General features: G+C 38.4%; 1 protein-coding gene across 1 annotated transcript; it reads left to right on the forward strand.

Moving 5' to 3' along the window:
- Window positions 1–19,152: 19,152 nt before the first annotated feature.
- On the forward strand, window positions 19,153–94,348 carry SCIN (scinderin). Its single transcript, XM_003407107.3, has 16 exons — window positions 19,153–19,405; window positions 25,187–25,341; window positions 29,781–29,942; window positions 42,840–42,989; window positions 66,329–66,421; window positions 68,578–68,710; window positions 69,116–69,204; window positions 70,023–70,238; window positions 73,624–73,745; window positions 77,796–77,886; window positions 82,418–82,588; window positions 85,826–86,003; window positions 86,282–86,403; window positions 91,116–91,193; window positions 92,864–92,924; window positions 93,548–94,348. The coding sequence occupies exons 1-16, from the start codon at window positions 19,207–19,209 to the stop codon at window positions 93,673–93,675; spliced, it is 2,148 nt and encodes a 715-aa protein (XP_003407155.1). The 5' UTR covers window positions 19,153–19,206; the 3' UTR covers window positions 93,676–94,348.
- Window positions 94,349–119,870: the final 25,522 nt, after the last annotated feature.

Here is a 119,870-nt window from a genome sequence, read left to right on the forward strand (position 1 = left end):
AGATTTCATTTTACTTGTATTCACAATCAACAGCCACAGAAGCAGCACTGAAGAAATCAAAAGATGCATTGCATTGGGTAAATCTGTTGCAAAGGACCTCTTCAAAGTGTTGAAGAGCAAAGATGTCACCCTGAAGACTAAGGTGCAGCTGACCCAAGCCATGGTATCTTCAATAGCATCATATGCATGTGAAAGCTGAACAATGGATAAGGAAGACTGAACAACTGATGCCTTTGAATTGTGGTGTTGGCAAAGAATATTGAATATACCATGGACTTCTAGAATAACGGACAAGTCTGTCTTGGAAGAAGTACAACCAGAATGCTCCTTAGAAGCAAGGATGGTGAGACTGCGTCTTACATACTTTGGACATGTTGTCAGGAAGGATCAGTCCTTGGAGAAGAACATCATGCCTGGTAAAGTAACGGTCAGAGGAAAAGAGGAAGATCCTCAATGAGATGGATTGACACAGTGACAGGAACAGTGGGCTCAAGCATAACAATGATTGTAAGGACGGCCCAGGACTGGGCAGTATTTCGTTCTATGGTACATAGGGTTGCTATGAGTCAGAATCAGCTTGACAGCACCTAACAACAACAACAATCATTTAAATATTTGTTGTTAGGTGCAGTCAGGTTGGTTCTGACTCGTACTGACCCTATGTAAAACAGAATGAAACTCTGCCCAGTTCTGCACCATCCTCAGAATCGTTGTTATGTCTGAGCCCATTATTGCAGCCACTGTCTCAATCCAATTCTTTGAGGTTCTTCCTCTCTTTCGCTGACCCTCAACTTTACTAATCACTTAAATATGGATAGCTGTATTTTAAAATTATTTGTTGCAATCTTTTTTTTACTTCGTTTTGAGTTTTTGGATCTCAGGTGCACAGAAGTGTATTGTTTGTGCTCCTTGGTCCATGTATACTTTTGTTAACAACCAGTCTATCTGCCCTATTGTACTTTCTATTTCGTAATTTTTCCCATCCACTCCTCCATCATCCTTCAAGTCTCCTTCCCCACTTGTTATGGATTGACTTGCATTCCCCAAAAAGATATGTTCAAGTCATAATCCCTTTACTGACGAATGTGACCTTGTTTGAAAAGAAAGCCTTTCTTTGCAAATGTTATCAGTTAAGATAGAGTAGAGTAGGGTGGGTTCTAATCCCTTCTGAACGGTGCTTTAGAAAAAAGGAGAGCAGTCATGTTTAGAAGCTGAAAGAGACATGGAAGGATCTTCCTGTAGAGCCAACAGAGGGAGAACATAAATGCATTTGGACTTCTGCCTCTAGAACTGTGAGAGGTAAATTTCTGTTTTATAAAGCCATTCACTTTGTGGTATTTGTTATGACAACCCTAGGAAACTAAGACACCACTCCTCCAATTTACCTTCATATGCAAATATGTATGCAATGTGATATATCACTCTTACATGGCCTTTCTTGCCACAGTCTTGTAACTCCTACCCAAGTGATTGGGTGGGACTATGAAATAAGGTAATTGTGGCCCACCAAGGTGATTAGATAGCTTGCTAATAATGCAAATAAAGTGCATGGCACCTGTCTGGGGGTGGAATCATGCAAATGAGGTATATGAACCCTATGAAGGGGATTGGTCAGTTTTGCCATTCCTCTAGGCTTAAAATGAGCCATCTCAGAGGTGGAAAGGGAGGACCTTACCACCACAAAGAAGAAAAGCTGAGAGCAGAGCATGTCCTTTAGACCCAGGGTCCCAGCCCGGGGAACCTCCTAGAGAGGGAGAGCTGTAACAATGGAGGCAGGTAGAAGCAGTGGCAGAGAAACAGTGGCAGCAGAGGCAGCAGAACCAGGAGACCAGCAGAGACCAGCAGGAGACAGCACGGTGGGCTTCCTGGCCCACAAAGCAAGAAAGCTGAGCACCTTTGGGTGGCAGGAGAGTGGAGTGCCTCCGGGCACTTGGTGGAGCTAGGCTGACCAAAACACAGAGTGAGAGAGCAGAGGGCCTTTGGGTAGAAGGGTTGCTGGTGGAGTGGGTTGTCTCCAGGCACTTAATGGCCAAGCAGAGGAAGAAAAATGAGCAGTTTTGGGCAGAGGCTTACTGGATTAGTGGGGAGGGGTGCCTCTGGGCACTTCTCAGCAGAGCTAAAAGAGCTTTGTAATACTTGCCCAAGCAGGGCAGAAGCCTGGTTGACAAGCTGAGGGTCAGAGAGAGGCCTGCCTGCAGGCATGACTAAGAAGAGCTGTCCTGACTGAAGAACTGTACCCTGAGTCAAATAAGGTGTATGGAACCCTGACAAGGGGATTGGTCAATTTTGCCACATTGCTTGACTTAAAATGAGCCATTCCAGAGGCAGAAAGTGGGGGGGGGGAGGGTACCTCACCACTACCAAGAAGGAAAGCTGGGAGCAGAGCGCGTCCTTTGGACTCAGGGTCCCTACAACGAGAACCTTCTAGAGAGGGAGCTGTAACACTGGAGATGGTGAGAAGCAGTGGCAGAGAAATTGGGGCAGCAGAGGCAGCAGAACCAGAAAATCAGCAGGAAGCCGGCAGAAGATGGCACATTGGGCTTCCCAGCCCACAAAGTAAGAAAGCTGAGGGCTTTTGGGCAGCAGGTTTGCTGGCAGAGTGGGGTGTCTCTCGGCACTTGTTGACGGAACCAACCCACTGAAGTGAGAAATCTAAACACCTTTGGGCCAAGGCTTACTGGTGGAGCGTGTGTGTGTGTTTGTGTGTGTGTGTGTGTGTGTGTGTGTGTGTAGGTCAGATGATACCTCCACCATGCCATTTTTACAATGTGCATCCATAAAATTTGTTTTTATTAATATAGGCATGGTTTTAATGGCATAAATTGTATGGTGTTGTGTTTCTTACTATTTTATTCAACTTTATAGTTTTGAAAGCTGCGTGTGCTGTTCTGCATTTTTAAAAAACTTAATAGTTTAGTGTATTTTCAGTGAAGGTTTACATAGCAATTTAGGTTCCCATTGATCAATTTCTACATAAATTGTTCAGTGCATGAACATTCTCAATATTTCCATTCTCGCTGCTGTTTCCATTAGTTTCCCTGCCTGCCCCTTACCTTCTCATCTTTGTTTTATAATAATCGTTATACTTTCACCTATTTTTGGAATTGTAGGTTGTTTTCAACTTCTTCCGCCATAATATGCTTTATTGGACATCTTTGTAAATGTCTCCTTATGCGCCTGTGAAGGGCATCTGTGGAGTACACACTCAAGACTGGATATTTTGGGCACAGAGTTTGTGCCTATAATCTCATTACATACTGCCAGATTGCTCTCCAAATGCCTGCATCAGGTTAGAGGCCCCCCCCCCATATTATATAAGTTTTCTCATTTCCCAACATTCTCACCAGCCTTCAGTGTTACCCAACTTTGGAATTTTTGCCAATCCGAAGGTTATAAAGTGGTATAACTTAAGTAGTGAGTTGTAGAGGCTAAGGCGTGGGCTCAGCCATCCTGCCTGGATTAAAACTCTAGCTCTATCATTTAATACTTGGGTAATTTACGGTTCCTCAGTTTCCTAATCTGTAAAATGAGATAGTAATAATCCACAGCTCAAAGAGTTGCTATGAGGATTGGAGCAGTTATATTTTAAAAACACTTAGAATAGTGTCTGACCAAGGTAAGTGCCCAATAAATAATGATTTTATATAGTTCTTCCAGTTAACCATGAGGCTCGACTCACTGAATGTTCTTCACATACTTGTAGCCATTCAGATTACTTCACATCCTTAAACTACTTTTTCATGAAGTTTCTTTACTTGATTCTTGCTGAGTTCTTTCTGTATATTATTTTGCTATACTTAGAGGCTTATAGAAATTGAAAATATTTTCACACAGTTCATCAGCCATCACTTAATTTTGTCTTTATATTTTGAAACTGCATCTTCAAGTTTGATGTTGGATGTAGTAAAAGCAATCACTTTTTTCCCTTTACACCCCGTGTCTTTTTCGGTTTTGTTTGAGATATCTCTTTCTACTCTGAGATCACATAGACATTCGATTTTATAGATTTTGATGCTTTTGAGTTTGTATTTCACTGTCTATTACATTATTCTAATCATTTGCTGATCTTGTTGAACTGTCTTCTTCTTGTAGTTTGTCAGTAGATTCTCTTAGGTTATTTTTTTTCACATTATTATCATGTGCAAACAATGAATTTTGATTCTTTCTAGCAATTTCTAATATCTTTTTTTTATTCCATTTTCTGGTCTTTCTCTATTGTCCAAGACTCTCGGTATCTTGTTTAACAGTAGTGTGATAGTGGTGTTGATTTTTTCCCCTATTTTTTTTTCAAACTTAAATGAAATCCTTATAGTTTTTCCATTTGATATGTTATTGCCGCAACTTATTATGTTATGAGATTAAGAGAGACCCCTTCTATCTAGCTTTCTAAGAAATTTGAACACAATGAGCTTTTTTTTTTTTTATTCTATTGAGATAATCTTTTTTCTTTTTTTTAACAGAACACTTTGTTGATTTGGTTGAATAAAATTTCATTTATAATATTGGTGTTTATGTTCATAAATCAATTTTAACCATAATTTTATTTTCTTGAACTGCCCTTATTGGGGTTTGTATGCTATATAGCCTAAAAAAAAGATTTTAGCAGTGTATCTCTTTCTTCTCTTTTCTAGATCAATTAGGGTACAACAGGAAATATACACAGTGAAACTCACATTAAAAACTTCCTGGGCTTGTTTTAAAAATTTTTTTTTATTGTGCTTTAGGTAAAAGTTTACAGAGCAAATTAGTTTCTTATTCAACAATTTATACACGAGTTATTTTGTGACACTGGTTGCAATCCCTGTGATGTGTCAATAATGTCTCCTTCCCCACCCCAAGTTCCCCATTTCCATTTGTCCATTTTTTCCTGTCCCTTTCAGCCATCTCATCATTGCTTTTGGACAGGTGTTGCCCATTTGACCTCGTATACATGATTGAGATAAGAAATAGGTTCCTCATGTGTGTTATTGTTTATAGATCTGTCTAGTCTTTGGCTGAAAGGTGAACTTTGCTAGTGGCTTCAGTTCTGAGTTAAAAGGGTGTCCAGGAGCCATAGTCTCGGGGTGCCTCCAGTCCCTGTCAGACCTCAGACCAGTAAGTCTGGTCTTTTTTTTTGTGAATTTGAATTTTGTTCTACATTTTTCTCCCTCTCTGTCTGGGACCCTCTACTGTGATCCCTGTCAGAGTGCCCGGTGGGAGCCAGGCACCATCTAGTTGTTTTGGGCTTAGGCTGGTGTAGACTGTGGTACTTGTAGTCCATTAGTCTTTTGGACTAATATTTCCCATGTGTCTTTGGTTTTCTTCATTCTTTTTTGCTCTGGATGGGATGGGATGGGACCAGTACATGTATCTTAGAGAGCCACTCACAAGTTTTTAAGACCCAGAGGTTACTCACCAAAGTTGAATGTAGAACATTTTATGTTATAGCAATTGACCTAGATGATCATTGTGACCATGGTCCCCAGCCATCACTGGGCTTGGTGTTTTATAGGAGGAAGATTCTCTGTTTTTTAAGCAATTTATTTTATTTAATGTGTATTGATTAATTCAGATTTTCTAATTCTTAGGTAAATTTCGACATTTTACATTTTCTAGAAATATATTAACTTTATCTTAAATTTCAAATTTATTAATATTTATTTGTTTAAAATGTTATTTTTGGTTTTTTAAAAATTTGTATAATTACTTATGTAACTCTACGAATTGTGTTTTATTTGCTAGAACCAAGAATTAATACCCTGTGGTTTTGTTTAAGGTCCCCTTAGCATTCGGTTTCTGTCTTTGATTCCACAGTTCTGGAACCACAGCCTTGTTGAGGTGAATGTAAATACATGTCAAATCAATCAGTAAATTATTGTTGTTAGGTGCTGTCAAGCCAGTTCTGACTCATAGCCACCCTATGTACTACAGAACAAAATACTGCCCAGTCCTGCACCATGCTCACAATTGTTGTTATGCTTGAGTTCATTGTTGCAGCCACTGTGTCAATCTGTCTCATTGAGGGTCTTCCCCTTTTCTTGCTGGCCCTCTACTTTACCAAGCATGATGTCCTTCTCTAGGGACTGATCCTTCCTGACAACATGTCCAAAGTATGTAAGACCCAGTCCGGCTACACTTGCTTCCAAGGAGCATTCTGGTTATACTTCCCCTAAGAAAGACTTGTTCATCCTTTCAGAAGTCCATGGTATATTCAATATTCTTTGCCAACACCATAATTCAAAGGTATCAATTCCTCTTTGGTCTTATTCATCGTCTAGCTTTCACATGCATATGATATAATTGAAAATATCATGGCTTGGGGCAGGCATACCTTAGTCTTCAAAGTGACATCTTTGCTTTTCAACACTTTAAAAAGCTTTTCAAATAAGAGCCTTCACACGAACAGATATATGCACAACCATGTTTATTGCAGCTCTGTTTACAATAGCAAAAAGCTAGAAGCAACCAAGGTGTCCATCAACGGATGAATGGTTAAATAAATTGTGGTATATTCACACAATGGAATACTACGCATCGATAAAGAACAGTGACGAATCTGTGAAACATTTCATAACATGGAGGAACCTGGAAGGCATTATGCTGAGTAAAATTAGTCAGAGGCAAAAGGACAAATATTGTATAAGACCACTATTATATGATCTTGAGAAATAATATAAACTGAGAAGAACACATACTTTTGTGGTTATGAGTTGGGGAGGGAGGGAGGGTGGGAGAGGGTTATTTACTGATTAGTTAGTAGATAAGAACTACTTTAGGTGAAGGGAAGGACAATACTCAATACATGGAAGGTCAGCTCAACTGGACTGGACCAAAAGCAAAGAAGTTTCTGGGATAAACTGAATGCTTCAAAGGTTAGCGGAGCAAGGGCGGGGGTTTGGGGACCATGGTTTAAGGGGACTTCTAAGTCAATTGGCAAAATAATTCTATTATGAAAATATTCTGCATTCCACTTTGAAATGTGGCATCTGGGGTCTTAAATGCTAACAAGCGGCCATCTAAGATGCATCAATTGGTCTCAACCCACCTGGATCAAAGGAGAATGAAGAACACCAAGGTCACACGATAACTAAGAGCCCAAGAGACAGAAAGGGCCAAATGAACCAGAGACTTACATCATCCTGAGATCAGAAGAACTAGTTGGTGCCCGGCCACAATCGATGACTGCCCTGACAGGCAGCACAACAGAGAACCCCTGAGGGAGCAGGAGATCAGTGGGATGCAGACCCCAAATTCTCACAAAAAGACCATACTTAATGGTCTGACTGAGACTAGAGGAATCCCGGCGGTCATGGTCCCCAAACCTTCTGTTGGCCCAGGACAGGAACCATTCCCGAAGACAACTCATCAGACATGAAAGGGACTGGACAGTGGGTAGGAGAGAGATGCTGATGAAGAGTGAGCTATTTGTATCAGGTGGACACTTGAGAATGTGTTGGCATCTCCTGTCTGGAGGGGGGATGGAAGGGTAGAGAGGGTTGGAAGCTGGCAAAATTGTCACAAAAGGAGAGACTGGAAGGGCTGACTCATTAGGGGGAGAGCAAGTGGGAGTATGGAGTAAGGTGTATATAAACTTATATGTGACAGACTGACTTGATTTGTAAACGTTCACTTGAAGCTCAATAAAAATTAAAAAAAAAAAAAAAACTTTTCAACACTTTTGCAGCAGATTTGCCCAGTGCAATGCATCTTTTGATTTATTGATTACTGCTTCCATGGTTGTTGATCGTGGAGCCAAGTAAAGTGACATCCTGAACAATTTCAATCTTTTCCCCATTTATCATGATATTGCTTATTGGTCCAGTTGTGAGGATTTTTGTTTGCTTTATTTTGAGGTATAATTCATACCGAAGGCTACAGTCTTTGATTTTCATTAGTAAACACTTCAAGTCCTCTTCACTTTCAGCAAGCAAGGTTGTGTCATCTGCGTATTGCAGGTTATTAATGAGTCTTCCTCCAATTCTGATGACCTGTTCTTCTTCATATAATCCAGCTTTTAGTATTATTTGCTCAGCATACAGATTGATTAGGTATGGTGAAAGGATAGAATGCTGATGCACACCTTTCCTGACTTTAAACCACGAAGTATCTCCTTGTTCTGTCCGAACAACTACCTCTTGGTCTATGTACAGGTTCCTCATGAGAACAATTAAGTGTTCTGGAATTCTCTTTCTTCAGAATATTATCCATAATTTGTTATGATCCACACAGTTGAATACCTTTGCATTGTCAATAAAATACAGGTAAACATCTTTCTGGTATTCTGTGCTTTCAGCCAGGATCCATCTGACATCAGCAATGATATCCCTGGTTTATGTCCTCTTCTGAATCCGGCCTGCATTTCTGGCAGTTCCCGGTTGATATACTATTGCAGCTGCTTTTGAATGATCTTCAGCAAAATTTCATTTGCGTGTGATATTAATGATATTGTTCGATAATTTCCACATTCGGTTTGATCACCTGTCTTTGGAATAGGCATAAATATGGATCTCTTTCAGCTGGTTGGCCATGCAGCTGTCTTCCAAATTTCTTAGCATAGACGAGTGAGCATTTCCAGTGCTGCATCTGTTTGTTGAAACATCTCAATTGATATTCTGTCAATTCCTGGAGCCTTGTTTTTTGCCAGTGCCTTCAGTGCAGCTTGGACTTCTTCCTTCAGTACCATTGGTTCCTGATCATATGCTACCTCTTGAAATGGTTGAATGCCAACCAATTTTGTTTGGTATAGTGACTCTGTGTATTCTTCCCATCTTCTTTTGATACTTCCTGCATCATTTAATATTTTCCCCATAGAGTCCTTTACTATTGCAACTCGAGGCTTGAATTTTTTCTTCAGTTCTTTCAGCTTGAGAAATGAAAAGTATGTTCTTCCCATTTGGTTTCTTATCTCCAGCTCTTTGCACAAGTCATTATAATACTTTACTTTGTCTTCTTGAGCCACCCTTTGAAATCTTCTGTTCAGTTCTTTTACTTCATCATTTCTTCCTTTTGCTTTAGCTGTTTGATGTTCAAGATCAAGTTTCGGAGTCTCGTTCAATCTCTATCATTGATTCCACAGTCATGGAACCACAGCCTTGTTGAGGTAAATGTAAATACATGTCAAATCAATTTAGTGTATATAAGTTCCCCTGGTGGGGACTTATTTATATTAGTTCTGAAGCCTGTAGATGTTAAGATACCTGGATAAGTGAAATCAGCCACCTCCCTCTCCTACAAAAAAAACTTGATGTGGTCATGTGGTTCTGATATATTGAAAATTTCCTAATCATTGGTGACAAATCCCTTAAAAATGTGAACTTTCATTGTGTCTTGAGGTTACATAAAGAGAAAACTGTATTAAGTGTTGGCTTTGGTCAAAAATCAGATGGCTATAAAAGTGTCAAACTCCAGAAGTGTTTCTTACAATAAATTAAATAGAGAACTTAAGGGAGAAAATTTGAGTATGAAAACAGATGTGGTTTAAATTGTGAACTCAAGTCAAGTTACTTATCCAATCTGTATGTCAGTTTTCCTTTCATAAAAATGGCGATGATAATAATAGCTCACACCTCATTTGATTGTTGTGACAAATTCGTAACGCATGTAAGACACTTAAAAAGTACATGGCACACAGAAAGTACTCAAAATTATCTATGTTTATTTACAATTTAAAACCAAATCTAAACCCAAACCAATTTGTATCTATTTTTTTCACTCATTATATTATGAAAAACTTTCCAGTCAGTAAGTATTCTCCTAAAACACAATTCCTGATAACTGCTAAACATTACCAAATCCTTTTGCACCATCTTTGATATAACTTTGTAATTTTTAAGTTCCTTAATTTTGAAGATGTTCCTAGTTATTAGAATAGTGGCAAAAATAAATAAAACTGTGTATACTGATGGGAGAGACACAAATATATCACACATTCAACTATTTAAAATCCAGAAATAAGAGCTTTTTTTTTTTAATTCTAAAATATTATCGATTGCTATAAGTCAGGACATGACCCATTTCAAAGATATGCCATATTCCTGAAAGGGTAGACTAAATTAATGGTAAAATGTAATGCTCAACTGATTCTTCATTTCATGTGGAATATATGTAAGAATTGACAAGAGGGTTTTGAACAAAAATAATTAGTGAGGATCTGCTGTAGCAGAAGTTAAAGGGGAAAAACAGCTACTGTGATAACAGAAGCATGTTACAGAAAAATGAACAAATAAATCAGTGGACTGAATATAAAGCGAAGGGATAAGAATTGTATGCATGATAAATATGTTATTGCAAATCAACATATAGACATGGATTATAGAACAAGTCATACTGAACCACACAAATGCAGCTATCAATTTGGAAGAAAAAAATTATAGCTCTACATTATAGAATAACACAGAGATATATTTCAGGTGCCATATCTAGAGAAAAAAAATACAAAGCTCCAAAATCATTACAATAGACCATATGAGAATGTTTTTTAACATCAGGTTGGGAAGACTTTCCTAAGAAGAAAACAAAAGAAGGAACTAAATTATATAGTCACAACCCATGTGAGAAACTAAATAAATATTCCTAACATATAAACTAATAAAAAAATTTATGTAGTTCAGTAGCAATATGAGTAAATAATATGAATATGAAATTCTCAGAAGCCCTGGTGGAGAAGTGGGGAAACCCTATGAGGCTGTTCTATATTTTAAACCGGAAGTTTGCTCAGGGTTACCATTTAAAATCACAAATCTCCCTGAGACCTTGATCCATAATAAAACATTTTTTGGTCATCAGCATTCTCTAATATGTAAACTCATAAAGTAATAATGATGTCTTCTCTCAATAATCTCACAGGGGTTAGCTATTACCTGTACAATAATAATAATGATAATGACATATCGATTTGTATAATTTTGATGCATATTGCATATTATATATAATTATATTTTATTAATATATTGCATATTTTATCATCTTATACATATAATTATATTTTATTAAGAAGAAAGTGCTATATCATCTGAATATAATCTGTTGTGGTAAGCCAGTTGGGAAAATCAGTTTGATTCTGTCTGACTGTGATGGCACACACGGTACTTCTTCTGACCCTAACCAGCAGAGCTAGGTTCGATCTCACAAGTTAAAGAGCACAATCTTCCAGACTGCCAAGTCAGCCCAAGACTTCAGACACCAGGCACCAGCTTGGAGCTCCCCACAACACCCTAATTTCTGACCTGCTGGCTGGCTAAAAATTTAGGGGTTCCCCCATCCCCTCAGGATGCCATTCGTAAGCTCAGAAGTTCCCCAAGAGCCCCCTCATTTTTTATCTGCTGGCTCCCACTACTTTCTCAGTTTTGATAATTCAGTAGAATGAATCACAGATTTCAGGAAAGTACTAAATGATTACAGTTTTATTATAGCAAAAAGGATACAAATTAATAGTCACCCGGGGCAAAGTCTGGGAGTGCTCCCAACAAAGAACTTCCATGTCCTGAAGGATGTGCTATGCTCCCATGCATCAATATCTATCGGTAATCATGGAGCTCATGCAGATTTAGTGTCCAGAGCTTTGACTGGGGCCTCACTACGTAGGCATAACTGACTGAATCATTACCTATATGGTTGAAGTCAGCCTCTAGGCCTGCTCCCCAATGCCCCATGAGATCAGGGTGATATCAGTCAGTGGTCTTTCTGCCATGGCCAGCCATCACCCAACATGAGTTGTCTCATCAGCCTAAACTCTCAGGTGTGGTCTGGGGCCTTCAAGGAATAATAAAGACTCACAGTGAATGAGGAAATCTCAAGGTTTTAGAAGTTATTTCTTAGGAACTAAGGACAAAGATCAAATTCTTTAAGTAGGGTTAATTGTAAAATCCACATAGGTTTACAGAAATGAATTATTTATCACACCAGCAGACATCCAAGAATCAATAAAAGCTTCACCTTGGTACTGAACCATGAATGATAGCTTTATAGATATAGTATTGTGTGTAATTTCAAACTAATTGATTAGTGAAAGGGAAAATCCTAGATCCTGATTGATGCTTCAAAAAAAAAAAAAAAGTTGCAATTAAAACAACAACAACAAAATGAAACAAAAACTTCCTAATGTGTCTAGCATGGACAGGAGGGATGAAAACACTATTCTCTAGGGTATATTTTCATGTTTAGGAAATCACATAATTTTGATAGATACCAGGGCTAAGAGCCTGTCTCAGGCTGGGTTCTCTAAAGAAGCAAAACCTGTAAAGCATATATTTTTTTTTTTTTTAAAGCGTATAAATATCTCTATATACAAAACAAACGAACCAACCAGCCCATTGCTGTGGAGTCAATTCCAACTCATAGCAACTCTATAGGACAGAGAACTGCCCCATAGGGTTTCCAAGGAATGGCCGATGTATTCAAACTGCTGACCTTTTGGTTAGCAGCCAAGCTCTCAACCGCTGCACTACCAGAGCTCCAAATATCTATATAGAGAGATTTACATCAAGGAAATGGCTCACCTGGTTATAGGGGCTGGAACGTCTCAAGTCTGTGTATCAGGCTGGAGGCTTGTCCTGATTCATGTAGCCACAGTGGCTGGTGAACCCAAAATTGGCAGGTCAGACAGCAGAGTTCTTGCCCACAGGCTGCGAAGACTGATGAATCCTAAGATTGGCAGGCAAGATAGCAGGTACGCTGCTAGCTCAAGTCCCAAGAACCAGAGGTCAGAAGAACAGCAGCCGGCTGTAGGATTCAGAACAAGCAAAAGCCTATGAGCTTTGCCAGAGAGTCCACCTATATTGGATCCAGGCCACATCCCCAAGAAAACTCCCTTTCAACTGATTGGCTACTCACAGCAGATCCCATTATGGAGGTGATCACATTATAGGAAATCTCATGGAAGTGATCACATCATCATATGACTGCCAAACTATATCACAACTGCCAAATCCCACTGAGAATCATGGCCCAGCCAAGCTGACATGCAACCTTAAGGATCACAGGGCCCTTGCTGATTGTCAGTGTTATTTGACTGGGTACTCAAGGCTTTGACATACATTATCGTTTTCAATCCTCATAACACTCAAGTCTTCTGACTCCAGGTTCCATGCATACACCCATAAGCTATTTGGTAAATAAAACATCAATATTAGTTCAGCAGAACTACTAATAAAATAGTTGTACTTTTAGTTACATTCTTACATTACTGATAATCAAAGGAAAGCACGTAAATAACACACTTGAAACATTTCACTTTCTTGGTAAGAATGTACACCTCTGTTTTTCACATTTATTTACTTCCAACAATTCTGTGGTCATGATGCAGTGATTGAAATAAAGCATGCCAGTTAACTGTAAGAACCTATGACTTAGGGACTGAAGATCACCTGAAGGGGACTGGTTTTTACCAACCCATTCCAATGAGTTGCACAATAAACTAATTACATTAGTTGTCGTTGGTATTTCTTTTAATGATTAAACTATGCAATATTTCCCCTTGGGCATTAAAATTCTAGAACACCTACCTTGAATCCAATCACAAAGCCCCACACCAAATCTTCTGGCTCTTGGTACAAGACTTATTCACGTTGACTTTTTCTTCTTGGACTGAGAGTTAGTAAATTGATGATAATATAAAAAAAATAAATGTAGTTTATTAATCTAAATCCAATTATTCAACTATACCTATTCACATGTATTGCTATAAGGCCAGGGAATAAAATAATGAGACAAGTCTCTAAGTGAGCCTACAAGCTAATGGGAAAAAACATACTTCAGAGAGTGGTAACTTCTATAATGTAAGAGCATATCAACAGCATTGGGAGCACAGAGGATGCTGAAATTTAAAGGAGCCAGGGAGTTAAGATGATAAAGACGTGTCCCTTTAGTTAGACCTTAAAGAACTGGAAAAACTTCAACTGGCTGAGATGGAGGAAAGGCAGTATTGTGAAGAGGAGAAAATGGTCTACTTTTAGGAAACTACAGTATGAGAGAGAGTGAGAGAAAAGGCATGGAAAAGAAATTGGTACCTGTTTTCGAGTATTTTTTCTGTGTAGAGAATGGGTATTCTTTATCTGAACTAAATTCTGGAGATATTCTTGTAAGATTAGATATGGAGAAGTGAATTAATCATTCAACAATCTCATTCGAGATTACTAGCATTCACTATACGCCAAGCACCATTCCAGGCTTGTATATATTAATTCATTAATCCTCATAAGAATCTATGATGGTTAGGTCGTGTGTCAGTTTGGCTGGGCTATGATTCTCAGTGTTTTGGCAGTCGTATAATGTTGTGATCACTTCCTTGTTGAGATGTGATATGTAGTCACCCCCATAGTGGGATCTACTGTGAATAGCCAATCAGTTGAAAGGGAGTTTTCTTGGGCATGTGGCCTGCATCAAACAGAAGCAGACATTCTGGTAAGGTTCACTCGTGCTGGACCCTGCACTGGCTCCTGTTCGTCTGACCTCCAGTTCTTGACCCAGCAGCTTACCTACTGTCTTGCCTGCCAATCTGGGGATTCATCCATCTTCACAGTCTATGAGCAAGAGCCCTGCAGATCTTGGGTTCACCAGTCACTGTGGGTACGTGAATAAGGAGAAGCCTCTATCCTGACCCATGGACTTAGGACGTTCCAGCCTCTACAACCGAGTGAGCCATTTCCTTGATATAAATTGCTTTCTCTCTAGATATTTATATGCTTTACTGGTTTTGCTTCTCTAGAGAACCCAGCCTAAGACAGAATCCTATGAGGTAATTTCTATCAGTATCCCCATTCCACAAAAGAGAAAACTGAGACATTATGTTAGGCAACTCACCCAAGTCAAGCAGCTGAAAAGTGGAGGAGCCACGTTTTAACATGGGCTGAAGCCTCTTCACTCTGATGTATGCCCCTCCTGAAGATGGAAGGACAGAAAGTGCCCCAGTGACCAAAAAGCAGGCAGTTTGAGAAACATGTTGGACAGACTTGGTTGAATAGGGAGATAAAATGAGAGCGCCAAGTCCAAATTAAATTATGGCATCAATGAAATTAGAAAGAATAGGAGAAGCATGTTTAGAGGAAATGATGAGATTGCTTTGAACATGCTGAATTTGACCAGTTTTAGGATTAATTATGTAGTTAAGTCTAGCAGGAAGTTTAAAATGTGAGCCTAAACAAGGGCAAGGACTAGAGTTGACAAGTGAGGCACACTTGTTTCAGGCACAAAATTTAAGGGGATACCAAAAAAAAAAAAAAAACTCAGTGATCAAAATAAGTAATATTGTAAAGCAATATTTTTTTAAAAAGAAAAATTAGTGAAAAAGTCTATGATAAAATGGTCAAATCTTAAGTAAAAACAAGATCAATATTTTTCCTTTGCCTCAGGTTCCAAAATGGCCTCACATAGCACTATTAACAATTTTGCCTTTATTCGAGGAAACCCTGGCGGTGTACTGGTTAAGTGCTGTAGCTTCTAACCAAAAGGTTGGTAGTTTGAATTCACCAAGTGCTCCTTGGAAACCCGTTGGGACAGTTATACTCTGTCCTATAAGGTCATGGAGAGTCAGAATTGACTTGATGGCAAAGGATTTTTGGGTTTTGGATCTTCATTCAAAACTTAATTTTTTTCATCACGATTTTCTGCATTGATCTTGATTTTTTAAAAATATTGCACTGAAGTATTATTCGTCTTGACTATTGAGTTTTTGTGTCCCAGACATGTGCCTCACTTCATGATCCTAATCTAGACCAAAGGTAGAGGGAATTTTTTACTTTCACCTATTTTTTTTTTTTATACTGATGTCTCACATACTTTGGACATGTTATCAGAAGGGACCAGTCCTTGGAGAAGGACATCATGCTTGATAAAATAGAGGGTCAGCAAAAAAGTGGAAGACCCTCAACGAGATGGACTCACACAGTGGCTGCAACAACGGGCTCAAGCATAACAACATATGTGAAGGTTGTGCAGGACCAGGCAGTGTTTCCTTCTGTTGTGTATAGTGTTGCTATGAGTTGGAACCAACTCGACGGCACCTAACAACAACAACAACAACAACATACTAATGTCCTTTTTATTTCTTTAGGAATGAAATTATCACTAAACGGAAACTGAATTTAATTGATAACTCTGATTTTTTAACTATCTTAAACCAAAGCACCATACGTTTTTCTCTAGAGGGAAGAAAAGAACAAATGATTTCCACTTTAAGTCAAGGCATTTAATGGCTTGGTGGCAAAGTTAGAATTAACTTCTGGTGTTGCATGGGGCACACGAGACCAGAAGCCTCTCTAGGCACAAGTTGGAAGAATATGAAAACACAAACTATACTTATGTGAACAAATCTTGGCAAAATAATTTGGATTACAAGAATCAGTTTTTCTAAAAAATATGTGCTTTTGAATCAGGCACAGTGGGCTTGAATTCCCCTTTGGCCGCTCACTTCCCCTTTGGTAAGTTCTGAAGCCTTAGTTTCCTCATCTGTAAAATGAGGCTTATCATACATACCTTTCATTGTGTTGGTTGGGAGTAAAAATGAGGATGGAGCTAATAATATTTATCAGGATCTCAACTGATAACCCATAACAGATAGCACATGCAATATAGGGAACTTCAAAAAACAATTTTTTTACAAAGATGCTATATACAGAAGTAGGGGTGTAGAGGGGCCACAGTGGATAGTGCCTCTGAGGGGACAGTTGCTGGAACCCAAAAGGAGTGAAAGTCACATACAGTTATCTGCCTTGAAAGGAAAGAATGACTCGGTGTGAGCCAAGGAAAGAAATGCTCTGACCTCACCCTCCTCCTTTGCTTTGGTCTCCAACCCAACCCTAAGCTAGAGGGAATGTGAGCCCACTGTCTGGGGAAGATCAGAAAACAAACAAACAAACCTGTTGCTATGGAGTTGATTCTGACTCATAGTGACCCTACAGAACAGGGTAGAACTGCCCCATAGAGTTTCCAAGGAGCACCTGGTGGACTTGAACCACCAACCTTTTGGTTAGCAGCCGTAGCACTTAACCACTATACCACCAGGGTGGAAAAAGGTAGGGAGAAGATCTGAAGGAACAAAAGGAAGCTTTCCATCACATAATGACAGCTGATAATTATTGAGTATTTTCTATATAACAGTCACAAATGCTTTACTTGCAACATCTCATTTAATCCAAATAACACTCTTATTAGGTGAAGACTATTATTTCTCCATTTTATATATGACTAACTTGAGGCTTGTGATAATTAAATCACTTACCCAAAATCTCAGAACTAAGGATTGCGGCTGGAATTGAATGCAGGCAGTCTGTGCCACAGCCCATCATTGCAGAAGCTCAATAAACGGTAGTGATTGGTTTTGTAATTACTATCACCTCCATCAAAAGCATTTAATTCCACCTCCTTGATCTTTCTTTTTCTTTACCTTGATCTAGCAATTACATCTTTAGGATTTTATCTCATAGTCATAATAATGCATGTACACAATGAAGTATGTTCACAAATGCTCTTTGCAAAGTGGTATTAGCAAAATACAGAAAAAATGTAAATGCTAATCAATTTGAAAATAAATTATACTACATTCATAAGACGGAAGACCATGTGGTCAGTAAGAAGAGGCACCTCTACCTGTATATATACACATATACACACACATTTGTATATATGTGTACATATCCCCCATCTGTTGTCAGGGAAATGTCCTTCCTTTGGACAAGGCATTTCAATGAGGTTCTATAAGGTCCCCCCGATCTCAAAATATATATACAAAATACTGTGCATGTTACCATTCCCGTTTTCTTAAAAAATTACATTCTTGTAAATGAAAAACTATCTCTGCAAAAATGCACAAAAACCTGATAACTTTTTTGCTTTTAGGGCAAGCAAATGGTTGTCAGAGGGTGGGATAAAATCTCAACTTTTTAGTGCACTTTTTGTACTGGTGAATTTTTTACCAACGTAATGTAATTTGTTTTTTTAATGTAATACCCTATTTAAAAACATAAACCCTTTAAGGAATAAATCTAATTGGGCATAATTAGTGACCTTCCGGGGACTCATGCGATTTGGGAAACAGTGGGACAAAATATTCATGCATAAAAGTCACCTTTCTTATCCGTTGCATCCTAAGCAATTCGCTTTCCTAACTGAGTAAAAAGCCTTTGCTATACCAGCCTAGGTTACACGAATGCAAAATAAAGAGTAAATTTCCATCTCTGTTCTACAGTGCTTCGTCCATGGTGGAAACGCAAAACACCGTAAGCCTAACAATGAGAACATTAAGGCCTTGAAGTCAGGTAATAGGTAACTCAGAAGGCAGGCCAAGCATAAAAACTACCGCCACCAATACCCCTGGGGGGCGGCTGCTGTTTTTTTCAGTAACTTCTTGGCCAAAGGAAGCAGGTGGCAAGAGAGCTTAACCACAGGCTCCTGAGCCCTGGGAATTTAGAGAGCTCGGTCCCCTGGGTAGGACCGCCGGCCTTCCAGGTTTTAACTCTGCGAGAAACCTGATGTGCTGTTTTTCGCGGCATTTTCAAAGTAGGAAGGTCAAGACGGAAACTTCGGCCACTAGGACTGGAGAAAGCATGATCAATGAAATGATGGAGTTGATCATGAGGATGTTATCCGGGTAGTCCATTTTTTTTTTTTTTAATGACGTATTAATCATCTCCTGGGACGCCGCTGTGTCACACTCACTCGGTTCTCTAACGGCAGGTGCTGCTGTCTGCAGAGGACGCCCTGTCCGAAGAAAGACATCCTAAGAGGCCAGGAAGAGAAGCTATAGCTCCTCCTAGGGAAACGCTGACTCAACCTCTAGAGCAGGTGCACCCATTCCTGACTGACCTCTCACCTCCCGGGCCCAACTGAGACCCAGAAATAAGATAAGTGGGAGAAACGGAATAACTGCAGGAAGGTGGCGGTGGGTGCGCTCTGGGGAAGCTAAACAGAGTTTTAATCGTGTATCTCCAACTGCTGGCAGGGAAAATGAAAACTGCATTTCCAGGAGATTCTATAATCCCCCTCTTGATCTCAAAAAAGATGTCTGTGACGATAAATCTCCCTCTTCCCATGGGGAAAGGGCGTGTGAACTTGGAAGCAACACCCGCCAGGGCCCTGAGCCCCTCCCGTTTCGGGGCCCCGCCTCCCCGATGGGAGAACGCTATAAAGTCGCAGTGATCCGGTCCCTCCTGCCGGTCTCGGTTTTGTCCGACTCTAGGGTCAGCGAGTCCTGCAGCCTGAGTCCGCTTCCCCGGAGCATCGTGTGCCGGAGCCATGGCCCAGGAGCTTTACCATCCGGAGTTCGCCCGGGCGGGCAAGGAGGCAGGGCTCCAGGTCTGGAGGGTTGAGAACCTGGAGCTGGTGCCGGTGCCCGAGAGCGTCTACGGCAACTTCTACGTCGGGGATGCCTACCTGGTGCTGCACACGGCCAAGGCGAGCCGGGGCTTCACCTACCGCCTGCACTTCTGGCTGGGTAAGGGGAGCCGGCAGCGCCACCCAGACGCGCCAAGGTCGGGAGAGGCGAGGTCGCCAGGGTCTAAGATTTGCTAGCTCGACCCGGGCAGGAGAAAAGGAGGCAGGACTGAATACTTAGGGCTCCGTTCACGCCTCCTCGAGGCCGCCCCTTTCCTGCTGGCCACCTCTTCTCCGCGGGAATTAGCAAGTCGCGGGCTGCAAAAGCAGGGTGCAGGTGAAGTCAGGAGCCAATTAACCTCCTGACCTTGACCTTTTTCATGTCCAGTTCCCAGACTTTAGGGATGGTTCCTCTGGCTTCTCCCCCATCACCTTTAAGACTCGAAACGCTCCCTCCTGCCCAGAGCTGGTGCTGGCCCAAACCGGCTCACCTTCGGATAACAAATTCATTCCTGGTTCGCTGTCAGGGTGGAGATGAAGTCAAACAAGTTGGTGGACTTCTGCCGCAGCTGGCGGGAAGCTCCTTTTTTTTTTCTTCCGCCCTTGGGCATCAATTTACATTTCTCTGCTAACTGCAGGGATTAGTGCTCCTGGTCGCATTAATCAGGATTCTGCCTGCACGACACTGCTCGCAGGGTCGGCCAATAAACCCGACTGTTATGTGAGAATGGTGGCGACTTCGAACGTAGGCAGAAAAAATACACATATTATCTATATAAATAAATAGCTCTATATACCTAACTTGGTTATTTAAGTATTTGTTTAGATGGCCTGCTTTATTATTAATATTTGTTAATTAATTTTTTGTTAATTACTTTATCAGCGACACAGGGTGGAACAAAACGACTCCTTCAGCAGGAGCAATTATTTGGGGCTGCTTTCGCGCGTTTTTTTCGCGCCAGGCTCTTAGGACACTGGGCCTTGTGTGTTCTACTTTTTCCACCTTCTACTTTTACTCGTAAACATCCTGAATGCCCAGCCTCTCCTGATGAGGTCCTGGGCTAGTGGGCACACCCCCCCAACAACGTGAATATTATCTGAGCCTTTTACTTTTTATAAAACTAGCTTGCTTCCCTTGGACTTCTGAGTGTTGGTCAAAAAAAAAAAAAAAAGAGTGTTGGCCTAGTTTAGTTTTATTCCTGAGCTTAAGGGGAAAACACACAGTCACAAGTTTTAAGCTTCTGACAGCCAACACTTTTTATTTCTAACATTTGAAGAAGTTAAGAAATAACATAGTAGAAAACATTGAGAAATGATTTTTCTCAACATAAGCAAACACTCAGAGCAAGCACTACAAATGAGACATACTTAGAGAGGGCTATTTTAACTATAATATTCAGCATTAAAACCTTGTGCTTGCTTAAAGATACTGAACCTGAGTTGCAAAAGTTTTGTTTTCCCCATTGTAATGTCAATATTCCTATTATAATGTTATAATACACAGTAATCTATATTTTATACCAGAAAACACCTAAACTTTAATGTATGACCTATGAGCAGGAACCAATGATGCCAGGTGAAAGTCTTTCCATCCAGAACTTGGCTCTGAAATGAATAAAAGTGTCTGAAATGCCACATTTGTCATTTGGGTGAAGGAAAATATTAAAGAACTCCATATCATGATATAGACAAAAGTAAGTTTTACTTTATCAGAAGATTGAAAAACGGCTATGAACACAATTTTTAAATTCTGTAAGTACTTCCAAATAAGTTCCTGCATTTTGTAGCGTCCACAGATTAACTTTTATTTGATTATTCATTTGGCGCTCATCAATTTAAAAAAAAATGGACTAGAAAATGCTTTGGGCAGAAACATTTGATGATCTTAAAGCTCTGTTAAAACTGAATAGCATGTTGATGGCAATTTGTTTGGTAACTATTCAATGTACCCAACATTGTGTAAAACATTTTTTGGATGTAAATAATTGATGAGCCTTCTCTGAAAATTCATAGCCTCAAAGGTGTAATGACAAACACAAAGAGTGATAGGCACAGGTAGAATGTGATAAGTATCGTGAAAGAGACACAAAGTATCTGTGGTATGGGAAAACAGAAGCCTTTGAGGAAAATGATGGTGATTGGAAGGTACTTGCACCAAGGGAAAAATCATGGAGATTGTGGATAAGCTGTCTTGGTTATCTAGTGCTGCTGTAACAGAAATACCAGAAGCCGATGGCTTTAACAAAGATAAATTTATTCTCTCACAGTTTAGTAGGTTACAAGTCCTAATTCAGGGCGTCAGCTCCAGGGGAAGGGTTTCTGTCTCTGTCAACTCTGGAAGAAGGTCCTTGTCCTCAATCTTCCCGTGAGCTTCTCACGTGCAGGCACAACAGGTCCAAAGGACATGCTCCGCTCCCCGTGCACAATCTTGGTGGTGTGAGGTCCTCAACTCTCTGCTTACTTCCCTTTCCTTTTATTTCTTGAGAGATAAAAGTTGGTGCAGGCCACACCCCAGGAAACTCCCTTTACCTTGGATCAGGGAGGTGACCTGAGTAAGGCTGGTGTTGCAGTCCCAGCCTACTCCTCTCAGCATAAAATTATAATCACAAAATGGAGGACAACTACACAATACTGGAAATCATCGCCTAACCACGTTGATACACACATTTTTGGGGGGACATAATTCAATCCATGACACAAGCTTAGAACAATTCAGATGGAATTGTTCCGCAGCTCCCCTACTTCATCTCCCTGGAGCAAGCTGTATTCTACTCTAAGGCCTCCAAGTTAGTCAAAGGGACAGTTTGAGAGAAAGCTCTGGGAGGGAGAGCTGAAAGTTCAGGAAGAGAAAAAGTTTGATGGAAAGAAATAGTGGAAAGGAAGATGAAAGAAAAGAGGTGAAGTTAAAGTCAGACTGGATTGAAAATGGTTCACAGCATAAAAATGGAGAAACAGTATGAAGAAGAAAGGGGAGCTAGGAGGAAGTGGAACTTAAAATGAGAGAGCCTAGAGGAGGAGTCATCCTTCCAGGTCTCTCAGTGTTTCCAGGATATTCTTGCATATCTTAGATTATTTAAAGAACTACCTTAAAATATCATTATCTGCTTATGTGTCCACCCACTTAGTACAGTGTAACTCCTTCAGGGGAAGAATTAGTTCCATTCTTTGGATTCTCACTGTCTTACACAGGACCTAGCACGGAGAAGCTATTCCGTATGTGTTTATTGCTATAAATATATTTACGCAAAGTTTAGAATTGACAAGGAAAAAGGGTGAGGGCAGATGTTTGCAGCATGGGTCAGCATGTGACAGAGAGTAGTTTTACCACCTAGCCCTGCAGATTAACATGAAGCTATAAGTAACCGGAAGCATAAAACCCCATTGCTGCCTAGTCGATTCTGACTAGTACTGATCCTATAGGAATAGAGTAGAACTACCCTATAGGGTTTCCAAGGCTGTAGTCATTACAGAAGCAGATTGCCACATCTTTTTCCTATGGAGCCGCCACTGCGTTCAAATAGCCCACTTTCTGGTTAGTAGCCAAGTGCTTAACCACTGCTCCAGCAGGGATCCTTAGAAGCACACAGTGAGTGCATTTAAAACACTAGGTATGGAGTGGAATTTTTTTTTTTTTCAAAGAACACATTACTTATTAAAGGTGACTTGTCACCAGTAGCATTGATTCAAGGAAGAAAACAGATGAATAAACAAAAGCAGACTAACACTCTGATCATCTGGAGTGAGGTCTCTGTGTAAAAGTGTCCAAAGTCCCGGGGGGTGGCTTTCCAAGGGCACTCTGGCTTGGGCACCCTGGCTCTCTGGGGGCCTCCCATCAGAGTCTAGGGAAGGGAAATTACCAGTGGAAGATCGTTTCCTCAGGCAATATCCCACTGGGGAGCTCAGCCTAACCAGGACATGGTCCCTATGATCCTGACCGTCACCCAAAAGGAGAGGGCACTGGACGCAGCTCTGCCATTGAGGCAATTAGATGCAGTGATTCAAGTAAAAAGCCCTAGGAGGGAGTGCAGAGGGGTAGGCAAGAGAAGGGACTGTATCAGGTGTCGTAGGCTGTGTCTGATGGGTCCCAGGCCATGGCTGAACCATCAGTTGACAAGTCCTGGGGAGAGAGTGGATTGAGCTAGAGGAAAGCAATGTGTTTAGCTGAAATGGTTTTTTAAGAAAATCAGTGTAAACACTTTTAATTTACATACAAAAAATTCTTATGCTCCTGCAGTTACTATCCTATTTTTATTGAAATTTTGACTGAGATAACTATAGATTCACAATGCAGGTGTAAGAAATAGTAACAGAGACATCTCCTGTATAGTTTACCTGGTTTCCTCCAGTGGTAACATTTTGTAAAACTATAGTATAATAATCACAACCAGAATATTGACATTAATAGAATCTATCTTATTCAGATTTCCCCAGTTTTAGTTGTACTAATTTATGTGTGTGTGCTTAGTTCTATACAACTAAACAACTTTTTGTGTAGGTTTGTATACCACCACAGTCATTATACTCAATAGTTCCATCACCAAAAGGATCCCTCATGTTGGCCTTTTGTAAGCACACCTACTTCCCACCTGTATCCCCTGTCTCCACGCCATCCCATGCTAACTAAAACTTGGTCATTTCAAAAATGTTATATATATGAAACCTTTTGGCGTTGACTTTTTTCACTCAGCTTAATTTCCTGGAGAGTCATCCAAGTTGTTGCACGTATCCGTAGTTCATTCTCTTTTATTACCGAGTAGTAGTCTATGGTATCGTGTTAGAGAAAACTCAGACGCTGTTTCGGAGCAAAACAGAGAGGTTTCCCAAGGGTTCAAAATCAGTTTGAACTGGGACCTATGTGGCTCATGAAAATAAAACCATTGAATCCACGACGTAATAATCACAGAGACAGTTTTGCAGGGTTTAGGTAATTTTTTTTTTAGGTAAAGAATGGGGGTACAATATTCTGGTTGGTTTTCAGGCAGTCAGGGAAGTTAGAGATGGGCTTTCTCAAAGCAGGGCTTGTCATTGATTGGGGGCTAACATATAGGTGGACTTCGGTGATTGGAGGCTTATCTTAGACTGCAGAGGTATGTGTTTGTAGGTGTGTACGTGAGGAATCACAGGACAATGAGAGGGTATGCTTTTCTGGGAACATGTTATGAAACTGCTTTCTCAAGCATGTCTTTTCCTGGGGGCCCGTTGTAAAGATTTGTCGATAATGCTGTGTGCCAGACTCTCTGGGAACAAGCTGCCCATATCCTGTATCTGCTGGGCCACAAAGAAAAATATTTCCTTTACGGTACATTTTTAAGAATGGCTAAAGGTTAAGCAAGAGAGAGAAAAACTGCTGTTTTAAAATAAAGTTTGTTCTCAGGCCTAGGCTGGGGTCCTCCTCTACTTGCACCGAATGCCTCATATGATTTGGGGGTTCTCTCTCTCAGTATTTAGGTACTACAATTTGTTTAACCAGTCACCTGTTGAAGGCCAAATATTAACATATTGACTTGTTGGAAGCCTAAAGATTAATACTAATGAAGGCTAAAACAAATGTAAAATGTTTTCATACCCTGATGTTACTGACTGCACCAAATGCATGCTCATCTGAACCCTACTGGGACGTATTGCTACCTATCGTTCCTAGCATATCTAGACGGTGGTCTTTAAAAACACATTTTTAAAGGAGATATAAAACGCAGGAACAAAAGCAATGCATTGAATTATTGGCAAAATAATGTTTTACAGTGTTGGTATTACACTGTTTCAGTTAAAAGATCTTTCTGTAGAAGGTTATTTGTTGTATTGATATACAATTCAAAGAAATGTTCTGATTTCTTTGATTTTAGACATTCTGACCAGCTTTTTTCTTGCTTGATAAACGAAGTGCTGTCATTTGCTATTTCAGGAAAGGAGTGTACTCAGGATGAAAGTACAGCAGCTGCCATCTTCACCGTTCAAATGGATGACTATTTGGGTGGCAAACCAGTGCAGAATAGAGAACTCCAAGGTCATGAGTCTACTGATTTTGTTGGCTATTTCAAAGGAGGTTTGAAATACAAGGTAAACAGCTCTCTCAAACAGGGTCCCCTTTCTACCCCTGTCCATTCACACCTCATGTCTTCAGAGACTGAAAGTTCACTGAAAACAAAACAAAAAAAAAACCAAACTCACTGCCGTCAAGTTGATTCCAACTCATAGTGACCCTATAGGACAGAGTAGAACAGTCCCATAGTGTTTCCAAGGAGCACCTGGTGGATTCGAACTGCCGACCTTTTGGTTAGCAGCCGCCATACCACTTAACCACCACTCCACCAGGGTTTCTGAAAGGTCACTGAGGGTGGGGCTTTTTGTTTTGTTTGGTTTTGGTTTTAATCTGTGTTTTTCAGTGATGTATCCCTAAGTACCTGGAACAGGGTCTGTCTGACACATAGTAGGTTCTGACTTGATTTGGTTTTATTAGGTTAATAGTTAAAGTTAAAAGCTTTTATTGATGTCTTCATAAGAAAGCCGTTTTAATATTTCCTAAGTTTATTTTAATAATTAAATATTGGTAACAAGTATAGTTGTCTTTTTTTTTTTTTTTTTTTACTATATAGAGAATCTCTGAATTTGCTGCAAATAACCCAACACTTAGGAATCTCAATCGTAGTGGACTATCTTGATACAATATTTATAACAATTATGAATAGTTGCAAAGAACTATACACACATTTCCCAAATAATGTGGCTTGGTTTTAGAAATGATACACTGAGCTGAACATACATGTGGTTCAGCCACACAGACACAGATATAAATTCAAAAGCACACACACACAATTTATGTAAATTCAAAAATACACACATACGATCAATTGGCTTTGCTTCTGAAAGCAAACAAGTAAAAGTGAGTAGTTCTATCCCTTTAAGGTAACCTTCACTAAAAGATGTTTTTTTCTGGAATTCACTCAGTGACCTTTGCAGACTAGTAATCCTTCCCTGCCCCTGCCCCCACCCTATGTGTTCTGTTAAAACGGGAGGAACACCCACTCCAGACAAACATTGCAAAAACAAGCCAGGTGTTCTTCACACCCCGCCACCCCACCACCCCACCCCTTGAGCATATCACCCTATTGAAGACCTAAAACCTCAGAGCATTAGTTCCAATGCTGGAATTAAAATTACTAGAATTCTGAATATGTACTAAATATACCTAAATATTCAGTGCCTCCCTTGAATATTTTGTGATACCACTGAGATCAGGACAAAATACATATACGTTCTCTTTTCTGTTTTGAAGTTAATTTTTCATTCTAAGCTATGAACTACTCTAAATATGAAAATAATGGCTCCCATTTTATTTAAATCGTATTAATTCGTACATTTTATGGTTCTGAAACTCCATTTAAGTGAACTCAACATTTTAGATAAATTGGGCCTTGTTACTAAAAGAATATGCTCTAGCATTATCTTAATTATAAACCCATTTAGGCCACGTGTTACTTGTTGGACTTTGGGCAAATACTTCACCTCTCCGTGCTCAGTTTCCTCAAATGTGTGATAGGTATAATAACAACTTCCTTGTACTGGTGTCATAAGAATTAAAGATTAAATTAAATAATAAAAATACCGACATAGCGTATATCTAAGTCCAATCAATACGGACTTTGTTATTAATCCTACTAACTATGAGCAGGATTTCTGAAATCCAACTTCTGGATATGTATTTGCAAGTGGGCGTGATTAAAGTAGTTTTGCAGGAGTTGGATAATTATTTCCTAATGATCAGTGGTCAACATTAAAACCGCCACGAATCAGCATTTTTAGAAAGGGGATGCTTGGAAATGGAAATCAAATTTATCAGCAGAAAAGATCAGTTCACTCTCTTATCATCGGAGGCACTGAGCATATGACAATGTGTGCAATTGCAAAAATGGGAGATGTAGAGGAAGAGATAATTTACCACCCAAAATAGCAAAGACTAGTATGTTGTACTTAATGTCATCCCATCATTAGTTTCAAGTTTATAGGAATGTGCTAAGCACGTCACATATATTATTTAATCCAAATAACAACCCTGTGATGCAGTTTCTCTCATTACCAGCATATTATAGTTAAGTAAACTGAGACTTTGAGAGGCTATGTAATTTGCCGAAGTCTCATGGCTAGTATGTGTGTGGGTGGCCATCTGACTCCAGTGCCTGAGTTTGTAATCATTATGCTATGATGCACTCACCATAAATAAATGGTTCCAATGCTGGAACAAAATCTTAAATTACTATAAGCAAGGGGATATTGTGTCTATTTGCAATGTGCAGAATTTGACAAAGTCTATTATGATCAAGTCAGCGGAAACTGTATGTAGTTGCCCTATGTAATGTTAAGCTTCAGCTGGGAAACATTATCTCATTTGATTGACTTGTGTCATTTCTGAGTTTTTTTTTTTTTTGGCAGGGGTGGGGGAATGAGGGGCTGTAAAGGTTAGAGATTATAGAGTACTATTACTTTCCACTGTTCCCTTAAATTAAATCTCTGGCTAATCATACCCTTTCCAAGTTCAAGTAAGACCTACCCTCAGCCACGATTGTAGGTAGTGACCATGGTAGACAGTACCCATCGGACATCTGTCTGCAGGCCTATATTTATGATGCTGCTATTTAGAGGATCACCTCCCCCCAACACCCCCAATCCCTTGCTTGTATTCCACTTGTGAAAGCAGAAAAAGGCTAGGAGCTTCTAGGGCTAATTCAAGTAATATTCAGCAAGTAACTACTTTTTGTCTGATACAGACATGTAATACAACATATAGGTTTTCTTTTGTGCGTTTATGGCATCAAATATTAGATTCAAAATTAATTTTTAAAATACTGTTAAATTTTCACAGTCTATATATTACTCTGAAAGAGCCCAGGTGGTACAGTGGTTAAGCACTCGACTGTTAACCAGAAGGTAGGTGGTTCAAACCCACCAGCCACTCTGCGGGAGAAAGATACGGCACTCTGCTTCCATTAAGATCACAGCCTTGGAAACCTTATGGGGCAGTTCTCCTCTGTGCAATAGGGTTGCTATGAGTCGGAATCTACTTAATGGCAATGATATATTACTCTGATGGTTCAGAGTATGAAATTAGTCTGAGTGATATATACATATCCTCAGTCTAAGTCTGCTCTATAATTTATGGTTTATTTTCAGTCAGGTCAGAGTGTTTTTACTGTATTTTTTATCTGATCGTATTGTACTTTCACTTTTTAGTGTTTTTGAAATGGCTAAGAACAGTAGAAAATAGACGAAAACTTATTTATTTTATTGGATAATACTTTTTTTTTTTTTTTTCAATCAAGAAATGTAGCAATCTTTGTGAAATCATGGACTGGGCAACTATTATATATTTCTTCACATTTGATGTTGTCCCGAAATCAGCATTTACCCCTATACTAACAAAATCTTTTTATTCATGAGGGCCTTTTCCTGAAGACAGGTGGAAATTTTAAGTCAAGGGAAATTTAAAGAATGTGGGAATGATTACATTTACAGCTTCTTATTTTGGATTCACTGTGATGTTTACATAATAAAGGTCACAGTTGGATTATTTGGTAGGTTACTTATACAGCTAATTTTCTTGCTATATTATCATCAAAGGCTTTTGATTTGTAAATGACAGAGAGTTTTGTTTACCCTGCATCTTAATTAACACGTTACTTCATAATTAATTGTGGAAATAAAGATTACGGTTCCTAACATTTAAAAAAAAAAAGTGAAAAGTAAAAGATGTGCGCAAATAATGTAAGAAGTAGCTGATACATTGAGTATTTTTTTCTTATTTCTGTAATTTGATGTGGTTTATTTTCTTTTGTTTTGTCTTGTTTTATTTTGGTTGGTGATATGCTGCCAGGATACTATATCTCTCCTCATTTATGGTATAAATACTCAGGCCTAGCATATTTAGTAAACTCGGCTTACCAGGAAATAAAGGAGATGGTTGGTTCTTTAATGTAAAAACAAGGTCCATAAATAGGAGAACCACTCAGCTCCCCTCTTCTGTCCCAACCCTATGACAGAGGGAACTTTTGAGCTGCCTTGTCCTCTGGCCGCTCCTCAGCTGTGTTTGTGACTTCTGACTCTGCTTCAACCTCCTATGACTTTCTTCGTTGAAGTTTTCCTCTGTCTTCTCACTAAATCATTAATTGCCAAAGGGCAAGAGCTATGGCACCTTCTTTTTGTTTATGCAACAAGGTTATATACAGTGAAGAGTCTCAGTAGATATGCAGTTTTAAAATGAATTGTTAAAATAGGAAGACAAGGAGACCAAAAACAAAAACAAACCGCACATGAAACAACCTGTTGATAAGTTGGCAAGGAATTTCCTCTCCATCATATTTAGCTTTTCTCATGCACTCCGGTGGCTGTTTTATCTTGGCCTGATAAGCACAGTTTTTGCACTAATAGCTATGGTTTCAGTTTGCTGTGTCTTCTTAGAAGCTTCATCAGTTTTTGTTGTTTTGTTTCTTCCTCCCACTGATCAGGCTGGAGGTGTTGCATCTGGACTAAATCATGTTCTCACAAACGACCTGACGGCTGAGAGGCTCCTACATGTGAAGGGTCGGAGAGTGGTCAGGGCCACGGAAGTGCCCCTGAGCTGGGACAGTTTCAACAAGGGTGATTGTTTCATCATTGACCTTGGAACTGTAAGTTTATATACACACTTAGATTTCTGAAGAAATATAAATTTTCAGATAAAATCAGATGTCATTGAAGATAATCATTTTAGCAAGAGGTCAGTGTTTATGAGAGTTGCAATTGTATCACACGAATAATTGGCAAGTATTTAAATGGCATACCAAGGTGGACTTCAAAGTTTTAATTTTCTTTGTTAGATTTAGAATAGAGTAGTGATTTAATTCTTCCTACCATAGAAGAGAAATTGAAGGATCTTAAGTGTATTTCCCCTTCTCTCTGAACAGAGCTTCCTCTAATTATTTTTGTATTTAATTGTGTGTTGGGAAACATAGTTTCAGGACGAAATTGATTTCCCCAGCAATTAAAGGTTTTGGAAGACTCTTTAACTTTAAGATTTATAGATCCTAGAATTTAAAATGGACATAGGGTGGGTTCCAAATAGGCTCTCTGAGGAGTTTTGGGGGAATATTTTAACTTATTTCATACACACACACACACACACACACGTGATAACCAGTTGCCATCAAGTTGACTTACAACTCATGGCAATCCCATGTGTGTCAGAGTACAACTGTGCTCCATAGGGTTTTCAATGGCTGATTTTTCAAAAGTAGATCTCCAGGACTTTTTTTCAAGGCACTTCTGGGTGTTAACTATTTGCACCACCCAGAGACTTCATAGATACACGCATATATTTATATATATTGTAATTTATAATATATACCATACTATTTCACATACTTCAGTTAGAGTTAATAGAAGACAAGGGCACCAGTAAAAATATCAAGTGTCTTTTGATGGGGTAGTAAATGGTCTGTTATATCTGAATTACATTTTCTTCCAGAAAAAGAGACTCTTCTAATGTAAGGTGTACTTACTAATCATTATTACCCTGACAAACAAGTATTATTGCAAGGCCTTGTACTAGACCTTAGTGGGTAGGATTTAAGTTGTAGCTCTGAAAATTAGTAAGTATAAAAAGTAGAAATAAAGGACATTTCTGCCACTGAAAGACCATGTGCAAAGGCAAAAAAGGCAGGACAGAACAGGGTACATGGTAATGATGACCATCATTCTCATCTCACCGTAGATACACCTCGACGTTCTAATCATCATGCCTAACATTTCTGGGCCAACACTGTAGGAGGCTCGAGCTGTATTACTTTAGTTAGAATGAGGCTTGTACTAATTCTTGAACTTACTCAAGCTTGCACAGCCAGTGAATGATGAAACTAGGATTAGAATTTAAGTATGTCTGACTCCCACCTAAGGGTTTTGTTTTACTGCCTCTCTTTGTGATATTTTGGGGGTAAATCTGGAAAGGAAGTTTGAAACCAGCAGGCAGAAGCCAAAGTTTATCTCATATTCATAAGGAAGGGATGCTAAGAACTATGAAAATGGAGCTATGCAGTCAAAGTTCTGTTTCAGAAATATTAACTTGGCAACAACTCCGAGATTAAATACGCTAAGGCTGTAAGTGGTTTAGAAAATGACCTCAAGCTATAAACTTCTGCGGTTGCTCTAAGCTAGGGTGTAACTGTTGTTTTATTACTGCTAATGCGTAATCTGACTGTCTTGGATCACACTAGCTTGTGTGCAGAAGTTGAAATTAAAATAATTTTAATGTCCAAAGTACAATTCCCTGTGTCACACTTAGGCATCTGCATCTAAAATGGCAGCACTTTTGCCATGAATCTCACAATAGATTTCTTGGAAATGTCCTTTTCAACTTCAAATGCTAACTCAATTCTCCAACCAGGCTTAAGACTTGATCCTCAGCTTTAGGCAGAAAACAGATGTTATTCTAGCCCTCCATTCCCCTGCAAGTAAAATACAGTTTATGCAAATAGATGCCCACGTGTATCATGAAGCCACACAATTCCAAAACAGTTAAAACAACGTTCAGTATCTCAAAGTCTATGTGAAATAATTGTCTATCTCGGCTTTCATCTCAACCACTTATACTTTATGGCCTTTTATAATTTATAAAGTTTTTATACATAAAATGGCAATATTCAGGGAAAAAGGAAGTGTGAATTCTCTTCCAAGTTGATCGTGAAAGGCAAATATTTGATTAGGTGATCTCTAGTGAATTTTTTTTTTTTTTTTTTAAGTGAATTGGGGTCAACTTGATGGTAACCGGTTTTTAAAGCTCCTAAGCAAAAGGGCCTTTCTTATTGATAATAGTATTCATCGCTGCTATTACTTGAATGTATTTACCTTTCATGCATATAATCTAATGCAATTGCTCCATAAATTCAGTAATCCATTTAATTATCATCAATAGCTTCCAATTCAGCTTTCCAGCTCTCTAGTCTTTGATCCTGGGGAAATTATTCACTTCTCTGAGCCTTAACTTCCTCAATTATTTTTTACATCTTGACTCTGATTTCTGATACCACACCCAGCCGTAGCTGACTGTGATTCAGTCTCACTTGACACACAGTCACATCTGGGAACCCGCAGTTTCATCTCAGTTACACATGGCGAAACAAAGCTTTGGAAGATTTGAGCAAATCTCTTGTATTCATACAAGCTAAGTAGTGGTGACCAGCATAGGACATGGGTTGTTTTTATTCCTAGTTCCTATCCTTTCACTACACCAAGCTAGTCAGGTAGTCTATAAGACAGAATGTTTTTATAGCAGAGTGATTTGCTATGGATTCAGAATCTGTATGCCCCAGAATTGACGTCTACCATTTTGTCTGGCTGAGAATGTACTGAAAGTGATATCATTCATTAAATTATTATTTTGTAAAACACCAGACTTACTGATCTGACAGAGCCTGGGGTAACCCCCAAGACTATGGCACCTGGACACCCTTCTAACTTATACTTGAAAACACTCCCAAAGTTCACCTTTCAGCCAACAATTAGGCAGACCTATAAGACAAACAATAACACACATGAGGGACATGCTTCTTAGATCAATCAAGTATATGAGATCAAATGGACACTACCTGCCCAGGAACAAAGATGAGAAGGTGGAACAGGACAGGAAAACCAGACAAATGGACCTGGTAAACCTGGGGTGGAAAGGGAAAGGGGGAGAGTGCTGACACAATGGGGATTACAGTCAATGCCGTTAAACAATTGGTGTATAAAATTTTGAACGAAGAACTAACTTGCTCTGTAAACTTTCACCTAAATCACAATAAAAAAATATTATTTTGTAGAACAGATATTAATTGAGTTTCCATAATCAGCTAGATAGTTGGGTGCTGTGGCAGACAGGTTGTGGTACTAGTGACCTATACTCTCTTCTCATAGGTAATGTTTGTCCATGGGAATACGACCTAGAAATCCAGGCTTATATGATAGGGACAGCAAGGTTCAGGGACATTCATCTACCCAATAGTAAATTATCTTTATTTTATATAGTAGTTAATTATCTTTAATGGCTTTCAAGTCATCTCCTGTTCTCAGGCCTATTTAAAGAGACATTTGAAATGATTTTATTGTAGAGGTGATTGTGCCTTGTTATCTTTATATTGTGGATGTTTCCTACATTCCAAGGAATATCCTAGTAGGAATCAAGGGCTGGATTCCTATATACATTGTAACAAATAGCTTCATGACCTTTGGTTATATTACTAACCTTTAAACCAGTTGGTATGTTGCCAAAAGTTCCTAAATGGCGATAAGATCTGGAAACTTGGGTGATAAGATCTGGAAACAGTAAACAAAGAAGGACATGGAATTAAAATTTTCTGTGTAATAATATTTTAATAGGAGTCATCGAGCTAGCTATTCAACTTCTGCATTAGAGGACACAGAGGAAGTCAGTGCATTTTTCTTTGTTTTATTAGGCTAAACATCTAAACCAAAACAAAACAAAACAAAAAACAAACTTACTGCTGTTGGGTTGATTGCTACCCATGGCAGCCCTAAGCTATACTCAAATAAAGCCATCTCACCAAAACTAAGGTTATAGATATAAACTAAATCCTGTCTCTTGATCATGTTTGAGGGGTGTCAGTTTCTTTGATAAATAATATGATATGCCATATACTTTAGAAACCTTTACTCTTTTACAGGATTTCAGACTATAGTAAATAATGCTTAGACACGACAATGTAACCTCCTCAACTTGAGGCATGAGATTTTAAAAATAACCTTTTAATCAATTTGATAGGAAAATCATCAACATTTTAAAGTATGATTTCTATAAATTGCATTATGTTTAGCGCATCCTCAGAAAATAATATGGAGCATGGCTATATCTTAGCATTTTGGAATGTACTGAGTCTTCGGAAAGTGTTTCTGAGTATAAATTTTAATGTTGGTAAATTTCTTCATTATTTTATTTTCTCACTATTTTTAAAGATACACTTAAGGGGTATTTGTAGACATTAATAAAATCACATCTAAAAATATTGCAGCAAAGGCATGTTCAACTTGATGCAACATTAAAGGAAAAAGCCCATATCCTCAGAACTTGGGAGCTGGGGCTACCTATTTTAGAAATATGTGTCAGAGGAGATTTAGATTTCACCAGTGTGGGAAGTTCTGTGGCAAGTTACTAATGTGGGCTTTTGCATGCTCTGTTGCCTTGTTAACTTGTTTGGCCAGTTTTGTGAATTTGCTATGCAGTCCTCACTATTTATAATCTATCACCCACTCTCTCTTTGTTCAGTCAGCTGCCTACACTTCCTCATTTCTCAGTCAGGCTTCAACCCACACTGTTTGACTTTCACACCCACCATGAATGTACGACATATGAATGTATACCATGTACACCACAACTATATGATGTATCAGTCAGGCGGGAAGTGTGCTGGGCTCTTATCAAAAATCCATTGCATCTGGTCCCATTTCCTAGTTACCTGCCATCTCCCGCATTCCTCTTTTTGGACCAGAAGAACTGGTCTTATACTGTTTCACATTCTTGCCTACTTTATGGTTTGTGCAATAAATTTTAGTCCGTAAGGTCAGGATTCTAGCTACTGATACACAAAACCACGTTTTTAGAAAGCACCTCCCACAAAACAAACAAACTTTTGTTGTTGTGTGCCATTGACTCTATCCTGGCTCATACTGACCCTTTGAGTAGAACTGCCCCATAAGGTTTCCAAGACTGTAATCTTTATAGGAGCAGATTGCCCCATCTCTCTCCTGTGGGGCTCTTGGTAGTTTTTAACTGCTGACCTTTCGGTTAGCAGCTGAGAGCTTGACCACCGCACCACCAGGCTCCTTCAAACAAACTTTACATCAGCAAAATCAAGGTTTTTGCAAATTAAAACTGTTAGTTTTTAGACTGTTGTCTCTGTTTTGACTTGAAAACACTTATTTTGAAACTAATAACTGAGCAAAAACTTTTTTTGTTATGGATAAGTTTGCCTTTGTCTCAAGTTAATGCATACCGTTAGCCTTATAAGAGGAAAGGCTTGAGGAAAATGAGAAAAGATGATAGGAAAGATTAACCTAATTTTAAATTCCTAAGAGTCATCCTGCAACAAAAGTGGCATTACACTGTGAGTGTGGTGTGTGTGTTGGTACATGGTGAGCAAAGGTGAACACCAGATGACCTTTCACCTCTATACCAGTTGCCATCGAGTTCATTCCTATTCATCACAACCCCATGTGTTGCAGAGTAAAACTGCTCTCCATGGGGTTTTCAAGGCTTTTTTGGGAGCAAATCACCAGGACTTTTACCCAAGCTACCTTTGGGTGGGTTTGAACCACCAACCTTTTGGTTAGTAGTCGAGTGCTTAACTGTTTGCACTACCGAGGGAGCTTGCATCTCTAAAAAAAAACCAACCCATTGCCTGAGTCGACTCTGACTCATAGCGACCCTATTGGGTAGAGTAGAACTGCCCCATAGGTTTTCCAAGGAGTGGCTGGTGGATTCGAACTGCTGACCTTTTGGTTAGCAGCTTAGCTGTTACCACTGTGCCACCACTAGATGCTATCACATAGTGGAAGGCACAGACATATAAAACAAGAGTAGCGCAAGGTAGAATATGAGAAGTGCTGGAGAAGAGGCACACGCACACTGTGATTGGGGAGGAGACAAAGGCACGAGGGAAGACAATTCTCAATGTATTAGGATTATACTTTAATTATTTCATGTTTGCACATTAGAATCATCTAGGAGAGGGTTTAAAAATACTGATGCCTGTGATTTATTCCAGATATTCTGATTTAAAAGTTTTGGGTTGGGACTTTGGTATAGGTATTTTTTAAGCCCCGAAGTTATTTTAATGTACAGTGAATGCTGAGAACCACTTCAACATAGGAAATGCTGACTGTCATATGGTGGAAGAGCCAATGAGTCAGTTAAAAGTAGTTGAATTCCTAATTTATGTGGCTGGTATAAGGAAAATTACAAAGTGAAAATAAGAGGTCTCCTGATTAGAAATAAGGGAAGAGGTTCCCTTCCTCCCTGTTCTTTCAGAATTCACTTTAGATAACCTGTAATTATAAATTCTTTCTGTGTCCCTTTGAAAAGTATGTAAACCTGGTGATCCACCCCAACCTCCCAGTTTTCTGGGAGGAGATTAGCGTAACCTCAAATGGCTCAAGCCCCAAATTGCAAATCAACTAAGGCCATGTTAGAGAATTGGCAATTTTACTTTGAAAACATGAATGTAATGGGCTGTACCCACTCGAGTAAGGTTAAGATTTCTTTCTGTCTGTGCAATCTCTAGCTGATTGCCTGTAATGCACCTCATTCTGGTTTAATACTTATTCAGTAAGGAAACTTTTATATTTTTATGGGGAAGTTTTCTAGGTTGGGAGATTTTGTTTTCTACTATGTTTTTCCAACACTGATAGAGATGGTCTTTGATAAACTGTGACTGTAAAATTTCACATAATTTCATCTACAAAAGCAACCTCCCAAATATGTTGACCTTGTTCTAATGAGTGGCATCACACCAACAACCAAGCTAGAATTGTTCAAGTTATGTTTCCCCTTTCCCTGCTTTTCCATTGCGCATCCCAATACCATTATTGACCAAACCTGTTGGCTTTAACCTCCTAAATATTCTGTCATTAGCTGAAGGATTGGTGGTTTGAACCCACCCAGAAGCATCTAGGAAAACGGACCTGGCAATCTTCTTCCTAAATGTCACAGCTTTGAAAACCTTTTAGGGTATTTCTACCCTGCACATGTGAGGTCACCTTGAGTCGGAATCGACTCAATGGCCACGAACAACAGCCATCACCACTATCCTACTCTAGTTCAGATATTTATCATCGCTTAGTAGACCCTTGCAATCCCTTCCTTTCTGGTCACCAGGCCTTCACTGGCTGTGCACACCCACCCTGTTCATCTTCTATACTTCATTCAGAGAGCTTTTAAAAAACACATATGTTATGCCACTAAAGTATATTGAATTGTTTTGCTTTCAGAAAATAACAAAATAAGATAGACATTTGTTTATCCAAAAATTAAGGAAGTCGTATTTTAAACTTTTAAATAAAATAATAAAAATAGGTAGCATCCTGGAGGTATCTCACAAACCATTATTATTTTTAAGCTATGCTTGGAGAACCTCCAGGCTGGAAGGGATATCTTAATGAAATTTATATTTGGCTAACTATATCTGAATGAAAACTAAACACAGGAAAAAGCCAATAGAAGCAAGGAAGAGGAACCGTTCTGGGTCCCCTTCCTCCTTCTCTGATATTTTAGATGTATTTGGAATAAATGATGTAGAAAAAGACAAAAGAGTAGCGAGTCCATGTTGAATTATTTGCACTTTAAGTCAGTGCCATCCATGCTGTTTTGGGTGCCCCTTTACATGTGTCTTCTGAAATCTTGCTTTCCTTCAAGGGTATCATTGAACATGATCTTATTCTTGCTCTTACTTCCTGTCCACAAATGATGTTTGGCTCCCTTTGATGTTTTACTTATTAACTCTGACCACATCATTTAAAAGAAAGTTTAGAAACCTCTAGTTTTGGAGACTACTGACGGGTCTTCCCCCCTAGCATGGTTGTCTATAAATAACACTCATTTGCTTTTGTTTCTTGTTACTGTGGACCAAACTACTTGCCAGTAACAAATAGCCTTTATTTCCTTATTTCTTCCTTTTCCAGTTCTGTGGAATGACTTTGTTTTTCTTGAATTGTTTGTATATTTAAGAATTAATTATAGTTTCACAAAGTTCTGGAACAGGGTATGCATGGGTAATAGGTACATCAACAATTCCCTATCAACATTTTAGTGGGCTGGGTTCCACATGGAACAAGTACACCCGTATTTACAGGGAATTTTTATGTCCCTTCCCCTAAGAAATATGACGTTTAGTGTTGAGTTGTTAAATTCCTTATGATCTTGGCGGGTAAAATAGTGGAGTCAGAAGCCATGTTTGTTTTATAATTTTCAGTGTCTGGTACACTTAAATCAGATTTATGAAAAGCTTTAAAGCTAAATCCCACTAAAGTATTACAAATAAAATAATTTAAGTTGTAGTGAAAACTTTTGTTATAAGAATACATAACACATAAATTCAGACTTTATTTTAGTCTTTATGCAGGTTTTTTTTTTTTTTCCAAACTCTCCCCCCTAGAATGCAGGATAAGTTGATTTATAGGAGAGAGTTTTTCAAGCATGGTGCCAGCTGAGTACAAAATTACCTTGTGCACAGAGTGGTGAAGCAGTCTTTACCAATCATCTCTGAATAGACTAAGTGTTAGGCAGTGCAGTTTGTTAATAGCACTATACGCATCTATTTCAGCACAGAAGAGCTCTGTTAAAATGAGACAGTCCGTCCTAAACACATCAGCCACATGAGGCAGACTATAAATTGCTCAAATAAAGCAAGTTTTAATGCACTGCTGCTATTATTGAATGAACTATATTTGCATGGAAAATTACTTAGCGTTGAATGAAAGGGCCTTTTAATCAACCTGACTCTTTAAACAATTCTAGCTTTTAGCAGTTTGCAATTAAAGTCAGTATTTTATTGCATTTATTGTCTGAACTAACTATTGAAGAATAATTTAGTAAATAACGAAATGTGCCACATTTAGATAAGTGGTAGCACAAAATAAAGTGAGAATAACGAAAGAGCAGGTATAGTACAAAGTATGTATTTTCACGCTCAATCTCTTTAACAGTTTCCTTAGGGACTTAGTCATCTTTGACTTAAAAGGAAAACTTCACTTTTAAAAGTTTTACTGTTTTTATGAGTATTACCTAAACGTTTTTTTCTCCCTATTTTAAATGTAGGAACTGTGGTCTCTAAGCAGTGGCGAAGAATATTTCCTACTACTAAATTTACCTGTGAATTGATACCACACATAAAAACTGCCAACCCAAACTAATATCATAGAGAATATTTTGGGGTCTTTAGAATATTATATAATTCAGCATTAAATAATAATTATGTTTGTAAAGTTATCATTATCTACAATTCATTTTTAAAATTTACCAAGCGTCCGTAATGCTTTATAGATGTTAATAAAAATTAGGGTGATTTTATGTAATCTCTGTGAAGCAAATGAGAGGTCATTTATACAACTCAGATAAAGAGAACATAAATATCTGTTTGATGATTATGTAAATACAGAGTGAGTCAGTTACGAAAGCTGTAAAAATGTCTGAGAAACCTAGAGAGCTTACTTCTGACGCACTTCCAACAGTTCTCTGTAGTGTAAACTGTAATTATTAGAAGATTGTTTTCTCAGGCCTATTGAGAAAATCGTAATTTCCAAAATACTGTGGAATAGGGTTGTGAAAAGAGCCTGAGCTAAGAGCTTGGGTTATACTCAGCAGAGTAGCCTGCCTGGCTACATCAGACAATTAGATGTTCGATGTTACACATTCGCTGCTGTGTGTGCCAGGTGTGAGATGCTCAGAGCGACCAGCTGCGGTTCTCAACCCTGGCTGAATGCAAGAATCTCCTGGGGAGCTTTCAATAAACATCGCTGCTTAGAACACTCCTGAGAGTCCCCAAGGCGGTGCTCAGTTAGGTATTTTTAAATATCTCCTTCCTACTCCATCCCCTGATTTTGCATCCCCTGATTTTAACACCCAGTGATTAAGAGTTGCCTGATCATTGGAAAGAATTTATGGTGACCCTGTGTAACTGCTAACCTGGGCGTGGTATTCAAACTGCCTCTCAATATGAACCTCACATTCACATGCCCAGATGTGGAAAAGAGGTTAGGGAGGAAACATAGAAGTGCACTGTTCTCATAGAAACAGGAAAGAAACGCCTCTCGGCCCTGCCGAAGAACTAAATCAGATTTTAGAGTGAAAGGCATTGCAAAACATAGGCCTCTTGTTTTCTTTCTTTTAAAGGATTAAATTCATAAAACTTATATTTTATTCTTAAAGAGGAATATGCCATAGGTCAATCAGGAACAGGGTGGGCAGGGGAGGGTGGGTCAGAGAGACCACTGCAGGCCTACTTTGTTCAAAGCTGTGCCCAGTGCCTACAAGAGAGTCAGCCCCATATTAGACATCCAGTAGACTTTTTTTTTATATATAGGCTTTATGTTTTAGAGCAGTTTTGCATTTACAGTAAAATTGTGCAGAAAGTATAGAGAGTTCCCATATACCCCCTCTCCCCACTGCACACTGTTGCTCTTATTATTAACATCTTGTATTCGTGTGGTACCTTCTGTAAACTATTTTTGAATGAAGAAATGACTCTGGATTGGAAATGTCTTACAATCAGAGAATAGAACGAATTTCTCTGATACTTGAGTGCTCTTTTATTTTGTTATTTATTTGCTCTTTTTAAAAAATGCATACATAAGACCACACAGCCAGTAAGTAATAGCCTGGGTCCATCCCCCTTCACACTTAAACACTCTTTGTGGTTGACTAGATGAAGTATGTGTGGGAAAATGTTTTGAAAACCAAGTGCTATGCAAATATATTATTAGCATTAATTGCAGTGGCCTCACTATGGGGTTGCAAGGGGTGTGGACCACACGAAGCGACAGTTTCTGATGGAGTGACACCAAAATGACTGTCTATAAAATTTTTGTGGTGTATCAGCAGAAATTTATTATTGTTAAAAAAAAAATACCTGTAGTTAGGTGTAACAACAAAAACATTTTTGTAAGCCCAGCTTAAAAAAAAACCAAACAAATCCATTGCCGTCAAGTCAGTTTTGACTCATAGGGACTCATAGAACTGCCCCATGGGGTTTCCGAGGAGCAGCTGGTGAATTCAAACTGCCAGCCTTTTGGTTAGCAGCCAAGCTCTTAACCACTGGGGCCTCCAGGGCTCCACACGTATCAATATACCTACAAGGCTGAAACTCTATGTTAATTTGCTTTTTGAACCTTCTAACGCACCTGGTCAGAGCTGTCATTATTACCGAATTACAATGACGCTTTGAATCACATGGTTTTGTCGGCATATGCAACAAGCATGTGTTGTTTTCATTACTGCTGTTGTGTTTATAGTCACTGATTTTATGAAATTTTGTGGTGTTTTAGCTACAATATTGTGGTAAGTAGTATTTGTGAACCTCTATCAATAACTTTTCTGAGAGTGAAGTAGAAATTAAAGGAAAAGAAGGAGTGATAATACGGGAATTACAGTTCACTAGTAACATTTTTTTTTTTTTTTAGTAACATTAGTACAAAAGGCATTACTAAGGATTCTGTAGGACCTGGTATAGGAGGAGGTCCATGGGGTGGGGGGGAGGGTGACACCATGAGTTACCACACTGGGTGACACCAACCCTAGTGATGCAGTGGATTAATTGCTTACATGTTGGTCTCTCTTACTAGTTTTCTTATATTCACCTCTGTATAACCAGCATCTATCTCATAATCTGCATCTAATGGATGTGTATGGCATTGAAAAAAAGGCAAAAATACATACTTATATTGAGTAAAAACCATAAGCTTTATGCACACAAGAACAGTTTATACCCACCCAAATAGTCTGTGATAATGCCCGTTCCTATGCAACTACCAGGCCTGTGTACCAACTTCTCTCTCATGCTTGTTCTTTCTTTTTTTAAACCACATTTAATGGAGAAAATGATATTTTATTGTTGTTTTACATTTATGTCTGTATAGCTTCAGAATAATCCGGCCAAGTTTAAAGTATATGATATTTTATGTAATGGCAGCTAATATAATTTATTTACCTTACAATATATCAAACACTGTTTCATGTTTCTATTTTTCTGTTTCTGTGTTAAAGCATAATTTTTATAGTATTCAGTTTTACCTATATAAATTAATCCATATAACTATCATCTTATTACTGAACATTTAATGTCTTTCTCATGCCTCACTAATACAATCTCATAGTAATGAGCACCCTTGTACATATCTTTTTTTAATCTTTATGAATAATTTATTAAAATAAATTCCAGTTGATGATATTACTGGGTCAAAGGTTTTAAACTGTTTTTATGGCTTTTGATAAGTATTGCTAAATTCCTTTTTGAAAATGTTATGTCTGTTTTTATGATCATTAGGAGTATATTACTAAATAGATTCTTCACTAACTTTCTGAGATATGATAGATTTATTACTTTTTTAAGTATTCTATAATTAAAACAAATATTTTTGGCAAGAAAAGGTTAGGTAGAAAATGTTGATCTTAATGGAGTATATACTACTTTCTAATTAAGTAATAAAAAAAGTTTTTTTTTAATTAAGTAATACATAATAATTTTAAACCCATAAGTTGTAATTAGTGAACTGTACACACAAAGAATGGTGAAATAGGTATTTATATTTTCCACATTAACAAATGCTCACTTTATAATGCTAACTGAAAGGAACGGCATGCAGAGTGAGGGGTGCGAATGTGTAATTTATATATATTTTTAAATATATAAAATAATATATACCTCAATAATAGGCTACTTTAATTTTATTTTTTATACTTTTTTGTTTTTTCCTGATTAATCACAATAAGTATTACATCAAGATTGAATGTCCTCCACACAGTCAAAATATCTTTTTTTTTTTAGGAAATTTACCAATGGTGCGGTTCTTCATGTAACAAATATGAGCGTCTGAAGGCAAGCCAGGTTGCCATTGGCATTCGTGACAATGAAAGGAAAGGAAGATCTCAACTAATTATTGTAGAAGAAGGAAGTGAACCATCAGAGCTTATGAAGGTATTGTGACTTGTGTTTTTTTTTTTAAAGAATTATCACTTCAAGCCATGTCTGTCTCTATATCTGTTATTGATGTTGTTGTGTGCTATTGGGCCAATTCTGAACTCCCCATGGAATTTCCTAGGCTGTAACCTTTACAGGAGCAGATTGCCAGGTCTTTTCTCCCCTAGAACAGCTGGTAGGTTCAAACCTCTGAAGTTTGGATTAGCAGCCCAGCACTTAACCATTGTGCCACCAGGGCTCCTTCTCTCTCTATCCACATCTCTCCCTCTCTCTACATATATGTAGACGCATATGTACTTATGTGTGCATATGTGTATGAATGTATGTGTGAATATACACATATATGTTGCATGTGTATATATAACACATATATGTTAGTTTTAACAAATTCTGTAATACTAGATCTAGCCTCAGGGTTATCTAAGTCATGATACTAGGAAAATGGAAAGTCATGACTGTTTTCTCTTTCCATTGGTAAGACTGTCAAAGGAAGTCCTGCATGTGTCTTCTATGGTATATGAAGACAAACATGTGGGTAATACTTTGAAATTGACTATAAGAATATATTTTGGAAAGAAGATAATAGTTTATTTATCTGGGTTTCTAATTTTTTTTTCCAGAAACTGTAGTAATTTTCTTTGATATTAAAAATAGCAATTATTTCATTAAAAGAATGAAATGAAACCTTATACTAAGAGATTAAAACACCAATATTTTAAATATTTCAATTGGTTTCAGTCAAGAATTACTGACAAGAAACTTATGATTTTAATACAGCTGTAAAAAAAAATTTTTTTTTTTTTGTTAAATTAGTTTGAAAATTAAGTCTCTGTGACTCTGTATCTACTTCATTTGTTTACATATTTGACATCTAGTTGTGACTTTTTTTTTCCCCTTACAAAAATGTCAGTGCTTACCCAAGTGTATTCATCTTGGTTTGATGGGAAAATACTTACTTTGTATACATTCCCTTAAAAACTCATTGCCTACCTCAAAAACAAAAAGACAAAGGATCCAATTTAAAAATGGGCAAAGGATATGCGCAGACACTTCACCAAAGAAGATATGCAGGTGGCTAGTAGGCACGTGAAGAAATGCTCGTGATCATTAGCCATTAGAGAAATGTAAATCAAAACTGCAATGAGACACAATAGATTTTTGGCACTAATCAAAAAAAAAGAAAAATAACAAAGTTGGAGAGGTTTCACGGAGATTGGAACTCCTATGCACTGCTGGTGGGAATGTAAAATGGTACAACCACTATGAAAAAAACATGGCTCCTCCTTGAAAACCTAGTAATAGAAATACTATATGATCCAGCAATCCTAAACCAAAACTCATTGCCATCGAGTTGATTCCGACTCATAGCGACAGAGTAGAACTACCGCATAGCATTTCCAAGGAGCGCCTGGTGGATTTGAACTACTAACCTTTCAGTTAGCAGGTGTAGCACTTAATCACTACACCACCAGGGTTTCCAGCAATCCTACTCCTAGGCATATATCGTAGAGAAATAAGAGCTGTGACACAAATAGACATATGCACACCCATGTTCATTGCAGCATTATCCACAATAGCAAAAAGATGGAAACAACCTAGGTGCCCATCAACAGATGAATGGATAAATAGATTATGGTATATACACACAATGGATTATTACCCAATGTTAAAGAACAATGATGAATCTGTGAAACATCTCACGGCATGATGAATTTGGAGGCCATTATGCTCAGTGAAATAAGTCAATCACAAAAGGGCAGATATTATATGAAACCACTATTATAAAACTCAAGAAAAGGTTTACACACAGGAAAAAAAAAAGCAATCTTTGATGGTTACGGGGGGGAAGATGGGGAGGAGAAATCACTAGCTAGATAGTAGGCACTGTCAACTTTGGTGAAGGGAAAGACAATACACAATATAGGAGAAGTCAGCACAACTTGACCAAGGCAAAGTCATAGAAGTTTCCTAGACACATCCAAACACCTTGAAGAACTGAGTTGTTGAGGCTGAGGGCTGAGGGCTGAGGGCTGAGGGCTGAGGGCTGAGGACCATGACCTGGGGAGACATCTAGGTCAATTGGCATAACATAGTTCATAAAGAAAATGTACTACATTCTACTTTTGTGAGTAGTGTCTGGGGTCTCAAAAACTTTGAGCAGCCATCTGAGATACATCTATTAGTCCCATCACATTCAGAGCAAAGGAGAATGAAGAAAACTGAGAACCCGTTGAACCAAACCCATGGCTATCGAGTGAATTCCAACTCATAGCAACCCTATAGGACAAAATAGAACTGCTCCATAGGGTTTCCAAGGAGTAGCTGGTGGATTCAGACCTTTTGGTTAGCAGCCAAGCTCCTAACCACTGCGCCACCAGGGCTCCAAAGAAAATCAAAGACACAAGGAAAAGATTAGCCCAAAGGACTAAAGGACCTTATGTACCTCAGCCTCCACCAGCCTGAACCCAGAAGAACTAGATGGTACCTGGCTAACACTGCTGACCACTCTGGCAGGGATCGCAATAGACAGTCCCAGATAGAGTGGGAGAAAAATGTAGCACAAAATCAAATTCACAAAAACAGACCAAACTTACTGGTCTGACAGAGACTGGAGGAACTCCTGAGACTATGGCCTCCAGATACCCTGTCAACTCAGAACTGAAGCTACTCCAGAAGCTCACTTTTCAGACAGAGATTAGACAGACCCATAAAATAATAACAAACGTGAGGAATGTACATCTTTTAATCACATATACAAGACCAAATGGGCATCACCTGCCCAAAAGCAAAGACAAGAAGAGAGGAAGGAACAGGAAAACTGGAGGAAAGGACACTGGGAACTTGAGGTGGAAAGGGAAAAGGGGAGAATGTTGACACAATGTGGGGACTGCAGCCAATCTCACAGAACAATTTGTGTATAAATTTTTGAATAAGAAACTAATTCGTGCTGTGACCTTTGATAAAGCACAGTAAAATTAAAAAACAAACAAACAAAAAACCTATTGGCATTAACCCAAGCCATGGTATTTTCAATCACCTCATACGCATTTAAAAGCTAGACAATGAATAGGAAAAATGGAAGAAGAATTGATGCATTTGAATTAACGTGTTGGCGAAGAATATCAGATATTCCATGGACTACCAGAAGAATGAACAAACCTGTCTTGGAAAAAGTACAGCCAGCATGCTCCTTAGAAGGGAGGATATTGAGACTTTATCTTACATACTTTGGACATGTTGTCAGGAGCCCAGTCCCTGGAGAAGGCCATCGTGCTTGGTAAAGTAGAGGGTCAGTGAAAAAGAGGAAGACCCTCCCTGAGATGGATTGACACAGTGGCTGCAACAATGGGCTCAAACGTAGCATTGATTGTGATGATGGTGCAGGATGAGACCGTGTTTCATTCTGTTGTACATAGTGTCATAGGGTGACTGTGAGTCAGAACCAACTCAACGGCACCTAACAGCAACAACGTACAATTCCTTTAAGTAAGATTATTAGTCAAAGGATATGATCATATTCAAGTGTCTTGATACATGTTGGTAAATTAATTATTCTTATTCATTCAACAAATATTTATTAAACTCCTACAGTGTGCCAGGCCCTAAATGTTTGCACCAACTGATAGTGCCTTCCGCAAACATTGTGTTGGATCATGACGTTACAGTCCTGTCAAAATTTACCATTGTAGTAACTTTTTGAGTATTCACACATTTAATAGTGGCAGATAATATATTTTTGAGTTCTCATTTCTGTTTCCCCCAGATATACATTTTCCTCAATGATTTTAGTCATTTGTATTTAAATTTTTCTGAATACTGTCTTATAAGCATATTTTTAATGTTTTTTCGTTTAGGGCAATTTAATTCATTAGCATTACATGATCCAGTAATAGTCTACGTAATCCAGTGATCAAAAATTTAAAAATGAGATAATTTTTATTGATTTTAGTGCCACTATATTACTTTAATAACCACTGAGCACAGATTTTTTTCACATTGATGATGTTTTAGAAGTTATTGTAATTCACTAGGAAAAATACTCGTGGTATAATGCTAAGAGAAAAAGTAGGATATAAAATTTTACATACAATATGATCTTAATAAGGAATTTTATATGTTTGTAGCTATATATTCACATATACATATATGGAAATAAATAAGCTGAAATTATTCTAGTACTTATCTGACTCTTGGGAATATGGCTGCTTGTTATTTTCATTTTTTTTTAAGTTTCAAAATTTATTATAATGGACACATTTCCCTTTTATAATTAAAAAAAGTCATTTAAAAATTAAATTTGAGATTGACTTAACTGGATTTGCAAAAGACAGAATTGTATGCCTAATAGATTGACTTTGAAAACTATTCAAAGCAAATTCTAGATCGTTAGTTCTTTCAAAGCCTCTATTCTATATGTGTGATCAGCTATTTAAGTCTATGAACTCTCATACTTGAGAGGAAAATAAGGTGTATTTAAATTGATTGTAACACCCTGTTTCAGTAGCTATACCTTGATACAAGTGAACCCAGGAACAAGATCCATCCTTGTGGGGTGGTGCAGAGAGAGTTGTTCTGCCATGGTTATTTTGGTCCCAGAGCACGTCTCTTCATCTCTCATTTTCTCTGGTTCCTCATTTATAAAGTGAGGGTTTGGACAAACTGCCTTTATGGTCTCTTTAGATTCTAACGGTCTGTGTTTCTACCGTGTCTTAGTAACACTGTTTAATTACCGTTTGACACTTGTAGTTTGTTCCAGGATGTAGAGACACTGTGACTGAGGGTTTAGCTACACACACACACACACACACACACACGCAATATACATTTCATTTCCTTGTTTCTGAGAAAGATAAACTATCAATTAGTACATTATGTTGTTAAAATAAGATGCAAAATTGAAGAAAAACTGTGTTAAAATATTAGTGATGGGGATAAGGGACATGATGCTTAATATAAAAAGCCATGTCCATGTTTCAGGATTTTTCTTTCTTTGGGTTTTAAATATCCTGGAAAATACCCGCTTTGTTTCCATTCAATACATTCAGTGTGTATACTGCACTGTATTTAATAGCCCTCATTCATACAATGAACTGAAATGAGTTTTCAGTGACAGTCTTCGTTAGATAAGGAAAAGAAGTATTCAGGCTTTTTCTTGTTTTTATAAATGTTGTTTTGTGGCTGGGTTAGGCTAAGTAGCTGCTTAATGGATTTGTTATGTAGTTATGCTAAACTAGTTTGACCTCTAGACTTAATGCTGTACATTTAAGGACAGAATTTAAAAAGTTGATGAAATTGAATGGGAAAAATTTCAACTTTATTCTCACGAACCTCTTAACTGAAAGTTAGCATTCCCTCCAGTTGTGAGTGTAGTCAACAAACTGCAGGAGCGTGAACAGTACCTATGACTTTTCATACAACAGGATTGTTACTGTAGATACCTTAAAATATTATTTCGTCTGCATTTATTTTCTAAAGATTAGAAGAGAGGCTAAAAAAACTCTTGAGGAAAAATTGCTAAGATCAATTATTTATATACTTACATATTTATTTTATAAACTTTCATTTTTAAAGAGATATCATTTGGTGGGTATCAAAAGGAAAAGGGAGAAGGTAGGGAAGTTCTTTGAAACAATAACAACAGCAATAAAAGTGTATTTTTTCTAGCTCAGAAAAACTGTTTTTTAAATATAGTTTAATGAGCTTGTCAAGTCTGTAATCATTTTTAAATGCTGGTGGCTAAGTACTGGCAGTGAAATTACTACAGGGAGATTATAAGCAGATGTTGTGTTGCTGAACTGTTAGGTTTCCTGCTTTTGTAAAAAACAGTTGTGAGGCTCCCTGGAAAGTCAAAATGTGCAATCATTGTTTTAGATTTTGAAAAGAAAAGAAAATTAGAATCTCATATTATGCCTGTCAGTATTTATTGAGTACTAGATTAGTTTTCAATAAAGTTAAAAGACCCTGCTTTCAAGGATCTTGTTTTATTGTCTGATTGAGGAAATAAGCACGAGCTAGAAAACAGAGTCAGAAAAAGTGAGAACAGATTGTGAGGGTCTTAAACAGCCAGAAAGCATGGTCCAAATGATACTACCATTACTTGGAAGCCTTCTTGGACAAGACAGAATCAGATAAAATTTGTATTTTAGTCTGGTAATAGCATATAGGCTAGATTAACCTTCAAAAATCTTCCAATATAGGGATTTTGTGCCTCTTGTTTTTCCCTGAAAGTTGTAACTGACAACTTAAAAATAAAGGAATTTATTCAGTCCTCCTCTTGGCAAGTTGATTGGATGTTTATGATGTGCTGATCTGGGCATCTTGTAAGTAAAATCTTGAGCTGAACACCAAAAATATTTCTCAAATTTCCACTTAGAGATATACTACACAAAGTCTATTTAGACCAAGAGTAAAATGTATATCTTTGTAATTCTCACAAGTCTAACTCAGTGTTCATTAATATTTGAATACTTAAGTCAATTAACTGTCAGATACCTGGTGCCAGAAACCCAGCATAATTATTTTCTTGTTTTCTAGAGCATCGTGTCAATTAAAAAATCCACTTGCTTTTTATATGATAGTGTTGATGAAGATACGAACAAAGCCATACTAACGATTAACATAAGCTTTAAGACCAAGCACATTTCTATAGGAGTCAGTTGACAGTTGCTAATGAGTTGACTCCAACTCATGGAGACTCCACGTATTTCAGAGTAGAACTGTACTCCGTAGGGTTTTCAATGACTGATTTTTTGGAAGTAGATCACCAGGCCTTACTTCTAAGGCACCTCCGAATGAACTCGAACCTCCAACCTTTTGGCTAGCAACCGAGCGCTTTAACCATTTGCACCATCCAGGAACTCCTCTATAGGAGCAGCAGTATTTAAATAAAGATAATTCATATATTGCGTTAGTCTGCTTTCTTCAGGTGGATAGTTACACTAACCTTTTAGAAAGTAATACTATATTTACTATGTGTTAGGAAGATGACAGATACTCCAGGTGAAAATACTTAGCATAGTACCGAATATGTAATTTTTATAACTTATTTTGTTGTTGAGAACATACACAGCAGAATGTACACCAACAATTTCTACATGTATAATTCAGTGACATTGATACCTTCTGATGTCTAAAAACTTTTTATGCCATGAATAAACACTTGCTCCCAGGGTTTGTAGTTGGATACTCCCATGTGTAGAACCCTTTTTCCAAGGCCAGGTCATCTCCTTTGTTAGTCTCAAGCAGCTGCAGAATTCTAATCCTTGACACTGCTCTCCACTGGCCTTGACTCCTTTGCTCCTTTGGCAGTTGCCCCAGTCCTGGTGCTGCTCACTGGGAAAATGCTGTGGCTACTGCTGCCCGCTGCTCTGGATTAGAAGCTAAGGTGCTCCGTGAACTCCCAGGAAATGCACAGATGGTCAGCTTTATTTTTTAAATCAACTGATATATTTGTCGTTTTCTTCCCTACAACGTAATGTTAAAAGAATGTGCACATTGCTAATGCTTCCTAAGGTCTTATAAAATTTATATTTACAGAAATGCTAATGATTTTGAACTTTTAATAATCTAAGTATTAAAACATTCATATGTCTCAGCATGTAAAGTAAAAGATTGTAGAAAGAAACAAACTGGAATTTGGAAATTTGGAAGGTTGTCAACATTCCCTGAACTTTTACTGTAGAAATGCTTGTTTCATAGCATAATCCTGGGCATATTGGATTTACATGAGATCATATTTTAAACCTCTAACTAAAATATAGTTATACCTTTAGATCAAGTAGGGGGATTCTGAAAATTTTACTACAGAGATTGGGAGTAACTATTTTTTGATATATGGTTTTTGATTAGATAAATCATTCCCTTTTATGTTTGAATAATACTATAATATGAACCAAAGAAACACCAATAATACAAATTAGGAATCATTGTAAAAAAAACCCTTCACAAGTGTTGTGGGTTGAATTGTGTCCTCTCCCAAAATACGGTGAAGTCCTATCCCTGGTACCTGTGAATGTGACTTTGTTTGGAAATAGGGTCTTTGCAGATATAGTCAAATTAAGATGAGGCCATACAGGATTAGGGTGGGCCCTAAACACAGCGAGTGGTGTCTTTATAAGAGGAAGGAGAGGGAGAATTAGACAGAGGGACAGACATACACAGATACACAGAGAAGAGGGCAAGTGACCAGGAAGGCAGAGATTAATGTCACTGCAAGGCAAGGAACATCAAGGATTGCTGATAGCCACCAGAGCTAGGAAGATGCATGGAAGTATCTCCCTAGATCAGCCTTGATGCCACCTTATGTGTAGAGAAAATTGGATGTACCAGAGATACCGGCAAATGGGAATCTTTCTATTTTCTCTGTTGCGTTTGCAATTAAATAATTTTTCCCCTCTTGCTTTAGACGCACCTTAGTCCAAAGAATTACAGCGACAGGTAATGCATGCCACGAGGTTACAATGCTTCCTAAAATACTATATTTGCTATATATATTTGTATCTACCATTTATTGATAGTTGGTTGTATGCTAGGCACTGTTCAAGGCACTCATTTGTTGTAATTTAATGAATCTGTTACTTGAGTTTCTAGTATTTAATTCAAATACCTATTTCGGTCCTCATCAATTCATCCAGAGGAGGAAGTTGAAAAACTCTGAACAAAGAAATACATCTAGTTACAACATAGTTAACCATATACTACAATAAAGTAATATCGAATATGTTATCAGGAGGGACCAGTCCCTGGAGAAGGCCATCATGCTTGGTAAAGTAGAGGGTCAGTGAAAAAGAGGAAGACCCTCAACGAGATGGATTGGCGCAGTGGCTGCAACAATGGGCTCAAACGTAGCAATGGTTGTGAGGATGGCTCAGGACTGGCCAGGGTTTTGTTCTGTTGTACATACGGTTGCTGTGAGCCGGAATCAGCTTGACGGCGTCTGACAACAACAGAGCCTTCAAAGGGAAGATGGCCCTGTTAACATTTTGATTTCGGACTCTAGCCTTCGCAACTGTAAAAGAATAAATTTCTGATGTCTAAAGCCACTCAGTTGGTGGTGCTTTGTTATAGCAGCCCACGGAAATTAGTAACAACCATTTGGAATAATGCATATAGTATTTTTAAAAAGACTAAAACTTTATGTGAAAATATAAATAAGGATAAAAATTGCATTGCTTTTTAATGTCAGGGAACAAGCATATGTACTGAACACTAAGAATGCATTAGATATTAAATGTTAGGAGTTTGATGTTTTCAACTCCTAAAAATTAAGACCTAAGGTAGTATCACGGTTTGTAATATTCACAAAAAAAAAAAAAAAAATGTTAAACCATTTCTGTTGCCCTCTCATTTATTTCATTGTTAGTCAAAACTCTGCCCTTCGAAAACATGGAAATTTGAATTGCCTGAGATGTTAATTTGGTCAGTAGACCCAGTAAACGCTTTAAAACTAGGAGACAACAAAAAGGTTTTGTCAGAGAAGCAGACTTGTTTCTCTTTGTGCTTTTTAAGTAGCTTCAGCTTCCTTGTTTATCGTTCCTCTACTTTCCGGGGACTTTTTCTAAGTTCTTGGGAAAAGGGACAATGTCTTAAGTATTCTGGAATCTCTTGGCATCTGGCACATAGGAGATGCCCATCAATATTTGTTATTTGATTGAAACCATGTTTTGATGAGAACCATATGGAAAAGGAGAGTCATTTACAGTTTTACTATTCAAAGGTCTTTAAAGTTGAAAGTATTCAGAATATTTGCCACTCTCTCTAGGTCAGCCTTGATGCCACCTTGTATGTAGAGAAACAGGATGTACCAGAGATACCAGCAAACGGGAATCTTTCTCTTTATTTTCTCTGTTGGCATTTGCAATTAGATGATTTCCCCTATCTTGCTTGCTTTAGACACACTTGAGTCCGGAGAATTATAGTGACAGGTAGTGCATGCCACAAGGTTACAATGCTTCCTAAAACACCGTATTTGCTATAGGTATTTATATCTACCTTTTATTGATAGCTTGTTGTGTGCCAGACACTGTTCAAGGCACACTCATTTGTTGTTATTTAATGAGTCTGTTACTTGGATTTCTAGTATTTTTTCAGATACCTATTTCAATCCTCATCAATTCATCCAGAGGAGGAAGCTGAAAAACTCTGAACAAAGAAATGCATGTAGTTACAGCATAGTCAACCATATGCTGCAATAAAGTAATATTATTTCAAATAATTGCCCTCTTTGTGATACCAAAGTTCAACATGAAGGCTGTGACCTTACTGATACGACTTGGCAATTTTTTTTTGTGCTTTAGGTGAAAGTTTACAGCTTACGTTAATTTCTCAAACAAAAATTTATGCACATGTGTCACACTAGTTTTAATCCCTGTAATGTGACAGTGCACTCCCCCTTTCCACCTGGGTTTCCCGTGTCCATTCAACCAGCTCCTATCCTTTTCTGCCTTGTCCTGCCTCTGAACAGGAGCTACCCATTTAGTCTCTTTTATCTGCTTAAACTAAGAAGCACACTCTTTCACGAGTATTATTTTGTGTTTTATAGTTGAGTCTAATCTTCGCTGAAGAGTTGGCTTTGGGAACGGTTTTAGTTCTGGGTTAACAGAAAGTCCGGGGGCCGTATCTTCTGGGGTTCCTCTAGCCTCAGTCAGACCATTAAGTCTGGTCTTTTTACGTGAATTTGAGTTCTGCACCACACTTTTCTCCTGCTCTGTCAGGGATTCTCTGTTGTGTTCCCTGTCAGGGTGGTCATTGGTGGTAGCCAGGCACCGTCTAGTTCTTCTGGTCTCAGGCTGATGGAATCTGTGGTTTATGTGGCCCTTTTGTCTCTTGGGCTAATATTTTCCTTGCGCCTTTGGTGTTCTTCATTCTCCTTTGCTCCAGGTGGGTTGGGACCAATTAATACATCTTAGATGGCCACTTTCTAGCTTATAAGACCCCAGGCGCCAATCACCAAAGTGGGATGCAGAACATTTTCTTAATACACTTTGTTATGCCAATTAACCTAAATGTCCCCCCGCCAAACCATGGTCCGCAGATCCCAGCCCCTGCTACTCTGTCCCTCAGTGTGTTTAGTTGTATTCAGGAAACTTCTTAGCTTCTGATTTAGTCCAGCTGTGCTTACTTCCCCTGCATTGTGTGTTTTCCTTCCCTTCACCTGAGATAATTCCTGTTTACTCTCTAGTTAGTGAATTCCCCTCTCCCTCCTTTCCCAAACATGTAACCATCAAAGAATGTTTCCGTCTGTGTTTAAACCTTTTCTTGAATTATAATAGTGGTATCGTACAATATTTGCCCTTTTGTGACTGACTAATTTCGCTCAGCATAATGCCTTCCAGATTCATCCATGTTGTGAGATGTTTCATGGATTCATTATCATTCTTTATCATTGCATAGTATTCCATTGCATGTATACACATAATTTGTTTATCCATTCATCCGTTAATGAGCATCTAGGTTGTTTCCATCTTTTTGCTATTGTGAACAGTGCTGCAATGAACATGGGTGTGCATATCCTGTGATGGCTCTTATTTCTCTAGGATATATTCCAAGAAGTAGGATTGCTGGATCATGTGGTACTTCTATTTCCAGTTTTTTAAGGACACGCCAGATCAATTTCCAAAGTGGTTGTACCATTTTACATTCACACCAGCGGTATATAAGTGTTTCAGTCTCTCCACAACCTCTCCAACATTTATCATTTTGTGTTTTTTGGATTAGTGCTAGCCTGGTTGGAGTGAGATGGTATCTCATTGCAGTTTTGATTTGTATTTCTCTAATGGCTAATGATCATGAGCATTTCCTCATGTATCTGTTAGCCGTCTGCATGCCTTCTGTGGTGAAGTGCCTGTTCATATCCTTTGCCCATTTTTTAATTGGGTTATTTGTCTTTTTGTTGTTGAGGTTTTGCAGCATCTTGTAGATTTTAGAGATTAGACCCTGATCAGATGTGTCATAGCCAATTTTTTTTTTTCTCCCAGCCTATAGTTTGTCTTTTTACTCTTTTATAAGTGTTTGATTTTTAGGAACTCCCAGTTATCTGGTTTCTTTTCTGGTGTTTGTGCATTGTTAATAAAGTTTCATGTACTGTTTATGCCATGTATTAGGGCTCCTAGCATTTTCCCTATTTTTTCTTCCATGATCTTTATCGTTTTAGATTTTATATTTAGGCCTTTGATCCATTTTGAGTTAGTTTTTGTGCATGGTGTGAGGTATGGGTCTTGTTTCATTTTTTTGCAGATGGATATCCAGTTATGCCAGCACCACTTGTTTAAGAGACTGTCTTTTCCCCATTTAATGGACTTTGGGCCTTTGACAAGGATCAGCTGCTCATAGGTGGATGAATTTATGTCTAGATTCTCGATTATGTTCCATTGCTCCACGTATCTGTTGTACGAGTACCAGGCTGTTTTGACTACTGACCACAGTGGTGTAATAGTTTCTAAAATCAGGTAGTGTGAGGCCTCCCACTTTATTCTTCTTTGGTAAGGCTTTACTTATATGGGTCCTCTTCCCTTTCCATATGAAGTCGGTGATTTGTTTCTCCATCTCCTTAAAAAATATTGTTGGAAGTTAGATTGGGATTGCATCGTATCTGTAGATTGCTTTGAGTAGAACTGACATTTTCGCGACGTTGATCCTATTCATGAGCAAGGTAAGGTATGTTTTTCCACTTACGTAGGTCTCTTTTGATTCCTTGCAGTAGTGTCTTGTAGTCTTCTTTGTATAGGCCTTTTATGTTTCTGGTTAGATTTATTCCTAAGTATTTTTTTTCTTGGGGGCTATTGTAAATGGTATTGATTGGTGATTTCCTCTTTGTTGATGTAGAGGAGTCCAACTGATTTTTGTATGTTTATCTTGTATCTTGATAGTTTGCTGAAATCTTCTATTAGTTTCAGTAGTTTTCTTATGGATTCTTTGGAGTTTTCTATGTGTAAGATCATATCATCTACAAATAGGGGTACACTTACTTCTTCCTTTCCAATTTGGATGCCCTTTATTTCTTTTTCTAGCCTAACTGCTCTGGCTGGGACCTCCAGCACAATGTTGAATAAGAGTGGTAATAAAAGGCATCCATGTCTTGTTCCTGTTCTCAAGGGGAATGCTTTCATATTCTCTCCATTTAGGATGATGTGGCTGTTGGCTTTGTATAACCAAAAACCAAACCAAACCTGTTGCCATCAAGTCGATTTCAACTCGTAGTGACCCTATAGGACAGAGTAGAACTGCCCCATAAAGTTTCCAAGGAGCACCTGGTACATTCAAACTGTAGGCATTTTGCTTGGCAGCTATAGCACTTAACCACTGTGCCACTTGGCTTTGTATAAATGGCCTTTATTATGGTGAGTAATTTCCTTTCTATTCCCATTTTGCTGAGAGCTTTTATCATGAATGCGTGTTGGACTTTGTCAAATGCCTTATCTGCATCTATTGATAAGATGATTTTGGTCTCGTCTTTTATTTATGTGAGGGATCACATTGATTGTCTTTCTAACATTGAACCATCTCTGCCTACCTGATATGAATCCCATTTGGTCATGGTGAATTATTACTTTTTTTTATGTGTTTCGAATTCTATTGGCTAGAATTTTGTTGGAGATTTTTGCCTCTACGTCCATGAGGGATATGGGTCCGTAATTTTCTTTTCTTGTGGTGTCTTTACTTGGTTTTGGTGTCAGGGCTATCCTGGCTTCATAGAATGGGTTCGGGAGTATTCCATCCTTTTCTATGCTCTGAAATACGTTTAGTAGTAGTGGTGTTAACTCTTCTCTGAAAGTTTGGTAGAATTCTCCAGTGAAGCTGTCAGGGCCGGGGCTTTTTTTGTGTGTGTGTTGGGATTTTTTAATTACCTCTTCAATCTCTTTTTTTTATTACAGGTTTATGTAGTTTTTCTCAGTTTAGGTAGGTAGTGTGTTTCTAGAAATTTGTCCATTTCCTCTAGATTTTCAAATTTGTTGGATGGAGTACAATTTTTCATAGTGTTCTGTTATGATCCTTTTAATTTCTGTTGGTTCTCTATTGCCCGTTTCATTTCTTATTCGAATTTTTTGCTTCCCCTCCTGCTTTTCTTTTGTCAATTTTTTTGTTTATCAATGTTGTTAATTTTTTCAAAGAACCAACTTTTGGTTATGTTAACTTTTTCAATTGTTTTTATATTCTCTGTTTCATGGATTTCTGCTCTAAATTTTATTATTTGATTTCTTCTGGTGCCTGAGGGCTTCTTTTGCTGTTTTCTATTTCTTTGATTGTAGGGTTAATGTTTAAACTCTGGCCCTTTCTTCTTTCTGGATGTGTGCATTTATTGCTATAAACTGACCTCTGATCACTGCTTTTGCTGTGTTCCAAAGGTTCTGCTAGGATGTGTTTTCATTCTCATTTGAGCCTATGAATTTTTTTATTCCATCCTTGATTTCCTCTATAACCCAGTAGTTTTTGAGCAAGGTGTTGTTCAGTTTCTGTGTATTTGACTTTTTTTTCCCTTACTTTTTCTGTTATTGATTTCTACTTTTATGGCCTTATGGTCAGAAAAGATGCTTTGTAATATTTTGATGTTTTGGATTCTGTTAAGGCTTGCTTTGTGGCCTGATATGTGGTCTATTCTGGAGAATGTTCTATGTGCATTGGAAAAGAAAGTATACTTAGCTGATGTTGGGTGGAGTGTTCTGTATATGTCTAAGAGGTCAAGTTGGTTGATTGTGGCATTTAGATCTTCCGTGTCTTTACTGAGCTTCTTTCTGGATGTTCTGTCCTTCACCAAAAGTGGTGTGTTGAAATCTCCTACTATTATTGTGGAGCTGTCCGTTTTTCTTTTCAATGCTGTCAGAATTTGTTTTATATATTTTGGAGCCTTGATGATGGGTGAATAAATATTTATTATGGTTATGTCCTCCTGTTGTATTGGCAATGGTTTTTGAATAAGGCAATTTTCCCTTTAGTTTGCAGCTAGAGTGAAGAACTGGAGATAAGATCTGTAAAAAGAATAATGTAGCTTTAAGACAGATGGACTTAATGAGCATTACAGGGAAGAGGCACTGGCCTTTGCCCCACAAAGTCAACATATGAATCTAGAAACTAATATAAATATTAAATAGAATGGCAGGTTTCTATTCTCTCTTCTATTTATATTGCTTCCCTTGTTAGATGGAGTAGTAGTAATAGACTATAATAATAATTAAAAAATTAATAATAAGACTAGATTTGTTCCAGTAATTTTCAGTTAATTTCTTCTTATCCCTTGTGCTAAGAATTAGCCATACTCAGATATTAAAAGGCCAGATCTCTAAGAATCAGTGATTCACAATTCCTTGGCATTCATTTGTAAATTTAATAGTTTTTAAATAGTTAAGAGTAATACTAATTTTGTACCAGTTTCCTCTTACATCTTGTGGTAAGAATTAGCCATATCCAACTACTGAAAGGTCGAGTCTTAAAGACCCAGCAATTCATAATTCCTTGGTGTTTATTTTGTAAATAATATTTGCTTAATAATATCACAAGAAAATGTGCTGCCATATTGGAGAGAATTCCTTAAAATGAAGGCTCTTTGGATTGTGCTTTTAAGTGTTGTTTTTCCTCAGAGCCAAGAATCCCACTGTGGCGGAGCTGTCTAAATGAAAAACAGGTGTTGTTGCTATTAGAATGACTACAGAACAAAGTGATGCTGCATGGTTCAAAGTCAGAAAAGGTCTGCCTCAGGGTTATATCCTTTCACCACATTTATTCAATCTATATGCTGAGCAAATAGTCCGAGAAGGTGGACTATATGAGGAAGGATGTGGCATCAGGTTTGGAGGAAGACTTATTAACAACCTGTGATATGCAGAAGACACAGCCTTGCCTGCTAAAAGCAAAGAGGACTTGAACCACTTGCTAATGAAGATCAAAGACTACAGTCTTCAGTATGTATTACACGTCAGCGTAAAGAAAACAAAAATCCTCACAGCTGGACCAATAAGCAACATCATGATAAATGGAGAAAAGATTGAAGTTGTCAAGGATTTCATTCTACTTGGATCCACAATCAATGCCCATTGCAGAAGCAGTCAAGAAATCAAACGGCATATTGCATTGGGCAAATCTGCTGCAAAAGACTTCTTTAAAGTGTTAAAAAGCAAAGATGTCACTTTGAAGATTAGGGTGTGCCTGACCCCAGCCATGGTATTTTCAATCATGGCATGTACATGTGAAAGTTAGATAATGGATAAGGAAGGCTGAAGAAGAATTGATGCTTTTGAATTATGGTGTTGGCTAAGGATGATGAATATAGCATGGACTTCCAGAAGAATGAACAAACCTGTCTCAGAAGAAATAGAGCCAGAATGCTCCTCAGAAGTGAGAATGGCGAGACTTTGTCTCACATACTTTGGACATGTTATCAGGAGGGACCAATCCCTGGAGAAGGACATGATGCTTGGTAAAGCAGGGAGTTAGTGAAAAAGAGGAAGACCCTCAGCGAGATGGACTGACATAGTGGAGGCAACAATGGGCTCAAACACAGCAATGATTGTGAGGATGGCACAGAGCCAGGCAGTGTTTCATTCTGTTGTACATAGGGTTGTTATGAGTTGGAATCGACTTGACAGCACCTAACAACAACAACAGCAGCAGCAATGATCATGATTGGAGGGGTATCAGTGCATTGCAGTTTTACAGTTACATTGTGAAAAACATATACATAATATATATTTTTAATATATTTTTATAAAAAGTATTTGAAAATGATTTTTTATAAATATAGTTTGTCCATGTAAGTATAATATAGTAAACAACAAAAAAAAAAAAAACCAAACCCAGTGCCGTCAAGTCAATTCCGACTCATAGTGACCCTATATATAGTACTCATTGAAAATGAATAGGAAACCGTCAGTTCTGGTTATTGCATAGTATCCTATTAATGATGAAGACAGTAAAGTATTATACTCTTAAAAAGAAATATTTTAGTATGTGTGTTCAAGAAAAAAACAGAAAAATACTGTAAACGAAGTCCTATACATGCTTAACTGAGAAATTAAATTTTAATGCTCATTTCATTAATATTAATGAAAGCCATTTCACATTTGCTTAATAAAATTTTGGTGTTTGAATATTATCTAAATTATGTAGATAAAGTTTTCAAAAGTCACCTACCATTAAAGCAAAATTTGGTTTAATCTAAAGGTTATACGTAAATGAACTGCCCTGATGGTGCGCAGCGGGTAAGCACTGGGCTGATAAGTGAAAGGCTGGCAGTTTGAACCCACCCAGCAGCTCCATGGGAGAAGGATGTGGCAGCCTGCTTCTGGAAAGATTACAGCCTTGGAAACCCTATAGGGCAGTTCTACTAGGAAATTACTTACTGAGGGAAAGGGGTCAGATGCATTATAATGGAGAATTAGCCTTGAGATTTTCTTTCTTTTTTTTTTTTTAGCCTTGAGAGGAGGAGAGTGGACCAGGATGTCCACAAAGCACTCTGTGGACTGATATGCTCTAAACATCTCTGAACTTGTGAATTTTTATAGGCTATTATATTTTTTTATTTTCATATATTTGGAGTTAAAAATAAATGAAATGTGTCCTACCCCTTCTACTTGCCATGAATGTCTTAAGTGGTAGATTATTTTAAACATTCTCATTAAATTTGGAAGCAGCCTCAGAATCTTTCTCCACAGACTGCTCCAGCAGCCACTGCCTACTGGATTTGGTAAAGCCAGGTGAAACCTACTTAGCATCCCTGCACTAAAAGTCAGCTTGCTGAGGTGCAGAAACCACATTTAATGGGCTAGCCATGGTAGCTCCGGTCCCTTACCGGGATGCTGATTTATCACAGACAATCCATAAATAAACCTTGTATAATGGACATATTCTGCCTCATCAAAATAAGATCACATACGAGACTACATGGGGAGACAGCATTGAAATGCATGGCAGGATCAGAGAATTTATAACCAAGGACAAAAGGCATTATGTCAATTCTGACTAATAATGACCCCATGTGACAGAGTAGAGCTGCCGCATAGGTTTTCTTGGTTGTAATTTTCAGAGAAGCATGTTGCTAGGTCTTTCTCTCTTGGAGACACTGGGTGACTTTGAACTGCCAACCTTTCGGTTAGCAGCCTACTGCTTAACTGTTGCACCACCAGGCTCCTACACACCATAATTGTAGAAAGAATTCAAAGAAGGGAAGTAATTGCTAGGTTTTATTCTTCCTTCTCAGCATTATTGACTATTCCAATAATGCTGATTGTTGAAGGGAGGACTATTCTAGGTTTTGTTTGAAGAGGGATATACATACCTGTCTTCAATTTGTAGTTTTGAATCCTAAATGTAAGACTTTGACAAGGGTGTGCTATTAAGACATATAAACTTCATGATGAAATAATCAGATCAACACCTGAACATATAATAACAAAATGAGAGCCCATGGGGGATGTGGGTGGCAAGAAGTTAAATCATGAAGTCATCATGCGAAGAATCAGGGCAGTGATATGCAAAGCCACATCAAAAAAACTGAATGGCTCTTCAACCAGGGCAATATTTGACTCTGCATACTTAAGGGTGAAGAAAGAATGCAGCATCTACCTTTTGTTGAGTTCCCTGCATTATGTGCTGAGTGCAGTGATAGCCACTTCGAATATGTTATTTCAATTAACCATCCTAATAACTGTGAATGGTATTATTGTACCATTTTAAATGTGGAGACAAGGTCATGAAGCTCCATTAGTTGCGCTAGCCACGTTCAGGTACTTAATAGCCATATGTGGTTATCTTGTTGGACAACATAGATATTTCCATTTTTGCAGCACCGTGCTAGATAAGTAAGTAGCCAAACCTCTCTTGTAGACACTCAAGTCACTTAGTCCTTTCATCCATATGTGTATGTGACATGCTTTCTCCCCTTTAAAATATCTTTACCCTCTATTTGATATATTAAGTTACTTTTTATCTGGTATATCAATAAAGGGGTAAAGGGTCTTTACAGGCAGGGAAGCACATCACTGAGAGAGAGCAGAAGAGTAAATGTTGGAATTTCATGTACAGATTAGGTGGAACTGGCTAACTGAGGTCTCTGCTCTTCTCAGAACTGCCTGTGGTTTCATATATTTGTGTACCTTCCCTCTTATTAAATATTTATCCTGTTGAAAACATAAAATGTCTTGCAGCATGTAAATACACCATACAATAAGAGTTCACTTTTGTGACTTATTTACAAGCTCAATATGCATGCAAGCTACTGGTTTTTTTTTTTTTTTTTTTCAGTTAGGCAAAGAAAATAATCGAGACACATGAGTAATGAAAATATCAGCTCTTGGAACCTGAGAAATTTGTTTTTAGTGAAAATACTCAGGAACAGAGACATTCACACTAAAATGATTCAGACAAGAAGACTGAGATGCCTTATTTTCTAACTAAAGAACCCTGAAACAGGCATTAGAAGGCTTTGGGTTTTACATCGTTGCTTTCGTATTCATGAGTCCTGGGCCTAAGGCAAAACCCTTCTCTCGTCTTCATTTACCTAATCAAGCTGAAATGATAATGATAATAATAAAAATACTGGTCCTGCCTATCTCTCAGAGTTGTCACTGCAAGCACATAAGACCCTAAGTGTTTAAGACCTGATACAAACTAGGAACATTATCTGAAGGAGCTCTGGTGGCCCAGATGGTTAAGTGCCCAGCTGCTAACCAAAGGGTCGACAGTTTGAAGCCACCAGCCTCTCCATGGGAGAAAGGTGTGGTAGCATGCTTCCGTAAAGACTGCAGCTTTGCAAACCCTATGGGGCAGTTCCGCTTTGTCCTATAGGTTCGCTATGAGTCGGAACCAATTCCACGGCAATGTTTTTGGTTTTGTTTGGTATTACTGTATTGAGTCCCTGGATGGTGAAAATGGTTAACACACTCTGCTGCTACCCAAGAGGTTGAAGTTTCGAGTCCATCCAGAGGTGCCTTGGAAGGAAGTCCTGGCAATTTACTTTAGAAAAATTAGTCCTTGAAAACCCTATGGAGCACAGTTCTACTCTGACACACATGGAGTCAGTACGAGTCAGAGTTGGTTTTTACTGTACTAATTATAATTAGCTGAAACAACCAAGGAATAATTGCTCAGTTTTGCTTCTGCCACACCCAGTCAACCTAGGTAGAAGTTACGCACAGCATTAGGTAAGACCCAGGGGATGTGATGTGTATGGTTCACGCAGGGGCCTCAGAACATCAGTCGGATTAGAAAAGGGTACTCTTAGGGAATGCTGAGAAATAACACAGGGTAGATAAATCCAGTCTTCGAAAGAGTCCTGGAATCCAGACAGAGAAATTTTGGCTCTGTATGGTGAGAGCTGATTCACTTGGGATGCAGATTCCTGGCCTCAGCCTGAACCTATTGACAACAGCTAGCAGCCGAGCCAGGGAATATCTTTTTATCGTTACCCCAATGTGTTCCTTTAGCACATAGAAGTTTAGGAACCACTAGAATATGATCTAGCACCATGTACTTAAAGGATAGGAATAATGTGAAATAAGGGAGCATCTAAGCAGTGTAGAAAGAGCCTTAGTGGCGCAGTGGTTAAGCGCTTGGCAGCTCGAACCCACCAGTCATTCTGCAGAAGAAATATGTCGCACTATGCTTCCCTAAAGATTACAGCCTTGGAAACCCTATGGAGCAGTTCTACTCTGTCCTATAGGATCACTGTGGGTTAGAATCAACTTGATGGTAATGGGTTTGGGATTTTGTTTGGTAAGCAGCATACAGGATAGCTTCTGTGATGGGAAAATGGAGAGAATCGATAGGAATAGCTGTAATCCATGCCTAGGGTAATATGATGGTGGCCTTCAGCAGAGCAGGAATAGACAAGAATCAATGATTGTAATATTATCATTTAAAAAAGATAGAATTTAATGGCTAAGTGGATAGGAGATCCGAAGTGGAGGAGGGGGTGTGTTCAAAACTGACCAGATGATTTTAAGTCCAGGTGACTAGGAGAAAAGCAATACACTGACACGAGTGGAGAACTGAGAATAGTCAGCTTTGTGGAAAGGTAAATTCAGCTTGGAGCACATTAGATGAAGGGGATTCTCCTAAGAGGAAACTCAGAGGAAATAATTGCAGGAAGGGGGCTTCAAGCTGGAATGACAGGTCTCGGCTGGAACAGTAGATGAAATTTAAGGCTTCTCTGTTTTTCTACCTCTTTAGTTGTCAAAATGCATGTTATTTTGCATACAAAGAATTACATGAGCTAATCTCTAATGCTAAACACTTAAGCAACCTAAAATTATTTTAAATATTGGCATGATCCTACCTGTAGAGAAAAAGAAAAACTATATTTACAGTTTATTTCAAAGATGTACAAGATAGTTGATAAAGTGAACATATTTAATTATATTCCCAGGCAGGATATAAAGTCCTTAAGGATTGGGCAAGGTAGTTGGAAACTCGTTTATGTACCCCAGGGAACTGGTAACTGGTAAATGCTTAGTTTTTTAATTGTAAAATGATCCTTAGAGATACCTGACAATATACAGCATCCTCCCATCCCCTGGAGTTCAGTGTATTTCTGGTAAATCCCTTGGGTTCAAGTTCCAACTATGCTACAGTCCTTTGAGAGGTTAATTAAGATCCTTGGCTAATATGGGAGTTGTTGGATAATTAAAAGTTAGGGTGTGCCCAAAGTCCCAGACTCACTTGGCCAGCTGGAAGACTTCCCAGTATTAGTTATGCCCTTAACCCAAACTGTTCAATTTAAACTCTGTTGTTTTGTTTGAGAAGAGTTACAAAAGGGCATGTGAGGGGGACCTCTGGTGGGTGTTACATGGTTTTGGTTGTAGGTGTTTTAATTTTTGGCTTCATCCTACTTTTACCAAAACCCAAACAATACCCTCCACCCTCAAAAAACAAAAACAAAACACTCTATTACAATCATTTAGCATCTAAAATAATTGAAAAGTTTTATTGATCACCGTGTGAACAAAAAGGTGGGACTATTCTCAGAGGAGATAAGTTCTTTGATGAATTTCTAAACTCGTTTGTGCCATTTATGCTGTCTGATATTATTCAGTATGTATTTTAATGCAATATATTGTAAGAAATACTGTCTATAAAGCACGTTATACAAGGAATTTCATTGCATATTATTTATTGACTCTAAGTGAATAGTTTCATTGGATTTCTAAACTTGAATTTTTATCTGTGTTGTTATAAAATCACATTGTTTAGAACAAGTTCATATTTTATTCCTGTCTTTAACATTCTATAGTACTTGGGTTAGTTGATTTTACAGCAAGAAAATTGACAGTAAATATATATTATTTAGGAGATGTTATTTTATGATTCTAAATGAATAAACACTCCAAACTCCTTTTAGACAACAAAAGTTATATAACTTGTAATAGATTTTAAAATGTTTCACAGACATGTATAGAAATTCAAGGCAGATTCAAATGAGCTTTCTGCCACACGCTTTGGTTGAACTTTTGAATGGCATCAGAACGCAAAAGATAAACAAATACATTTATGCATTCCTTTGGCAGATACTTACTGAGCATCTACTGTATCCTAGGCACTGTTCTAAGTGTCAAGAAGACCATAGGAAACAAATCGTGATTACAGTCATCAAGAATTTACACTTTATATACCATATTTTTATGCAAATAACTCATGCCTTCTATATTTGTTTGCCAACTGAGCCCTCCCCCTGCAAGGTATTTTCATAAGCGCCACTGCCAATTTATTTTATGTGTTGTTGTAAAAAAAAAAAAAAAATTAGCATAGCATGCTTACAAAAATACCTCATGGGGGGTGAGCACAGTTGCCAAACAAATGTAGAAGGTGTGCATTATTTGCGTAAAAAATATGGTAGCCTGTAATATGTTGATAATAGTATTTTACCCTCAAATAGTAATTTTTATCCAAGTCTTTGTGAAAATAAATGAATAAAACCTATAGATTATTTTTAGAAGCAAGACAGAATTTTCTCACAGAACTGAACTCAGAACTTATATTTTAATTAAGTCCTGCTAGTTCTACTCTGTCCTATAGGGTTGCTATGAATCAGGATCGACTTGACGGCAGTGGGTGGTAATTTTCAAAAATTTGGAGATTTTTGAATTTTGAATTTGAGGTTTTTCTCTCTTGGAAAGTCACATCATCAGAAAATCAGTGTTTGTTTAATTAATGCCATCGATTGATTTGACCCATGGAAAAAGCCCTTTGTTTTATGAATTGGTGAAAAAATATTTGAGCCTGGTAACTTTAATTGCAAGTATTTTATAACATATGCCTTTACAAGTATAAGATGCTTTATTATTACTTTCTAAACTCCATACATCCTTTACTGGGAGGTCTTTTTCTTTCATTTGTTGTTCACTTTTTACCAGGTCTTAGGGGAAAAGCCAGAGCTCCCAGATGGAGATGATGATGAGGACACCGTAGCAGATGTAACTAACAGGAAAACGGCTAAACTCTACATGGTGAGTTCACTATCACTGTCATGGTTTGAATTGTGTCCCCCAAAAACATGTGTATCAATTTGGCTGGGCCATAATTCCCAGTTTTGTATGATTGTCCACCATTTTGTCATCTGATGTGATTTTCCTATGAGTTGTAAATCCTACCTCTATGATGTTAATGTGTTTTTTTTATGATGTTAATGAGGAGGGATAGGCAGCAGTTGTGTTAATGAGGCAGAACTCAATCTACAAGACTGAAACATAACCATCCTAAGACTTAGTTTCTTTATCTAAAAAAAAGAAAGAGAGAGAGAGATTAAATTAGATGCTTACTTAGGTTCCTTGCAGCTCTGTAATTTTATGATTTTATTGCTGGTGAGGATAACAAAAGCCACAAGATATAGCAGTTAAGGAGATTGCTAAAATGGAATTCTGCCAAGAGTTCCCTCCCCCCTGTAACTTTCTAAGCACAAGCACAGGATTCGCAGCAAGTCATAATCTCCCTGCAGAAATCCAGTTTTCCCATCAGCCACAGAGAAGAGCTAGATTTGCCGCTCTTTTTAAGGGACCTGTAGCGGTCCCACTCCGTACATAGGGTCGCGATGAGTCGGAATCGACTTGAGGACATCGGGTTTGGTTTGGTTTTTTGGTAGGAGCCCTGGTAGCACAGTGGTTAAGCACTCGGCTGCTAACTGAAAGGTTGGCAGTTGGAACCCACCAGCCTCTCCAGACGAGAAAGTTGTGGAAGTCTGCTTTCGTAAAGATTACAGCCTTGGAAACCGTATGGGACAGCTCTGCTCTGTCTTCCAGGGTTGCTATGAGTATGAATTAACTGCAACTGGTTAGGTTTTTTGGTTTCAGGGACCATTTAGCTCAGAAACTCTGTGATTTAAATGAAGATCAAATTACTAACTTGGGTAGCATAAGTTCCTTTTTATAAAAGGAAGTGGGTTCTTCTTAGATGGCAAAAGAAAATGCAGTGACCATTTCTGCTAAACGTTGAATTTTAGTATAAGCTTTACAGAAATTGTTATCTAAATACTTTTTAGCTGCTTATTGTAGCTGCTTATTTCTTATTTTACTCTTTCTCCAGCTTTTTCAACAGCTTAACAAATATCTTTTATCTGGCATTATCAAACAAAACTCTTTTCCTTCCTGGACAGCATTATGGGCTAAAGAAATATTTTGGTGTGGAAATGTTAATCCTAAAACTGGCTCCCCCTGGTGGAAGGACCGTGTATTGCATACATAAAGTATAAGGTCCATTTGAAAATATTTTTCGGTTGTCAAACATGGCTGGGAAGCAGAATCACCTGGGGTGTTTTCTGAAAACTAGAGAATCCAGAACTCACTACGGTGCTACAGCACTTCACTATTGGTCAAGGGAGGAGCCTTTATCATTAATGCGCATTAATATCACCTTCAAATTTTTAAAGCCAGCTAAAATGGAAAACAAAAAAAAAGATATTGTAGTCATTTTCAAACCTTAAGAGGTAAATAACAATTTTATTTCTGACAGAGAAAATTTACTTTGATCATTTGCACAAAGTGATCAAAGTAACTTTTCTCTGTCAGAAATAAAATTGGGAAATCGGAAAAAAAATGCATTGAAGAAACTCTATGAGCGCACACTATAACGTATCAATGCCTTCTTTAGCACAATGCCTGTCTGGTATACAGTAGACACTCAGTAAATGTTGAATGAAAGGATGTTTAAGCTTCGGTTTTTTATGTGAATATAGTGAGTATATACTTTGAAGGATTGCTACAAACACTAAATGATAAAATCACGTAAAAATGATAGCCTAGTGTCTAGTACATACAAAGATCTCAGTAAACACTGGACATTATTGTTATTACTATTATTTTCTGATGTCCCACAAGTTTTTGGCACACTGTCAAAATGGCTTGGTTATTAGTAGTTCTTTTATCACAAAGTACGTAAAAAGAGCTTTTAGAGTATAATTGGGCTCATGGGTATTTTGTTTGCTTATTTTTCTTCTTTGAAACAGCCTTATTGAGATATAATTAGCATGCCAGAAAGTTCACCTTTTTAAAATGTACAATTCCATGGTTTTTAGTATATTTACAGAGTTGTACAATCATCACCGTAATCTCAGTGTCTAACATTTTGATCATCTCAAAAAGAAAGCTGGGGCTTATGGTTTTTATGTTAGGTTTCAGATGCCAGTGGATCCATGAAAGTGACCATGGTGGCAGAAGAAAACCCCTTCTCCATGGCGATGCTGCTCTCTGAAGAATGCTTTATTTTGGACCATGGTGCTGCAAAACAAATTTTTATATGGAAAGGTAAAAGATGCCATTGATGTTGATATTGCATTGCAGATTTATAGACATGTTCTCAGAAGGATAAAGAAAGCATTTTTTCTGATTAAAAAAAAAGCCTCACTTTCTGAGACATGCTCTATAAATAGCTCACATATATGCAGCCAGCAAAATCCTATTTTATTCCTACAAATATCATTTGCCAGGGATCGGGGGTTAAAGAAGGCTTTTGAGCAAGACGAAAAGAATTTTTTAATAAATGGTATTCATTATTGTATTGTTAAGTTTATTCAATGCACTAGGAAATATTTTGCCACCATCTTAGTGATATATTTAAATTGTATAATTGTCTATCAAATACTTGTATATTTCAGTATATACATACTTCATAGTCATATATGTCTCTCTTCAATTTACCTTGTATTTTAGGTAAAAATGCTAATCCCCAGGAGAGAAAGGCTGCCATGAAGACAGCTGAAGAATTCCTAGAGCAAATGAATTATCCCACCAATACCCAAGTACGTGTGGAAAAGAACTGGCTAGAAAAAAATATACACATGGGAGCCCGTGGCATCTCCATAAAATTCCTGAAAGAATTTGGTTTAAAGTAATGTATGCATGTGAAGTCATTCTTCACTTGAATGTGAGCAATCAGGTATCATATATTCCTAGAACTTAATCTACGTGTGGGATAGAATTTTGCAGAAGTGAGAGGTCAGACCCTCAATAAGGCTGAAGGATGAGAACAAGAGCCTATCCACTTCTCCACAACCTTTTAATTCAAGATAATCAGCCACAGTTGAATGAACTAAAAGCCCTCACCAGTGATTCCTTACAGCAAGTTGTGCAGACATTGGCTAAAACCCAGATAATGTTTGGCTCCATCAAGATCAAACTAGACACTGGCTAGTTACTCCTTCCCTTTCTGAGTCTCTCAGCCTTATCCACTCTCATCATTTTTATGTCCTGATGCAAATAACACAATGAGATAGTTTCCTCCAGATCACAGACCTCTTGTGAAACTTAATGAGAAAAAAAAAAAAAGTCAAGCTTATTTGCCTTGCAATGACAACATGTGAAAAAAATTTATTCTCATCTCAAACATGTGATTTCAGTGGTAATACGTTAAGTTGTGAGAGAAAGCAAGGCTGGATTATTTTAGCTTCATATTTGATAATTTTTTGTTTTTTCATTCATTTTTTTTTAAGGATGCCTGCTTCTAAGTTACCATCTGTAATCACAGAAACCAAGGACAATCTTTTCATTCCCACCACTACATTGTTTTTCCTCAGTCTCTTAATTTCCTGTTTATTATTATGATTTTTTAAAATTTCAGATTCAGGTTCTTCCAGAAGGAGGTGAAACACCAATCTTCAAACAGTTCTTTAAGGACTGGCGAGATAAAGATCAGAGTGTTGGCTTTGGGAAAGTATATGTCACAGAGAAAGTTGCTCAAGTAAAACAAATTCCATTTGATGCCTCAAAATTACACAGTTCTCCGCAGATGGCAGCCCAGCACAATATGGTGGATGATGGTTCTGGAAAAGTGGAGGTATTTACTCGGCTTTGTTTGTTTGTTTGTTTTTATCAAGCCCATTTATGCTAGTAAACATGGAACTGTAACTTCAGGAAACTACAAACTTAATAAAATGTAAATTTTACTTAATAATAAAGATGGTCCAAGAGTGCATATTAAATCATATGATTTAAATATGGAAGAGATGTTGTCTGACCTTCAGTTTACAAATGTGTAGTTTGAAATTCCAAGAAGTTAGGTGATATTTTTCAAGATCATCTAATTATAGTCCTAGAGACTCGGCACTGGAACCTGATCATCTTGTTTCTAGTGCAGAATTGTTCCTGCTCTCGGAAAGCTCATGTCTGGGATGGTCCAGTGAGGGTGTGTTATTCTGTGAATGTACCAACTACTATCAGCTTGTCCATCCACCACATTTTATAGGCTGTTTCTTCACAAAAACATATTGCGCATGTGTTACATGCCAAAAACAGAGTTTTTTGGGTTTTTTTTTTTTTAGAGCATTTGAATTGAGTTTGGAGCGGTGGTGCGGTGGTTAAGAGCTCAGCTGCTAACCAAAGGTTGGCAGTTCAAATTCACCAACAGCTTCTCAGAAACCCTACAGGACAGCTCTACTCTGCCTATAGGATTGCTGTGAGTCAGAATCGACTTGACAGCAATGAGTTTGGTTTGGTTTTGGGTTTGAATTGAGTTTGTTAATTATCCCATTTTAGAAAACAAATGATAAAAATCCCCTAATCATTCTCCCTGACTCAAGTTTCTTCACACCCAGGCTATGCTTGAGTCATCTAACTTATTGAGAACTGAGTGATGTTACTTTCCATTCAAAATTTTCTTCATGGCTTTTGACAGTTTTCCTGAAAACCTTAATCTTCGGCTGTACCCACAAAGCCATCCATGATTTGACCCTTACCTTCCTCCCTGCCTCGCCCTTCCACTGCCTTGAGTGCCCCTCCTCTCTGCCATCTGGCTAACATCCTCTTTCCTCCTTAGTAACTCATTTAAGCCACAAGTCATACTTCTTCCCAGATGCCTGCCTACTGCACTGAAATAGTGTATCTCTGTGTGGCTTAGTCTGTGCTCAACCCATAAATGGTATTTTTCACAGAACATGTCATATAAATGCCATAAATAAGAACAGTAAGAATTGTTCCTTTCCTTACAGGCTTCCCCTATTAGACCTCTCATCAGTTCCTCGAGGTTAAGAACTGCATATTTTTTATTTCAGTATTCCCAGGGCCTGGCACAATGACTGGACCAAAGAATATACTCAAGAAATTTGGGAAATACTTTTTCCTTTTTTCAAAGATGTGAAGTGTGAATCTCAGCAGGGAAGGGGTTTTGAGGGTGAGGGATGCTAATGGAGAATGTCACAGATGCCCCTCATGGCTAGTGGAAGGGTATTGATTTCTGGGTCTGGGTAGCTGTGGGGCATCTTCTCCTGGAGCTCAGCACAGGCAGCACAGCTAGGGGGCTAGTGGGGTGGACTTGGCTTCCTAGCACTGGCTATGTGCCAGGCTGCAGTCTCAACCTCAGGCCATAGTATCACCGAGATGTCTTCCTGTGCCACCCCAGGGCTGCTGACGTTCGGGGGCTTGGTAGGTTGGTTTAGTGAGGCAGTGGTGCTATTTCTTCTCAGCTTACTGGATGGCGTGAGGAGGCTTCTCTCTGAAAGCACTACACTGCTGTCTCCACTAGTTAATCTCCACATTTCAAGGCAATGGATCTCTTCTACCCCTCCTGGGACCCAGGCAAGAAGGGGGTGCTTATGTGTATAGCAGTGCCTGGCAGCCCCTCATTTATATGTTACTCTCCTGTTCCATTTACACAACTGTCATCTCTCCAAATTGGAGTTTCTTTAATCTGTGATGAGGGTAAGAAGGTCAAATTAAAAACTGGTTCTGCCTGCTTTTATCCCTTGTCATACCTTTTCAGTCTCATGCTGGGATGATACCTTTTCAAAAAAGAAGTCATAATTTGGTCAAAATCTACCAACTTTTGCCTGGGAAAAATTATACTCTCATGTCTTAAAGCATAAGGAAAAAGAAAAACAAAACAAAAACAAATTATCTCATGCCCGATGAAAAACTTTTATTATAAAGTTGAAAGTTCTCTGAGCTCAATATTGTAGTCCATTATTTCACTGGAGTGTCATGTTATTTTTACTAACCAACCAATCAATACGTGTTTATTAAGCAATGGGCTCAGAATTGAGCTAAATACTGTGGAGGATACAAAAGAAATGTAAGCACTTCTGAAGTTGGTAAATAAATTTTCAGATTGATAAAATTCTTTCCCTTTGCTTAATTTTTAAACTAGTTAGAAAAATAATTTAAAAGTTGGTTATTTCCTGTCTGGAGCAAGGGAGAATGAAGGAAACCAAAGACTCAAGGAAGAAATGAGTCTGCAGGACTAACGGCCCACATGAACCACAGTCTCTTCTAGCCTGAGACCAGAACTAGATGGTGCCCAGCTACCACTACAGACCTTTTGACCGGGGACACAATAGAAGGTCCTGGTTAGAACGGGAAAAAATGTAGAACAAAACTCAAATTCATAAAAAAGACCAGATTTAGTGGACTGACAGAGACTAGAGGAACCTCCAAAACTACTGCCCCTAAGATACCATTTTAACCTGGAACTGAAGCCACTCCCATAGGTACCTTTTGGCTAAGATAGATTGGCCTGTGGCCTATAAAATAAACAATAATACCTGTGAGGAATGTGCTGCTTTAAAGAATCAGCTACCTGAGACCAAGCGGTCAACATTTACCCAAAAGCAAAGACGAGAAGGCGAGGAGGGGTGGGAAAACTGGATGGATGGCAGCAGGGCAGGTGGGATGGAAATGGTGAAAGTGTTGACACCGTGTGCGGATTGGAGCCAATGTCACAGGACAATCTGTGTATGGATTGTTGAATGGGAACCTAATTTGATGTGTAAACTTTCACTTGTAACATAATAAATAAAAAAATAAAGAGATAACAGTGATAGAAAGCAGCCTTGTCCACCAAAATACTTGTGTAGGAATGTTCATAGCAGCACTATTCAAAATAGCCCAAAACTGGAAGAAAAAAAAAATGTTAGTTATTATAGACCTAAGAGCCTTGGTGGAGCCCTGGCTAAGTGCTTGGCTGCTAACTGCAGGGTCTGCAGTTCAAACCCACTAGCCACTCTGTGGGAAAAAAATGTGACAGTCTGCTTCCATGAACATTTACAGCCTTGGAAACCCTGAGGGCAGTTCTACTCTGTCTTATAGGGTCGCTATGAGTCAAAATCGACTGGACAACAGGTTTTTTGTTTGTTTTAATAGATCTGAACTGAAAATTATTTAAAGCTTATAAGAAGTATTATAGGATCAAGAAAAATTTAATTTTGGTACATATATTCCATTCCTTCCAGATTTGGCGTGTAGAAAATAATGGTAGGATCCCAACTGACGAAAACTCATACGGTGAATTTTATGGTGGTGATTGCTACATTATACTGTACTCTTATCCCAGAGGGCAGATTATCTACACATGGTAAGTTTACCTCTTTGAGAAGATCTCAAGTTTTATAGGGACCAGCTTTTACTCCACAGTATTAAGTTCCATGCAGTTTGAGGGCGAATAATCCTATAGTAACCCCAGTGAGAGTTGCATTTAACCCCGGTGGGAGTTGCATAGCATCATAGAGATATGGTTCATTATATTTTCTTTGGACATGACTTTGAGGATGTCTTGTACCTGTTGTCTCTGGCCATGAGGCAATGATATAAAAATCATCCTCTCCATTCTAGGAAAAAGGTTTTGATATCCACAACTGTAGCACACTGTTAGTGGACTCGAGGTTGAATATCTCATTTTCTGTGCAAGCTAAAAGTCCACCTGGTCCATGTTGGACCATGTCTTCTTATTGTAAAAACTAACCAAGGACCATCCTGAATTGAATTTGCAAAGTTGAAGCAAGGCTAACTTTGTAGGGGATATAATTTCTGATGCCATTTCATACCCCAGAAACCTCAAATCGATATATTCTTATTCTTTGTCCCCATGAAATTCAGATCAGTGATGGAGAAAATACTGCAGTTTATCCATGTCTTATATGAATTTGCTCAGTGATTTGACTTAATCGAAGGTTTGGTTTACTTAGTCTGAATCAGTGACAAGACCCTGTTCATGGAGGAAGGATCAAATGGCCAACCAAGTAATTTAAGTATATATACCATGCTGGGTTATTTCAAAAGGAGAAGAATTCTGAAATAAATCATATAATGTGGAATTACCTAACTTTTTATCTTTAACTTTTCACTTGATTTTATCAAGTGTAATCAGGTAAAACAGAATATTGCAGAGAAGAGTGGAAAAAAGAAAAGAATTCTCAGAAAAGGTCTTACAGCTGAGAGGTGTGGGTGGAAGGTGCAAGGCCAGGGGCAGGATCCTACCTTTGCTTACGTGGTGACAGCAACCATTAGTTAGCATATTGAATGAACGTGTACTCAGATCTCTGCTGATATGGTGACATTTGCCTTTGGTGAGCATCACACTAGATGACAGAGACATGTCTGTCCCCACAGTCTGACCACTTATGCTGTGCAGTGCCATCAACATAACCAAGTTCAGTAGATGGGATGGCTCTTGCTAACCAAAGGGTGGTCTGGAAACCAGCAGCTTGTCATCACCTGGGAGCTTGTTAGAAACGTAGACTCTCAGGCCTTACCCCTGACTTTCATTTTAGTAAGATCCCCAGATGAGTCATAACCCAACCCACTGCCGTCGAGTTGGTTCCAACTCATAGCGACCCTATAGGACAGAGTAGAACTGACCCCATAGAGTTTCCAAGATGAGTCATATATACTTTAATAATTGACAAGCACTGCCTTAGGCAATAGTTCTAAACACTAGCTGCACATTGGAAAAGCCTGGCCAGTTTTTCACAAATACAAACACCTGTGCTCTATCCCATACCAAATAAATCAGAATCAGGGATGGGACTCCTGAGATTCTAATGTACCCGTAAAACCCGTTGCCTTCGAGTCCAACTCATAGCAACCCTATAGGACAGAGTAGAACTGCCCTGTAGGGTTTCCAAGGAGCAGCTGGCAGATTTGAACTGCTGACCATTTGGTTAGCAACCAGACTCTTAACCACTGTGCCACTGATGAGAACCACTGCACCAAGTGGTATTTCTAACCCCACAGTCACTCTGTATCTCGTCTGCGATGAATGTTTTAGCTCTTCATCTGTGCTTCAGATGGAATCTTGATAGCAACCATTTGTTCAGCAGCATCTTTGGACCAGCAAAGTGCTAGATGTTTCTGTAATTATTTCTCTTCCTCGCAACCAGTTTATTTTCTGAAAAGAGAATCTGACGGTTTAAGTAATTTAACCCAGAGTTACAACTCCTGTGACTGGTGAAGCAATATTTCGAACTTTGGTCTATTGTCTATTTAACTTGAAGGCCTGAATGTAGCCACTCTGTGTAGGTATGAAACATTTCAGTTTATATGATAATTCGATGCAGGGAATTGAAAAGGCTAAGTCTAGGAGGTAGAGTTAAAAATAAAGACTGAAATTAAATCAGCTTCCAAGTATACAAATTTTTCTTTTTATTTCTGAAACCACATATCCTAAAATGATGAGAAAGATGAATTCAGCAGTGATCTTTTCTCTGCACTGTTGGGTAATTGAAACTGTGCAAACACTGAACAACAACAATGATGAATCTCTTGAAGCAGTAAATCCCATTTTCATGGAACATTTATTTTTAATGAGCAATAAGCACCACAGATTTATAAAAAAGAAGTCACGGCAGACAAAATGGATTGCTTTTCTCCCTCCCTAGGCGGAGGATTTCAAAATTAGAGGCAGAGATAGACTGTGTTATAGCATGATTATCGTGGAAAACTTGACTCCCTGGGTAATACGTCCATAAAGCAAATTAATTTTAATTTGTGTGGATGTGGGCCTAATCATTTTGACAGGAATCTAGCAGAAAGAGGAACTCAAGGTTAGTGAAGGCTTTATTGAGAATGTCAGAAGTTAAAACTTCGGTAGTATTATTTTGGTTAACTGATTAAAATACTCCAGAGGAGAAAAAAACATGAATACAAAATAGAAGCAAATGCTTGGTTATATTGTTTAAAATAGTTGATTGAATTTTTTTTTTCCTTCAGAAAATAAGCAAAATGTAGAAAGGGCTAGGAAACAGCAGATGTAGGTAAGACATGAGTAGGAGTAACAGACCCTGCTGAGGATGAGCACGGTGCAGTTCTGTGTTTCTCCCCACAGCCATGTGCTCAGGGTGGCTCCTGGAAGGGTCTGTTAGCATGATAGGCTCATGGAAAATTTAAGCTATCAACGTTAAAAAAAAAAAACAGAACTGTATTTTTATGGGTGCCTTTATTAGGGAAGGAGCCCTGGTGGCACAGTGGGTAAGAGCTTGGCTGCTAGCCGTAAGGTCGGGAGTTCTAATTCACCAGCTACTCCTTAAGATACCCTATGGAGCAGTTCTAATGTGTCCTGTAGGGTTACATGAGTCGAAATCAACTTGATGGCAACGGGTTTGGTTTTGATTTTTTTTATCAGGGAAAACATTTTTCATTTTCTTACAAACATATATGCCTGCCCTATGCATGTCCTTTTTTATTTTATATACCCTTCTGTAGAACATTATTACATCCGCCATTTTGCCTGTGCTGGTGCATTGAAAAATCCTGGGGTAAATAACACATGCCCCTGGCTCCCAGGGTGTATGTGTTGCCCGGGATGGCAGTTACTGTTGAAATCTGTTCAAAATCCAATTCCAGGATTAGTATTCTTGTTGCTAACCGCTAGTCAGTCATCACATAGAGATGGAAGAGTTGGCTGAAGGAAATAATGTTCAATGCTTTTTTTTTTTCCTTTCCATAAACTCAGAAAACAGGAAAATCTCCCAGAAGTTGCCTTACTGATTAAGCTAGTGATTCAGAATTAAACCGCAAGCTACCCTAGCAAGAGAAGTTGTAAATCAGCTGGACCCATTGGTTTATTGACCCTTATCTGGTTTGCTGGCAGTTTAGACCTTTGTACAGTAATGCCTTTAAGGAATTGTGAGAATGACAAAAATGAAGCTTCTCCTTTGCCTACTTCTGATGATTATCTTCTCAAATTATCTGGGTTCCAGATATTTGGTTCTATGCTGTCTAAATATTCATAGAAAGATGAAACTCCTCCAATATCCAGCCTGACCAGGTTTGGCTCATATTCTGCTATCCAAATGGAGTATTTTCACTATGGAGATGGATTTCCAAAGTAGACAGCTCCAACTTGGAGTCAGACAGACCTGATTACTTAGCCAATTATGTAAGGAGCTAAAGTTTAATTTCTTCACCTATCCAATGGAGAGAATTCTAGGCAATACACAGAAAAGTTCACAGCTCAAAGTTAGTATTTAAAGAAAAAAAAAAAAAACTATAGCTTCAAAGCTTATGTTAAATCAGTTGTTTTTTTTCTTGATGTTTCATAATTACTTAAGGCTGTGCTTGGAATGTTTATATTAGTAGGTCTTAAAATTTAAATACAGGCTGATTTATTTTACAATGGTTCCCTTAGGCAAGGAGCAAATGCCACAAGAGATGAGCTGACGACATCCGCCTTCCTGACTGTTCAGTTGGACCGGTCCCTTGGAGGACAGGCTGTGCAGGTTGGGCAATTTTTATCCATAAAAACTCATACAAGTTAAAGTTTTGCTAACCTACTTCTGAACTAAATACTGCACATTAACCTAGTTTCTAGTTAAAGCCCCCCTCCCCCCAAGTTGGAGTGGGAATTTGATCTTTTCTTGTTTTTTTTTTTTTTTTTCATTTTGGACATTCAAATATTGGGACACTCATGTCATACTGGTTCTCTGAGATTCTGGAAAAGAGGAAACAAACAAAAGTAAAATAAAACCCCAAAATCAACTAATAACAGATTTATGAGCCTAGAAGAATCTTTCCTTTAAAATCACACCATATGTCAGTCATGACAGTTAACATTAAAACTGTTGTACTTTTGTTACCAGTGCCAGGTAGTGTTAAACTGTCGTGATAGAATAATTGTCCTCCCCCACCCCGCCCCAAAATATTCATTACTTAATCCCTAGAACCTATGAACCTTACGTGGCAAGGGGGAATTAAGGTTGCAGATCTATTTAAGGTTTCTGTCCCTCCGACCTTAATTAAGATAGGGAGATTAGCCCCAAATTTCCAGGTGGGACCATGTAATCACAAGGATCCCTAAAAGTGCTGGCAGGAGGCATTAAAAAAAGTCAGAATCAGAGTGATGCCAGGTGAGAAAGACTTGAAAGGCCGTTGCTGTTTTGAAATTGGAGGGATGGGACCACAAGCTAAGAAATGCAGGAGGCTTCTGGAAGCTGGAAAAGGTAAGGGAACAGATTATTAGAGCCTCCAGAAGAAATGCAGCCCTGCCAGCACTTTGATTTTAGCCCTCTGAGGCCCTGAATTTCAGACTTCTGACATCGAGAACTGTAAGATAGTAAATCTGTGTTGTTTTAAGCCACTAAATTTGCATCGGGTTTGGAATGCCAGCAATAAGTAATTAATACCACACTATAGAATAAGCACAGATTTATAATTTTGAGTAATAGGTAAAAAGTTCAGAAAAATATTTTCTTATCATAGAAGTACACAGCTAAACTTGTACACAGCCAAACTGAAGTAAACCTTGATAAGACAGCATGGGATCCTTATTTTTCTCTTCTAGGTACCCGAATCTTGACTGAAACAAAGTTCAACAACTCAGAAATGAGGGGGGCAGAAAAGGGCAGAGGAAGAGCAGGGCAAGAGGGAGGAAGAGAAAAACATTTTGAGGTGGGGAGGAGAGAGAATAAGAGAAGGAAAAGTGAAGGGAGGGAAGGGAGAATAGAAGAAAGAGAGGGAGAAGAAATGCAAAGAGATGAGGAAGAAAAAAGATAAGAGGGAAAGAGGGAAGAGAGGAGGAAGGAAAATCTTGGAGGAGGAAGCGAAGAGGGAAGAAAAGGAAAGGGATCAGACAGTGAGAGGGAGGAGAGAGATGAGCTCTTTGGGAATTTATGAAAATAACAAAATAATTTGTTGAGTTGCCTGAACCCAAATTCAAAATACCAACTCCATATAAATATAAATTAGCCAACTTTGTTTTATACACACACACACACATTTGTGTATATGTGTAGAGAGAGTGTGTTAATGTATTGACTTATTAATTATAAGTTTGAATGCTATATCATGGATTCCAATATCAATATCTAGCTCTCCTCACTGGGTCTAAAGGACCATTTCTAGCCCAATTCCACCCTTACTTCTATTTTTTGACCTGCAGCTCATCTTACGTGTATGGTGGAATATCTGCTACTTGTTTCAGGAGCCTTATTAGTAACCTCAGAAAATTCTTAGTTTTTGCTTATTCGGAAACCCTGATGGTATAGTGGTTAAGTGCTACGGCTGCTAACCAAAGGCTTGGCAGTTCGAATCTGCCAGGCGCTCCTTGGAAACTCTATGGGACAGTTCCTCTCTGTCCTGTAGGGTTGCTATGAGTGGAATGGTCTGGAGGGCACTGGGTTTGGGTTTGTTTATTTAATTCCTTACTGTATAACCTAAATGCAGACTAAAGGAAACTTTGTTTCTCTCCAGTGTGCTGATCCAGCGTGGCTGCCTACTCCTCCCTAGTGTTTCTCTTGCTCCCTTTCTCCTTCCCTGCCTTTCTCTGTCCCTCCCTTGTTTACTCCTTCCCTTCCTCCCTCCCTCCCTCCATTGGTCCTTTTCTCCCTGATTCTCTCCGCCCCCCCCCCCCTTTCTCTTACCTCTGTCTGGTTGTTACATTTCTGGCTGGTTTCAGTGAGGGAATCTGCGGCATCTCCTGGAAAAAGCATCTTTCAGACTGGGGTTCAGCCTGAATCAGGTGCTCCTTTGCCCAGCGCAGGGACCTTTCTAATAGAGTACCTTTAAACATTCCCTCCGCAGGGAGGTGCCTGTCATGGCTGATGTCAAGTGAGCTGAGATTATGTATGATATGCAAGTTCTTTTGTTTTCTTTCCTTTTCACATCTTTATAAATGTGTCATTTCCTTCTTCAAATGTAATGATTAAATATAGAGGCAAATCAGATAGTTTAAAACATTAAATCTAAGATGTGGCGGCAGTTGAATCTGCTCTTCTTGCTAGTTGCCCTACAGCATTTGTTAATAGATCTATAAATCAAGTTAGATCCAAATTTATAACTGTGTATTAAGTATTTGCTTTACTAATTAACTTGTAAAAATATGATTGAATTATTTAAATGCACTAGACTATTTCTCCATGAACTATTCACCTCTGGGATGAAATATTTCTAGCTAAGAACTGATGTCATCTAATTAATTTTTAAAGTATCCCTTATCAAATTATGTAAAAACTTTGAATATATGCATTATGCTTTATAAATTCCATAGTTCATAGTACAATATTTGATGTGTCCAGTCAATGAATTTTCATCATTAGGCAGTTGAATCCTAAATTTACAGTGAAATGGTGATTTTTACTTTAATCACTAGATGGCAGTAGTTTACAATAATGCATAAACAAAGTCCTGTATTGCTCTTTTAAAAATTCCTTTGTAGAGTATATTAACAGTACTAAAATTTTTTGATTTGGCTTTTTGATCTCTCACTCACCTTTCACAGAAGGGATGGGTCTTAATCAGTGGCCCCTTTTTCTTATGTTGGCAGTTGAGGTTCTCTCAACATTATGTAAAATGCTAGGCCTACCGTTTTCGGTACCCCCTGCTCCGCTACCCTAAGTGTGTGTGTGTGTGTGTGAGAGTGTGTGTGTGTGTCTGTGTGTAAAACAAAGCTGGCTCATTTATATTAATATGGAATTGCCATTTTGAATTTGGATTCAGTCAACTCAACCAATTATTTTGTTGTTTTCGTAAATTCCCTAAGACCTCATCTCTCTCCCCCCTCACTATCTGATCCCTTTCCTTTTCCTCCCTCTTCCTTCTCTTCCCTTTCCTTCCTTCTCCAAGATTTTCCTTCCTCCTCTCTTCCCTCTTTCCCACCTATCTTTTTTCTTCTCTTGGTATTTCTTCTCCCTCTCTTTCCTCTCTTCTCCCCTCCCTCCCTTCTCTTTTCCTCCCCATATTCTCTCTCCTCTCTCCACCTGTAAATGTTTTTCTCTTCCTTCCCTTTCCCCCTCTCTTCCTCTGCCCCTCCCCCCCATTTTTGGGGTTTTTGAATTTTGCTTCAGTCAAGACTCTGGCGCCTAGAAGGAAAAAATAAGGATCCATGCTCTCTTATCAAGTTTTACTTCAGCTTGGCCGTGTGCAAGATAACATACGCACTTTTATGAGAAGAAAACACAGAATTTGAACTCTTTATGTAAAAAAAAAAAAAGCATCAATAGTTAGGCAAGAAATTGGAAATTTATTTCTAATCCAGTATCTAATATTAAGCTAATAAGTGAAATTAAACAAATAATTGATCATTTATTTTTTCCAATTTCCTCATCCTAAAAAGTTCTTATATTGTATATCGTATTAGATATAATAAGCATATCTATTACCAGTAATTCTATAGGAAAGTTAAAAATTAGAAAATATGTTCTGTTGATTTTTTCCAGGTTTTTTATGTTTGGGTAGAAATTTTTTATCCTTCCCCATATGGATTTATGATTTTTTTTTCACGTTTTACAGATATGGGGATGTAGACATAATTAATATGATTTTTGGGTTGTGTTATTTTTTGAAGCATTTGAATGAGTATCTCTTAATCTTCTGAATCAGATCCCAAACACAAGAGAACCAAGTCTATCTGTGAACATTTGTAAAATGTTAGTACTCTTAAAAAAAAAAGCTATTTTCCTATTAGCATACATCAGTACTTTTTTTTTTTTTCTTTTGAAGGAGTAGCTGAACAAACTTACATTTTTATGCTTTCTGGAAGCAGAAAGCCTTGCAGTAGGGTGACGTTTCTGCTGACAAGAAGCTGTTTAGGGATGCTGTGCCTGAGCGACAAACCCACAGTCCTTCAGTCAGCAAGGAAACTGCACTTAACATTCACCTGTGTTTTCTATTAATCGTCATTCCCCCTGCTCTTGATGCATTAGTTATTTTTTGTTCTGTTTTCAAAAATAAAAATAAAAACACATTTGGAAGTACAACCTTCTTTCATTACACCCTTTATTACATTTCTTTTGTTTTCCTCCCCCCTGCCCCCAGATCCGGGTCTCCCAAGGCAAGGAGCCTGCTCACCTGCTGAGTTTGTTCAAAGACAAACCGCTCATTATTTACCAGAATGGAACATCAAAGAAAGGAGGTCAAGCACCTGCTCCCCCTATCCGCCTCTTTCAAGTCCGGAGAAACCTGGCATCTATCACCAGAATTGTGGAGGTAATGTCATGCATTCAGTAAAACATGCCCTGCTTATGGACTTCCCAGTGGACTTGGGTTGTCAACAGATATTAGTATGTAAAAAAATTGGCAAGCGAATTCCCTTTATTTCTATAATTAATCCAGTGTCCACAATAAAAAATACTAAAATCAAGAGAGTTGAGTGGAAAGCTAAACTCCAGATACGAGGTCTCTCACATTTTTCAACTACGTTGTACCCAAACAATGAATTTTAAGAAAAATAAAACAAATCAAGCTGTCAAAGGCATGAGACAGCTTAAACTCTACCTTGAAAGGCCTGAGGCAAGATGGATGGTAGGTGGTGGTCAGGTGACCACCACACTGGGGAAATCTGAGAGGGAAGGCTCTTATTTGCACAAGTGTAACAAATGTGGGAAACAGGTTTTGCTACACTGGACCAGAACCATAACTCACCTGGCCAAACAACCTGTCTCTGACAGCAGCTGTGAAAGAAATCAAACCCTATGTCTTGGTGCTATAAGACCAGAAGACCTCCAGGGTTCTAAATAGCAGAGTGTCTTGGCCTCCAGGACAGTTCCTTCATCCCTGATATCCCAGTCACCTCAGTCACCATCAAAATCCAAGTCTTCTAATTCACCCTTGAACTCTCATGCTTACTCTGCCTATCCCCAAACTTGGAAGCATTTTCTAACCCTTTCCATTTGCATGAGTCAGTCAGCTGAGTCCTTAAAACTGGATGGGTCATTGCATCCTTCCCCTCTCAGCCTGTTCTCTAAGTTGCTTTTCCCTTTCCCTTCTTACTCAATGGCTGTTCCCTGAGGACACACATTCCCATACAGTCTTCTCAAGAGAAGGCTGTGTTTCTCCCCAATGCTACCTTACCTTAGTGCTTCTGGGTTGGGGTGTTGGGTATCCCTTTTGCTCTCCTTTGTCTCTGACCTCTTTCCTTTTTATCAGGCTTTTCTCTCCCTCCTCAACCCTCCCATTCTGGCATCTACTAAACAGCCAGCCCTTCTCTTCTCATTCATTGTTGGCTTCAGCAATTATCTCACTGTGTCCATCACTCTGACTTCTTCTCCATTTCTTGACTTGCTCTCATAGAGCAATCTTTCATTGACCCATGTCTACTCACATTCACATGGTCCTAACAGCTATAGCACCTCAGAAATTTCCATTTCAAACGTTTGATCTCTGACAACCACCTCCTATCTGCTGGTTCCTTTCCTCCAGTATGCACTTTCCAGCAGTTCTTAAATCCCATACCTCAATCTATAAGTCCTCCTCATCCATCACAACCCTCATGTCCTGCTGTCTCCCAAATCTCTACACCCTCTGCTCTCTACTAGTAACTTTGATTCAGAGATCACAGAAATGTAAATACAATAGACAAAGTTACCTCATTTTCTCCCCTCTGGTTCCATCAACTTGTCTGCCTCTCTGCGTATAAATTTTGCCTTCTCTCCTATTTTAATGAAATAAGTTTATTGCCATCTGCTTGCAATGTATCTCCTTATTTCCTTGTAGCCTCTCAAACCAGGGTTCTCACTCCTAGCCTCTCAGAAAGGGACTATTCGAAATCATGGTATGTAAGTCTTTTTGCTTTCATTTCCTGGGAGGCTAAAACTTATGCGTTGGATTTCAGAACAACCTGCCTGATCTCACACCTGTCTGGTCGTGGACCTGTTGTCAACTATCTCTTTATCACCCAGGTTCTTTCCTCTGTATGAATATGGTGACATTTGGTTTAGAAATCAGATGTCCTGAAAACCAGAGTTGGTTTCTGTAATTCTCCATCATCACATCTGCATAAACTCCTTTAAGGTTGGCCCCTTAGGCCTCATTCCTCCTGAGAGAGGACTATAGCTGCTTGCATGAGAGTTGCAAATTCCTGGGACATGTCTTTAAAACTTCTGCCAGCCATTCCTTTCTCTTTTAGTGTTCTGCTTGGGGCAGTGTCCTGACAAAACTCACCCCTGCCCCCCTAAAAAACCCAAACCCATTGATTCCGACTCATAGCAACCCTATAAGACAGGCTATCTAAGGCATGCCTGGTGGCTTTGAACTGTTGACACTTTGGTTAGCTGACCTAGCTCTTAACCACTACGCCACCAGGATTTCCAACAAAACTCCAACCCTGGTTAAATCCACTCTCCACATAGTTACGCCTGCATCCTGGCAGCTCAGTGTGGCTAACCAAACGGCATCATTTGGTGCAGCTGATCACTCTTCTTGAAACATTTTTCTTCACTCAGCCTCAGGAATACGACACAGTCTTGATTTCCTCCTCTTTCTCAGCTGCTCTTTCTCCGTCTTGCTTATAGTTTCTTCTTTACCTCCCTAGTTTCATAGGCTCACATTCAATCCCACAATTGCACAGAGAGTCATACACATATGGTCGCAGAGTCACATAATCATCTGGTCAGACCGAGGTTCTCACAGAGTCACAAAAGCCCATTCTAGGATCCTCACACTCATTACCAAGCCTGAGGCTCTGCACCTCCTTTTCCTCTGCCCAGAGATTCCACTTTCAAAGTCACTGTCAGCCCGGACCCTGGACCCAGCCAGGCCCATCTCACTCCTCTGTGGCCACATGGACTGGAACTGTGCTCCCTTGGATGATCCCAGATACCTCCTGGACAGGGTTCACAGCTTCTGGGTTGAAGGCGAAGAGTTTTTAATTCCCTATAAAGTGTTTTATAATTTGAGGTATAATTTACTTGAGCCTGGGTAGCCTTATTTAGTGAATCTATAATATTATCAGTTTTCCTCCTTTGGGCTTTGTCCCTTTTTAAAATGTTTTAATCATTTTTAGATTTCCCTTTGATTATCTGATGAATGTTGTCTTTAGTGGGGCCAGAAAAACTATCTTTGTTTTATCTCTGTCATTTGTGAATATTATACACTGCTCTCCAAACAGTTGTAACCCATCGTTGTTCTTACGGTATCTTCAAATATCTCTTGTCACTTTTCCAGATCTTCCATTCATTCTCACTTAGTTTTGCCTAATTTTATTCTGAGAGCCTTGTGTCACCATCTGTGAGCAGTGGGGTATTAAGGTGACACAGACCAAACTGCTCCAACTTGAATGTTTCAAACACCATGGTGATGGCATCCCAGTGCTGCCCAAAACTAATGTCCTGGAATCAGGACAGAAGGCTATGACGGTTTGTCACTGTCACAGTGTCTGGGACATGTTTAATGGGATGAGCAGTGATGAATTTGAATCATTGTGTTATTTTCTTTTTTATACTCTAGGTTGATGTTGATGCAAATTCATTGAATTCCAATGATGCTTTTGTCCTGAAATTGCAACAAAACAATGGCTACACCTGGATGGGACGAGGTGCTAGCCAGGAGGAGGAGAAAGGAGCAGAGTATGTGGCAAATGTCCTCAAGTGCAAAACCACAAAGATTCAGGAAGGGGAGGAACCAGGTGTGTACTATGAGGCCAAAGGAACCAACCAGAATTTATATTTTGTATGATTGCTAATCACATGCTTTGTATTTTTTACAAATAGTGACTTTTTAATGGTTATAGGGGATTAAGAATCCCTTCATAGATTGCAAAGTGGGGGACAGTACCTAAGAATACTTAAGTAACTTCTTAAATCACATTAAGTCAAGGTGAGATGATATTATTTTTGTTGATGTAAAGCAATACCATCATATGCTCCTGAAAATGCATTGGATAATTCAGTGTGTTTTCCACAGAGGAATTTTGGAGTTCCCTTGGAGGGAAAAAAGACTACCAGACCTCACCACTACTAGAAACCCAGGCTGAAGACCATCCCCCTCGGCTTTATGGCTGCTCAAACAAAACTGGAAGGTTCATTGTAAGTGTCTTGAGAAATAGTGGGATAGAATCTAAACAGCACTGGGAGGTGTTCTAGCCATGTTATCTATCTGATTGTCAGATTTTGCTTACCTGCATATCATAGATGACAATCTTTGCTCACACAGGGTGAGTGGAAGGGCCAACAACATAATGCGAAAGCATTGGTGTGAAGACGTTGTTGTTAATTGCCATCAAGTGGATTCCAACTCACAGTGACCTCAAGTGTGTCAGAATAGAACTATTCCATAGTTTTGTTTTTAAATATATTTATTATGTTTTTTTGGTGAAAGTTTATCCAGAAAGTTAGGTTCCCATTTAACAATTTCTACATACTTATTGTTCAGTGACATTGGTTATATTTTCATAATGTGTCAGCATTCTTATTATTTCCATTCTGGTTGTTCCATTTCCTTTCATCTAGCTTCCCTGCCTCTCCTCCCTCCTTACCTTCTTATCTTTGCTTTAGGGTAAATGTTGACTGTTTGGGCTCATACAGGTGATTTTTTAAAGCAGAACAGCACTCATGGGTGATATGCTTGTTTTATGAGCCAATCTGTTATTTAGCTGAAGGGTGTCCTCCAGGGGTGATTTCAGTACAAAGCTTGAAGTGTATCTCAGGACGATAGTCACAGGGGTTCCTTTAGTCTTTACCCATCCTTAGAGTTTTCAAGGCTGTGACCTTTTGGAAGCAGATCGCCAGTTCTGTCTTCCAAGGTACCTCTGGGTGGGTTCGAACCACCATCCTTTTGGCTAGTAGTTGAGCGCTTAACCATTTGTGCCACCCAAGGACTGCTGTGGAAGCATTGGGGCACTGTAGTGCACGATCTAAATCAAGGTCCTCTTAAAACTATTAGCTGCTAATCATGATCTACTTCGCACCTGTGCCAGCCTGGGGTAGGTGCTGTATGAATACATATGTGGTTGGTGATTTAATGGGTTGACCCTTTCTGTGGGCAGCAGGAGTTGAGTCTGATGGTGGTGCTGTCTTGCTTGTCAGTATCAGGCAAGTTTGACACTTCAGTTTCCCAGAGGAATAAGAAATTTTACCACGTCAACTGAATAAAAAATATTATGGAAATATTATGATCATTGGGCAAAATCACAGAAAGCTATAGATGCACCTGCATATTAACTGAAATCAACAGGAGTGTTTTGTCTTATAATCATTTACAGGCTTTGAATTCCAGGCAATTCGAGGTAATGGTATCTATGTACAAGAGTGATTTTATACTGGGCTCTGAATATCATCCTGGGCTGTAGCTCCTGTCTCCGGTTTAACCAGAAAAAATTCTGCTTTCTCTGTTTGTCATGCTTGGCCTTTGTGTAAATTTGTTCATTTGAAGGACAAATTCCTTTTCTATGTACAAATTGATCCACAGGTTTGGTCAACACATCCTGGTGAATACAAGCTCTGTTTTTCAACACACACACAAAAATTCCTTAAGTACCTTCACAGGCACCTCGATTATTAGAAATAAAATGCTTTGAAGAAGAAACTCTTCATGTACAAACCACACTTGAAACTTCTAAGTGATTTGACCTAAAAAATAAGATTGTGAGAAAAGGTTGGTCATTGGGCACCATGCTGTTTAATTTGTTCACCTACTTTGTAGGAAATCTCAGCACTGCTGTATTTTCTAAACTGTTCGTCAGAGAAAAACCTGTTATTTTAATGCATTGACTGTTAATTTGATATCGCATCCAAACAACTTTTTTTCAGCATATGCTTTTATAATTTTTTATTGGTATTATTTGCTAATGTTGCTCTAAATTAGATGTTTGCTTACACTGATGATGTATTTTAAAAATTAAGTACCCAGGCTTTGTTCTCAGTTAGGTTTCAAAAACAAGTCTATTAGTCTTTGTTTTTGTATCATGCGCATATATTAGCCTTTCAGAGAAATGTTCTTTTCCTCTGCATCTATTCATTTTCTTGTTTTGAAATTTGGAACTCCTTCTGGGATTGGACTCCCTTTAAGGAAAGGGATTGATACAAACAAACAAGACAGCATCACCATCAAAAACAGGCTTTTGATATGTAGATTCAGGTGAGGCAGCAGAGTCTATTGGTTTCAAGCACAGTTTTTAGAACCAATTTTCCTGTGTTCTAGTCCTGGAGATATTACCTACTAGCTGTGTGATCTTAGGCTGATTATTTGCCCTCTCTGTTTGTTGTAGGGGAAAAAAATCACAAAGTTTAGTAAAGCAAATAGAAAGTTTTATTTGGCATATATTCAAAAATGTAGAAGTGGGAAGAGGACAAGCATGTTGCTAGAGCTATGTCTGCCCGAGTCCAAGGAAATACTACAGAATAAGCAAGAATGGGCAAAAGGACAAGTATACTGCCACAGCCATGTCTGTCCGAGTTCCAGAGAATATTACAGAATAGGCAAGAATGGAAAAATGGACACGCATGCTGCCACAGCCATGTCTGTCCAGAGAATATTACAGAGTCATCAGTATATATTAACATTACCAATGGGCAAAACCATTGAAAGCTTCACCTTTTCATGGAATGGCTAGAAAATGTGATCCTACATTTTGAATTGCCTTTCTTGACAATCACTGGTACAGGTTTCAGTAATGACAGTTAGGACAGTCTTCATTGGTCCAACAAACTTCTATTCACTAAATGTCAATAGAAAAAGATAAAAGTGGAAAGTTTTTTTTTGTTGTTGTTCTGGCTTATGTGAAAAGTTCTCTAAAAGATATTTCCAAGATTATTCTATTGTATTTATACCTCAGGGCCCAGTTGATGTGTCCTTGTGAGCCCAGCTCCAGCTGGGTCACATTCTCTATGCTCAAGGACAGGGAATAATGATTCCAGTATTATTTCCTAAATCATGATCCATGGTTTTCTTCTTTGTAAAATGGGCACAATCGTAGTACCTATTTCACAGAGTTGTTATGAATAGTAAACTAGCTATGAGATGTAAAGTATTTGAACAGTGTCTGGCACACAGTACACAATATTTATGATTTTTCCCTTAATCAGTGTGTGATTGGTAAATGTTCTGTATAAAGTTAACATGACCAGACTTCTTTCCATCTGTAAATGGCCAGATCGTTTTTTCTGTATAACAATCTCAAAAGCTTATTAAATTGTAATGACAAACATGTACCGTCGTACCGAGGTTTACAGGTTCTTTGAGATTGGGCTAATCTAGACTGGTCTCAACTGGGAGGTTCTGCTTCAGGCTGCAGGCTGGGTTCATGCCTGCTTTTCCTATGGCAGAGCTTAGGGGCACAAGGGGGCCCCTGTGTGCCAGTTTTTCTAATATGACATGGCCAAAGCATGTCAAACAGCCAAGGCCACAGTCCCCTCCACCCACTTGACTGCACTGCAAGGTCACATGGTTGAAGGAGGGCATGAAGAATTGGGAATCATAGTCCAACTGATCACACCTGCCTGAGGATCAGGATTCTCAAAAAATTCTCTAGAATTTTTAATCCTCCCACGATTTTTTAATAATATTGAGTTCAGATTAATAAATGCCTACTGGTGTTAAAAAAAAAAACTAACCCATCCCATTACCATTTAATGTTAACTGTAGCGAATACAATTTAACATATTAAAAATAAAAATACTAAATTTTTATTTATGGAATATTATGTCATTTTATTGACAATGACACTGTAAAATAATATTGATTTCATAAAATAACTTTGCTGATTCTATTAAAATAATCTTGACTTACAAAATGAAAGAAAATTTAATACTCAAGCTATAAACTCAAATGTCTTTAGGTTCTAGGCAGACAACATGATGAATGAAGCAACTTGTCAGATAGATCTGGAAGTTTAGAGAACAGTGGTCAGATTGACAGCGTATGCCCTACTGAAAGGCATTCAAACTCAATGTTTATATTAAGCACCAAACCAAACCAAACCTCCATTGTTTTCGAGTGGATTCCGACTCATAGGGACCCTATAGGACAGAGTAGAACTGTCCCAAAGGATTTCCAAGGAGCAGCTGGTGGATTCGAACTTGTTGACCTCTTGGTTTGCAGCCGAGCACTTACCCACTGCACCAAAATAAGACACCCTTCAGGCTGTCAGTTTGTAATACCTGATTAAACAGATAAACAATAATTTAAATCTTTATTACTATCTTAGTCATCTAATGCTGCTGTAACAGAAATACCACAAGTGAACGGCTTTAACAAAGAGAAGTTTATTTCTTCACAGTAAAGTAGGCTAAAAGTCCAAAGTCAGGGCACCAGCTTCAGGGGAAGCCTTTCTCCCTCTGTCGGCCTTCTAATCAATTTTCCCCTGGGTTAGGAGCTTCTCTGGGCAGGTATCCTGGGTCCAAAGTACGAGTTCAGCTCCCAGCAGTGCTTTCTTGGTGGTATGAGGTCCCCCACTCCCTGCTTGCTACCCTTTCCTTTTATCTCTTGTAAAATAAAAAGTGCTGTAGGCCACACCCCAGGGAAACTCCCTTTACATTGGATCAGGGATGTGACCTTACTAAGGGAGTTACAATTCCACCCTAATTCTCTTTAACATAAAATTACAATCACAAGATGGAGGACAAATGCACAATCCTGGGAATCATGGCCTAACCAAGTTGACACATATTTTGGGGGGACACAATTCAATCCATGATACTTCGAAGACAAGGAAAAAAAAAAAAAATGACTGCCAAATTTTATTTTAGCTACGCTCTAAAATAATACACGTTTTATCACAAAGCTTCTTAATACTTTTCAGATTGAGGAGGTTCCAGGAGAATTCACCCAGGATGATCTAGCAGAAGATGATGTCATGTTACTAGATGCTTGGGAACAGGTAAAACTATATTTTGCTCATAACAAGAAAGTGTACTTACGGTCAGGACCTGGCAAGAATCTGCTTTGAGAAAATGGCAAGTCCAATAATAAATGGACCTAGGGATTTAGGTTGTATTTAAAAGAAAGTCAACACAGTTTGGCAGAAAATAAAATGAATACGTGTGGCAAGTCAATTTCTTAATAAGTAAATAATTCTATGGCAACTATCTTTGACTCTATAGTTTTAGACAAAAAACTTCTACCTGCCTATTTTTCATTTGTTAACGTCATTTACCCATTTGTTTATACATTAATACATTTATAAATGCATCAAGTGACTTTCGGGTATGTTATCAGGGAGGCAAAAATATTTAGAAATTTTCTTGAAATTTGACAGAAAGTCATGGAGGGAATCTCTCCCCTAGGGAAGAAATAAATGGGAGCAGACGTAGAAGGGTTTTGAATGTATTCAGTAAAATATGTTATTGTTTAGATCTCTAATCTTTACTTTGGAGAAAATTAATGATGATTTGACAGGCCATATCTGATAATCCTTTTTTTTTTCTTAACATCTATATAAGCTAACAATCGTAAAATGAAAAAAGAAATATGTTAGGAACGGAGTTATGTAGAACGATGATGACACTCTTATCTGAATGAGGCCTAGTCTTAGAGTCAGCCACAGAGATGGTCACGTAAGTCTGTTTCTAATTGCTAAGTCATTCCATTATATTACACCTTAACTTTCAGGCTAAAAATAACATTTAAATTGGGGATCCTATCACAGGTCCTTCCCAAGATTATTCATTTCTGGAGGTTTAAAACCCATGTCAATAAGACTCCTTTGTTTATTTAAGAATTATAAGAATTACAGTATTTCCATATTCAGAAGTATTTATTCCCATTTGTCGCCAATTCTGTTATTTCTGTAGTCACAGAGTCTTTAGAATATTTCCTGTTCTGCATTTCATTTTTTTAATCATACTTTTCATTAATATTACCAGCTGCCCTAGTTTGTTCTCTGTCCTGCAAGCAAATAGTCCAGCATTTTCAGTATGAATTTAATATAATCAGAGCTTAATTTGACTAAAATTGCTTGAACAACTGAATTTAAAGTGTTTTAGATATAAAGTAATTTAGGAGAATTTTTCAGCATTAAAGTACTTAGCGCACACATTTGACAAAGTGAAGAATGCATACAGAATATATAATTATATCCATTAAAAAAAATTAACTATTTAAATTATTTAAACATTAGACACACCAAAGTGTGACAGGAACACAATACTGTAGGTGGTAAAACAGCAGGCTTAAGTCAGAGGATCTTAGAGCCTCACCTAGGAAATAATAATGACCACCCTAAACACCCCCAGAGATTGATGCAAAACAAAGCAAATATGTTGTTTTTTGAAAGATTGCTTTATAAAGTATACGATACCATATAAGTATAAAATAGTAGAGTGTGAAATCTGGAGTCAAAATGCCTGGATTTAAACGAGTGTTTTTTTTTTCCCCTTGGGCAAGTGAAGGAACTTCCCTGAGCCTCTGTCTCCACACCCCTTACTGATGGGGTGTTGTGAAGTTTAAATGAGCAGAGTGTGTCAAGCACTGGGCATAGTTGGCCCTAGCACTGAGTAACACTCCCAAAACAGTATATGCTGCTATTATTATTATTATTATTTTTTTCAGATATTTATTTGGATTGGCAAAGATGCCAATGAAGTTGAACGAACAGAATCTCTGAAGTCTGGTAAGCTGTATCTCACAAACCACCTGGAATGGTTATTACTGAGTGCCTGACTCCTGTTTTTTCCACCAGGTCCTCCAAAAATACATATCAAAAACAAGAAATATCTGTCTTCTTATCCTAAGAACTAAAGAGTCATTTTTTTTTCCAAACTGAAAGACAAAATAAACTTAAGTAACAATAAAAGGCAAAAAAAAAAACTACTTAATTTAGAATATAATTATATCAATTTACTCTGAAAAACTGAAATCTACTTAAACCTTTTTTTATTATGAGAATAGTAAAACCTCCATAACTGTTATAACCTAGATTTTTCAATTTCCTTTTGAGAAATGCTGTTCTTTCTAACACAATTTTCTTGCATTAAGAAGGATAGGGATAATTATGCCATAAAGATAATTTCGTAAAGCTTGGAATTCTTTCAAGTAACAATGAAAGGCTCCCGTGATACTTTGCATGGCAGCTGAGAGAAATCAATAAAAGAAATTGTTCACATGGAATAGCTTCTGGTTACTTGGGGGCAATGAAAATTTGATTTAGTACTTTTATTGGAAGAATTCTCATTGTGTAATTATTTTAGTTTAATCAAACCAGCTGAATTTATATGTCTTTGCAACTCTTTTTAGCCAAAATGTACCTTGAGACAGACCCTTCTGGAAGAGACAAGAGGACACCAATTGTCATCATAAAACAGGGCCATGAGCCACCCACATTCACAGGCTGGTTCCTGGGCTGGGATTCCAGCAAGTGGTAAAACTGATCTTTACATAAAAACGTAAATGGGGTAGCTGTCCCATTGCTGTTCTGGAAAAAAAAATTCTTATTATTTTTTTTTTGCTTTTGAACAATTAACCTCATCCATACGGTTATTTTTTTATGGCCTAGTATTGGTTTAAAAATCTGTTTAAACTAGGGATTTCTAATGTCAATGTATTAGAATGACCTGAAGTAAACTTTTGTTATAGACCAATATTACCTCTTCTGGAAACTGATATATATCTTTTTATATGGCCTTTTAAAAGTGAAAAGCTTTGTGCAATCTAGGGGGACTCATCAAGTAGGAATTTTTATACTTCAGCAGGCTTTAGCCAAAATTGTTCTTTAAAGTGCCAGAGAAGAAAGCCATAATATCTTCGAGGTTATTCTCTTTTCTATGTATTGCATTCAAAAGCATTTTATATTACAGTAACGTTTATGTTAAGATAGTTTTAAAAGTTTCCTTCTTTAGTCAACGTGACCTTTGATGTCATTAACTCTTCAGTGTCATTTTCTAAGAGAAACTTTACTTTTTTGCCCTTTTAAAAGCCTTTGAAAGAACAGCTCTTTCATGAAAAATTAATATGTATGCTTATTCACTTAGGTATATATATATTTGACAGTATATATGTTTAATATCACAAAAGATATGTATAAGAAAACTTCTTTGCTAATGCTGTCTTTTATCATTAAAATACATTTCTCTTTGAAAGGCTTCGTGTTGTGGCATTTTATTCAAATTTGATATGTGAGTTAATTACACTATTAACTTTAAGGTTAAATACTTTCATGCATAAATAAATATAAATCCAATATTATTTAATTCATCTTCATTAAATAGTCAAAATTATAACAACTTTTCCATGGTTAGACAACCATGAAAGATTTTAAATATTTCATAGTGCATATGAAACAAGGGCCCCCCAACACAGGGGTTGGGATAGTGACTGGAGCACCAACAAAGTAGAAACCAACTTTGGTGATGGGTTCCTTGGGGTGACTGGTTCAGGAGGAAAAGCTACACTTTCTTGGAAAGAGGAAGAACGAGAAAATTATCGGAGGAATTCTCACCTTTCTCTGGTACTCGCCTAGGAAAGTGGTCCCAGTTCCATTATGAGCTAAAGGTGAATTGTCTTGTGTAGCTTCTAGGGCTTGTGTGCATGGTAAGAAACCAATAAGAAGCTGCACTCCAAAGGAGTGTTCATTTGTTGAGTATTTATTTGGCATCTACTCAGTGCCAGGCACAGTTCTAGGCACTGTGGACCCAACATGAATGAAATCCCAACTATCATTGAATATACATTCCAGGGAGGCAGCCAACAAAAACAAAATGAGCAAATATATTAGAAAATAAGTTCTATGGAGGAAAATATGTAGGAAGGAGGATAGGGAATACTGGGTGAAGAGTGAGGTGATGTGCTGTTCTAACAGGTGGTCAGGGATGTCCTTGTTCAGTAGGTGATATTAAACAGAAAATAGACAGAAGTGAGAGAGTGGGCCTTGTGATACACCCAGGCAGAAGGAATAGCAAGTATAAAGGCCTTAAAGTGGGAGCATGCCTGATATTATGGGGTGACATCAGAAGAAGCAGGGAGATTCCTTAAAGCTCTCTCCCACCATTACTGGTAAAAAAAAAAAAAAAATCCATTGCTGTTGAGTTGGTTCTGACTCATAGAGACCCGATAGGACAGAGTAGAACTGCCCCACAGATTTTCCAAGGAGCACCTGGTAGATTCCAACTGCTGGTGGTTAGCAGCATAGCACTTAACTGCTATGCCGCCAGGGTTTCCACCATTACCACTAAACCAAAAAAACCAAAACCACTGCAGTCAAGTCGATTCCAACTCATAGCGACCCTATGAGACAGAGTAGAACTGCCCCATAGAGCTTCCAAGGTGCGCCTGGCGGATTCGAACTGCTGACCCTCTGGTTAGCAGCCTTAGCACTTAACCACTATGCCACCAAGGTTTCCCCATTACCACTAGACTGGAAAAAAATTCATCTTGAGCAGGACTGCCATTTTAAGCCTGAGCTGTGAAAGACCGCTTTCCCAAATTCAAACCCAAGTACTCAGAGAAAGTATTGGTAATATCAGAAAAGATAACAGCTTCAGCAGCACAAGCAATACAGGGAGGAAGTATCTACTGAGCAACGTTGTCCAGCGTAAGCAGCGAGTGTGATGACAGTAATTACTAGGAACTGCTATATCAAGAAGACTTAGGAGCCCTACCTTTAGTAAGTTATAGAAGTCCCTGGTTGGTTCAGATGGTTAAGTGCCCAATTAACTAGCCAAACAGTTGGTGGTTCAAACCCACCCAGAGGCACCTTAGAAGACTGGCCTGGTGATCCGCTTCCAAAAGGTCATAGCCTTGAAAATCCTATGGAGCAGTGCTACTCCGCACACACAGGGTCGCTGTGAGACAGAATTGACTCAAAGGCAACTAATAACAACAACAGGGCAGCTGGTGGGCGAAGGGCTAAATAGGATTTGTAGAAATTACCCAGAAAGGGTGATCTAGGGAGTTGCTGTTTTAATTTCATACCCAAAGCTGATATGGCCTAAAGAAACATCTGCAACACATATAAAAGCAGTATGGGGGTGGATCTACTTCTAAAAAGGTGAACATTTGGGGTATTAATGAAGGGCCATTTTTCTATGATATTGTATAATCCTAAGAACTCACATTATATGTAATCATTCACAGAAATTAATCTTTTGTATTTGAAATGCAGTTTCATACAGCCTGATTAATATAAAATTTTATAATTTTTCTCTTTTTTGCTGGTAGAGATAATGCTTATTAATTTTTAATATGGAGCATTAGATTTCTTCTCTAATTTTCCTCATAGATTTTTGAGATAGAAAGCCAAAAGGTATATATTTAATCCTCAGCTACTATTGTTTTACAGACCTTTCCTCATCCCAATAAGACAGAACACTCACTTTTGTGTGAAATTTGTGACTAGTAAGCAAAACAATATTTTAGTGAATCTAAGAAAACCAGCTGCAAGGAGCTAAATACTGCAAATCAGAAATGAATATTCTAGTAAGAAGTAGCACATCCCAGGAACTTCACCTAAGAAGCCGTACTTGATAGCATTCACTTTGAGGAAAAATTCAGGGAACAAGGGACCTATGCAAAGCCACCACTTTTTTATAGTCTTAGTTGTTCATTTGTTTTCACAAGATCATTAGAGAATTGGCTTCAAAATAACTTCTAGATTAGACAGGGTATCCAAAGGGACAAAATTCTAATCAAACTGAAGAAAAGAATATTAATATTAACTAAATATATGTATAAAATACGTATTGTCATAAAAAAATGAATTTTCAGAACTTTTTTCTCGCTCTAATGTTCTCTCCATTATTATTTCCCCCCTTTTTAGTTTTAAATATCTGTTAGGTATTTTAAAAACATGTTACATATTTTGCATATCCACTAATTTTTCTTAAATGTCATTCTGATCATGCTATCATTAAAATATTAATGATGAAATACTTAGTGCTGAAAGAAGAAGAAAAAAAAGGTTGGATACACATCGCACTGTGTATACCAGGATAAATTCCATTTCACAAATTTAAATATGAAAATAAGAGAAGAAACCATGACAAATTCCTTTATTACAATGGAACAGGGGTATCATCTCTCAATAACTGATAGAATAAAAAGAAAATCAGTAAGGATCCAGAAGATGTGAACAACCCTATCAACCAACTTAACCAAATTGATATTTACTGAACACTCCACCAACCATATTAGCACACGTATTTGTTTTTAATGGGTACTTAAAATATTCACCAAGATAAAAATTATTCTGGACCGTAAAACAAATGTCAACAAATTCAAAGGAATTGAAATTATGCAAAATATGTTTTCTAATCACGGTATTATAACACTAGAAATCAATCACAGATATCAGGCAAATCCCCAAATATTTGAATAAAAGGTGAAATTACAAAAGAAATTATAAAATACTTTTATCTCAGTGAAGATTAAAACACAGCATACCAAAATGTGTGGGATTCTTTGTGTTTAAAAGGAAATTTACGTGATTAAATGCTCACATTAGATAAAAAGAAAAGCCTCCAAATCAATGATCTAAACTTCCACCTGAAGAAAACAGAAGAGTAAATTAAATCCAAAGCAAGCAGAGAGAAGGGTAGCAATCAATGAAATAGAAAATAAACACAATAGAGAAAATGAATGAAACCAAAAGCTGATTCTTTGAAAAGATTAATAAAATTGATAAAATTCTAGAAGGCACCAAGGCCTGCCAGCAATCGTGTGTGTGAACTTAGAAGCAGCCTCCCCTACTCCACTCTACCTGCCAGCCGAGCTTCCAGATGACGGCAATTCCAGCTGCCACCTTGACTGCAGCTTTGTGAGAGACCCTGAGCTACAAAACCAAAAACCAAACCCATTGCAGTCGACTCGATTCTGACTCACAGTGACCCTATAGGTTGGAATAGAACTGCCCCATAGGGTTTCCAAGGAAGGCCTTGTGGATTCAAACTGCTGACATTTTGGTTTGCAGTTGCAGCTCTTAACCACTATACCACCAGGCTGGATCTGGAATCCTGATCCACAGAAATTATGAGATAACAAATGTTTGTTGTTTTAAAATGATAAGTTTTAGAGTAATTGGTTATCAGCAATATACAACAAATACATGTAGTGGAAAAGTTTGCAGTTACAACATGTTTATAAAAATAGGTGCATATAAAACTTTATGACATGTTTTTCTTTTTATCTAATGTAAGCATTTAATTATATAAATTTCCTTCTAAGTACAAAAGAAGAAGATTAAAAAGTATATTGCCTTGCATGTGCATAAACATTTCCTGCAGGATTAACTAGAAATGAATAACAATAATTACCTAGGAGAGGAATTGGAATTTATTATATAAAGTTCTGAGTGGTGAAGAGATGTCGGCATATATTTTTCTATAGTGCTTAATGTTTGAACTTTTGCATTATCCAAATAAAATTTTATTTTGGTCAGTGACAATTTTTAAATCATGAAAATGAAAAGGAATTAGGATTTTAAAAGACCTGGATTCTAGTCAGTCTTCTGAAATCGAATGGCAGTTTAGTGTTGAGTTTAGCAATTAATTTTATTCCACTACGATTCTATTTACATGTATTTCACACAGGAATGTTAAACTGTCCTTGCCTCCTGGAGGACTCTTATCCATGCAATAAGAGGATCTAATTCTAACCACCCTTTACACCCCAGCAACCAAAGGTAACTTTCATCTAGTGGGGTGTGTGTGTGTGTGTGAGTGTGACTCTGTGTGTGTGTGTGGGGGGGGGGATCGGGAGAGATATCTGTCTCATGGCTGCTCTTCAATTAGTTTGCATCATTATTTGTTCCTGCAGGGTCACCTGGCTGCTCCTCAGCTTGCTCTATTCCACCTTGGGCCTCCATTTGCTCTGCTAAATCAGCCTGCCAGAGCGCTTGTCACTCTGTCTCAATAAAATGCTGCTACTGCCCTACTGGCCTATTTTTGAGGGATCAGTGATCCAAGGAAGGCTCTCATCCCCTCATGACCCTTTCAAAGCAAGCATATTGCCCAGCCTTTAGTCTTTCAACTCACCTTTCCCAATTCCCAATAGATTTACTGAAGGATTGAGGATACATTGAAATAATAACAATGTTGAAAGTGGGGTAGAATAAATGTAATTCTAAATATGGCTTTTTACAATCCAAAGGATGAAGAAACTGTAATGCCCAAATAGTTGTTCTTTTTGTTTTTTATTTGTTCTCCTGTTTCAAGGCTAGCTTTGCTCTAATCTCCTGAGCCAGGACCATGTGGCTGGTTTGATTTGAGACAAAACAAAAAAACCAAACCCATTGCCATCAAGTCGATTCCTACTTATAGTAGAACTGCCCCATAGAGTCTCCAAGGAGCGCCTGGTGTATTTGAACTGCTGACCTTTTGTTTAGTGCTTACCCACTATGCCAACAGGGTTTCTGATTTGAGACAGGTGGGACATAAGTGAGACTTTTAAGTCCAAGGGTTCTAGCCAATGGGTGTGTTCAGAAATGATGAGTCACTGCGGGACCAGAATATTGCTGGTGTATACTCCTCCAGCTGGACAGCATATTGCTGGTATATAATCCTCCAGCTCTTTCTTTCCTCTGCTGATGGGACTAGTCATCCCATAATTGCTTAATTGCAGTGTCAACCCAGCTGTGAAGATGACATGGCTCGGGGCCCCACTGATGGACAATGGATGTGGAGTCGTTAAGCCACTTAAAATTTAGAGTTGTTTATTACAGCAGCATGATCTAGCTTACCCTAACTGATAAAGGAAGCAATTTAGAAACAACAATTCTGTAAGATGCTCCCAGTTTGCCTAGCCCAGTAAATCCAATCCTGGGTGGACATTAAAATCACCTGGAAAGCTTTAAAAATTGTCCGTGACTGGGTCCTATCTGCAGACCAATTAAATCAGAATCTTGATTGTCTTGGCCTAAACATTAGTAATTTTTAAAAGCTCCCTGGAGATTATAATATGCAGCAAGAATTGCAACCTACTGGAGTCTTTTGAAGATCAAGTACAATTCTCTCCAGCTGTAGACCCAGCTTCACTTGTCAAGGAGCATCCTTATGTTACTTTTATCACATGCAGGCGCAGCAAAAACTGACCTATTTATCCTTCACGCACAGTATTCAAAACAGGTAACACATCCTTTTGACTTAAAAGTCTTGTTTGTGTCCCACCTGTCTCAAATCAAATTTGAGGTAATGAATATTTTGCTTAAAAAAAACCCCAAAAACTACAAAGGTAAACAGAAGATTTACTTTCTGTTTACTCTGGGAATAGATTTTTATTTTAAAGCATTATGGATACAAGTTATCTATTTGTAATTTTCTTCAAGTTCATTAAACAGTATTTGTCTGATTAAAATAAATATTAAGAAAATTGCAGCATCGAAATAGCACAACAGAGGGCACTCTTTGCCTATGTTAGTAAAGGCTTTGCTCATTCTGAAAACACAGAAATGCAATCATATTTAGTTGTATTTTAGAGAGAAAAACAGCAGTGCTTCTAGGCAGTCCAAATGTGGCTGTGTTCCTAGTCTAGAAACATTTTATACTGTTTTCCAAAACTTATGTTCAGGAGAGTGCAACCAAATCTTGAAAATATATTTGCTTTGTGCTGGGGATAGAGTAGGAAACCCTGGTGGTGTAGTGGTCAAGTGCTACGGCTGCTAACCAAAAGGTCAGCAGTTGGAATCTACCGGGTGCTCCTTGGAAACACTATAGGGCAGTTCTATTCTGTCTTATAGGGTCACTCTGAGTCGGAATCGACTCAACGGCAATGGGTTTGGTGTTTTCTGGTTGGGGATAGAGTAGGGAGCAAATAGGCAAAGATGCCCTGCTTCCAGTGCAGCTACTACAGTCTAGTGAACATGGGCAGAAAATGAGCAAATACTCAAGTACCTATTTTGCCCATACCAATACTTGTTAGGAACGAAAAATAAAGCAGAAGAGGAGGTTTGGGGTTGTGAGGCGAGGATTTTGTATTAGGTAGAGTGGGCAGAGAGGTTCTCTCTAAGAACACGGCCTTTGTGCAGAGACTTGAAGGAAATGAGGGAGCCAGCCCTTGGACAAGCGGAGCATTTCAGGCAGAAGGAGAAATAGTGGAAGGCTATAAGGAAGAAAGTTTCTTGGCTTTTTCAAGGAATTGCAACGAAGCCATTGTGGCTGGAATAGATTGCAGAGATGGAGCGTTGTGGGAGATGAGGACAGAAAGGTAGTGTAAGCACAGGTCACACAGGGCTTAGAGAATTTCGGTTTTCCCTCTAAGTGAAATATGGTGGAGTGACGTGATTTGTTTCAAGTTTGTAAGAATTACTATGTCTGCAGTGGAGAAGGCAACTGGAGGAAAGGAAGAAGGCCAGTTAGGAGGGTTTTATTATAATCCAAGCCAGAGCTGATGGTGGGGGTGGTGAGGAGTGACTGGATTCTGGATATGTTTTGAATGTAAAGCCAACAGGAGGATAGACTTGATATGGAGTATGAAAAAATGAGAGAGATCAAGTATGAGAGGAGCTGCCTTTTACTGAACTGAGAAACACTGTAGGATGAGAAGGTTGGATCAGGGAAAATGGGAGTTGGCCATGTTAATTTTTTAGATGTTTATCCTAATTGATAGTTGAAGCTGTTGAGTGGGTTATTTAAGTTCAATAAAGAATTCATGACCAGGGACATAAATTTGGGATCTGTAAGTGCATAGATACATTTAAAGACATAGAACTGGATGTGATTACCTAGGGACATGAATGTAGGTAGAGAAAACGGCTAAAAGGATGTCTAAGTCTTGGGATGCTCCATCATTTGGAAGCGTGGGAGGTGAGCAGAAACCAGCAAAGAGGATGAGAAGATCCCAATGAGACAAGAAGAGGGAGTCCAAAAGAAAATGATTTCCTAAGGTCATTGATCTCCTTTACTTATAAACATGAGAATTTTGAAGAAACAATAGCCCATGCTTTTCCGATAATTTCCTAAAATAAAATAACCAAATAGTCTATGGAAGCTCTGGTGGATGTTGATGGAGTGTTTATCACCAAATTTTGCATGTCCTAGAGCAGTGGTTTTCAACCAGAGCCAATTTTGACCCCAAGGGGACATTCGACAAAGTTGAGACTTTTTTTGGTTGTCATGACTGGGGGAGAGGTACCACTGGCATCTAGTGGTTAGAGGCTAGCGATGCTGCTAACCATCCTACAATGCACAGCGCAGCCCCTATAACAAAGAATTACGTGGTCCAAAATGTCAATAGTGATAAAGCTGAAAATCTCTAAAATCTCTAACCTAGAATCTAACCTAGATTTCAAAATGGAAATAAAGCAGTATTCTACTACAATGAAATTTTAAGAAAACAAGCTAAAATGAGATAATACTACGTGATAGGAAAGCTGCTTCATTTTATCACATGGTGTTTCACATAAAGAACCAAATAGAAACTCTGAATTAATTCAATTGGACATATTTTTATCATCATGAAATATAAACACTGTGCATAAGATCTACTTATTTAATAGATATAAAATATGTGGATACAGGTATGTGTCCAAGGGAATATTTTTTTAAATGTTTCTTAAATACTGCAATTTTGACATGCAATAATTAAAATCAATATCATTGAATCCTGGCTGTTAGTCTCCTATGGGTGCTGTAACAAATGACCACAAACCTAGTGGCTTGAAACAACAGGAACTTGTTGTCTTTCAGTTCTAGAGGTCAGGAGTCTAAAATAGGTCAACAGGGCTGCATTCCTTCTGGAGACTCTAGGGAAGAATTCCTTCCTTTGCCTCACCTGCTTCCTTGGATCCTGGCCACTTCTCCCACTCTCGAAGCCAGCGGTTTAACATCTTCAGTCAATCTATTTCCATCTCTGTCTCTGTCTTTCTCTCACCTCTGCTGCCATAGTCACATTTCCTTCTCTGACTGACTCTCTTGCCTCCATCCTTCGCTTATAGTGACTTCTGTGATTACATCAGGCCTACTGGATAATCCAGGATAATCTTCCCATCTCTCAAAAGCCTTAATAATCACTTCTGCAAAGTCCCTTTTGCAATGTAAGGTAATGTTCCTAGGTTCTGACATCATCTTTGGGGGGCTATTATCCCACCTACTACATTGGGTAAAAAAATACACAGTAAAGCCAGGATTCTAGTTGGTTGGCATGTTGGGTAAAACCTGGTACCCTGAGAAGCTGCCGTGTTTTCCTACTGTCTTCTGACAACCCCGCCTTCAACCTAGGCTTTCATTTCTGAAATCGAAACTAAATATAATTGTGACTAGGAAAAATCTAGTCAAAATCTTATCCCTTTCCTAATGCTTGCAAAATTGCTCTTCTTGTTCCAAACTGAAAACCTTATAAACCAGGGTGGAAAGAAATCTTTCATTCTGAACTCACATAAGGCAGTCACTGTCTGCATAATTGGGAAAACTTGGCGTAGTGATGTAGTGCTAAGGCTGATAACCAAAAGGTTGGCAGTTTGAATCCACCAGGCGCTCCTTGGAAACTCTGTGGGGCAGTTCTACTCTGACCTATGGGGTTGCTATGAGTCAGAATCAACTCGATGGCAATGGGCTTGGCTTGGTCTACAGAATTGGAGCCCTGGTGGTACAGTGGTTAAAGACCTCGGCTGCTAACCAAAAGGCTGGCAGTTCGAATTCACCAGCTGCTCCTTCGAAACCCTAATGCAGCAGTTCTACTCTGTCCTATAGAGTCGCTATGAATCAGAATCAACTTGATGGCGATGGGTTTTGTTTTGCGTTGTTTTGTTTTGGTCTGCATAATTACAGTAACTCTATTTGCAATATAAAACTATTTTCAGGATATCTATAGGGACAAAGGGGTTTATAGGATATTTCAGTTGAGTTTAACCAAAATGAAAATATTTTAGAGATCCAATTTAATAAAATAACTTTAAGCTTTGGTTTTTGAGAGTTATATTTTTCTCTTCTCAGTCACAGGATATCTGTGGACTTGATGTATTTGAAGATCCAGCCGCGATATTGCTAGAATAATATTCTCAGCAGGTCATCAGTGAGGATTAGCCCACAAGCTTCTAATGGTACATGATACTCAACCCGGGTTTGAACTAGAAGAGTCATTATTTTGAGATTTTGACTTCTGAATACAAAATTACTTCAAAAAAGGTCATGTTTTTATAAGGCCAAACATTATTTTATGTGAACTTTTATTGAGGGCATCAGTGATAACATCTTTTAGAATCCTTGAATGAGCTGCTGATTTGAGTCTACATTTTATTCTTTCCTTTGTAATGGTTCAGGCTTCAAGAGGTCACCAGTTAAAACTTACATAATGCCTAACTGGCTTCATAGAATCCACACAACCCCATTTTTTATATTTCTATGATGACCTTCCTTCTGAGAAGAGGTCGCTGCCATATACAATCATAAATATTTCTCAGGGAATTTATAAATCATATAGGAGCAAATCATTGCATATTTCAGCACCAAAACTGTCACAAGCTCAAAGGCACTGGCAGACAAAAAAAGCTCATAGAATAATAACTCCTGTATTTTTAAGGAAAAAAAAAGTATACAAATTATGTTCTATTTCCAAATAAGAATTACAGGCACTATAGTTTGTTAAAGCATTCTATCTTCTGAAAGTTCCAGCTCTACGAGTTTTTTTTTTTTAATGTATTTTGTATTTGCTCATTTTTTAAGATGATTATTAAGTAAGACCAAAAATAAACGGCTATAATTTTATCCATTCATCCAGGCATGTTTTTCCCCCAGGAGAGTAAACTTTTTAAGTAAGTCTTGGCAGAACCAGACCCCTCCTGAGCATCCCGTAATGACCTCTAATGACCAAATATAACCCACAGATTGTTCATGCTGTTGGGCCTCCTTTGCTTTTTCTAAAAACAGAATGAGTGGTTGATTACAATACCAATGCAATACTAGATCACTGCATGGTCCTCTAACTAAAATGTCTTGCGAATAATCCTGGCCTCACAATTACTAGTTAGGCTGGGTTTGCTAGGTAGATCACTGACTTGCTTTTTAACCTCAGTTTTTCTAACAGTTAAACATGCATTATGCTTGCCTATACATCTTACAGTCTACGAATTAGATGGCCTTCACTGGCGAGTGTGGGTGCTGGGAGAAAACCAGCATAGCAGCTGGAAGTCAGGAGGAAGTAGCAACTGCTTCCCCACGTTAAGCCTACTGAGAAAGGAAAAAGGAGGATATTGAGAATATGCATAGTGTCAGGACATGCAGAATAGGGGGAAAACAGCAAAACCATCTGAACAAAACCAAAATAAACAGACATGCCCAAAAGTAGATCTGCTAAGGGAGGGATTACAAGCATCAACGTTCAACTATTTGTGGAAATTCTGAAAAGCAACGGGGGGAGGCACGGAGGGAGGACACTGGGAAAAGCTCAAGGATTGACTAGGAAAAAAAAGAAATAATGTTAGTTGTGGAGGTAATGGCAAAGAAAACTGAATGTTAGAAATGTGCTAGTTTGAAGTACTCTGTATCCCACGAGATTTGTTATATACCCAGAAATGAGAAGTGAAAAACACCTATGCAGTAGACAGAAGGAAAGGAAAACTCCTTCTCCCCCCAAAAAATATGAATATTATTCACCATTTTATGTTTTCACTGTTCTTATCCCATACTGGAGCCCTGGTGGTGCAGTGGTTAAGGACTTGGCTGCTAACCAAAAGGTCAGCAGTTCAAATCCACCAGCTGCTCATTGGAAACCCTATGTGGCAGTTCTACTCTGTTTTATAAGGTCACTATGAGTTGGAATCGACTCGACAGCAACGGGTTTTTTTTATCCCACACTAGTTCTTAAGTAAGACTCTGCACTTTTTTTTGCATTACCATAATCTCCTACCTTTAGACACATCAGTAAGAAATTTAGATTTTATTGAACACATCAAGAAGTAGAAGATAAATATTTAGAGTGGTATTCTTTCTAGCTCTGAAAACAAAACAAAAAAACTGAGTGCAACTTAAAAGAGAAAAAAAGGAACGCGTATTGCAAATTAAAAAAATTTTTATAGATTAGTGACTTGTTGCTGATAAACAGTCTGACTACTTAAAAGATACGTAATCTAGGCTAAAAATATGAGATTTTGTATGTAATGTGGGATATAAAAATAGTTTCTAAATATGCATGCTATTGTCCCAAAAATGATGTAAGAAAAAAAAGCAAGGAAACAACACAATATATTAATGTGATATATTATACAGTATGTAGTATATATAATATATATAATGCTTATATATATGCGTATGTACATATATACATATTTGTTGTTGTTTCATGCCATCAAGTTGATTATGACATAACAATCCTATATGACGAATTAGAACTGCTCCATAGGTTGTCTTAGGTTGTAATCTTTATGGGAACAGATTGCTAGGTCTTTTCTCCTGCAGAGCCATTGAGTGGACTCAAACTGCTACCCTTTTGTTTAGTAGCCAAGTGCTTAACCATTGTGCCATGAGGGTGTATCTATATAAACCCTTCGCCATCAAGTCAATTCCCACTTACAGCAACCCTATAGGCAGAATAGAATTGCCCCACAGGGTTTCCAAGGAGTACCTTGTTGATTCAAACTGCCAACCTTTTGGTTAGCAGCCATAGCTTTTAATCGCTACACCACCACAGTTTCCATATATATATATTTGTGTGTATATGTGTGTGTGTATACATATACACACTAATTGGACTTTATTATCCATTCTTCCCTTTTTCCTTTCAGTAATAGAAATCCTGCCTGCATGGCTTAGTTGGTCATATTTTCAGTGTCCATGGCAGCAAAGTATGGTTATTTGAATAAATACTGGCCAATGACATGTGAGCAGGTAGTTCTTTGAGTCATGAGGGCAGTTTCCTAGTCACTTCCTTAAAAAGGAGTATTTTTATCCTCCACTTTTCTATTCCCTTTTCTAATGGCTGAGAAATGATGAGAGCTTCAATAGCCACTTTGAGCCCCAAGATGGAAGCCACTTGTAGCAGGTGGCAGAGCTGCCCTTTTATGACTCGATCTGCTCATTTTAAGATTGATACATAAAAAGAAAGACCTTTCTACCTTATTTGAGCCACTGTATTTTGGGGTCTCTTTTTAGAGCACTTAGCATGTACCCTGATTAATACACAAATTGATACCAGAAGTAGGGTTTTACTGTAAAAAAAAAATTTTAACATATGTGGCCTTGCCTAAATGGTAGACTGACTAAGAGTGAGTAAACAGATATTTCAGTCTGGGAGGCCAGTAACCCATTTTGTGGGAAAATATTAGGGAAAACTGTTACCAGTGATAACTAAGAATGCAAGATCATGTGCTTACCAAGTCTGTGCCTCCTGGAAAAGCAGACAGAGAAAAATCACAATATTAGAATGTATTGGCTATTTCTTGCTGTTTTTTTTAGCAATATACTACGAGAGAGAGATGAAATCAGACAAGAATTAATTAGTTTAAAGCAGAGATCAAAGGGAATATAACTCCAGTCTGTCCTCAGCAGGTGGCCTACAATCTAAATAGACTGAGGGATTAGTAACTTGGAAAAGCCAACTGTTTCTGTAAACAAAAGAATAGGAGATAAAGTTATCACTCTGGACTTTGCTCAAGAGCTTTCTCTTTAGTGTTCGCAACCAGAAATGTGAGCCAATCCAGATATGAAATCAGATAAAGGGTGTTGTTTTCTCACCCAGCATAGCTGCTATTGCTGCATTTTTAGGGAAATAACACGTACCTTCTTCGTTTGTTTGCTGGGCCGCACCCTCCCTCCACTCGTGGCGCCCTCACAAGCCTGGCCTTGCTAAGCGTCTTCCATGTGTTGCCCTAAAAAAATTAGCATAGTGCTTACGAAAATACCTCGAGGGGGAAGGGCGCAGCCAGCAAACGAATGCAGAAGGCACACGTCATTTGTGTAAAAATACAGCAATTCAAGGGAAGGAAGAATGGCAACATAGTTAGAGTTAAGAATTAGTCCAGATAGAGCCTTTGGCTTGTGGGTTTCATTGTTCTTTTTTTTCTCCCATATAGAATTGTCTGGAAGCAAACTGACCAAGAGCCAACTATGTTTTAAGCAAATTATATTGCCCAAGAACTCACAAGCCTAGTATACCAAAGTCTGTGATTGTTTGACCCTAAAGCAAATCCTAAGACTCCAACCCTGCATCAACACACAGAGAGTTGAGAAATCTATGCTGTATGAGTTAAAATCTAGAATTCCCTGTTTATAATCACATCTAAAGTGGAAAAGAGGATACACTTTTCAAAACATACTTTAGATGTGTCCCACAGGATTACAGATGAGGAAGTATTTTCCAAAAAATAAAACGAGGAGACAGAGATAACAATGGACAAAGGAGTTTCCCAGAGAGCAGAGCCAGGATTTCATCCAGGAATTTACTGCACTGACAGAGAGAAGAGTCTCCAATTTCTGCTTAGTGAGATTTCTGCAGTGCTGTAGGTAAGTGAGGAGTCCTGGTGGCACTGTGGTTAAGAGCTACGGCTGGAAAAAAAAAAAGAGCTACGGCTGGTAGCCAAAAGGTTGGCAGTTCAGATCCACCAGCTGCTCCTTGAAAACCCTATGGGGCAGTTCTACTCTGTTCTGTAGGGTTTCTGTGAGTCAGAATTGACTCAGTGAGTTTTGGTATAGACAAGTGTGGTTAAGATCTCAGGCTGCTGACCAAAATGTCAGCAGTTCGAATCCACCAGCTGTTCCATGACAACCCTATGGAGCAGTTCTCACTATGAGTCAAAATCGACTTCAAGGCAGCAGTTCTCACTGAGTCAAAATCGACTTGAAGGCAATGGTTTTTTTTTTTTTTTTTTAATAGACAAGGGGCTCTGTATTTCCCAGTCTCCATTTTCCAAACAGGAAAGTTTATTGCAATTATCCTAACTCTATCCCACCCTTGTATATGTGTGTGTGTGGGGGTGGAGGGGCAACAGATAAATTAGTCATTAGTTTATAGGTCATTGGACCAGAAAAGGCCGCAGCTGGACTCGTGGAAAGGACTTTACATCATTCAGATATTCTAGATTTTGAGCTGAACGTAGTTACTGAGTTGGAATCTCTGTCGTTTTCCTTGGGATGTCCTTCAAGTGGGATGAAAGAAGCGGAGACATTAGTGACCACATGAATAGGCTGTAGTAGAAGCTGCTAAATGTCTTCCTATATGCAATACCCCTAATTCTTGTTAACCATAAAACCCACTGAAGTTTTAGCAAATATGTGGTTGTCCAGCTAGAGATGAGATTTCTCAGCCTCACTTGGGGCTGATTATGGCCACACAATTCAGTTCTGACACTTCTCTAAAAAGGGTATTTACCTAAAAAGGAATCTTCTTGCTACAGCAGCTTAACCTGTACACTAGTAAATACAGCGCCTCTCCTGTACTGAACAAGATAATGATGTAGGAAGGCACTTAACTATTTCTAGGCATATTTACCAGTACCTATACCTGTTGCTGTCAAGTCGATTCCAACTCATAGCCACCCTATAGGACAGAGTAGAACTGCCCCATAGAGTTTCCAAGGAGCGCCTGGTGGATTTGAAGTGCGGACTCTTTGGTTAGCAGCTGTAGCACTTAACCACTATGCAACCAGGGTTTCCCAGGAATATTTATGGAGTGCAAAATAATAATTTAAAAAAAGATTTATAAATATCTTGCAGAGGCAAGCTTAATACATACCTGTTTAAGGCTAGCATACATGAAATATTTCACTAAGGAGTACTTTTTCATATAATTAGTAAAAGGCAATGCTAGTGGTTTAGTGTAAATTAAATTTGACTATGTATACACAGAAATCAAATCGACTACATCTGTGGAAAGAGACAATGGAGAAGCTCAGTATCATCAGTCAGAACAAGGCCAGGGGCAGACTGCAGAACAGATCATCAATAGCTCATATGAAAGTTCAAGATCAAGCTGAAGAAAATCAAAACAAGTCCACGAGAGCCGAAGTACAATCTTGAGTACATACCACCTGAATTTAGAGACCATCTCAAAAATAAATTTGATGCCTTGAACACTAATGACCAAAGACCAGACAAGCTGTGGGATTATGTCTTAGTCATCTAGTGCTTCCATAACAGAAATACCACAAGTGGATGACTTTAGCAAAGAGAAATTTATTCTCTCAGTCTGGTAGGTTACAAGCCGAAATTCAGGGCGTTAGCTCCAGGGGAAGGCTTTCTCTTTCTGTCAGCTCTGGAGGAAGATTTCTTGTCATCAATCTTCCCCTGGTCAAGGAGCTCCTCAGATGCAGGGACACCAGGTCCAAAGGGCATCCTCTGCTCCTGGTGCTGCTTTCTTGGTGGTATGAGGTCTCCCACTCTTTGCTTGCTTCCCTTTCCTTTTATCTCTTGAGAGACAAAAGGTGGCACAGGCCACACTCCAGAGAAACTTCCTTTACCTTGGATCCGGGAGGTGACCTGAGTAAGAGTGGTGTTACAATCCCACCCTAATCCTCTTTAGCATAAAATTACAATCACAAAATGGAGGACAACCCCACAATACTGGGAATCATGGCCTAATTAAGTTGACACATATTTTTCGGGGGACACAATTCAATCTATGACAGACGACTTCAAGCACATCATACATGAAGAAAGCAAAAAGATCATTGAAAAGAAAGACAAGACCAAAATGGATGTCAAAACAGACTCTGAAACTCGCTCTTGTACATAGAGTAGCTAAAGTGAAAGGAAGAAATGATGACGTAAAAGACTTGAACAGAAGAAGGGCAGCTTGAGAAGATAAAGTATTATAATGAAATACGCAAAGACCTGGAGTTAGAAAACCAAAAGGGAAGAACACACTTGGTATTTCTCAAGCCGAAAGAACTAAAGAAAACATTCAAGCCTCTAGGTGCAATATTGAAGGATTCTAAGGACAAAAAATTGAATGACCCAGGAAGCATCAAAAGAAGATGGAAGGAATACACAGTCACTGTATTAAAAAGAATTGGTTGACATTCAACCATTTCAGGAGGTAGCATATGATCAAGAACCAATGGTACTTAAGGAAGAAGTCTAAATTGCACTGAAGGCATTGGCAAAAAAAGAAGGCTCCAGAAATTGACGGAACACAAATTGAAACGTGTCAACAAATGGATGCAACACTGGAAGTGCTCAGTCATCTATGCCAAGACATTTGGAAGACAGCTACCTGGCCAACTGACAGGAAGAGATCCATATGTGTGCCATCCCAAAGAAAGATGATGAAACAGAATGAGGGAAATTACTGAACAATATCATTAATATCATAGGGAAGTAAAACTATGCTGAAGATAATTCAAAAGCAGTTGCAACAGTATATCGGCAGAACTGCCAGGAATTCAAGCCAGATACAGAAGTGGACATGGGATGATGGATATCATTGCTAATGTCAGATGGATCTTGGCTGAAAGCAGAGAATGACAGAAAGGCATTTACCTGTGTTTTATTGACTATGCAAAGGCATTCGACTGTGTGGATCATAACGAATTTTGGATAATATTGTGAAGAATGGGAATTCCAGAACACCTAATTGTGCTCATAGGAACCTGTACGTAAACTTAGAGATAGTCATTTGAACAGAACAAGGGGATACCACATGGTTTAAAATTTGGAAAATTGTGCATCAGGGTTGTACCCTTTTACCATGCTTTTTCAATATATATACTGAGCAAATAATCTGAGAAGCCAGACGATATGAAGAACTCGGCATCAGAATTGGAGAAAGATTCACTAACAACCTACAATATGTAGCTAACACAACCTTAGTTGCTGAAAGTGAAGAAGGCTTGAAGCACTTCCTAATAAAGATCAAAAACTACAGCCTTCGGTATGCATTACATCTTAACATAAAGAAAACAAAAATCTTCACAACTGGATCAATAAGTAACATCATGGTAAATGAAGAAAATATTGAAGTTGTCAAGGATTTCACTGTTCTTGCACCCACAATCAACACCCATGGAAGCAGCAGTCAAGCAATCAAACAGCATATTGCACTGGGCAAATCTGCTGCAAAAGACATCTTTAAAGTGTTAAAAATCAAAGATGTTACCTTGCAGACTAAGGCGCACGTGACCCAAGCCATGGTATTTTCAATCACCTAATATGTATGCAAAAGCTGGACAATGAATAAGAAAGACTGAAGAAGAACTGATACATTTGAATTATGGTGTTGGTGAAGAATATTGAACATTCCATGGACTTCCAGAAAAACCAACATATTTGTCCTAGAAGAAGTACAACCAGAATGCTCCTTAGAAGCCAGGGTAGTGAGACTCAGTCTCACTATTTTGGACATGTTATCAGGAGGTACCAGTCCCTGAACAAAGACATCATGCTTGGTAAAGTACAGGGTCAGCAAAAAAGGAGGAATCCCTCAACGAGATGGATTGACAGAGTAGCTGCAACAATGGGCTCAAACATGCAACGACTGTGAAGATGGCACAGGACTAGAAAGTGTTTTATTCTGTTGTGCATGGGGTCGCTATTAGTCAGAACCAACTTGATGGCACCTAACAACACCAATATGTTTCTGTAATTGAGATAGTGGCTTTTCTCAAGCCACTAGCACAAGCCTAGGCATACTGTAGGGTGTGAATTAATATTTATTGAATGACAATCTCAAAAATGGTGTAGGTGCCAAGATGATGAAGCAGAATAAAATGTGAGAGTCTAAAATGATTACTCGATTCTGTCGCAGAGAGTTTTAACCTGCCCCAAAGAAAATATAGCTATATAATTTCTGAATGCATCACAGCAAAATATAGAAACTCAGACAGTATAAAAGGGAATATGATACATTTTACTACATGAAAATATGGCACACATAATCCCCAAAAAATGAGAAACTTGGAAATTGATGTGCAATACATACAGCTAACATTACTCATTGCCATCGAGTCAATTCCGACTCATTGCAACCTTATAGGACAGAGTAGAACTGCCCCACAGGGTTTGCAAGGAGCAGCTGGTGGATTCGAACTGCTGACCTTTTGGTTAGCAGCCAAGCTTTTAACCACTGTGCTGCAGCTAAAATTACAGCCATACAAATACTAATTTCTTCCATTAAAAAGGAGCTCTTACAAGTCAATAAGGAGAGTCAACAACCCAAAAGAAAGATTGTCAAAGGACAGGGGCAGATAGTTCACAGAAAAGAACGAAAGGAACCGACAAGTATTGAAAAGATGATCCCCAATGCTTGTAATTAAACAAATTCAAATAAAACAGAAGAATGACATGGTTGTTTATCTATTAGGCTGGTAAATGTAAAAATATTACGTTAGTGGTCATCAGAGTGTGAGGACACAGTTTCACCAACCTACTGTTAATGGGCGTATAATTGGTCAAAGTTTTTTGATTTATAGCAGAGTATTTATAAAATAAAAAAAAAAATCCACACAAAGCCTTATATATTTGTCAAGTGTATGCACAAATGGAAACCCTGGTAGCATAGTGGTGAAGTGCTACGGCTGCTAACCTAAAGGTCGGCAGTTCAAATCTGCCAGGTGCTCCTTGGAAACTCTATGGGGCAGTTCTACTCTGTCCTATAGGGTCGCTATGAGTCGGAATCGACTCAACGGCATGGGGTATGCACAAATCTAAAATCAAAGACATTAGATGAGGTACCTATGGGAGAGAAAGTGATGTGGGTGTTCCTAAGCAAACTTTTAAGTTGGTGTTCCTTCAAACTGGTATTTGGCATATTTGACTAATATTTAACCAGAAGAAAAGAAGGGAAGACAGACTCAGAAGTCTACTGTTGGCAGAAGCCAGCCTCATCGCTCCTCTTCCAATTTATTCAGTTCTAGTCCCCAAAGTGCATACTTAACAAAGCCCTGGAGTTATCTTCTGCCTTGGAGCTGTTTTGACATCATCAATATTTACTCAAATCAAATCCAATCCCCTTGGTATTCTCATCTTCTATCTCAACTAGCTTATGAAATCATTTTTCCTTACTCTCTATCTTTAAGAGTCCTGGTAAAGAGAATTGCCCCTGCATTGCATCTTTAGTAATGTTCTGGCCTCCAATAACAGTATAGATTTAAACACTATGGATTTAAACATTAAGCAGTTGCCTGCCTGGCTCATCATTCATCATGCTGTGGTCCTCATATCAGTCATTCTCCAAAGCTGCAGACTGTGAATATGTATTGTTGTGTAGTGACACAAGCACTGGAAAACAAACTAAAACTTATTTTAAATTAAAAGGCGGGAATAGCAAGCATTTATTTTAAATGCAATGTATTTGAACTAGGTTAGAATTAAAAAGCATGCAAGTACCTGATATACACAGGATGGCCATTCATTCCAGTTTGCCTTTTTTCCCTGGGTGAGACAGACAATCCAAGGGAAAGAGAGAGAGAGAAAGAGAAAGACTTGTAAAGGCATATTACAAAGAAGACATAAAACATTAAAACTATAAAAAGTGGCTCAGCCTTAATAATCATTAGGGAATGACTAAAGTTAAAGACTGGTAATCCCAAAAACATATTGGTGAGGATGTAGTACAGCTGGGACTCTCATACACTGCAGGTCAAAGTATAAATTGATAAAATGGTTTTGAAAAACTTCAACACCGTCTACTAAAGATGAACATACAGACACCTGATGACCCAGCAATTCCACTCCAAGGTATATCACCAACAGAAATTCATACATCTGTGCACCAAAGAATATAGCACTAATTTTTCACTGATAAATTCCTTTTTTGCTTTGGCAAAGAAATGAAATACTGATTAGCAATTTCCTTGTATAATGCAATCACCAAAAGACAAACCAGAAGTATTATTTCCTCTTACGGTTAGCAAATTGTGTTGTGTTTTTCTCTTTCTTGACTGATGTGATGAGCAGCCAATTATTATTTCACAGCATCAATACCCTTATTAAGATGTCATCGTCAGTATTTAATTGACTAAGGTATTTGTGTGTATTTCATCAGGTCTCCATTTTTTTTCAGAAAGATGATTTCTAATATGTTTTTTTTCCCCTTACGCAGAAATAAGAATTCAGCAGTCATAATGTTTTCTGATACTTGTGTAAAACAAATCTTTTAATTTAAATATCATGACAAAGTCCATCTCATTTAGAGGGATTATTTTCAATATTATTATAACTTTATTAAAAATGCATGATCATAAAAATGCTTTTCCATTATTTCTGCACTGATTGCAAGCAATACTGAATTAAAATATTATTTCTGCAAACTTACTAAGACCCAATCTATTTTTAACAATTTATGAATTAAGACTAATGTTGATGTTATCCAAATCATTCTGTCTAATGCCAACTCTTAATAAGTAAGAAAGAGTGAGTTAATGCCAGTTTTCCTAATTATTTGACACTGGCATTAGTTTATGACAGATCTTCAGCTGGGATATAGCTTATCAGGTCTTTTCTCCCTGGTGACTGATGAGCCCTGACTGTAATGGAAGTAAGATCAGCTAGGAATGGACCTTAACTTCTGAGAATGCTCAGAGGAAGAGGTAAATGAAGATAAGATTTTGCTGAAGTCTTCACACTGGAGACATTATGGAGGTGGAAGTTTCTTTTTATTCATACCCTTCCTAGTGAATATGGAATTATAGCTGAGTATGGAGTCCTTGAAGAACCCTAGTGGTGCAGTGGTAAAGTGCTCGGCTGCTAATCAAATGGTCAGCTATTTGAACCCACCACCCCACTCTAAGGGTAAAGACATACAGCCTTGGAAACCCTATGAGGCAGTTCTCCTCTGGCCTAAAGAGTCACTATGAGTTGGAATCAGCTTGGAGGTAGTGGGTTTGGTTGGTTTGGATGGAGTCCTCAGTAATACCTTTTCTTTCTGGAAAATGGTCCTGCTCTGTGTTTTAGATTTCTGGTATGCATGATGGAGTTATGTTCTAGATTTCTGGTATGCATGATGGAGTTTATGGTGGGTGGATTTCAGAGGGTAAGATGAAACAGGGAGGTGAGGCGACTAAAGTGAGGTTTACTGTCTTCAGCATTTTCAAGGTGCCACGTATGTGGGAAGAGTGGTTGTACTGAAAGGTGGTGCCAAGATACTCGTATGATTTCCCTCTATAGCTTGGTGCTGCTCCCCATCCTATGCCTATGGGAAGGAGTCCTAGAGGTATTTTTATCTGTTACGCTTTTTTTTTTTTTTTTTTTGGAGCCCTGGTGGTGCAGTGGTTAAGAGCGCTGGCTGCTAATCAAAAGGTCAGCAGTTAGAATTCACCAGCCACTCCTTGGAAACCCCATTCCCAGCTCTATTCTGTCCTTCAGGGTTGCTATGAGTCAGAATCAACTCCATGGCAATGAGTTATTATTTTAGATACTGATAGCCTCAGAAGTATCAGTGAAGTTGGAAAAATCATGAATATTCAGAGTAGATATTGTAACTTCTATAAAATGCATAGTGTTCTAGGTGGAACTGTTGTATTTTATAATTCAGTGGGGTGAAAGTAGCTAATGACACCACTGCAGATGCTTTTCGAGAACATATTTGATCACCCATTTGTCTATGAATGGTGTATTAGTTTCTTGGGGCTGCTGTAATAAAGTACCATAAACTGCATGACTTAAAACTACAGAAACTTATTCTCTCACAGTTCTGGAGGCTAGAAGTCCAAATCCAGGATGTCAGTAGGACCATGCTATCACTTAAGGCTCCAGGAAAATATTCCTTTTCTCTTTCAGCTTCTGGTAGTCCCAAGCATTTGGTTTATGGCAGCATAATCCCCATCTCTGCTCCATCTTCACATGATTGTCTTCCCTGTGTGTGTCTCTGTCTCTTCTCTTTTCATAAGGATATCACTCATATTGGATTAGGCCCCACTCTACTCCGTTGTATGTTAATTTAATTATATCTGCAAAGACCGTATTTCTAAATGTGATTACATTCACAGGTAATGGGGGTTAGGAATTCAATAAGTCTTTTTGGGAACATAATTCAATCCATAGCAGATGGTAAACAATAAAAAAAAAATTTTTTTTTTTTTGACGGGGAAATTCAGATTTAGCTGTGTTTGGACACCACTGTCAAACACCAGAATATAGAAATTAGGTAGCTAGATCTGTCCTTGGAGGCAGAAGATTCCTTTAACTGTTGATGCCTGACATAGAGATAAGGGGTATGCTAGAGACTGTGTGTCATTTTGTCATAGATACATAACACTATCAGTATAGCTTTGTATTAATAAAGGACATAAAACCTAGGATAAGTATATCCATGGTCATCCAGGTGAAGAAAATGGTTTAAATAATACATTATACCATGACTTAAACTAGAGACAGATATCACAGGTAAACACGGTGCATATCGCTGTCCCTAATCTGAACCATATTTAATACCTTGATAGAGTCATAGTTACTGGCTAAAATGTCAGTGGCAAATCCTGGCCAAGGGTTGCCCCACTCAGAACATACAGTCCCCCACTACAGACAGAGTGGAGCCATGGTGGCACTGTGGTTAAGAACTTGGCTACTAACCAAAAGGTCTGCAGTTTGAATCCATCAGCCACTCCTTGAAAGCCCTATGGGGCAGTTCTATTCTGTCCTGTAGGATTGCTATGAGTTGGAATCGACTTCACAGCGATGGTTTTTTTTTTTTTTTTGGTATACACAGAGTGTACCACTGGTGGCCCTGGAGTCAATAATCTCAGATTATTGACTGAAGCATGTGAGTGTCCAATGCTCACGATGACCTCACTCATTGATTATCATGTGGGAAGCAACAAAAGCAAAAATTTTAGAGTGGAGGTGTTCCCATGTTTGGTCCTCATCTATAACCCCCTGATAAGCTGGCTGCTGGGGTTCCAGAGGATTCCACGATGTTGCTCTTGTTACTGCTTTTATTTGGGGGGAGTACCTTGTACATAGAATACGGTTTACTTGCAGTGCTAAAATAAGGAGCCCTGGTAGCACAAACGGTAAATAGCTTGGCTGCTAACCCAAAGGTTGGCTGTCAAACCTACCCAGTGGCTCTGCAGGAGAAAGATCTGGTGATATGCTTCCATAAAGGTTACAGAAATGGAGCCGTTCTACTATGTCACTTGGGTTCACGTCACAACAAGAAGCCAGGCCAAGCCCATTGCAATTGAGTCAATTCTGATTCATAGAGAATCTGTAGAATAGAGTAGAACTTCCCTGTAGGGTTTCCAAGGAGCAGCTGGTGGATTCAAACTGCTGAGTTTTTGGTTAGCAGCTGGAGCTTTTAACCAATGCACCGCCAGGGCTCTGATCTCTTAACAACAACAAAAAAATAACAAGCAGTGCTAAAATAGGCAGGCCACGTGGCCAAACAAGAAGGTTCTGGTTTAGCTGTAGCTGCTCCAAGCTACAGTGGATTATGACTGTATTCGTGGTACAGAGATCAGAAGGCAGAGTTGACTAGTAATTTCCATTCCTAGATGAGGTAGTAATACTTCTGGGATAAGTTTCTGAGGTAAATGGCTCAAGGACAGAAGTTCTCAAGACTAGGTGAAAACAGCTCCTGCTGCCATATTTGAAGTATAGGTGCTGGCTGTCTAAGTGTGGGACAGACCAGCGTTCTCCGGGTCAGAACAGAAGTAAAGGAGTATTTTTCAGAAAATCTGTAGCCATCCCTAAAAATAAAGTAATAAGAGTATATATCCTGGCACAGGTGTGCACACACCCCTATACACCTTGTTTTGTCAAAGAGAAATTACCTTTATTTTCTGATTATAAAAATGTGAACTAGTTTAAATGCGCCCCTCTTCCCCAGGCCAATCTCAGCATAGTAACGCATCTTAAAGAAACAAAGACCTGGCTTCAGAGAGTCTCAGAAGTAGTTCAGATGCTTAGCAGCATTGGCAGTGAGGCTGGGGTGGAGTCACCCAGCAATGGCTGCCACGATGTCTTCACTGGAGCAGTGATCTACAGTGTGAGTTGAGGTATTCTTCTAAGCTGTGTAGCCTCTAAACCTTCCTGCAGATTTGAAGAACTATCTAACATCTTTGTAAGCTCCCTTTCTGCTTAACTAAATAGATCTGCAGCTGTTACAGTCTGAATTGTGTCCCCCCAAAATGTGTGTCAACTTGACTAGGCCATGATTCCCAGTACCGCGTGATTGTCTACCATTTTGTCACCTAATGTGATTTTCCTGTGTGTTTAAATCCCATCTCTATGATGTGAATGAGGCAGCATTAGCTGCAGTTATGTTAATGAGGCAGGACTCCAGTTACAAAATTAGGGTGTGTCTTAAGTCAATCTCTTTTGAGATATAAAAGACAGAAGCAAGCACAGAATTACAGGGACCTCATAGCACGAAGAAACAAGAGCCAGGAGGATAGCGTGTCCTTTGGACCAGGGGTCCCTGCACTGGGAAGCTCCTTGACCAGGGAAGATTGATTGCAAGGCCTTCCCCCAGAGCCAACAGAGAGAAAGCCTTCTCCTGGAGCTGGCACCCTGAATTCAAACTTCTAGCATCCTAGACTGTGACAGAATAAATTTTTCTTTGTTAAAGTCATCCACTTGTGGTATTTGTTATAGCAGCACTAGATGACTAGGACAGAAGCTAAGAGCCCTGACTCACAGTGTTGGATTTGAGAGTTTCTTGAATATGCTCTTCCCTTGTAATCACCTGTAATTCTGACCTCAGTGAGGCTTATGGACCTAGGACATTAGAGGATAAAGCAGAAAGTTCCATGATTTCAGGAGAGTTCCCA

This window comes from Loxodonta africana, chromosome 8 (assembly GCF_030014295.1).
Source record: "Loxodonta africana isolate mLoxAfr1 chromosome 8, mLoxAfr1.hap2, whole genome shotgun sequence".
In the NCBI taxonomy this organism is placed as follows: domain Eukaryota; kingdom Metazoa; phylum Chordata; class Mammalia; order Proboscidea; family Elephantidae; genus Loxodonta; species Loxodonta africana.

Coding starts and splice junctions, on each gene's coding strand:
- SCIN (XM_003407107.3), top strand. CDS start 19,207: ATGGCCCAGGAGCTTTACCATCCGGAGTTCGCCCGGGCGGGCAAGGAG. Junction 70,239..73,623: donor ATGGTTCTGGAAAAGTGGAG/GTATTTACTCGG, acceptor CATTCCTTCCAG/ATTTGGCGTGTAGAAAATAA. Junction 86,004..86,281: donor TCAGGAAGGGGAGGAACCAG/GTGTGTACTATG, acceptor TGTTTTCCACAG/AGGAATTTTGGAGTTCCCTT.